General features: G+C 42.8%; 2 protein-coding genes across 3 annotated transcripts; one reads left to right on the top strand and one right to left on the bottom strand.

Moving 5' to 3' along the window:
• Positions 1–4,534: 4,534 nt before the first annotated feature.
• Positions 4,535–46,337, bottom strand: yy1a (YY1 transcription factor a). Its single transcript, XM_068038947.1, has 5 exons — positions 45,672–46,337; positions 21,213–21,378; positions 19,750–19,810; positions 7,720–7,878; positions 4,535–6,832 (listed from the first exon to the last, which is right to left on the bottom strand). Exons 1-5 carry the CDS (start codon positions 46,171–46,173, stop codon positions 6,650–6,652), a joined length of 1,071 nt encoding a protein of 356 aa, XP_067895048.1. The 5' UTR covers positions 46,174–46,337; the 3' UTR covers positions 4,535–6,649.
• A 261-nt stretch (positions 46,338–46,598) lies between these two features.
• degs2 (delta(4)-desaturase, sphingolipid 2) lies at positions 46,599–121,572 on the top strand. 2 transcript variants are annotated; one of them, XM_068038949.1, is made up of 3 exons: positions 46,599–46,819; positions 65,350–66,092; positions 114,769–114,842. In XM_068038949.1, exons 1-3 carry the CDS (start codon positions 46,738–46,740, stop codon positions 114,778–114,780), a joined length of 837 nt encoding a protein of 278 aa, XP_067895050.1. In that variant the 5' UTR covers positions 46,599–46,737; the 3' UTR covers positions 114,781–114,842. The 2 variants fall into 2 exon arrangements, with proteins under 2 accessions (XP_067895050.1, XP_067895049.1); XM_068038948.1 differs by lacking the exon at positions 114,769–114,842 and adding an exon at positions 115,113–121,572 and having other exon boundaries at positions 46,605–46,819.
• The last annotated feature ends 10,490 nt before the right edge of the window (positions 121,573–132,062 follow it).

Consider the following 132,062-nt stretch of genomic DNA (forward strand, 5'->3'; position numbering starts at 1 on the left):
CATATTAACCACCTTTCATCTAGCTGCCTTTTTATTTATAACTTAACCTCTAACATTAAAGTTAACTATTTTGCACATCTTTTCTGTGAAGATGTGGTCACAAATCCAGAAACTTAACTCTCACTAAGGGGCTTGCTTATATTTCAGTTTCCATAATTTCTAGCAACTGGCAGGTAGTGAGACAAATGTTCTATGATACAAAGATCACCAAAGATAAAACCAGGGAAGTCTTTGGTAGAATGATTTAGCTCAGTCATCTGGAGGAGCTGACCCAAGGTCAAAATATCGCCTTGTGAATCAGTAAACATCTTCCTTGTAATTGATGTTATCCACTGCAATGAAACTTACTATACAACAAGAGTCAGAAAAGGTAATTTTCTTCCAATTTCCTGAATACTTACATAAGCAATGTTTGATTGTGACATTCCAGTTTTATGTTGCTGGGCCCTGCAATATCCCTTTAAGCTAAATTCAAATTTCTCAGTGTATTAGACGGTTGAATGATTTGACTTGACATACATAGACAATATGTATGGAACCTACTTAAATATGCAACAATGGTAAAACTAATTGGCACTCATTATAACTGATTTAACTATTGTAGTCATGGAACTCTTGGAAAAACAATTCTGTCACTTTAAATTCCAGTCAGGTACTGGGAATCTTGTCCACGTGAATAATTTTGTCATTTTCTGTATTGCTGCTTCTTGGCAGAACATTAAACCCATGGCCTCATATCTAAAAATCCATTCGCTACCAGTATCAATTCAGTCCCAAATATTTCTTAATCTCCCAGAATCCCATTTTTGTAAAATTATACTCAAACCTTAAATTTTGTTTGCCATTAAGTCAGTATCTCCATCTCCTATAATTATATCCATTTATTTCTCTCTTGTAGGTTAACAAAAACTTTTGGTCTTTCTGCTCCACTGCTTCTTGTCCATTGGCAAAATTCTCTCCCAAAAACACGATAGGAGCAAGAGTAGACCATATGGCCCATTGGTCAATACAATCATGGCTGATCTTCTGCCTCAACTCCACTTTACCATCTGCTCGCCATATCCCTTGATTCCCTGAGACCAAAAATCTGTCTATCCCAGCCTTAAATATATTCAACATTGGAGCATCAACAACCCTCTGAGGTCGAGAATTCCAAAGATTCACAACACTTTTGAGTGAAGTTATTTCTCATCTCAGTCCTAAACGATTGGCCCCACAGTGGCGCAGTGGTTAGCACCGCAGCCTCACAGCTCCAGGGACCCGGGTTCGATTCCGGGTACTGCCTGTGTGGAGTTTGCAAGTTCTCCCTGTGTCTGTGTGGGTTTCCTCCTGGTGCTCCGGTTTCCTCCCACAAGCCAAAAGACTTGCAGGTTGATAGGTAAATTGGCCATTATAAATTGTCACTAGTATAGGTGGTAGGGAAATATAGGGACAGGTGGGGATGTTTGTTGGGAATATGGGATTAGTGTAGGATTAGTATAAAATGGGCGGTTGATGTTCGGCACAGACTCGGTGGGCCGAAGGGCCTGTTTCAGTGCTGTATCTCTAATCTAATCTTATCCTGAGACTGTGCCCCCATGTTTTAGGTTCCCCGACCAGCGGAAACAATCTCTCAGCTTCTACCCATTCCAGCCTCTTCAGAACCTTGTGTTTCAATGAAATCGCCTCTCATTCCTCTAAACACCAGAGAACATAGGCCCAATTTCTGTTCATCTATCTCTCCACCTTTTTCCTGCTTATAGCTGTTTCAGCTCTCCTGAAGCAAAAACTAACTTTTGACTCCGTTCCTCCTCCAACACTAATCTCAATAACCGTGCTCCACTCCAAGCACAGTTGTTTGGCTTCTGCATCAAGAGGCTGACTTTCTGCTCTTGGCTAAATAGCCAGAAAGAGCAGTCAGTCAGTACCTCTCATTCCCATTACAATCATGAGCTGCTGATCTTAATGAATGGTGGAACAAGCTCGATTAGCTGAATAGCCTATTCCTGACCCCCATTATTTAATGCAGCTTAGTGGTAGCACTTTCACCTCAGTCAGAAGATTTAAGTCCCACTCCAGGGACTTCAGCACATAACTCAGGCTGGCACTTCAGTGCAGTACTGAGGGAGTGCTGGTCCAGTTAAAGGAGTCTTTCAGACAATTAAACTAAAGCTCCATCAAACTAATGCCACTTCCACCTCAGAAGGTAGAAGAGCAGAGGTGTTCTCCCAGTGCCCTGACCATTTTTCCAATAGATGATTTGTCATTTGTTTCATTGCTGCTTATGGGAGCTTTCTGTGTACAAAGTGGCTGCAATATTTCCTACATTCAAAATTACTTCATTGATTAATAAAGACCTGAATTTATATAGCACCTTTACAAACAAATTGACCAATTCAGATTACCATGAGACTCCACAGCTTGCACTTAGTTTGATCTGTGGCTATGTTTTCCCAATATTTCCATGCAATGTATTATGCAAGTACATTGGAAAATTTATCAAGTTTAATTGCCATTGCATCTTCTATCCTCTGGATCACAATAAGATCACAAAGCGTGACGCTATACTTCCCACTGTCTTCCAGATGCATTCCTCAAAATTACCCCCATCCCTAGTCTTACCACCAATCCACACTTTTTCTTGGTAATTTGCTACCATAACCTAATTGCTTTTACCATGATACTTTCAATTATACAGGCTCTTGCTACCTCTCTACCAGCTTGGAAGTTCTGGCATAATGCATTAGCAACATTTTTATTCCAATGTTTTTGTTACTATGTACACCTGGAACTTTACACGAACACTTTGGAAACGAGATCGATCAAACCTGTTGACAGCACCTGTTTGACCTCCTCCACTCACTCAACCTTAACCATTCTTTTGCTGATAACACATTCTACTTTCGTCAACTTCCAGAGGATCCCGTCATTGCACTGGCAGAATTGCATTAACCTCCTCTATGCCCTTCAACAGAACCATGAAAATATTTTATCTTTGTGTCCCTTCCACATCTAAATGGACTGCTAATCAGGTCAGAATGCTCCACCTGTAAGCTTGCCACCCAAAACTCAACCTCACTTTTCCTTCTAACCTGATACTAAAGCTGCCTCCCTTTTCTTGCATCTTCCACTCCTGGAGAGTACATGGAAAAAGTCCTTTTTGATGGGTAATTCCTCTGTTGTACATAATTTTCCTAGTCTTCATTGATACTATGGTCAGTACCCCTCTGCACTCGCTCTAATTCTGTCACAGGACCTCAATATTGTGGAACTCCTGAATCCCATTAGTCTTTTAGTCAGACTTTTTAATCCCAAATTCAGTGTTACATAAGCTAGATCCATCTAGTCTTTCAATATTCTTTCAGTCTTGGTGCTGTCCTGCCTGATGTTTCACCTTTGTTTCTTAATGAAAAATAAAAAGCTGCCAACAATCACATCATTCTGCTTGGCTATACTTTGTTACTGAGGAGCATAATTGGCCACTTACACCTTAAATATGTTCCAAACAAGCTTTCTAGTGATAGCAAATAAATCCTATTACACCATGAAATATCATAGGATTACAATTGTATTTCTACTTATTTTATTTATTTAGAGATACAGCACTGAAACAGGCCCTTCGGCCCACCGAGTCTGTGCCGACCATCAACCCATTTATACTAATCCCACATTCCCATCACATCCCCACCTGTCCCTATATTCCCCTACCACCTACCTATACTAGGGGCAATTTATAATGGCCAATTTACCTATCAACCTGCAAGTCTTTTGGTGGTGGGAGGAAACCAGAGTACCTGGCAAAAACCCACGCAGACACAGGGAGAACTTGCAAACTCCACACAGGCAGTACCCAGAACTGATCCCGGGTCACTGGAGCTGTGAGGCTGCGGTGCTAACCACTGCACCACTGTTAACTATTATCTGGCTATACAGCAAAAAAAAGTAACTAGCAACAAATCATAGGAAACATATCAAAAGGTAGCAAACAGGAATAAAACACAACTAAAGTTTTAAAAAGTACATATTTATTAAAGGCAAATCAAATCATTCAAAATATTTTTTTAAATAGTTCTATGAAGGGCTCTCCAAGTGCTCACTAAAAATATTTTTAGTAACAGTGAATATAAAAAAAAAAATCAAGAGGTGATTAAGCTTACCAATACAATGGAATATTGTTTGTTTGAAATGTCAGTGCCAATGCAAAAAGCCTCAGCCTGGACTTTATGGGGATTCTCACTGTGATACACACCAGATTGTAGGGTATATCTTCCTGTGTGCACTTGCGCATGTGCAACTCTTTTTTTTTTAAAAAAAACGGTTGCTAGCAAGACTGGCCAGTTTGTCAGAATTTGCTATCGGAAAAGCTCCTGTACGCCTCTATCAATAGAAAGTTCTTGCAAACAAAACTTGTGTTACTAAAAGCAAGTATGCCTTTTTTTTTTGTATTGAACATCAAGGTCATGGTAGAACTTGAACTACATTTCTCTGAAGTAACAAAGTAAAAAAAGACAATAATAAAACCACACATGGACACAGCCAAGGAAAACAGCACAAGAAAGGAGCAGCTCTTCATTTATTCTTTTTAAATGACAGATTTTGTAACATTTGGAATACATTACAGAATGTTTATACTGTTAACAGTCATTGCTCATATTCATAGTGGCAATCATAGAAGCACCGTGCTATTATTCAAATATGGTCAGAGTTTCTGAATAAAAATGCTAATCTAAAAATATATTTAATTAGAAATTTGATAATTGTTGCAAAAAGATTTGGTAAAGGCAGAAAGATGAAAATTTTGTTTTGTTTTTCCTGATGTGTTATATATTTCTTGGTATTTTCTAAACAGTAAAGAGCTGCTCCCCTGTATGCAGAGTGTTATTTTTTTGAACTAGTAACTTACCCTGCAGTGCGCAAAGAAAATGCTTATTTTCCTGCAATCAAAACACACTTACTGTACCATCCCTTGAGGAGATCTTACAAATTTCTTTCATGGAAGATGTGCACCTTGCCTCATATAAAACAAGTATCTCTGACCCGCCATCAGAAATGCTGTGGGAACTCTACCAATTAATTTTAAGAATTTAACTTCTCACCTAGAGAAAGATCGGTAAGCCAAAGCAATTTATATATTGCATATGGCTGCAATTGCTTTAAAAAAAAATGCAATACAATCTCAGGACCCGCTTAGGAAAAAAACACAATGTTACTTTTCCTTTTCATCACATTTTGCCTTAAAACACAATCAAGTTTTTCTGTTTTGCACTAAGCAGAATAAAACTTCAAATAAAATAGTCATGACTAATAAAAAGATGTAAACACATTCAATATCTAATACGAAACTCTCTCGAGCAGTTAAAAACAGAAACAATTTATTTCCAAAGTCAACCTACAGCACTTACAATTTAAACTGAACAATGGTTATAACCCGTTTCACCTGGGGTCATGTGTCCTTTACCACCCTGAATATAGTTACCTGTGTTTGAGAATTCCAAAAAGACTCCATTGACTTATTATTTGCAGCAAGGTGGAAAAGCTGAGAAAGATCAGGATTGAGTTGCACGGGAAACCATGATCTCCTTTAGTGTTCTATGCATAAATCTTACTGTAGGTTCATCCCGTTTTTATACTCATTGCTTAGTGAAAAACAACAGTTTCTCAGACTAGATTTAAAGCAGTTAGGAGAATCATAATGCTCTGCAAATCACTTTCTAACAAGTGCTTGCTTCAGGACCACAACTTTATTGTTGGCCTTTATCTAGTACATGGGATGTACATATTAACAGGTGTTAATAAAAGGTCAGTGCCTGCACAATACATCTACTAATGGAACCGAGCATTGCTTTTTTGCATAACACAACTCAAAACAGGCTCTAATAGAAATTACATTAGACTTTAGCATCCGGCAGTACATTTCAAAAAATAAACAGTGTGACTAAAACGGGTTTAAGTTGATTAACACCATTGAATCACGGTACTATAATTTTGATACTACATGATTTCATTACAGTATACAATACAATTATACAAAATGTGTTAACATCAAAGAATACAACCAAATTAAGATAGCAAACAAAAAAATCTCAAAACTTTATACAGGAAATAACTCTGAAATATGCATGTAGTACAGTTACTGCCAATTCTATGATTTTGAAGAAACTATTACAAGCGAAAATTTCAAACTCCAAAAAAAAAAATCACATAGCATCTGCATTACTAGCATATCCAATTGAGTGTACAATATGCACACCTGGAAAATACAAAATTAAAAATGTGAATTGCTCTAAGCACTGGGAGAGTCATAGTTATACGAATGCGGAAATAAGTCCAATTTTTAGCACTGTCAGGGTAGTCTTTGATAAATGCAAGTTCGTCAGGGCTTCCCCTCCACGCACCCCCGCGCCCCCCCCCCCTCCTCCCCAGAGTAATGTGTTGGTTAGAAAACACCAAGGGTGTTACTGAAACAGGAATACAGGACAAAAACAGGAAGAGCATCCTAGCATCATCATCTTCAACTTTTTGACTACTTTATCAAAACAAGTCTTTTTTTGTTATGCAAGAGTTATTTAAAATTCTTCTCTAGAAATATACAAAGGGAAGGTCAACATTATGCCCAAATGTGGTCATATAATGCCCTGTGAAGGACTAGGTTCTTCCCTCCTGAAGAAATCTACTGGTTGTTTTTGGCCTTGGCATGTGTTAAGATGTGAGACTTCAGATTAGTTGATTGGGCAAACTTCTTATTACATCCATCGAAAGGACAAACATAGGGTCTGTCTCCAGTATGGATTCGCACATGAGTGCGCAAATTGAAGTCCAGTGAGAAGCGTTTTCCACATCCTTCAAATGTACACTGGTTCAAAACAAAACAAAACATTTATTGACAAAAACAGCTCCTTGTGGTTCACATTTAAACAGCAGAAAACATAAAAATTAAGAATTCTACCCTTCTGGACTTCATATTTAATTTTGTGAACTGGGAAGAAATGGGACAGGTTTGGGTCATTGTTTCATGGGTTGAATGCTCTCTACCCTCTGTCCCAAATGCCTGAATACCACTTTATGTGGCCACACTCCATCCCCTTAGACTTTGATGCCAAAGTAAAGGTGTTGCACAAGTGGAACTCAGTTTTATGTTGTGCATTCACATGCACTTATAGGTGAATTGAAAGTGCCCAAAACCAATTTCATTTAGGAACTCTGGAGAGCTGAGACTTTTAGCTCATCAATCTTTGACAGGTCTAGGTCCAGGCCTCTAAAGTGAAAGGACAACCTTCTAATACACTGCATTATCCAGTATCCATTCCACTAAATTCCCAATATATTACAGCAGTGACTTTGACATCAATTTAATAATGGAACAATGCAGGAAAAACATAATCTTAAAGCAGAAAGTCCATCTAACTAGCAGCAGCTATATAGGAGAACTTATTTAGCAAGATCACCAATTAAGTCACTAGTATTAAAGTGGATTTACAAAATAACATTTTGTTACATCAGCAAAAATTTCAGGAGCGCTCTCAATTTCTGACTATAACTGAAGGGACCATGCTTGAACTCTTCATTATTTTGTTTAAATACACAAAGACATCGCTGAATAGTTTATTTTTGTAATTATCAAAGAATAAAACTTCTGTAAAACCACTGAATTTCGGAACACCACATCCAGCAGCACATCAGTTTAATGTTGACAATTAAACTAGCAATAGAGGAGAGCAGGCAACACTTAACAGTCTTTACCTGGAAGGGTTTTTCTCCAGTATGAACAAGTTGATGTCGCTTCAGTTTTGAGCTCTCCACAAAAGCTTTTCCACACTCAGCACAGACATGCACTCGTGGGCCGTGGGTATGCAAATGCTTTCTCATGGCAGAGTTATCTCTAAACATTTTAGTGCAACCCTGAAAAATTAATATTTTTGTTAAGAAATGTTTGGAATAACCTACAACAAACTAAACCAGATACCAATGCACTAAGACTATAGAGATTGGTTTTCCAACAAGCTGATTATTTCTTTGTTATTCCTCATAGTTAAAAATGAATTTTCTCCTTCAAGATTTCCCAAATACAATTTTTAATACAAGTCTTAAGAGATGGATTTTCTACATCAGTCTGGGTAGAACTTTAATGTTATGCGCTAGAGGTGAAAGTATTTAACACATTTAGAAACAAAATACTGGTCAACATCAGATGCATAAAAATGCAGCAAAACAGGAAGTCTTGTTCAGTGGCAAGTAATTTTATTGGCCAACAGAACTCAACTATGCCCAGATGGGTACATTCAAGATGCAGTGCAGTAGGGATAAAACAAAACTACATTCAATTAACTGCATTGAACAAAGGGTACAAATTATATGATGCAATTTAATAAAATGAAAAGAGGGAATGGAAAGGTGCGTGCAAAGATAGGAAAACGAAAGGATTTTAAAAAAAAACTGAAGTCAAGAACAGCTTGTTCAGACTTGTGTTAATTTATGACCTTGCATAAAAAGTAAATAATGCTTTAGCTCAAGAATTAAAGAGAACTTAGTCAATTCCTGATTTAGCTGCAGATAGAGACATATTAGGATGAAATAGATAAACAAGAACAGGTCCAATCAGACCTCAAGAAAGACATTTCACCCCATCTTCTGATCCAAGGCAAGCTATATAGGAATGTGGAATGAATAAACCACTCAGCCTAAGAAACCAATTGCATAAACTAATCATGAAAAGGGAAGTGTTAAAAGACCTAAAAGTCTTGAACAGAGGGATCTGGGGGGCACATGTGCACGGATCTTTGAAGTTAGCGGACATATTGAGAGGGGGGTTTCATAAAGCATATGAGATCTTGGGCTTCATAAATAGAGGTACGAGTACAAAAGCAGGGAAGTTATGCTGAACCTTTATAAAGCTCTGACTAGACCCCAACTGGAGTACTGTATCCAGTTCTGCTCACCACAGTTCAGGAAGGATGTGAGGGTCCTTGAGAGGATGCAGAGGAGATTTACCAGAATTGTTCCAGGGATGGGGGAATTTTAGTTACAAGGTAAAGTTGCAAAAGCTGGGTTTGTTTTGCTTTGAACAAAGGAGATTGAGAAAGATTTAACAGAGGTGTACAAGATTATGACAGGCTTAATTAAGTTAGACAAGGAAAAACTGATCCCATTAATTAATGATACAAGGACTAGGACACACATATTGAAGGTTTTGGGCAAAAGATGCAGTGACATATGAGGAAGCACTTCATTACACAGCAGGTGGCAATGACCTGGAACTCGCTGCCAACAAGGGTGGTGGACGCAAAGTCAACGACTTCAAGAGGAAGCTGGATGGCCACTTGCAGGAAATAGACTAGCAGGGCTACGGGGATCCAGCGGGGGTGTGGGACTGACTGGATAGCTCCACGGAAAGCTGGCATGAACTCGATGGGCCGAATGGAGTCCTTCTGTGTCGTAATTGACTATTGCAAACCTGTGTTCAAACAGCAGGAGCACAATCTACTTGACATTTTTCTCAATCTTAACAACTGGGGGAAAAAAAAAATTGGTGGAATGAGTCTTTCTGCAACAACTAGACAAAAGGTTTCTCAAGGAAATATACTTGGTTTCATTCTGGATGCCTGACTAGTCTCTTCACAAATTACACCACTCCAAACAAGACAGTAGACAAATCTGTCTCATCATCTTCAGTACCAAATAGACCAAGTCAATACCTCAAGTGACAAAGACGGAGCATGAATTTTACCACTGGCCCCACCTCTACAAGACTAGTAAACTCTCAGCTCGAACAGCTTCTTCAGTTAACAACTACATTTGACCTATACTTGGGTAATAAGTGGCATTAATGGCTGGGTAAAGCCTGTAAAGGTGCTACCGTGACTGAAGTCCTACTTGTCACTATTGGCAATTTCAATGCCCTGCAAAGCTATAACACAGGCACGCAGCAATAGAATAATGAAGTCCTAGAAAACAGAAAAGGCATCAACTGGTAGAAACTTAGGTACATCCACTTGCTTAATGTAGAACACAAGAGCTGCCACAGCCACACATCCACATTCAGCATTAATCCAGATTTGTGTTTACAAATACCAGTGGAGGTTCACACACTATTCTTCTGCCTCTGGAACATACCAAGACAGTATTTTCCTTTACAGCAAAAGATCCAAAGCAGAGCTAACCATTTCTTGAAGCAGAATTGCTGCAATTTTTTTTAGTTTTAGAGATACAGTACTGAAACAGGCCCTTCGGCGCACCGAGTCTGTGCCGACCATCAACCACCCATTTATACTAATCCCATATTCCTACCAAATCCCCACCTGTCCCTATATTTCCCTACCACCTACCTATACTAGGGGCAATTTATAATGGCCAATTTACCTACCAACCTGCAAGTCTTTTGGCTTGTGGGAGGAAACCGGAGCACCCGGAGAAAACCCACGCAGACACAGGGAGAACTTGCAAACTCCACACAGGCAGTACCCAGTATTGAACCCGGGTCGCTGGAGCTGTGAGGCTGCGGTGCTAACCACTGCGTCACAGTGCCGCTACGGGAAATCTATAATCTCTCAAATTTTCAGTGTCCGTGCAATCAGGGCACAATTTGAGTCATGTTGTCCTTATCACAGTTGCCCCTGGAAGCAACCAGTTATCCTAATGTAAGGGAGGGGGTGTGGAAGAGGAAAAGTTACAAAGTAAGAAATTTTGTACTTAACACACAAGGATTTTCACACAATCTTCATTACATGCATGAAGTGAATGGATATATTTGTAATTTATGAGGCATTTCACAACAGTGCAAAGCCTACTGCTGCTGACATATTACAAAGGAATCTTTCACCAGTGGCCACACAGTTCATTTTCAAAATCAGGCACAAGTATTATAAATTGTTTCTGCAAACAAATATTAGTTTCATTTACACCACATTGTTCAATCATATTAGCAACTGGAGTTAAATTAGACCCTAAATATGATTTTCAGTCAAAGTTCACTGGATTTGGTTATGGAACCTAGTCCCAAAATGATTCTAAAAAAACCTGTGATAGAATTGAAGTGAAGACTAATTCTTAGATACCACACTGTAAGGCTACCAAATCTGCTCTATTGCATTTAGTGAAGTTACTTCATTGAACCAACAGAAATATGCAATCTATATTATACACTATATATAAATAAATTCTTGAGACGGGTTGTTAAACCTAAAGCTGCAATAAAACACGCTTTTGTAATACCAATTAATGCCTAAAAAGGTAACAAAAACTGTGACTCAGAAGGTTGTGTGTTCGTCTCACTCCAGAGACCTGAGCCCATAATCCAAGCCCACACTTTAGTGCTACACTATCAGAGGTGCCCTGTCTGCCCCCTCAGGTGGACATAAAATAGCCTGTGACACTATACGAGAAAGACCAGAGTTCCAATGTCATGGAAGGTGCTTTATAAAGGCAAATGTTTTCTTTATGGTAGCGCACAATTCTATTATTTTTAATAGGTAATACTATAACACCTCCTACCACTGGTGTACAAGTCATTCAGCGCTGTCCAACACAGTTTGACCAACTAAAAGACATACATTTTATTTTAACAATATTCATTACATTAATATTCACTACTACATAAACAAATTTAGATATATTACTCCAGATGACAAAACAAAACCTCCAAAAGAAAGAAAACCTGGCACACAGCTTCTCAAGTCTCTCCTCATAACTAATTTTTCTTTCCAGTAACACTCTAGTAAAGTTACACCACATTTTCCATTGCTTTTATATCCTTCCTTTAAATGGGCTGCAACTGTAGTCTAATCCAACATTAACCACTTTGTTTTGTATTTGATGGTTCTAGAGACAAAAAAAAAAGGCCAGTTTACTTTTACTATAGCCTAAAATCCTTCAGCAGCTGTGCATCAGCATACTAAGGCTCCTTTGCAATGTTCTCATTTAATGTGCACTTCTTTTCTCTATTCCTACTTACAAGATCTATTACTTCATATGTTTCAACACTGAACCGCACCTGCAATCATCAGTTCATCCTGTTGGCCTATTTATATCCTCCTGTAGTCTTTCACAATTGCCATACTCCCCAATTTGGTGACATCACATTACTGCCTGAATTCCTAACACTAGATCATAATATAAGAAATAGCAGAAGTAGACCATACAGCCACTCGTGCCCGCTCCACCATTCAACACTATCATGGCTGATCTTCTGCCTCAACTCCACTTTTCCAACCCCTCCCCATATCCCTCGTTTCCCCGAGACACCAAAAATCTATCCCAGCCTTAAACATTCAATGACGGAGCCTCCACAACCCTATGGGGTAGACAATTCCAAAGATTCACAACCCTTTGAGCGAAGAAATTTCTCCTCCCCTCAGTCATAAATGATTGTCCCCTTATCCTGATGCTGTGCCCATGTTCTAGATTCCCCAGCCAGGGATAACAACCTTTCAGTGTCTACCCTGTCAAACCCCTTCAGAATCTTGTATGTTTCAATGAGAACACTTCTCATTCTTCTAAACGCCAAAGAGGATAGACCCAATTTACTTAGCCTATCACAGGACAACCCTCTCATCCCAGGAACCAATCTAGTGAACCTTCGCTGTATCGCCTCCAAGGCAAATATATCCTTCCTTAGATATGGAGACCAAAATTCTCTCAGTACTCCAGGTGTGGTCTCACCAAAGCACTGTAACAATTGTAGCAAGACTTCCTTATTCATATGCTCCAATCTCCTGCAATAAAGGCCAGCATACCATTTGCCTTCCTAATTGCTTGTTGTGCCTGCATGCTAACTTTGTGTTCCTTGTCCGAGCATACCCAAGTCCCTCTGAACAACATTTACAAGTTTCACACCTTTTTATTCTTATTACCAATGTGAATAACCTCAAGCTTCCCCAGATTATACTCCATCTGCCATCTTGTTGCCCACTCAATCTGTCTATATCTCTTTGCAGCCTCTGTGTCCTCCTCACTGCTTACATTCCCCCCTAGGTTTGTGTCATCAGCAAAATTAGGTACATTACTTTCCGTCTCTTCATCCAAGTCATTAATATTGATTGTAAATAGTGAGACCCCAGCACTGATCCTTGTGGCACTCCACTAGTCACAGCCTGCCAACTTGAAAGTGCCCCGTTATCCCCACTCTTTGCTTCACTTACATTAGCAGTCACATCTTTCTATCCAAATTTATTTTACCCCTACCACTGAACAAGTTTGCCTTATTTGTCTTTCTTTTTGTCTTAGTGTCTCACACTCATCAAGTTTCATGTGCGCTTTATTTTTCCGCCATATTTTAATTTCATCATCAAAACCACAAGTTCAGCAACATCTAACAGACTCAATATAAAGGTATCTAATCACTAATCGTTCCACCTCCAGTGGAACAGTTCATCATCAGGAATTATTTAAGAGATCTGAAATTCTTTTTTCTACAGCTCTTTATAAATAAGTGGCTGGGTGAGGGAAATAACATACCCTAGTCTAAACATCATTTGAAGCATCTTAGAACAAGGTTGAGTGATTATTTCCTCCAAAAGCTAAGGAACTGCTTTCTTGCTAGTTCAATTAAATCTAAACAGACTAGATAAACAGCTCTTAAAACATTTTTTGCAGCTTACTTTCAAAAAAATGAAGTCCTGCAGTTTATTAATGCACTTTTCAAGTTCAACTCTATTTTATCAAAGACTCATCTACCCAGAACCCAAAGTAGGTTCAACAGAACTCTGGAATTGCCAGGAAATGCTGTTAATCAATCTAGACAATTGTGACAAATGAGGTATGTGGACTGCTCAAACTGTTTTGCTAGCACTGAAGTTCAGATATCAGCTATGCATCAAATAGTGAACCAAGCCCAATTTGGGAGCTTTTTTAAAATATTCGTTTGTAGGATGTAGGCGTCGCTGGCTAGGCCAGCATTTATTGCCCATCCCCAATTGCCCTTGAACTGAGTGGCTTGCTAGGCCATTTCAGAGGGCATTTTAAGAGTCAACCACATTGCTGTGGGTCACATGTAGGCCAGACCAGGTAAGGTCGGCAGATTTCCTTCCCTAAAGGACATTCATGAACTAGTTGGGTTTTTACAACAATTGACAATGGTTTCATGGTCACCATTAGACTAGCTTTTAATTCCAGATTTATTATCTGAATTCAAATTTCACTACCTGCCATGGTGGGATTTGAACCCATTCCCCTAGAATATTAGCCTGGGCTCTGGATTACATTACCACTACACCACTGCCTCCCCTGCCAACTGGCTAGTGCTTCATGGTCTCAACCATTGCACCCCTGCTTGCTGTACAGTTTAAGACTTGTCTCAATCAGCAATTAAGAATGTCATGGTTGAGAGCAGCAAAATGTTTCTTGCTAGAATTGTCTGAGCAAATCTTTCTGCAGCTAATGCAGAATAAGCTGTTTTGGAATTCAGCACAATGCTACTCACCAAATTGAAAGATTTCCATCCGTTTTGGGAAACCACAGGTAGAAGGTTGATGGGGTTAACCTAACCCTAACTCCAGTTTGACGTTATACACCAACTAAATAAACTGCTGTTCTTCTTCCAGCAGAGAATAAATTGCAAGTTTAAAGATATTTAAGAAGAAGTTTCATGCAAGATCATACTTTATATATAAATATTACAGAATACATTATGTGGCATGCTTCAAGGGGAACTTCCAAGTTTATTTAAAGAGAGTTGCAGGATCATGCAACTTTAAAACACTGGAAAGTACTGAAATAAATGGCGAATGTAATTTGACCATTTAAAGCAGCAGACAACTTCTCCAATACAATAGCAAAACTACAATGATATAAGTCTTTTACAGCATCACTAGTACATTAAACTTCAAACTGTTCATACCTGACATGTGCAATACAACCAGCTGTGGCTTAGTAGCACCCTTGCCTCAGACAGACGGTTCTGGGTTTAAATCCCACTTCAGAGACTTGAGCAACAAAATCTAGGCCGACAATACAGTGCAGCACTGAGTAAGTACAGGACTGTTGGAAGTGCTGTCTTTCTGATGAGAACAAGCTTGCGGGGAACATAAAAACTGACTGTAAAAGTTTCTATAGGTATGTGAAGAGAAAAAGATTGGAAGACAAATGTAGGTCCCTTACAGTCAGAAACAGGGGAATTTATTATGGGGAATAAAGAAATGGCTGACCAACTAAATGCATACATGGGTTCTGTCTTCACAAAGGAGGACACAAATATACCAGAAATGTTGGGGAACACAGGGCTTAATGAGAGGGAGGAACTGAAGGAAATCAGTATTAGTAGAGAAATGGTGTTGGGGAAATTGATGGGATTGAAGGCCGATAGATCCACAGGGCCTGATGGTATGCATCCCAGAATACTTAAAGAAGTGGCCCTAGAAATAGCGGATGCATTGGTGGTCATCTTCCAAGATTCTATAGACTCTGGAACAGTTCTTACAGATTGGAGGGTAGTTAATGTAACCCCACTATTTAAAAAGGGAGGTAGAGAGAAAGCAGGGAATTATAGACCAGTCAGCCTGATGTCGGTAGTGGGGAAAATTCTAGAGTCTATTATCAAAGACTTTATAGCAGAGCACTTGGAGAACAGTGGTAGAATCAGACAGAGTCAGCATGGATTTACGAAAGGGAAATCATGCTTGGCAAATCTGCTAGAGTTCTTAGAGGATGTAACTAGTAGAGTTGATGAGGAGCCAGTGGATGTGGTTTATTTGGACTTTCAGAGGGCTTTCGACAAAATCCCACATAAGAGATTAGCATGTAAAATTAAAGCCCACAGGATTGGGGGTAGTGTATTGCGATGGATAGAAAATTGGTTGGCAGACAAGAAGCAAAGAGTAGGGATAAATGGGTCTTTTTCCAAATGGCAGGCAGTAACTAGTGGACTACCACAGGGATCGGTGCTAGGAACCCAGCTATTCACAAATTTGCAGGTGACAAAACTGGGTGGGAGGGTGAGTTGTGAGCAGGATGCAGAGGCGCTTCAGGGTGATTTGGACAAGTTGAGTGAGTGGGTAAATGCATGGCAGATGCAGTATAATGTGGATAAATGTGAGGTTATCCACTTTGGTAGCAAAAACAGAAAGGCAGATTATCTGAACGGCTATAAACTGAGAGAGGGGAATATGCAGCGACACCTGGGTGTTCTCGTACATCAGTCGCTGAAGGTAAGCATGCAGGTGCAACAGGCAGTAAAAAAGGCAAATGGTATCTTGGCCTTCATAACGAGAGGATTAGAGTACAGAAGCAGGGATGTCTTGCTACAATTATACAGGGTTCTGGTGAGGCCACACCTGGAATATGGTGTGCAGTTTTGGTCTCCTTATCTGAGGAATGATGTTCTTGCTATAGAGGGAGTGCAGCCAAGGTTTACCGACTGAGTCCTGGGATGGCAGGACTGACATATGAGGAGAGATTGAGTCGGTTAGGATTATATTCGCTGGAGTTCAGAAGAGTGAGGGGGGGAATCTCATAGAAACCTATAAAATTCTAACAGGACTTGACAGCGTAGATGCAGGAAGGATGTTCCCGATGGTGGGGGAGTCCAGAACCAGGGTCATAGTCTAAGGATACGGGGTAAACCTTTCAGGAGTGAGATGAGGAGAAATTTCTTCACCCAGAGAGTGGTGAGCCTGTGGAATTCGCTACCACAGAAAGCAGTTGAGACCAAATCGTTGTATGTTTTCAAGAAGGAGTTAGATATAGCTCTTGGGTCTAAAGGGATCAAAGGGTATGGGGCGCAAGCAGGAACAGGTTACTTAGTTGGATGATCAGCCATGATCATAATGAATGGCAGAGCAGGCTCAAAGGGCCAAATGGCCTACTCCTGCTCCTATTTTCTATGATTCGACATTAATCCAAGGCCTTGTCTCAAGTGGATGTAAAAGATCACATGGCACTATTTTAAAAGGAGGGCAGGTGAGTTCACCTCGTGTCCTGGCCAATATTTATTTCTCAACCAACACTTAAAAACAGATTATCTGATCACTACCAAATTGCTGTTTCTGGGACTTTGCTGTAAGCAAATTGGTTGTCGGGTTATATATTACTACAATTCAACAAGTATTTAATTGGCTGCAAAGTGCTTTGGGCCATCCTGAGGTCATGAAGGTCACAATATAAATGCTATCTTTCTTTACTTTATGATATATTTTCTAAATTTATGGCAGCAGCTACTAGTGCATTTATTCAAACTATTGTCTGCTGTTTTAACTGTTCAAATTGCATTCATCTTCAATTTCTGTCATTTCTAACTTAACACTGGGTTTTAATGTTGCATATCTTGTGATTTATGATGCCCCTCGAACACTTTTGTTAAATAGCCTTGCAGCTCACTCTTAAGCATCCCAAATATATATTTTCAAACTTATAAAGTATGGTAATAATCCTTCATGGAAGTCTACAATTTTTTCAATATAGGTCGAACTGTTCACCTATGTGAACATATGGCATGACGACGACATTAATAGGTCTTCAGTATCTCATCCGAACAATCTTCTACAAATCTACATAACGAGTTCTGGCAGATCATTCCACTGTGTGCAAAACCACAGCGAAGCCCAAACTTGTGTGTAACCAATCTACATACAATTATCAGAAGCAGCACTGTAGCTATTTTTCTTTCCCTAGTCCAATCAATGGAGCACCAACAGAAGCCCTAAAGTTGCCCAAAAGATGAACTAACTCAGTGCAGACCAAGGATTGAATGAGACTTTGTTAATCTGTAGTGCAATACTACAACAGCAATTTACCCACAGCTACCAGGCAAGTTCCACATATTATGTTTTTATTTTCTACCAAGTAAAACAACTGGGTCCATGACCAGAAAAAAATAAATGCACCATTGAAGATGTAATTTAAACAAATTAAGTCAGTAAAATACAAGCCTAAACTGGTTGGTACTCAATATTCTGCAATCAAGTGCAACAACAATCTGTTGTAGCATCCTATGATGCAGTTTTATGTTTCGAAGAAGGTCCAACTTTGTCAGCTTAGCATTTGTAATAAATTGTATATTCTATTTAGTTGCATTCTTGCTATAATTTGGAGGTTTCCCAATTAGAAATCAGACATAAATGAAGCAAAACAGAACTTAAAAGATGGGTGAAATCTATTATAAGTAATTGCCATTCAAATAAAACTGTACTCCTTAACTCAGATGCCACACACTATACTTCTTTAACAGTACCTCTTTCCAAGAACTCTACTAGCAAAATGGTAGAGTTGGCTGTAAATGGGTAGGTGGTGGTATAGTGGTAATGTCACTAGTCTAGTAATCCAGAGCCCAGGGTAATGCTCTGGGGACATGGGTTCAAATCCCACCATGGCAGATGGTGAAATTTGAATTCAAATAATAAATCTGGAATTGAAAAGCTAGTCTAATGTTGACCACAAAACCATTGTTGATTGTTGTAAAAACCCATCTGGTTCACTAATGTCCTTTAGGGAAGGAAATCTGCTGTCCTTACCTGGTCTGGCCTACATGTGACTCCAGATGTGTTGTTGACTCTTAAAATGCCCTCTGAAATGGCCTAGCAAGCCACTCAGTTCAAAGGCAATTAGGGATGGACAATAAATGCTGGCCTAGCCAGTGACACCCACATCCCACAAACGAAAAAAATGATAAAGTACTAATGCAAAAAAGCTCTTATAACCCATCAACAGTATCTCTATATCCAAATCAGCCTTGATTTAGTTCAGTATTGAGCCAAAATAAGTTTTTTGCACCCCCCCCCACCCCTACCCAGATAAATAACTTATGGTGTCAGTACCTGACAGTGCTGACGATGCTGCTTTAACATCTCACATTGAAGAGTGCCTGCAGAGTCTCATCCACAGGTTTGCGGCTGCCTGCAATGAATTTGGCCTAACCATCAGCCTCAAGAAAACGAACATCATGGGGCAGGACGTCAGAAATGCTCCATCCATCAATATTGGCGACCACGCTCTGGAAGTGGTTCAAGAGTTCACCTACCTAGGCTCAACTATCACCAGTAACCGGTCTCTAGATGCAGAAATCAACAAGCGCATGGGAAAGGCTTCCACTGCTATGTCCAGACTGGCCAAGAGAGTGTGGGAAAATGGCGCACTGACACGGAACACAAAAGTCCGAGTGTATCAAGCCTGTGTCCTCAGTACCTTCTTGCTCTATGGCAGCGAGGCCTGGACAACGTACATGTCAGCCAAGAGCGACGTCTCAATTCATTCCATCTTCGCTGCCTCCGGAGAATACTTGGCATCAGGTGGCAGGACCGTATCTCCAACACAGAAGTCCTCAAGGCGGCCAACATCCCCAGCTTATACACACTACTGAGTCAGTGGCGCTTGAGATGGCTTGGCCATGTGAGCCGCATGGAAGATGGCAGGATCCCCAAAGACACATTGTACAGCGAGCTCGCCACTGGTATCAGACCCATCGGCCGTCCATGTCTCCGCTTTAAAGACGTCTGCAAACGCGACATGAAATCCTGTGACATTGATCACAAGTCGTGGGAGTCAGTTGCCAGCGTTCGCCAGAGCTGGCGGACAGCCATAAAGGCGGGGCTAAAGTGTGGCGAGTCGAAGAGACTTAGCAGTTGGCAGGAGAAAAGACAGAGGCGCAAGGGGAGAGCCAACTGTGTAACAGCCCCGACAATCAAATTTTTCTGCAGCACCTGTGGAAGAGCCTGTCACTCTAGAATTGGCCTTTATAGCCACTCCAGGTGCTGCTCCACACACCACTGACCACCTCCAGGCGCTTACCCATTGTCTCTCGAGATAAGGAGGCCAAAGAAGGTGTCAGTACCTGACCAATATACTCACTTTGTGAGGACATGCTATGGTTCTAGGCGCATCATCTTCTTTCTGCTTCCTTGGCTTCATCCTATTTAGAATGACAAAAAACATCAAGACACATCAAAAATTAATATTTAGCACAATGATTCATGAAGCCCATTTTACACTCGTTCACTCAAATACTGATTGTTTTATAAATACATTAACTACAATTCACCCGGTTCTAGAAATTGCACAGCAAAACTTGCGTAAAGACAATGTCCTAAACTAAAGATTGCCTGGAGGGAAGATGCTAAATAACTTGTCACTGAATGCCCTGGAGTGGGTGTCTGCCTCATGACGAACTTTGCCAAAGCCCCTGCCACAAGAATCTCAATTAAATAATTGAAGCCCTGCACAAATTTAAGTTCAATCAAAAGAATTGATGAGGGGGTTAGAAAAACTATTTTACACACGAGTTAGAATGTGAAACTCTAGGTCAGCAATAGCTGTTGAAGCAGATTCTATACATTAAGGCAGCTTGAAAATTAAAAATAAGGAAGGATATGGGGCAGTAAGTAGGGGAGAAGACTAGGTGGCTCAAATGGAGAAAAACACTACACGAGATTTGAAGAGCCAAATGACTTGTGCAGAAACATTCTATGAACAAATTATTATCCTATTTGGAGAAGAGGGTGTGGAAAAGGGAAGGAAAGAAGATCAGTGGTGTCTCTGGGTGAAGACATAACTGGCAACGTGTTTTCAGAACCAAATCAACCCTCCAAGACAATCACAGTAATCTGATAACTGAGTCAGGCCATTTGGTTATGATTTGATTAATCAGTCTGGCTCACTAACAGAACATGGAATGGCAGACTGGTCATCACAGGCTGAGATTCTTTTTATCTGGCTTCCCATTACCAGTTGAACTAAATTCTTAGCAGGTAGGCTAATTATGGTTTGTTAAATATCGGGAAACCTACACGTAACTTAAGGGTAAACTGCACTGTTTTATTTGGTTAAATGCTCAGTATCTCTGCACACAGTTGGGAGTCCATAAACCTCAACCCTGCCATCCTGGGCCTAAGCTCACTGGACTTAGAACCTGGGAAGTAGAATAAGTGTTCCACATTAGACAACAGTAATCTCACTTGTGTGGATATCCAAGTAGCTTGATTTAGGGAAAGACTTAAATATGGTGATGCATTTCCACAAGTCAAACACCTGATTCACTTAAAAAGTTTCTTATTCTCCCCATTAATACAATACCCTAAAGTTGGGGATGCTGAGCTCACTAACGTAAATGGCTATTCAAATAGTATTCAATATTTAGTCCTTAAGTAGATTCACAAAGAAACAAACACACAACAGATAAGCTTTTCAAAAACACACTTTGCATTCCTCGTTGCTCTGAGATGGTGGCCATGTGCTTTTTTTTGAATCACAGCAGTCCATAGGGTAATGGTGCTCTATAGATTTGAAGGAATTGATGTTCTAAATACAATGCTTACCTTGCGAACTCTGCAAGTTGTTTTGGGTCAGAGAGATCAATGCCAGGTATCCCACCAGGGGGAAGTTTCTTCCCAGTCATGTATTCAGAGTAGTCAGGTGGAGAGTTTTCTCCAATGATCTGTTCCTCCACCACTGTTTCATGGTCAATGTCAGTCTTTTTATCATCTGAAAGACAAAAGAATATTTGGTATCCAAAGACCTCAAAATCTCTTCACATTCTAACTGGGTACGAGAGGTCACAGAGCTGGAGCCGTTTTATTGCTCAAGCGATTGAGCGATGCAAGATTAGGTTCCCATTTTCTAACACACTGCTTATCTCAATTAGTTTGTAGAAATTGAATACAGTTTAACATTACTATCCTAGAATTCCCTAACTAAAGCTATTGTGGAGCACTTTCAGCACAGAGTCTTCAGTGGCACAAGACGACAATTACCACATTTCAGGGTAACTGGAGATCAAAATTAAATGATTCCTTCCCTCTGATTCAGAATTGCAGAAATATTGATATTAAGAGTACCAATGCTGTCTATTAGCTACACTATTGTAGCAATCTACCACAATTTGATTTTCTTACTTGTCTCCGAAAGCAGACTTCCAGTTTTACATACAATTTCTTCCAACAGCAAGCACCAAATGCTGACACAATGATTCTGCAACTATGTGACAGCACAAAGGAATGGAATATAACAGTTCAAATATAACCATTGGTGGACTTCCATTTGTGGTTCTATAAATCTACAATAAATGTTGGGGAATATAAATGAGAAAAGGTCCATCAATTGGCACTTTCTTTCAAGCTCCCTGCTCACTATTCATTTGGGATGGAACCACAGCAGTGGAGGGCATTCGGCCATCTTGACTTTGGCAAGCAACTTTTTTTTTAAAGAAGCGATGAGGAATATGTCTACCTAGTGGATATGCAGAGCTGACACTTTTACTTTAAAAAAAATTACTGTCTGTAATATGGCCATTTTTATAACTGCTTCTAATCAACACAAACTGCATCAGTTTGAAGGAATCAATGAAATAAGTAATTACTAGCAGAGACCAAAGTATATATGGTCAAATTAATATACTTAACCAATTCCATCACCCTTCCCATGCCACCCACCCTCAACCATCCCAATCTATTCCATCCTTCCCATGCCACCCCTCAGATGCCATCCCCTCCCTCCCACACCATCTTTCCCAGGCCAACCCCATCCCATTCTTCCCATGCCACCCCCATCCCACATTTCCATATTGACCCTAATTCTGCAGTTAAATTAGTATACTTAACTGATCCCATCTCATCCATCCCTCCCATTCAGTCCCCACCCTCCATGCCATCCCCATCCTTCACATTAGATCCCTCTGATGCCATTCCATCCTTCCCATGCCACCCCTCTATCCCACTCCTCCCATCTCTCATATGCCACCCCCAATCCTCCCATCATCACCTCAGTCACTTTTTATATTTTAGCCCAATCTCTCTTTACCTTGTTATATTGGTTATATTTTACCTCAGTCTCGCTCTATTTTTTCTTTAAATTCTGTGATGTCAAATCTGTTTTATCCTAATTGGTGTGCAAATCTTTCCAACACCAATCACCAGAGTCTCACGTCTATTGTTCTAGCTAGACTAGGTAATTACCTGTCTCCCAGCTGGCCTTTGGCTTCTCATATGCAAATTGTGTGTGGCCATCTTTAGCTGTTCTGTTTTTTTTTAAAAAGGTTATTTGTAATAATGTCCTGTAAAATGTCTCAGGCAATGTTCCATACGACAAAATTAATACATTCCATTTGGCATGTGGGATTTCCGACACAGCGTCTGTATTTTATATTGGCTATATCTAACCTCTGTCTCGCTATTTGATATTACATTGATTAAATTTTACCTCAGTCTTTTTCAATTTTAGTAAAATCACCGCTCACTGTATGTATTGTTATGAAAATGGCTGTTTTATAATATTTTTTAAAGGAATTTAGTTTAATTTATATATAAGCTAAATAAATGTTGGACCAGATTTTTTTTTTTAAATCAAGAGGACAGTGAGGGAGCTGGATTGGCAACAGCGCTGCTGTTTGTCAAATGACTCGAGTTAAAGGTGAGCGGAAACCCTGGCAACAGGGGCAGAAAAGTGACAAGCACTCCTTTGATTGGACAAGCCCCGTAGCAACAGAACAACTGAAACGGGCAAAGAAACTCACCAAGCTGTTTGGTTGTTAGTCAGTGCATGTGTTTTACCTTCTGAAGGAACAGACTAGATTCTTGCAGAATGTTTTTTTTTAAATCAATTGCTTAAGTGTCAAAAAGAACAGAAGGCTACAACCCAGTTCCATTTCCCACAATTCCCCAAAAGGACTCTGTGAAGGCCACTATGTTGAGTTGTCCTGTTTCCTGTATTTCAAGAGTACTTCTCAATACCGCCTGAAGAGAACTAATTCTGAAAGATTCTAAAGATCCTGCCTGCGTGTGCTCGGAGGTTGGACCGTATGCTAGTTTGGTGCAGCGTGTCTCATCTGCTATTTTTTTTTTAAATGGGTGGGCAAGTGATCTGCCCCAGTGTTTTTTTTGTCTGTAATAGATCTCTGATCTAAAAATCCTTTTTTTTTCTTTCGGTTAACCCGTGTATATGTGTATGTGAAGGGACTTTTTAAAATGTAATGCTGAATTTTAAAGACTTGATTCATGTGATATTGTTTTACTTCATTGCTAGGTTAAGACTTGTTTCATAATAAACTGTTAATTTTGTTGCTCAGTAAAGAAACCTGGTTAGTATCTTCTATTCTGGGGAAAACAGTGTATCCGATTGACTGTCAGTAAGTGGGAAAAATTAAAGAATATGTTGTGACCTGTGGAGAAGTGAGACTGAATTAACAGTGCACTCCTCCCGCCTTGGTCCTAACAGTATGAGAACCGTGAACATACCCACTGTAGACTTAATCTTTCTTTTGGAGCCAAATCTAAATGGCAAAAAAGTTTTCATTTGCAGAACTCACCTCCCTCGCGGTGAAAAATGGGGCCGATAAACTTTCTGCTGGCTCCACCCAACAATCAATCAGAAAAATGTAGACAGACAGAAATTGCGTATTATAAATAGTAGTTAGCACTGTGACTGCAACTGAAAATGTCAACTGACACTCTCTAGAGTACTACTGCTGTTCACTGGACTTGCAATGTGGTGGGCCAAGCAGAGTCCTAAACACATTAATCTATGATTTTCTTGTATTCCAACTACTGTTGCTGTGACAGTTGTAAGCATTGCTGTAAAGGTTTTTTCTGGCACATATACACATCACAGGTTACTTTACCTGGATATTCTCCCTGCTGGCGAAGCAAAACAGTTTGCTACCAACTGAGCTGATGGGGGTGCTCATATTTTCAATTTTTTTTTGCATTCTATGGAAAGAAAAACCATCAGGAGCATTGCCTAGAAATCGGTGCTCAATTCTTTCATCAAGCAAAACAGACTGCTTGAAATTCCATCTTCCTCTCATCCCTTAAGTTAACAAGTTGAATTTCCTGATTATCTGCTTTCCATCTTACTTCAGAATATTTAACTATGTTTTAAAAAAGCACAGAGAACACTTCTCTTCCGCTGGATTCACTCTCAGCTGGATAGTGTACTCTGAATATCATATACTACATACAACATGCTGTTGTGTTCTGATATTGTAACGGAAGCGAGATATTGAGCAAAGTAGTGCAAGCTATATCCAACAATACAGCTTTGAGATCTAGAAGTTGATTGGAAACGGAATCTTTCTAAATCCATTAAAGATAATATTGTGCTTTAATTAGGATACAAATGCTACTAAGTTACACTTCCCCAAGGGAAATCAGTCTTAATTTAGAATACGGCTAAGCTTATTTCATTTCATATATTCCATCAACCAGCTTGCTGTAACGTTATTTTAATAGTGTAGTTTATCAAAGAATTTTCATGATTACTGATAAATTTTATTTGCTTGTATTAACCTCAAATTGTATGTACTATTTAATTCACCGAAAAGTTGACATTTAAAACTTCTTTAAACATACAATAGAACGAACAGAAATAAAGCATAACGCAATCCTGAATGCACCAGGATTCTCTCCATGCAATGTATACCATCATGCATTAAACATGGGCCCAAAACGGAGGTGCATGTAACCAAAAGAAACCACATTAGGTAACAGTGTGCTCTATGCAAGTATGAATTACAAATTGAGAAAAATGAATTTATCCTTTTTCACACAGTACAATTTATATCAAGAAAATATATTTTAGAATGTGTTAAACTAGAGTCAACACCTAGAATTTTTTTTTTTTTTTAAAAACGTCAACTGAGTTCTTTGCTATACCAGCTGCACAAATATCCTTCAGAAAAGTTCACATACTGTCAAATGTACACCAGCTCATTTTTATTTTGGTGAGAAAATATTATACACGACTGCCAGAAGACACATTGAGTGTTAAAATTATCCTGATGTGTAATACAAAACATCTTGAAGTCACTTCGCTACAACTTTTGTTGCACCCAATTTCTTAAAAAGCAATTGTATTTATATAGCAGCTTTAAATTGTAAAATATTCCAAAGCGCTTCAAAAGGAACCTTTCCAAACATATCTCAACACCAAGCCAGATAAGGAGATATTAGGGCAGATGACCAAAACCTTGGTTGAAGAGGGAGGTTTTAAGGGGAGTCTTAAAGGAGGTAGAGGCAATGAGGCGCTTAGGGATGGAATGCCAGGGCTTAGGCAACTGAAGGCATGGCCACCAATGCTGGAGTGACTGACGATCAGGGATGAGCAAGAGACTAGAATTGGAAAAGTGCAGATATCTTGGAGGTTTTTTTTATTCTTTCAGGGGATGTGAACATTGCTGGCTAGGCCAGTATTTATTGCCCATCCCTAATTGCCTTTGAGAAGGTGGTGGTGACTCCACCTTCTTGAAATGCTGCAGCCCTTTTGCTGTAGGCACACCCACAGTACTGTTAGGAAGGGAGTTCCAGGTTTTTGACCCAGCAACAGTGAAAGAACAGTGTGGCACAGTGGTTAGCACCGCAGCCTCACAGCTCCAGTGACCCGGGTTCAATTCTGGGTACTGCCTGTGTGGAGTTTGCAAGTTCTCCCTGTATCTGCGTGGGTTTCCTCCCACATGCCAAAGACTTGCAGGTTCATAGGTAAATTGGCCATATAAATTGCCCCTAGTATAGGTAGGTGCTAGGGAAATATAGGGACAGATGGGGATGTGGTAGGAATATGGAATTAGTATAGCATTAGTATAAATGGGTGGTTGATGGTCGGCACAGACTCGGTGGGCCGAAGGGCCTGTTTCAGTGCTGTATCTCTAAATAAACTAAATAATAAAATATAGTTCCAAGTCAGTATGGTGTGTGACTTGGAGGGGAACTTGCTGGTGGTGGTGTTCCCATGCATCTGCTGCCCTTGTCCTTTTAGTTGGTAGAGGTTTGGAAAATGCTGTCGAAGAAGCCTTGGTGAGTTGCTGCAGTGCATCTTGTAGAAGGTACACACTGTTGCTACTGTGCGTCAGTGGTGGATGGAGTGAATGTTTAAGGTGGCAGATGGGGTACCAATCGAGCAGGCTGGTTTGGTTTGTCCTGGATGTGTCGAGCTTCTTGAATGTTGTTGAAGCTGCACTCATCCAGGCAAGTGATGAGTATTCCATCACACACCTGACTTGCGGCTAGTAGATAGTGGACAGGCTTTGGGGAGTCAGGAACGGAGTTACTCACCAAAGAATTCCCAGCCTCTGACCTGCTTATGTAGCTATAGTATTTATATGGCTAGTCCAAGTTTCTGGTTAATGGTAACCCCCAGGATGTGCATGCCATTGAATGTCATGGGGAGATGGTTAGATTCTCTCTTACTGGAGATGGTCATTCATTCCACACAAGTGCCACTTATCAGCCCAAGCCTGAACGTTGTTCAGATCTTGCTGCATGTGGGCATGGAATGCTTCACTATCTAAGGAGTTGCGAATGCAGTGTTCAGTACCATTAATCAGCAAACATCCCCACTTTTGACCTTAGGATGGAGGGAAGGTCATTGAGGAAGCAGCTGAACATAGTTAGGCCCAAGACACTACCCTGAGGGTTTTTAGGAGGTAGAGATAGGGTGGGATGAGGCCATGAGGGATTTGAGAACAAGGATAAGAATTTTAAAATTGAGGCGTTGCTTAACCAGGAACCAATGTAGGTCAACAAACACAGGGATGATAGGGGAGACTTGAGAGTTAGGGCATAGACAGCAGAATTTTGGATGACTTCAAGTTTAAGGAGGGTGAAAGATTGGAGGCTGGCCACAACTGACTTGGCATAGTCAAGTCTAGAGACTTTAAGGTTTTTAATCAGAGCGGAGGCAGGCACAGAGTTTGGCAATGTTACAGAGATGGAAATAGGCAGTCTTAGTGATACCACAGATTAATGGTTAGAAGCTCAGCCTGGGATCAAATATGACAGAGTTGTGAACAGGCTGGTTCAGCCTTAGGCAGTTGCCAGGGTGAGGGACAGAGTCAATGGCTAGTAACAGTTTGTGGCAGGGACTAGAGACAAAAATTTTGGTCTAGCCAATATTTAGTTGAAGTAATTTCTGTTCAGCCTATACTGGATATCAAACCAATAATTTCAAGATAATGGAAGGGTCAAGAGAGGTGGTGGAGAGACAGACCTGGATGTCAGTGTACATGTGGAAAGTAACAGTTCTTTTGAAGGGCATCGCCAAGGGGCAGCATGTAGTGAGAAATACAAGGGGGCCCAAGGACAGATCCTTGGGACACTAAAGGTAACAGTGTGGGAGCAGGAAGAGAAGCCACTGCAGGTGATTCTCTGGCTACGACGGGATAGATAAAAATGGAACCAGGTGAGTAGTACCATAGTTGGAAAATGGAGGAGATACGTTACAGGATGGTGGTGTGGTCAACCATGTTAAAGCTACAGACAGGTCGAGTAGGGACAGTCTACCACTGCAGTCACACAGGATGCCATGTGACTTTGGTAAAAACCATTTCGGTACAGTGGCAGGATTGGAAACCTGATTGGAGGGTTTCAAAAATGGAGTTCGGGAAAGCTGGGCACTGATTTGAGAGACAACAACACGTTAAACAACTTTGGAGAAGGAAGGGAGGTTGTAGACGGGGAGGTAGATGCAAGGGCGGAGGAGTGATAGTGGTAGATTTGAAGCAGAGGGGGCAGAATCTAAGGAGAGCCTTTAACATCAGCTAACATGAAGGCCAAAAAGGGAAGTTGGGTGGTCAGCAGTTTAGTGGGAATAGAGTTGAAGGTGCAGGTGGTGGTTCTCATGGACAAGATGAGGTTGCAGAGGGCACAAGGGGAGATAGGAGGGACGAAAGCCAGAGAAAAATGCGAGTTTAGGACTAGGGCAGGAGGAGATCTTAGGCCTGGTGCTTTAGGGGAACAAAGTGACTCCTGACAACGCAGCAGCCCGCTGATGTCAGAGTGCGCCAATCTGCACACATGCGCAGCTACATCTTGCCAGGACTAAGTGGCATGTGCGCTAAAGCATCGTCGGATACCCAGGCCTCACTCAGCTGAATGGGAGATTGAGGCTGGAGCTCTTCCCTCTCGGCAACTCGCTCCAGGCCTTGTTGTTCCCCCGCCCCACTCGTCTGGCCAATTGTTCCTCGCCCCCCCCCCCCCCAATCCAGCTGCTAGCTCTGTGTCGCGCCACTTCCCTCCTCTTAGCCACTCGCTCCTACGTCACTCCTTGATTCTTCAGGCGGCACATGGAGAACGATCAAATGTGGCAGCGAGTGGCCAAGAGGAGGTAAGCAGCACGGCCTCGAGCTCGAGCAACCAACCGGAGAGCTGGGTGGCGCGATCAGGGAACAATCAGCCAAGGGAGTGGTTGGGGGGGGGGGGGGGAGGGGGGGAGAGGAAGCAAGCGAGCAGTGGCAATTCACTATCTTCCAATGGAAATTCAATCATAAAATTCCTTTTGTATTTAATATGATTGCTGGAATATTAAATGGATCTGAGAATTACAGTTAGTATCCTATAGCTACATAGCACATTACTGAGCTTCCATCTAACTTAATATAAGGCTAGTTTGCTAGAACGATCTAGCCATAAGCATTTCCGGTGATGAATTGAGCAGTGCTATCTTTAATCCTGACAGCTGCCTGAACATCGCAGACACTGACATTCCAGCTGAAGAGCCTGCATTTGCACATGTGCAAGTACTGCGCCAGCTACTGGTTGCACTGTCAGCAAACACAGCCTTAGGGGAAAGGTGGGAAGTTGCAGAGGCAGCTGAACAGATGGCCTCAATCTTAGTGACAATGAGGTCCATGAGTTCCTCTGATTTGTGAAGTGGAGGGTGGAGGAGACAGGAGAGAAAAAAAAACAGGGATTTTTTGCATTTCAGGACAATTCTGGAATAGGTGAGCAGTTTTAGCAGGCAAGAGGAGGACCTGATTGTGCTTTTTACGGCCCAGCCAGATCTGGCAGTTATTTCACACAACGCCAACATCAAGTATTGGGGTTATTGGTAATATTTGATCTATTTAGTTTGAAGATGGGCTTCAAATGTTTGAAATCAAATTATGCATTTCCATGTGTTCAATCTTTCTTGCACTACTTATTAGAATTGTGCACTGGAGCCCTACATTGGAACTGCAGTGCTTCACACAGTAAACAGACAGGTGATGTCATGAGGACAGGCACCTAATTTAGCTTTTTTTCCCCAAATGAAAGCACGCGTGCACTCTCAGATTATGCTAACAGAACTTCCAATATCCAAGAAAAAGAGTTATGCCTAGTCGTAAGCATAACAAAATATTTGAACATTTCTTCCCCCATCCTTTTATATCGCTCGAGTCTGGAAATTAACAGTACAGTTGGAGGAGATGCCATGTCATTGCTAGGCATATTGAGAATAGATGATACATGAAATATTTCATGTCGTTGATTTCAATAAACCAACAAAGAAAGGGAAAAAAACAAAGAAATCGGCAACTTATTTACCTGATACACCAATGTGGTTAATTTAAAATGATCAGTTTCTCCAAATTAAAAGGAGTATTTTAGAGGAATCCAAGCATTGCAATAAATACCAATACTTCTGCATCAAGAGTGAAGCAACACTGGGTGTTTAAGAACCAAAAGTTTAATCAAATTTTTCCTTCTAATGAAAGGGAAACAAGATCCATAAAACTAGGACTTCGTACCACCAAAAACGTGGCTGAAATAAGCTGTGATTTAAAAAAATATATTTATTCACAGGATGTGCCCATAGCTGGCAAGGCTAGAGTTTATTGACCATTCCTATACAACTGAGTGGCAGGATGGTTAACAGTCAACCATATTCTTGAGTCTGGAACAACAAATAGGTCAGACCGGGTAAGGACAGCAGATTTCCTTCTCTAAAGAACATTAGCAAACCAGATGGGCTTTTACAAGAATCTGGTAGTTACACGATCACCATTACTGATGCTAGCTTCTTATTCCAGATTTATTTAATTCAATTTAAATTCCCCAACTGCCATGATGGGATTTCAGGTCTCTGGATCATTAAATTAGTAACATAACCAGAATGCTACCATACTCTTAAAATCAACTGAAAACCTTAAATGAAAACTACTAGAATAGAGTAGTCCAGAAAGAAAAAGGGAGATATAAAGCAGATCAAGATGGGTTTGGAGTTTATGTTCAAAATCATAAGGGGCTTAGAGAGTAAACGAAGAGAAACCATTCCCATTGGCAGAAGAGTCAAAAACCAGAGGACACAGATTTACATCGGCAATAGAACCAAAGTGGACATGAGGAAAAACTTTTCTTATGCAGTGAGTGGTTACAATCTGGAATGCGCTACTCGAAAAGGTGGTGAAGGGAGATTCAATCATGGCTTTCAAAGGGAAATTGGATAAGCAGCAGAAAGAAAAATATTTGCAGGCTGGGATACAGACAGGCAAAGAGCCAGGGAGTGAGACCAGCTAAATTGCTCTTGGAGAACCAGCATAAGCTCAAGCCATTAAAAAGGCCTTTTTCTGTACTGTTACCATTGTGTTTTCATGTGCATAAATGCAGAGTGTGACAAATATGGTTGATAAACCACAGGCTAAACTTGCCACTTGGGATTACGATTATGGTGGCAAAATAGAGACCTGGTTCAAGCAAGGGCAGGAATGGGAACTTAACATTCTTGGCTATTCAAGAACAGCCACAACTTGTAATAAAACTTCCCATGGCACTTTACAGGAGCGTAATAAAGTAAAATTTGATACTGAGCCACAAGAATGTTAGAACAGTTGGCTAAAAACTTAGTCAAATAGGTAGTTTTAAAGAAGCTTCTTAAAAGGAGAAAAGGGGTGTAGAGAGGCAGAAGAGGTTTGGAGGTGGGGTGAGGGAAATCCCAAAGCTTAAGGCCTAGACAGGTAAAGCTACAGCCACCAATGGTAGAAAAATTTAAAAATTGGGGATGCTCAAGTGACCAGAATTAGAGGAGTGCAGATATCTTGGAGATTTGTGGGGCTAGAAGAGTTTATAGATATAGGGAAGGATGAGGCCATGGAGGGACTGGAAAACAAGGATGAGAATTTTAAAATTGAGGCATTGTTTGACCAGCAACCAATGCAGGTCAGCAAGCACAGGGATAATGGATGAAGAGAGTTTAGTGCAAGGGCACAGAGCGTTTTGGAAGACCTCACATTTACGGAGGGTGGGAGGCCAGCACAGAGTGCGTTGGAATAGTCAAATCTATAAATAACAAACGTACAATGAAGGTTTCAGCAGCAGATGAGCTGAGATAAGGAGGTCATCAGGTACGGAGGTAGAAATAGGCAGTCTTGGTAATGGCGCGGACGTGTGGTCTGAACTTATCGTGGGGGTCAAATATGAAGTTTGATTCAGCCTCATACAGTTGCTGGAGAGGGATGAAGTCAAAACTAAAAACAAAAAGTGCTGGAAATACTCAGCAGGTCTGGCAGCATCTGTGGAGAGAGAAGCAAAGTTAACGTTTCAGGTCTGTGACCTTTTATCAGAACTGGCAAAGTTTAGAAAAGTATTAGGTTTTAAGCAAGTGAAGGGGAGGTGGTTGGGGGAAAGAGAACAAAGGGGAAGGTGTTTGATTGATAGGGCAGGAGAGATTAAATAACAAAGCTGTCCTCGGACAAAGACAAAGAGTGCGTTAATGCTTCTGGTGAAAGACAAAGCATTAGTCCAGAGAAAGTGTTAAATAGCAGAATAATAAGCAGCTCTGACCACACGAAAAGCAGGCACGTGGTTAAAAAGTAAAATATGAAAAAAAAAGCCAGTCATGCTCTGAAGTTATTGAACTCAATGTTCAGTCTGCAAGGCTGTAGAATGCCTAAATCGAAAGATCAGGTACTGCTCCCCGAGCTTGCATTGATGTTCACTGGAGCAGGCCAGATAGAAATGTTGGCATTAGAGCGGGGGGGGCGCAAGTGTTGAAATGGCAAGCAACCGGAAGCTCGGGTCTTGCTCTCGGACTGAGTGGAGGTGTTCCGCAAAGCAGTCACCCAATCTGCATTTGGTCGCCCCAATGTAGAGACTGCATTGTGACAGCGAATACAGTAAACGAAATTGAATGAAGTACAAGTAAATCGCTGCTTCACCTGAAGGGAGTGTTTGGGGCCTTGGATATTGAGGAGAAAGGAGGTAAAAGGGCAGGTATTACACCACCTGCAATTGCATGAGAAGGGGACGAGGTGTCGGGGATAATGGAAGAGTGGACCAGGGTGTCAAAGAGGGAACGTGCCATTTGGAATGCTGACAGGGGAAGGGAAGATGCATTCGGTGGTGGCATCATGCTGCAGGTGGTAGAAATGGCGGAGGATGTCGAGGCTGGTGGGATGGGAAGTGAGGACAAGGGGAACCCTGTCCCAGTTCTGGGAGGGAGAGGAAGGGGTGAGGGCATAAGAGTGGGAAATGGGCTGGACAGTTGAAGGCCTGTCAAGTACAGTGGGGGGCATCCTCGGATAAGGAAAAAGGAAGACATAACAGAAGTGCTGTTGTGGAAGGTTACATCAGAGCAGATGCGTCGGAGTTAGAAAAACTGGGAGAATGGAATGGAGTCCTCACAGGAGGTAGGATGTGAAGTGTAGTTGATGTAGCTGTGGGAGCCAGTGCCCACACCTCCATTACCCCAACACCTCATCCCCTTCCCACAGCACCTTCCCATGCAATTGTAGGTGGTGTAATATCTGCCCCATTACCTCCTCTCTCCTCACAATCCAAGGCCCCAAACACTCCCTCCAGGTGAAGCAGCGATTTACTTGTACTTTCCATTTAGTATGTTGCATTCGTTGCTTACAATGCAGTCTCCTCTACATTGGGGAGACCAAACGCAGATTGGGTGACTGCTCTGCAGAATACCTCCACTCAGTCCGATAGCATGACCCCGAGCTTCCGGTTGCTTGCCATTTCAATACTTCCCCCTGCTCTCATGCCAACATTTGTGTCTTTGGCCTGCTCCAGTGAGCATAATGCAAGTTTGAGGAGCACCACCTGATCTTTCATTTAGGCACTCTACAGCCCTGCGGACTGAACATCAAGTTCAATATCAGTGTATGGCTAGCTTTTTAAAAAAATATTAAATTTTTTTAACCATGTGCCTGCTTTTCATGTAGTCAGAGCTGCTCATTATTCTGCTAACACCCTCCTCTCTGGACTGATGCTTTGTCTTTCACCATAAGCACTAACACACTCTTTGCCTTTGTCCAAGGACAACGTTATTGAATCTCTCCTGACCTCTGCCATATCTTCCCCTTTGTTCTCTCCCCCACCCCCCACTTCACTTGCTTAAAACCTAATTCTTTTTTAACTTTTGCCAGTTCTGATGAAAGGTCACAGACCTGAAACATTAACTTTGCTTCTCTCTCCACAAATGCTGTCAGGCCTGCTGAGCATTTCTAGCACTTTTTGTTTTTATTTCAGATTTCTAGCATCTACAGTATTTTGCTTTTATTTTTAGAGGGATGAGAGGTGTAAAAATAGGATAATAGTACGAGATTTCAACTTCCCCAATATTAACTGGGATAGACTTAGCGCAAAAGGCTTAAAGTGGGCAGAATTCTTAAAGTGCAGGAGAGCTTTTTAAGCCAGCACGTAGAAAGTCTTACAAGAGAAGGGGCAGTACTGGAGCTAATCCTAGAGAATGAAGCCGGACAAGTGGTAGAAGTGTCAGTGGGGGAGCATTTCAGGGATAGTGACCACAACTAAGATTTAAAGTAGTTATGGAAAAAGACAAAGATGGACTGGATATAAAAGTTACTGAATTGGGGGATGGCCGATTTCAATATGATAAAACAGGATCTGGCCAAAGTGGACTGGGAACAGCTACTTGTAGGCAAGTCTACATTAGACCAGAGTCATTCAAGGAAAGAGAGTGTGTTCAGGGCCAACATGTTCCCATAAAGGTGAAGGGTAGGACCAACAAGTCCAGGAAACCCTGGATGTCACACGATATAGAGGATTGGATAAAGGGAAAAAAAAAGAAAGTCTGATGGCAGATTCAGAGGGCTCAAAACAGCGGAGGCCCTAGAGGAGTATAAAGTGTAGGGGGATACTTAAAAAAAGTAATGAGAGCAAAGAGGGGACATGAAAAAACACGAGTGGGCAAGATAAAGGAAAATCCTACGGCATTTTATGTATATTAAGGGCAAGAGGATAACCAGGGAAAGAGTAGGGCCCATTAGGGACCAAAGTGGCAATGTGTGTGTGGAGCCAGAGGACGTAGCTGAGGTTTTAAATGATTACTTTTCATCTGTGTTCGCTATGGAGGAGGACCATGTAGGTGGAGAGATCAGGGAGGGAGATTGTGATAGACTCGAACATATTAGCATTGAAAGAGAGGAGGTTTGAGCGGGCTTAAAAGTGGATAAATCCCCAGACCCAAATGAGATGTATGCCAGACTAAGTGAGGCAAGGGAGGAGATAGCAGGGGCTCTGAAATTTTCAAATCATCTCTGGCCACAGGAGGTGCAGAGGACTAGAGGAAAACGAATGTTGTACCATTATTCAAGGGTAGCAGGAAAAAAAAAACAGGTAATTAGAGGCCAATGAGTCCATCAGTGGTGGGGAAATTACTGGAAAATATTCTGAGGGACAGGATTAATCTCCACTTGGAGAGGCAGGGATTAATCAAGGATTGTCAGCATGGCTTTGTCAGGGGGATATCATGCCTAACAAACTTGATTGAATTTTTCGAGGCAGTGCCTAGGTGCGTAGATAAGGGTAAAGCAGTTGATGTAGTCTACATGGACTTCAGTAAGGCTTCTAATAAGGTCCCGCATGGGAAATTGGTTGAGAAGGTAAGAGCCCATGGGATCCAGGGCAATTTGGCAAATTGGATCAAAATTGGCTTAGTGGCAGGAGGCAGAGGGTGATGGTTGTTTTTGCGAGTAGAAGCCGTGTGTTCGGTGGTGTATCACAGAGCGCGGTTCTGGGACCCTTGCTGTTTGCAGTGTACATTAATGATTTAGTCATGAATATAGGAGGTATGATCAGCAAGTTCACAGACGACATGAAAATTGGTGGTGTTGTAAATAGTGAGGAGGAAAGCCTTAGATTACAGGATGATATAGATGGGCTGGTAAGATGGGCAGAGCAGTGGCAAATGAAATTCAATCCTGAGAAATGAGAGGTGATGTATTTTGGGAGGACTAACAAGGCAAGGGAATATACAATGGGTGGTAAGACCCTAGGAAGTACAGAGAGTCAGACGGACCTTGGGGTGCTTGCCCATGGATCACTGAAGGTAGTAGCATCACAGGTAGATAAAGGTGGCTAGGAAGGCATATGGGATACTTGCCTTTATTAGCCGAGGCATAGTATATAAGAGCAGGGAGGTTATGCTGGAGTTGTATAAAATGCTAGTTAGGCCACAGATGGAATACTGCGTACAGTTCTGGTCACTACACTATAGGAAGGATGTGACTGCACTGGAGAGGGTGCAGAGGAGATTCACTAGGATGTTGCCTGGGCTGCAGCATTTCAGCAAAGAGAGACTGAAAAGGCTAGGGTTGTTTTCCTTAGAGCAGAGAAGGCTGAGGGGAGACCTGATAGAGCTATACAAAATTATGAGGGACATAGAGTAGATTGGAAGAAACTTGTTCCCTTAGCGGAGGTGTCAACCAGGGAGCATAGACTTAAGGTAAGGGTCAGAAGGTTTAGAGGGGATATGAGAATTTTTTTTTTTTTATATACACTGCCAGAAGGTGTGGTAAAGGCAGGAACACTCAACATTGAAGTAGTATTTAGATGAGCACTTGAAACACCATAGCATACAAGACTACGGGCCAAGTGCTGGAAAATGGGATTAGGATAGGTGCTTGATGGCCGGCACAGACACGATGGGCCTGTTTCCGTGCTGTATAACTCTGACCCTTAAGTCGTAGCTAGGGAAAAGAGTTTGCAGCAAGCGCCGAAAGCAATTACTTCTGTCTTCCCAACATTTAGTTCGAGGAAATTTCTGCTCATCCGGTACTGGATGTTGGAACAAGCAATCTAATAATTTAGCAACAGTGGAGGCGTCGATAGAGGTGGTGGTAAGGTAGAGCTGGGTGTCAGTGTACATGTGAAAACTAACACTATTTTTGGATGATCTTGCTAAGGGGCAGAATGTAGATGAGATATAGGATGGGCCCAAGGTTAGATTCTTGGAAGGTCACCACAGCTAACAATTCAGGAGGAATAGGGAAGAAATCAAGAAATCTACAGGTAGTTGGCAATATTGATCAAATATACTGTTACAGCTCCAGAAAGGATGATACGCTTGAAGTTCAAATGCAGTATCTTTTTGGTTTTGAGTTAAGGAAAAAAGAATCTGTTACACTGCTGCACACATACTAAAGACCACCAAATTGTGGGAAGGAGATCAGCAAGCAAATTTCAGAAGGAAGCAAAAACAATATAACAGTGATAATAGGGAACTTCAATTATCCCAACATTGACTGCTGTGGGATCAAGGTAGGAAGAAAACACAATGTAAATGGCGAGGAGGCGAGAATTTCCAAAATGGGTTCAGGAAAACTTTGGTCCTTGTGTTTCCACTTCAACAATGCAAGAATTAGTGCTGAATCTAGTTCTCTGGAATGAATTGGGATAACTGGAAGGTGTTTCAGTGGGTAAGCATTTGGAAAAGTAATCATGTCATTAAGATTAGAATAGTTATGGAAAAGATACTCAACTGAAAGATGGCTAATTTAGTGAGTTAAAAAGGGATCTGGATCAGGTAGATCAGGAACAAAGAACAGCAGGTAAAACAGTAAACAAGCAAGGAAGAGAGGGGAATGCGTGTAATCTGTACCTGAACCATGAAGGTCAAAAGGACATCCTAAGCTAGAGCTCCCTGGGAAACTGAAATTAAAATGAAACAAAAAAAGAAAGCTATGATAAATGTCAGGTACATAATACAGTAAAAGAACCAAAACGGAATGCAGGAAGTGCAAAGGAGAACTGAAAAAGGATAAATAAAGGGTATGAGAAATTATTAGCAGGTAACATAAAAGGGAACAATATGTATTTCATAACCATAGTTTAAAAGATAGTCAAAGGAATGGCAGGGCCAATTAGGGAGTCTAAAGCAGAGAGCATAGCCAAGGTAGTAAATGAGTACTTTGTATCTGTCTTCACAAACAGAATGCTGCCATCATTGTAAAGGGTAGAGAAATTGTACAGGATAAAAATAAAGAGATACTTCAAAGTAGAAAAGTCACCCAGTCTGGATGGGATGAATCATAAGTTGCTGATAGAGCAAGGGTGGAAATAGCAGAGGCTCGGGCCACCACCTTTCAATCCTCAAAAAAGCAAAATTCTGTTTTGGATTTCCAGCATCTGCAGTAACAGAAAATGCTGGAGATACTAAGCAGGTCTGGCAACATCTGTGGAAACATAAACAGAGTCAACATTCCAGGTCAATGACCTTTCATTAGAACTTGGAAAACTTAAAAATGTAATAGGTTTTAAGTAGGCCAAATGGGAGAGGATAGAAAAAGAACAAAAGGAAAGGTCTGTGATAGGGTGGAGGATGGGAGAGATTTAATGACAAGAGTTGGTGGGGCAGAGCCAAAGGATCTGCTTTAAAATGGGAAGACCAAACGCAGATTGGGTGACTGCTTTGCGGAACACCTCAGTCAGTCCGCAAGCATAACCCCGAGCTTCCGGTAGCCTGCCATTTTAATTCTCCAACTTGCTCTCACACTGTCCTCTGCTTACTGCAGCATTCCTAACTTTTCCCAGTTCTGATGAAAGGTCATTAACTTGAAATATTAACTCTTTCCCTCTCCATAGATGCTGCCAGACCTTCTGAGTATTTCCAGCACATGCTGTTTTCATTCTTTCAATCCTCCTTAGCCATGGAAGTGGTGCCAGATAACTGGAAGGTTGCAAATGCTACACCAGTTCAAAACAGGAGGGGGGATAAACCCGGTAACTACAGACCGGTCAGCCATACAACTCTGGTAGGGAAACTGCTAGAGACCAACCATAATCCTAAACTAAATTGTTACTTGGTAAAACACAGGTTAATGACAGCTAACTCAGATTTCTTAAAGGCAAATCACATCTGACAAACTTAATTGAGTCCTTCAATGAAATAACATAAGGTCGATGAAGAGCTACTGCCTTCATACACTTTTGCAGTAGATCAGTTTTACAAATTACAGTTCTACAAAGGAAATGGGTTATGCAATAGATTATATTGTGCTACTGAGAACTGGGATGGAAGGTTCTTCACTAATATCCCAAGTGAAATGAATTTGCAATCTTTATCCAATTCTTAATGTACACAAAGTGATTATTCCAGACAGAATTGACATACATGATCAGGAGAGAATTATCAGGAAAGGAAACAGAGCCAATGGTGTGCAAAGTACTCATATGCCAGAATCGGAGCAGAAAGCCACACTCTGATGGTCGTTGACACCTCCCTGCAACTAGCTGCTGGACAGGGGAACAACAGGCAGATGACAGCTGTGTACCACCTTAACTGGGGAGATGCACAGCTAAATGGGTAAAGGTAATAATACTGAAAAATGCATCTCTTACCCATGCAATAGAAGCTTAAAAAAGCTCCAATTTTCAAATTGAGTCAATGGGCTTGAAATACAAGCACAAGTGCATGAGGGAGTTTTGGCTGATTTATCATCCAAGTAGACCAGTGAGCATAATTCCAGAAGTTTTAAGGTACTTGATAATAAGTATAAGAGTAGTCCTCGGGTGAAGGTGCTAAATTGGGGGAAGGCTAATTATAACAATATTAGGCAGGAACTGAAGAACTTAGATTGGGGGCGGCTGTTTGAGGGTAAATCAACATCTGTCATCTGGGAGTCTTTCAAATGTCAGTTGATTAGAATCCAGGACCAGCATGTTCCTGTGAGGAAGAAGGATAAGTTTAGCAAGTTTCGAGAACCTTGGATAACGCGGGATATTGTGAGCCTAGTCAAAAAGAAAAAGGAAGCATTCGTAAAGGCTGGAAGGCTAGGAACAGACGAATCCCTTGAGGAATATAAAGACAGGAGGAAGGAACTTAAGCAAGGAGTCAGGAGGGCTAAAAGGGGTCACGAAAAGTCATTGGCAAACAGGATTAAGGATAATCCCAAGGCTTTTTATACGTATATAAAGAGCAAGAGGGTAACTAGGGAAAGGGTTGGCCCACTCAAGGACAGAGAAAGGAATCTGTGTGGAGCCAGAGGAAACGGATGAGGTACTAAATGAGTACTTTGCATCAGTATTCACCAAAGAGAAGGACTTGGTGGATGATGAGCTTAGGGAAGGGAGTCTCAGTCATCTCATTATCAAAAAAGGTGGTGGTGTTGGGTGTCTTGCAAAGCATTAAGGTAGATAAGTCCCCAGGGCCTGATGGGATCTACCCCAGAATACTAAGGGAGGCAAGGGAAGAAATTGCAGGGGCCTTGACAGAAATCTTTGCATCCTCATTGGCTACAGGTGAGGTCCCAGAAGATTGGAGAATAGCCAATGTTGTTCCTTTGTTTAAGAAGGGTAGCAAGGATAATCCAGGAAATTATAGGCCGGTGAGCCTTATGTCAGTGGTAGGGAAATTATTAGAGAGGATTCTTCGGGACAGGATTTACTCCCATTTGGAAACAAATGAACTTATTAGCGAAAGACAGCATGCTTTTGTGAAGGGGAGGTAGTGTCTCACTAATTTGATTGAGTTTTTTGAGGAAGTGACAAAGATGATAGATGAAGGAAGGGCAGTGGATGTTATCGATATGGACTTCAGTAAAGCCTTTGACAAGGTCCCTCATGGCGGACTGCTACAAAAGGTGAAGTCACACGGGATCAGAGGGGAGCTGGCAAGGTGGATACAGAACTGGCTCTGTCACAGAAGACAGAGGGTAGCAGTGGAAGGGTGCTTTTCTGAATGGAGGGATGGGACGAGTAGTGTTCCGCAGGGATCAGTGCTGGGACCTTTGCTGTTTGTAGAATATATAAATGATTTGGAGGAAAATGTAGCTGGTCTGATTCGTAAGTTTGCGGACGAGACAAAGGTTGGTGGAGTTGCGGATAGCGATGAGGATTGTCAGAGGATACAGCAGGATATAGATCGGTTGGAGACTTGGGCGGAGAAATGGCAGATGGAGTTTAATCCGGACAAATGTGAGGTCATGCATTTTGGAAGGTCTAATGCAGGTGGGAAGTATACAGTAAATGGCAGAACCCTTAGGAGTATTGACAGGGAGAGAGATCTGGGCGTACAAGTCCACAGGTCACTGAAAGTGGCATCGCAGGTGGATAAGTAGTCAAAAAGGCATACGGCATGCTTGCTTTCATCGGTCGGGGCATAGAGTATAAAAATTAGCAAGTCCTGCTGCAGCTGTACAGAACTTTACTTAGGCCACACTTAGAATATTGCGTGCAATTCTGGTCGCCACACTACCAAAAGGACATGGAGGCTTTGAAGAGGGTACAGAAGAGGTTTACCAGGATGTTGCCTGGTCTGGAGGGCATTAGCTATGAGGAGAGGTTGGATAAACTGATCGTCATTCCAGTGAAAACAGAGGCGGACGGGCGACATGATAGAGGTTTACAAAGTTATGAGCGGCATGGACAGAGTGGATAGTCAGAAGCTTTTTCCCAGGGTGTAAGAGTCAGTTACTATGGGACATAGGTTTAAGGTGCGAGGGGCAAAGTTGAGAGGGGATGTGCGAGGCAAGTTCTTTATATAGAGGGTGGTGAGTGCCTGGAAATTGCTGCCGGGTGAGGTGGTGGAAGCAGGTAAGATAGCAATGTTTAAGAGGCATCTTGACAAATACATGAATAGGATGGGAATAGAGGGATACAGTCCCCGGAAGTGCAGAAGGTTTTAGTTTAGACAGGCATCAAGATCGGCGCAGGCTTGGAGGGCCGAATGGCCTGTTCCTGTGCTGTACTGTTCTTTGTTCTAGAGCATTGACCAAGGAATCTTCTAATTCAGGTGCAAAAAGTGAGAAAGTATTTTCACCTCACAGCTGAACTCACTATCATGAGTACTGCATCCAGTTTTGGGTACCACACTTTAGGAAATATGTGAGGGCACTGGAGAGAGTACAGAAAAGATTCACAAGAATGGTTCTAGGGATGAGGAACTTCAGTTATGAAGACAGATTGGAAAAGTTGGGACTGTTTTCCTTGGAGAAAAGATAGAGGTATTCAAAATCATGGATCTGGACAGAGTAGATAGGGAGAAACTGTTCCCGCTCGTGAAAGGATCGAGAACAAGAGGGCACAGATTTAAAGTAATTGGTAAAAGCAGCAAAAGTGACATGAGGAAAAAAAATTTCATGCAGCAAGTGGTTAAGGTCTGGTATGCACTGCCTGAGAGTATGGTGGAGGTAGGTTCAATTGAAGCATTCAAAAGGAAATTAGACTGTTGGAGGAAGAATGTACAGGGTTATGGAGAGAAGGCGGGGGAGTGGTACTAAATAAAGAGCCGTTGCACACATGATGAGCTGAATGGCTTCCTTCTGCACTGTAACAATTGTGTGGTATGATCACTACTCCAAAGAGCAAGGAAAAATGTCATTTAATTTTTACACTGAGTTAAATAATTAGAATAAAACATGTACAACAGTATTTACTCATCAAATTATTGCTAGTTATTTTGATAGACGAAAGATCCAGTAAGCGCTTTTCAAGTTACTACCACATACTGGTAGTAACCAATTAGATAGAAACATCCAGCACAGGAAACTGCCATTAGCCCCATTGTGCATGTGCCAGTTCTTTGAAATATCTATCCAATAAGCCCCATTCCACTGCATTTTTTTTCTTTTAAGTATATATTCAATTACCTTCTGAAAGTTATCGGATGGTCATAAAAATCCATCTGGTTCACTAACTTCCTGTAGGGAAGGAAATCTGCTGCCCTCACCTGGTCTGGCCTACATGTGACTCCAGACCCACACAACAGTGTGGTTGATTCTTAACTGCCCTCTGAAATGGCCTAGCAAGCCACTTAATTGTGAAGCACAAAAACAAATGCTGGCCTTGCCAATAACAACCACATCCCATGAAAGAATTAAAAAAAACAAAATCCATATCCACCACCATCCCAGATTTTTTAAATTCAGTCACAGGACATGAGCATTACTTGCAAGACAAGCATTTGTTGCCCATCCCCAATTGCCCTGAGGTCGGAGTGAGCCACCTTCTTGGCTTGCCATTTCAGAGAGTAGTTAAGAAACAGATTGCCGCAGGCCTTGAGTCACATAGGCCAGACCAGGTAAGCAGATTTCCTTCCAGAGAGGACCTAGTAAACCAGATGGGTTTTTACAACAATCCAGTAGTTACATGGTCACCATTACAGATACTAGGTTTGATTCCAGATTTATTAATTAACTGAAATTAAATTCCCCAGCTGCTGTGATGGGATCTGAACTCATTTCTCCAGATAATTATTCCTGGCCTCTGGATTACTAATCCAGTAACACTATGCTACCGCTCCCAACTCATCATAATTTGCTGCATAAAAAAAATTCTCATTCTCCCCTGAACCTTTTGCCATTACCTTAATTGGTGTCCTCTGGTTACGGACCCTCCTGCCAGTGGAAAAAGCTACTTCCAATCTACTCTGATCAAATTTTGAACACCTCTATTAAAAATATCCTCTTAACCTTCTCTGTTCAAAAGGAGAACAATTCCAGCTTCTCTGCACTCTCCACATAACCAAAGTCCCTCATCCCCAGTACTGTTTTGGTTAAACCTCCTCTGCAGCCTCTTCAACACCTTTACATCCTTCCTAAGTTGTGGTGCCCAGAATTGAAAAATACTCCAGCTGAGGGCCAACCAGTGATTTCACTTCCTGCACCTCCTTTAATTGAATCATTTAATTTATACCCCCTCTTCTCTTGTATTTACAGTCTCATATGGTTCAGAGTCATGTTTTAAAAAATACACACACAATTTTGTAATTTATTTTCCTTTTAATTTCAATTCAGTTGTAACAGGGTTGTCCGGGGGGGGGGGGGCAGAGAAAAGAGAAAGCAACTTGATAATTCATAGGGATAGGAGAATGAAGGGAGTGGCTGCCAAGCTTATACTGTCAAAAACTATTCTAATCACCTAAAGCACTTGTAGCCAACACAGGATATGAGCCCCAATCAGCAGGTTTCATGTAAACCTGAATGTTTTGCTAAATTCAAACGATGCTAATATGAAGTGAAAAAAAATCAAACAACTTTATACATTTACCAAATTTAAGTAGGTTGCACAAAACTGAACATCTGACTCATTTCAAACAATGCCAATATTATGAATATAAAATTGCAGATATAAACAAGGTAAATGGCAACATCAATGACTTTATTTTCACAATTTACCAAGAATCACTAGCATCTACTGAAGCTTTGGCTATATTACACAAACGTAAATCGGATTCAGATATAAACCTGCAATAAACACAAATGTAAATCTGATTCAGATATAAACCTGCAATATACTGAACAATACTCTACTACTTGAGTTCTTGATACTGCAATGTTTTCAGTTACCTATTTATCTTTAATTAAAATGCTGATTCTTAAACAGTCAGCAAAATTTACCTGATTTTGTACAATATACGCTCCAAGACTGAACTTAATTTTTAGATTTCAGTATATACTCTATAATCGTTGTCCATAAATACATATCCATTGCTATTTTGCCTACTCAGATCAGACCTTTAATTATAAAAGCAAAAGGGGGGGGGGGGGGGGAACCAAGATTACACTTGGCGCTATTAACTTTAGTGTAAAACTGAAAGATGCAGATACACTGACGCAAACATCGTCAATTCGCCGAAAATACATCTTCCCACATTCCCATTTACACGCTAGTTTCACCCCATCAACCTTCCGATAAAAACAAGAGTGGAAAAAAAAGAGGTTCTAAGGGACAATTCCTGCCCTACATTAAGTCCCACATGGAATCTTAAAATATTCGCACAACTTCAGGTACAGGACTTCGGGTTTTTTTTTTAAAGAAAAATATCTTTCTTGTACAACTGCCTCACTATTCAGACCTCGGGGCAAATGAGCTCAGCTCGGACTCTGAATCAGACAACACAATCCACAGGCAGTTCAGCCCCAAACACAGACGCACAACAAATTCACTTGAAAATCGCACCCCACCCCACCCCCTTCGAAGTTTAATGAGGGAGAGCAATTTAAAAAAATTAAATCAGCAACGTCGCAATACCCAGACCCCGGAATTCCCCCATGTATTTTAATTTAAAAAAAGAGACGAACTTGGTTTTCCAAAACTAACTGGCAGGAACGGAGAAAGACAAGCAGAGGTGACCAACAATGATCCGCTGAAGATGGAGCCTCGCTAATCCTGCTGCAGTCGCCACCGAGCTTCCCCCTGGAATCAACGCCGCGCTACTCCGAGTCCACCTAACTTGATAGTAGGTCCCCGCCCTCCGCCAAACCCATTGGTCCTTTCAACAGTTTCGCCCGCCCACCTGGAAAGCGCCTGGCTGCCCACTGACACTCGCGCCGCTGTCAATCAACAGGCCTCGCCCCCCCTCCTCAGCCGCCCGCTTACGTGTAACGTTAAGCAGGTTAGGTTGCGCCGCTGCTGCAAGTCGAACTACGCCATGAGGCCTAGCGTCAGTGAGGGCCTAACGGTCAGAGCAGTGCAAGGCCCGAACAGCAGCAGCGCACTCGCTCCCGCTCCGCCCGCCATCTTCAGCCGCCATCTTCCCCCACCGGGAAGCCATGTTTTCGGGCGGCCATACTGACATGGCGGCGCCCATAACCTGGGGAAACATGGCTTCCCTTCAAAACAAAAACATTGAGAAGCCGCTCGAGCTCCAACCGGGCGGCAGAAAAGACCGAAATATTCGCCTTTTCACCATATCTTCCCCCTCCCCCTCCCGATGCGGCGGGACACGCCCTAGAGCTGAAGGGAAAGCTCGCAAATGCGCGCACTTTGGTTGCTGGTCATTATTTTTCACCCCCTCTTTCACACTCACACAAACATCAAGGGTTTTGTTTCCCTTTCACTCACCCGAAGCCCACATCGTCACCGAGAATTCCCCCTCCAGCGTCTTGATCTGCACTTGTTTCTGCTCCCATTTCCTGCCGGTCCTGTCCAGCCCCCCGTCGTTCAGGTAACTCTTCTTGGTGGCTTTCTTGCCGGCTCCCTTCTTGATGCGGCTCTTGCCGGAGACGGCCGTCACCAGGGTCTGCTCGATGAACTCCTCCTCGGCCCCGGCCGACGGCACGGGGATCAGGATCTGATCCTCGTAGCCGTCCTCGGCCCTCAGCTCGGCGTCGTCTCCGACCACTTCTTCCCGCGTCTGCACCAGGATCACCTCCTGGTGGACCTGGCTCGGGTCGTCGCTGAGGGGCTGCAGGGCGATCATGGGCTGGTGCTCGTCGCCTTCCACCACCGTGGTCTCGATCGTTTCCACCGGGATCGTCTCCACTTCGATCTCGTGAAGCTCTACGATTTCGGCTGGCATCTCCGAGCCGTCCGCAGCGATATATAAAGTATCGCCCGATGCCATCTTTTCTTTTCTTTTTTATTTGAATTCGGGCTCCTTCTCTTTCTGTTTCCTCCCCTTGCTTTATCTCAACAACAATTAACTAGAAAATATCAGCACCAAATCTCGCAACAAAAAAAAACGGCAGCCACCATCCGCTCGGGCGCTGCGAGCAACTATCGCGAGACTTCATTCCACTTCCTGTCCTTCATGATTTGCCCTTGTTGCCATGTGCCAATAGATTTCACGAATTCAAAAAAAACCCTTGTACTTCAGAGCAAAATTAAGACCAGCCTTTCACCCAGTACCTTCAGTTTTGTCAATACGTCCTGTAATCCTCAATTGATTTTTTTTTTGGGGGGGGGGGGGGGGAGAACTGGTGGTGAAGTTGGTGTTTATTTTGCATGAAGTTCTCTTTGTTACTCACCTGCTTGGACCTTTGCCAATGTGTTTCTTTCTGGAGCACGCCCCCCATGGGTACGTGCAGAGGATTTTTTTTGTTGCTTTAAGGTGGGTGAATGAGCTGGCCGCGATCACAAGCAGCACTGGCAGTCAGGTAGCACACATTAATATTAAGCATCCAACATCATGGGGATCAAAATGAAACGAAATGATTTTGAATGGGTCTATACGGATCAGCCTCACACGCAAAGAAGAAAAGAAATGTTGGGTATGTATAATTGTTTTTCTTTTACAAAAAAAGAGAAACACAAATAAAGTTTGTCTACAAACGTGATTTTTTTGTATATTTGTCATCATCATCCAAATCTGCCTAAAAATTATTCTGGTTCTTATTTTTCAACAATTTGCTTTGTTTTGCCACAGTTCGGAATTGTCTTTATAATTTGAAGTAAACGTTACTTACCGTTTTTTGAAGTTTTTTTGTCCTCTGCTCCTATAAAGAGGGCAAAAATGATCGGAACGCCGGTGTTTGTAAAGGGCGTTAGGGCGTGTAACCTGCACCATTTTTATAATATTCCTAACTCAGATAATTCGATGAACTTGGGTATTTTACAAGTCAGTTTAGAATTTTCACTTCCTTGTCCAGATCAGCGCATTTAGTACTTGTCTCGCACAATTTAATCACTATTTTACAGTGACACTTTTTCATTCGTTCTCCTTTATTTCCCCGTGTCTATACAGTAATAAGATCGCCTCTGACATTTGATTATAACTGACTTAACCTATACAAACTTTCCTTTGGATTTTTCTTATCACTAACTGACAGGCTCGCCAGGTGTATCTTAAAGAATCGCATATTTTAATACATACTTGTTTCAAAGATGCGTTTAAAAAACATTATTCGAAGAGGCCAAGTTGGAAAGTTTGAAGATACTTAAGACGTGGTGCTAGCAAATTTGATCGATCCAGTCCACAATTCATTTAAAAACTGCGTGAGAATAAGATTTATTCAATCTAGATATTTCAATGACCTGCGTCCGATTTTCGTTCCAACAATATAAAAGAATGTAAACACGACTATATGGGAATTGGGGGAGCTTTTGGAAATTAGTTTCGATGTAATAAATCACAAAGTTGTGAAGCATGATCTTTATACATTTGGGTGGGGCGGCACAGGCGATTGTTTTCGTGGAGCAGAAAACTTTGTTCTGACTGGTGGCGAAATGCCCGTGACACCTGTTGTAAATGTAAAGTCTTGCAAATACATGTATTAACTCTTTCGCTAAACAAATGTTAAGTTTACTCTGGAGCGACCTTTTAATAATTTGTTTTAAAATTTGCGTTCCTTATATGTCCCTGATTTTATTTCGTACTGAGGTACTGTATTTGTTTATTTTCTGTCCTTGGGATGTGGGTGGGCAATGGCAAAACTGTAATTTCTGTCCATCCTCAACTGTTATGAGAAGGTGGGCCGCCTTCTCCTCATCGGCTGCAGTATTTTCCGTTATGGGTTTCCCAAACATGATGTATGCGTGTGGGGGTAGTTGGATTCCTGGATTTTGGCTCGACCACTCTGAAGGAAAGGCGACATATGTCCATGTCTCCGGAGGGTGTGATTGGAGGGCATGGTCACTGAAGAAGGGTCACTGACCTGAGACGTTAACTCTGCTTCTCTCTCCACAGATGCTGCCAGACCTGCCGAGTATTTCCAGCGTTTCTTGTTTTTATTTATGATATTTCCATGGTCTGTCTAAAGTACAGTTTGGCATGTGGAGGTCTTCACGGCATTGTTCCCATCTACTTTGTGTAACTATTCATTTATCTGTTGTAAACTAAGCAAAGCATAAACTGAAGTTTTCTGTCCAGTTATCCATTGTTTGCCACTGTGAACCAGGGAACGAGCAGGAGAGTGGGACTGGACACAATGGGCTTCATTCTGTGCCATAAATAACGCTATTTACGGAGACTGGAGGAATGCTCATTCAACTACCGGAAAACTAAAAGCTTTTCTTCACGCGTATAGAATGTCCAACATTCGTGATTTTTTTTATTCTTTCATGGGATGTGGCATCGCTGGCAAGGCCAGCATTTATTGCCCATCCCTAATTGCCCTTGAGGAGGTGGTGGTGAGCCGCCTTCTTGAACCTCTGCAGTCCATCTGGTGTAGGTACACCCACAGTGCTGTTAGGATTTTACGGCAGTGAAGGAATGGCAATATAGTTCCAAGTCAGGATGGTGTGTGGCTTTGAGGGGAACTTGAAGATAATGGTGTCCCCTTCTAGGTGGTAGAGGACACAGGTTTGGAAGGTGTTGGCGAAAGAGCCTTGGGTGGGTTGCTGCAGTGCATCTTGTAGATAGTACACACTGCTGCCACTGTGCGCTGGTGGTAGAGGCAGTGAATATTTAAGTTGGTGGATGAGGTGCCAATCAAGTGGGCTACTTTGTCCCAGATGGTGTCGAGCTTCTTGAGTGCTGTTGGAGCCGTGCTCATCCAAGCAAGTGGAGAGTGTTTCATCATACTCTTAACTTGTGCCTTGTGGATGGTGCACAGGCTTTGGGGAGTCAGTGATTTACTTGCCTCAGAATTCCCAATCGCTTACTGACTCTTGTAGTCACAGTATTTACATGGCTGCTCCAGTCATTTTCTGAGCAACTCCTGCAGCGATGCCCTGGGACTGAGATGACTGGCCTCCAACAACAACAACCACCTTCCTATGTGCTAGGTGTGATTCCAACCAGCAGAGAGTTTTTTCCCCTGATTCACATTGACTTCAATTTTGCCAGGGCTCCTTGATGCCACCCTCGGTCAAATACTCCCTTGATGTCAAGGGCAGTCACTCTCACTTCCCCCTCTATGTGGAATGAAAACTGGCAGTGAAGTGTGGAATTATCAGATTATCGCATAATGTCTCTTTCTTAATATAGGATTGTTTGAAATTGTTTGAAAAACGTTTGCTGCAAAATAAAGGAAACAATGTTCTCATTCGTCATTTCATGGATCTGCTGGAAAGCAAATTAATAAATCCAGATTGTGCATTTTACAAATTAATGAAAATTTTGGAGCTAGGTACATTTTGGGGTAAAAACAACAGAGGGCCAAATATGAGCCATTTAATAATGGGCAGAAAACTGGGATCCGGTAGCTTGGCTATCCGTGAAGTTTAACCTATAGTTAATTCCAGAGCAGTTCTCTGCAATTTACGAGCCATCTCCCCAAGTGCCACAAAATCTTTGACCCTGTTAGAATTTAAAAGGACCATATATGTTGATTACAAGCAGTAATGAGTGTATGAAAGGAGTTATTTTTATCTGATTTGAAACCACTAAATCCCATTTTGTCCTTACCATGATGTTTACTGTTTAATAGAAGTGGAATTTTAACCAAGTACAATTTATGTGAACTGAACTTTAGAGAGAAAGCTCTATTATTAATATAGTGCTCATCATGATTGGGAAGGATGGATCCAATAGATTTGCATGGAAGAAATATATACTTTGTAATGTGAAACCATTATTTGGTGGCTATCAGTATTCATACCCCATATCTCTATTTGAATGGTAATTTCTCACTTGCTTTTGTGTACCTGGTGATTGGTTAAATACTATTCAGAAACTAATTTGAAGTTAACAATTGTGTGCTACTACTATTTCCTTGACATGAATGGGCAGTAAGATTGTATCCGATAGGTGGATGCCCACCAATGAGTCCCTACAAAATTCATGTAACTTGAGCAACCATTGAAAACAAATTATGAGAATGTCTGAATGTACAAAGCTGGTTGGATGCTCTAAATTATTAAAGATCTTTAATAATATGCAATACAATAATACTTAGTAACAAAACCAGATCAATGTTGGCCATTTAATTTTTTGGAATTAAATATATAATTTACTATAAAATGAGAACAAATGCTGCTTTTGACATAAATACTGAAATCTTATTTAAATATTTAGCAAACAATTGGTCCATTACTTATAACACTTTTATATGGCAGTTGTTCTGTAGTATTGTAAACACACCATGTGCCCCTGCCACAGAACCAAAATGATTTTTATTAAAGTCACAAATTACATCCTATGTGACTGTGACATAAGTAGACTTTCCATCCTCATCCTTCCTGACCTGTCTGCAGCCTTTGACACGGTTGACCAGATCCTCCTCCAACTCCTCTCCACCATTGTCTAGCTGGATGGGACTTCATTCACCCAGTTCCATTCTTATCTATCTAATCATAGCCAGAGTATCACTTGCAATGGCTTCTCTTCCCGCTTCCACATCATTACCTCTGCCGTCCTGCAAGGATCTATTCTTGGCCCCCTCCTATTTCTCATCTACATGCTACCCCTCGGCGACATCATCTGAAAATGCAGCATCAGTTTCTGCATGTATGGTGGCGATGCCCATCCCCACCAGCTCTCCCATCCCATTCACCGTCTTTAAATTGTCAGACTGCTTGTCTGACATCGAGTACTTGACCAGTAGAAATTTCCTCCAACTCAAAATTGTGAAGGCCGAAGCCATTGTCTTAGCTCCTTGTGCCACCAACTCCATCCTTTTCACTGGCAACTGTCTGAAGCTGAACCAAACTGTTCGCAACCTTGGGGCAGGATTTTCGGGTCCCGCCAAGGTCATGAACAGAGTCCTGGGGCCTGAAAATACCAGAACCAGCTGGTGTGCCAGTTTCCTGACCATTCCCGGCGTCAGCCATTTTGGCCAAGGCGATTTCAGGGCCGGCAGGGCTGCCACCCCACCCCAACCAGGTGGGCAGCCAATTAGGCTCATTAAGAGCCTTGTTAAAGGTAAGTTAAGGAGGCTGACTGGGAAAGTCGGCCTCCAGTTTCCCAATGCGACGGGGTCAGATCTGCTGCCTGGAGGCAGGTACCCAGGGGCACTCCTTGCCTGCCTGGTTGGGAATGCAGCTAAAGACTGCCCTGTAGAGGGGCTCCCCACTGCAATACCCCTGACCCTCCCCCCCCCCCCCCCCCCAACTCCCCCATGCACACACAGAGCTGGTCTGGCTACTTTCTTTATTTTCTAATTACATTTTGAACAAAGTGGCTGAGAGGACATCGTCATGTTGAAGCACCCTCTCAGTTACTTACCTTTTGGTGCAGCTGGGTGTGCCTCTGAAGCTGGAAAGTCTCTGATTGGCCCGCCAGCTTCGAGGGCCCACCTGCCAGCCTTAATTGGAGAGGGAACTGATCTCCATGCCGATTCAGGGCGTGTCCCGGACAAAATCCCAAAGAGTGACTGTTTCCCTCTTGGACTGGGTTCAGAATTTGGAAAGAGTCTCGGCTCTTGTTCTCCGCCCCAAGGTGAAAATTCAGCTTTTGGTGTCAATTTGATCCCGAGATGAGCTTCCAACCACATATCCGCGCCATCACTAAGATTGCATATATCCATCCACCTTTGTAACATCACCCAATTCTGTCTCCCTTCAGTTCATTTACTGTTGAAACCCTCATCCATGCCTTTGTTACCTCTAGACATGACTATTCCAATGCACTCCTGGCCAGCCTCCCATGCTCTACCCGCCATAAACTTGAGATCATTCAAAACTCTGCTACCCATGTCCTGATTTGCACCAATACCCATTCATCTATCACCCGTGTGGTCGCTGACCTACATTCACTCCTAATTAAGCAATGCCTCGATTTTAAAATTCTCATCCTCGTTTTCAAATCCTTCCATGACCTTACCTCTCCCTATCTCTGCAATCCCCTCCCAGCCCTACCAACCTCTGAGATATCTGCACTCTTCTAATTCTGGCCTCTTAAGCATCCCTGGTTTTAATCTGTCCGTCATTGGCAGAAGCCCAGGCCCTGAAGTCTGGAATTCCCTCCCTAAACCTCTACACCTCTCTAGCTCTCTTTGCTTCTTTAAGACACTCCTTAAAATCTATCTCTTTGACCAAACTTTTGGTCATCTGCCCTAATATTTCCTTATGCGGCTCGGTGTCAAATTTTGTTTGATAATGCTCCTGTGAAGCACCTAAGGACATATTGCTATGTTAAAGGCACTATATAAATTCAAGTTGTTGTTGTATTGTTGCTGTTATTGAATTTGGAATTACAATGTCTATCTTTGAAAGTTGTTTATCACAGTTTCTCATTTATATCAATCAATTCAGAAAATCAATATAAATTTGTCAGATTTACAGATCATTCCAAACTAGAAGGAATAGTTGAACCTGTAGGCAACTCATAAAATACAAAATGAGTGCAGAAAATGTGCAAGTCGGAAGAACAATAGCAGATGAAACTTAATGCCAATAGTGCGGAGTACTGCTCTAGGAAGAGAAAATCAGTGCACATATACTCCATGAACAGGGTTGAAGTAGCTAAGGATAAAGCTGAATAAGGCCTATGAGTGAGCAAACCCTCAACATATCCAATCACTGCAGAGCAGCAATCAAAGCAAATAGAATGCTGAACTATATAACAAAAACAGTACAGTACAGATAAGAGAAAGTCATGGTCAAACTGTATGATGCTTTAGTCAGACCACATGTTCAATACTGTATTCAGTACTGTCAATGAGACACAGGGGAGACACTCATGCTCTGGAGGCAGTTCAGAGAAGAGCACTTCCCAGTCCCCCATGCTGTCCAATCTTAATCTCCGTCACGCTGCAGTTTCTCTGCCATCTCCACCCTTGTTTTTCCTTAATTATTTCCTCCACAAAACCCAACTTTTACCTTCATGTCCCTTTGTGACTCCCATGCTAGCTGCTATTATTAACAGTTCCTTTTGTTCAGGCACCAGCACTCTCCTATAAAGAAAATTATCCCTCTGTTTCCAATTATCTTCCAATTTCTAACTGCTCTTTCTCCTGTAAAGTTCTCAAACAAGTTCTCTCACAACTGTTCTCATCTCTCTCAGAACTCCCTGTTGGAATCTATCCAGTTAAATTATCTGAAGACTATGGGGATGCCTGGAAGGTCTGTGTCAGCTGTCACTCAGTGGTAACACCCTTGTCTCTGAATCAAAAGGTTGTAGGTTTAAGTCCCACTCCAGGGATTTGACCTAGGCTGCTATTCCACTGAGAGAATACTTCTGCTTGGGAGGTGCCTTCTTTCTGATGAGATGTTAAACAAGGCCCTGTCTGCTCTCTCAAGTGTACATATATGATCCCACAGCACTGTTTTGAAGCAGAGCAGGGAAGGTCTCCCTGGTGCCCTGGACAACATTTATCCCTGAACCAGCATCTGGTCATAAGAACATAAGAAATAGGAGCAGGAGTATCTTATTGCTGTTTGTGGGGTCTTGCTGTGTGCAAATTGGCTGCAGCATCTCCTACATTGCAACAGTGACTATGCTTCTAAAATAATTAATTGGCTGTAAAGCATTTTGGGACATCCTGAGGTCATGAAAGATGCTATATAATCACAAGTCTTTCTTGATTGTGTTAATTCCAGTGGGAAAATTATAATAACAACTCTGAGCAACATTACATTACTATATATATGTGTGTAATGTAACATAGGGAGTGGCCCTTAGTGCTGAGCATGAGAAATATGCAAACATACGAATTAGGAGCAGAAGTAGGCCATTCGGCCCCTTAAGCCTGCTGTGCCATTCAATAAGATCATGGCTGGTCTGTTTGTGTCTCGAATTCCACACTCCCATCTACCCCTGATAATCTTTGATTCCCTTGCCTAACAAGAATCTATCTACCCCCTTAAAATTATTCAATGACCCTGCCTCCACCTTCTGAGGCAGAGAGTTCCAAAATCGCACAACCCTTTGAGAGAAACAATTTCTCCTCATCCCTGTCCTAAAAGGGCGACCCCTAATTTTAAAACAGTGCCCCCTAGTTCTGGACTCCCCACAAGAGGAAACATCCTTTCCACATCCACCTTGTCAAGACTGTTTAGGATCTTATATACTTCAATCAAGTCTCCCCTCACTCTTCTAAACTCCAGTGAAAACAAGCCCAATGTATCCAACCTTTCCTCATAAGACAACCTGTTCGTTCCAGATATCAATATAGTAAACCTCCTCTGAACTGCCTCCAAGGCATTTACATCCTTCCTTAAACAAGGAGTCCAAAATTGCACACAGTATTTGAGATGTGGTCTCACCAATGCCCTGTATAACTGAAGCATAACATCCTTACTTTTATTTTCAATTCCTCTCGTAATAAAGGATAGCATTCCATTAGCCTTCTTTACTACTTGCTGTACCTGTATACTAACTTTTTGTGACTCGTGCACTAGAACACCTAGATCCCTCTGCACCTCGGAGTTCTGCAGTCATTCTCCATTTAAGTAATACTCTGCTTTTTTATTCTTCCTGCCAAAGTGAACAACTTCACATTTTCCCACATTATACTCCATCTGCCAGATTTTTGCCCACTTACTCAACCGATCTATATTGGTCTGCAAACTCCTTATGTCCTCTTCACAACATGCTTTCCTACCTATTTTTGTGTCACCTGTAAATTTAGCTAACATGCCATCACTCCCCTCATCTAAGTCAGTGGTATAAATTATAAAAAGTTGAGGCCCCAGCACAGACCCCTGCGGGACTCCACTCGTCACATCCTGCCAATCAGAAAAGGACCCATTTATGCATACTCTCTGTTTTCTGCCAGTCAGCCAATTTTCTATCCATGCTAATATGTTACCCCCGACACGTATAGAGAGGTGGTCACACCACAGGCTGAGACACCACAGGCAAGACGGGAATGGGTGACCACCAGGCAGAGCAAGAGGACTAAGCAGACAGTTCAGGAATCTCCTGTGGCTATTCCCCTGCAAAACAGATATACTGCTTTGGATACTGTTGGGAGGAATGGCCTCTCAGGGGAAAGCAGCAACAGCCCAATTCGTTGCACCATGCTTGGCTCTGCTGCACAGGGAAGGAGTAAAAAGTATGGGAATGCAATAGTTGTAGGGGATTCAACTGTAAGGGGAATAGATAGGCGTTTCTGTGGCCGCAAAAGAGTATCCAGGATGGTATATTGCCTCCCTGGTGCTAGGGTCAAGGATGTCTCAGAGTGGTTACAGGACATTCTGAAGGGGGAGGGTGAACAGCCAGTGGTCGTGGTACACATTGGTACAAACGATATAGGTAAAAAAAAGGATGAGGTCCTAAAAGCAGAATATAGGGAGCTAGGAAGTAAGTTGAAAAGTAGGACCTCCAAGGTAGTGATCTCAGGATTACTTCCAGTGCCACGTCAGAGTAGAAATGGCAGGATATATTGGATGAATACATGGTTGAAGTGATGGTGTGAGGAGGATGTTTTTAGATTCCTGGGACATTGGGACTGGTTCTGGGGGAGGTGGGACCAGTACAAACTGGATGGGTTACACCTGGGCAGGACTGGGACTGATGTCCTAGGGGGAGTATTTGCTAGAGTGGTTGGGGAGGGTTTAAACTAAAATGGCAGGGGGATGGGAACCTTTGCAAGGAGTCAGATGAGGGGGAATCAAAGACAAGAACAAAAGACAGTAAGGTGAATAAGAAAAGTGATGGGCAGAGAAATCAAGGGCCAGAATCAAACAGGGCCACAGTGGAAAATAGTGGGAAGGGGACAAGTAATGTTAAAAAGACAAGCCTTAAGGCTTTGTGCCTTAACGCGTGGAGCATTCGCAATAAAGTGGATGAATTAATCGCACAAATAGATGCAAACGGGTATGATATAGTCGGAATTACGGAGACATGGCTTCAAGGTGACCAGGGATGGTAAATGAACATCCTGGGGTATTCAGTATTTAGGAAGGACAGACAAAAAGCAAAAGGGGGTGGAGTTGCATTGCTGGTTAAAGAGGAAATTAACGCAATAGTGAAGAAAGATATTAGCTCTGACGATGTGGAAACTGTGTGGGTAGTGCTGAGAAACACTAAGGGGCAAAAAAACGTTAGTGGGGGTTGTATATAGACCCCCAAACAGTAGTGGTGATGTTGGGAATGGCATTAGCAGGAAATTAGAGACACATGCGATAAAGGAACATCTGTAATTATGGGTGACATTAATCTGCATATAGATTGGGAAAATCAAATTAATCACAGTACCATAGAGGAGGAATTCTTGGAGTGTATACGGGATGGTTTTCTGGACCAATATGTTGAGGAACCGACTAGAGAACAGGCCATCCTAGACTGGGTATTGTGCAATGAGAGAGGAATAATTGACAATCTAGTGGTGCGAGACCCCTTGGGGATGAGCGACCATAATATGATAGAATTCTTCATCAAGATGGAGAGTGACGTAGTTGATTCTGAGACTAGGGTCCTGAAGCTTCATAAAGGAAACTACGAAGGTATGAGGCGCGAGTTGGCTATGACGGATTGGGAAGTGTTACTTAAGGGGATGACGGTGGATAGGCAATATCAAACATTTAACGAGCGCATGGATGAACTGCAACAATTGTTTATCCCTGTCTGGCGCAAAAGTAAAACAGGAAAGGTAGCCAAACCATGGCTTACAAGGGAAATTAGAGATAGCATTAGATTCAAGGAAGAGGCATATAAATCTGTCAGAATTAACAACAGACCTGAGGATTGGGAGCAGTTTAGAATTCAGCAAAGGAGGACCAAGGGATTGATTAAGAAGGGGAAAATAGAGTACAAGAGCAAGCTTGCGGGGAACATAAAAACTGACTGTCAAAATTTCTGTAGGTATGTGAAGAGAAAAAGATTGGTGAAGACAAATGTAGGTCCCTTACAGTCAGAAACAGGGGAATTAATTATGGGGAACAAAGAAATGGCTGACCAACTAAATGCATACTTAGGTACTGTCTTCACAAAGGAGGACACAAATATCATACCAGAAATGTTGGGGAACACAGGGCTTAGTGAGAGAGAGGAACTGAAGGAAATCAGTATTAGTAGAAAAATGGTGTTGGGGAAATTGATGGGATTGAAGGCCGATAAATCTCCAGGGCCTGATGGTATGCATCCCAGAGTACTTAAGGAAGTGGCCCTAGAAATAGTGGATGCATTGGTGGTCATCTTCCAAGTTTCCATAGACTCTGGAACAGTTCCTACAGATTGGAGGTTAGCCATTGTAACCCCACTATTTAAAAAGGGAGGTAGAAAGAAAGCAGGGAATTATAGACCAGTCAGCCTGATGTCGGTAGTGGGGAAAATGCTAGAGTCCATTATCAAAGATTTTATAGCAAAGCACTTAGAGAACAGTGGTAGAATCAGGCAGAGTCAGCATGGATTTACGAAAGGGAAATCATGCTTGACAAATCTACTAGAATTCTTCGAGGATGTAACTAGTAGAGTTGATGAGGAGGATCCAGTGGATATGGTTTATTTGGACTTTCAGAAGGCTTTCGACAAAGTCCCACATAAGAGATTAGCATGTAAAATTAAAGCGCATGGGATTGGGGGTAGTGTATTGCGATGGATAGAAAATTGGTTGGCAGACAAGAACCAAACAGTAGGAATAAACAGGTCTTTTTCCGAATGGCAGGCAGTGACTAGTGGGGTACTGCAGGGATCGGTGCTAGGACCCCAGCTATTCACAATATACATTAATGATTTAGATGAGGGAACTAAATGTAATATCTCCAAATTTGCAGATGACACAAAACTGGGTGGGAGGGTGAGTTGTGAGGAGGATGCAGAGAGGCTTCAGGGTGATTTGCACAAGTTGAGTGAGTAGGCTAATGCATGGCAGATGCAGTATAATGTGGATAAATGTGAGGTTATCCAATTGGTAGCAAAAGCAGGAAGGCAGATTATTATCTGAACGGCTATAAACTGAGAGAGGGGAATATGCAGTGAGACCTGGGTGTTCTTGTACACCAGTCGCTGAAGGTAAGCATGCAGGTGCAACAGGCGGTCAAAAAGGCAAATGGTATGTTGGCTTTCATAGCGAGAGGATTAGAGTACAGGAGCAGGGATGTCTTGCTGCAATTATACAGGGTCTTGGTGAGGCCACACCTGGAATATTGTGTGCAGTTTTGGTCTCGTTATCTGAGGAAAGATGTTCTTGCTATAGTGGGAGTGCAGCAAAGGTTTACCAGACGGATTCCTGGGATGGCGGGACTGACATATGAGGAGAGAATGAGTCGGTTAGGATTATATTCGCTGGAGTTCAGAAGAGTGAGAGGGGATCTCATAGAAACCTATAAAATTCTAACAGGTCTTGACAGGGTAGATGCAGGAAGGATGTCCCCGATGGTGGGGGAGTCCAGAACCAGCGGTCATAGTCTCAGGATACGGGGTAAACCTTTCAGCACTGAGATGATGAGAAATTTCTTCACCCAGAGAGTGGTGAGCCTGTGGAATTCGTTACCACAGAAAGCAGTTGAGGCCAAATCGTTGTATGTTTTCAAGAAGGAGTTAGATATAGCTCTTGGGTCTAAAGGGATCAAAGGGTATGGGGCGAAAGCGGGAACAGGCTACTAAGTTGAATGATCAGCCATGATCATAATGAATGGCGGAGCAGGCTCGAAGGGCCGAATGGCCTACTCCTGCTGCTATTTTCTATGTTACACCATGAGCTCTTACTTTGCGCAATAACCTTTTATGTGGCACCTTGTCAAATGCCTTCTGGAAATCCAAGTATAGTACATCAATGGGCTCCCCTTTATCCACGGCACATATTACTCTTTCAATGAACTGCAATAAATTGGTTAAACGTGATCTCCCTTTCACAAAGCCATGCTGACTATTCCTGATTAGCTTGAGTTTTTCTAAGTGCCCAGCTCTAGCCTCCTTAATGATCGATTCTAACACCTTCTGGTACAGTCGAATATTTCTAAAAGAAGATGCACTTCCTGCACCTTCTATGCCCTCTTCACCCAATTATCAGCCATATTTCTTGGTCCCCATGTTCACTGAAATTCAAAACCACCATCAGTTCCTCCGCAAAAGGCACACTCTTGATCTCGCCAACTATCATTCAATTACTAACCTCCCTTTCTCCCTAAGGTTCTTGAATGCATTGTCATCTTCCAACCCTGTACCTTCCTCTCCCAGAATTCCTTGTTTGAGTCCCTTCTGTCTGGTTTCTATCCTCTCACATCACCAAGACTATCCTGGTTAAAGTGACTGCAACCATGGTGAGTTTTCCTGCCTTGTCTTACTCAGCTTCTGACTGTTTGACCATCTTTCCTCTGTAATTGAGCTTCGTGAGACTGCCCTTCCATGCTTTCACTTTGACCTGTCCTGTAGCAGGCAATCCCAAAGTAGCCAGTACATCTCCAACAATCTTCTGTCCCTGCATGGTCATCTCCAGAGTTCCCCAATGATCCTTCCTTGGCCCACTCATCTTCTTCCTTTAATACTGCCCCTCAATGACATAATTTCTCAGCATAGGGTCAGGATGCATATATATGCTAAGAATACCCAGATGTACCCTTTAACACTTCCGTTGACTTTCCTTCCATCCCTGCACTGTATGCCTGTCCAATATTAATTTGTGGATGAACCACAATTTCTTCCAATTGAATGTTTGGAAGACCAAAGACATAACCCTGATTTTAACTCAAGGCAGGAATCAGGCAGGTGGTTAAACACCACGGCAGAGTGAGGCCTGGGAGATTTTAATTTCCAGGCCCCATCTGTATGGCCACACTCAGTTTCTTGCAGAAACCAGCGGGATGTGCTAGCTAGCTGATGTGCAGCTGCACAGTGTCAGGCGACAGGATGCCACTGCTGAAGACCAAAGGAATTCAGGTGAGTCACAGTGAGGAGTTTTTGGGAGGGCCTCACAATCAAAGGGAAGCCTGGGGCAGATGAGGCATAAACTTTCCTTGTGATGCCCTCAAAAAATTCTTGTATCTCCTGGCCTCATAAGGAAAGTTTAAAAAAAGTTTTCTAAAAGTTTTAAAAATTTGTCTTTGGGCCTCTTCTGGCCCCAGCACCTTTTCCAGGTTGACCTAACAGGAAAGCCCCAATAGCTTTCTTACTCAGGCCCATGGTTAAAATAGCAGTCAGGTCCAAATGATGTAATTCAGCCTGATCTGCATATTTGAAGAAGGACCCTGCTGGAAACTGACATATGTCTTGCTTGCCTGCTCAGAAGAGCAGGAAGGCAGAGGGATCCTGGCAGGTGAATCACATGCACTATTTCAACTGTCCACCCATCCAGTTTCTGCTGGGCAGGCAGGGTTTTCATTCTGTAGCAACAACTCTTCTCTCTCACCACCATCTCATTCCCCTCCCGAACTGCTCATCTACTGAATCAGGCTGTGCCCAAATAGACATCCTGTTCGAACTAGAGCTGAGCTGTCACTTTGGCCTCCATGTCTACCGTACTCTCACTATCGCTGAAATTTTCATGCAAACTTTTGTCACCTAGACTTGATTTTTCAAATGTCTTCTTTTCTAGCCTGCGGCCAGCCTGTGGGTGACATTAGAGAAGATGGTTGTGAGAGATTGGGACAGTTGACAGATGCTCACACTGCAAAAAACAATGTAATGACAGCATAGTCATTCACAACTGGTTGCACGGGGAGCATTGCCATGCATCCCCTGAACCTGAAGATGTTGAGATTTTTTTACTCTCTCTGCGGTGGACCCCCATTTCCCTGTCCCCAGCATCCCTGTGGCTTGACACTCTGGGCAACTGCTCAAAATGCATCAGCAAGGCTATCTGTGGCAGCCCACCTTCTAGGTGTGACCTCTCATTCTTCCTAGCGTTCAACTCCCTTTCGGCCTGCAAGGTGAATAAAGATGCAGTTAGGACAATGCCTCTCTCCCTCACCACTCACAGCTCTTCAATCGCATACACTACTGTAGTTTGCACTCCAGCCTCCTGTCCAGCAGCACCAGGGTTCTGACCTATGCTTATGAGTCATCAAGGTTGCTGAGCACACATCTCTCCCATGGTCTGTGGAACTCTGTGTGCCCTCAGGATGCGCCTCTCATTTACAAACTGGTGTCTGGTGACCAGGAGGCATGCCATCTGGGTCTATCTTTGGACTCACCTTTCCAGACCTGAGAAGATCATTGAAACACTTCCGGCATTGTACTCAGTTCCTCCTCACCATTCCTCTGCTGCTGACCTCTTGTGCCACCTCCAGCCATGCCCTCTTGGTGAGCCTTGCAGACTTTCTGTTGCTGCTGGCAGGGAACTGGATGTTTCTTCTCGGTCACTGCCTTCAGCAGCACCTCCAATGAGGTGTTTGAAAGATGTGGGGGGGGGGCTGCACTGGCACAGGGGTGGGGTGTGTGTGTGGTCTCCTTTCTCAATGCCCTTTGCTCTTCACCTTCCTTCATCTCTTAGGCAAGTGGCGCCCTCAGCCATGGCTGCCGCCTGCCTTTAATTCGGACCCACTGATGTCTAAGTTCCACCTCTTTCCTGCATCCGCTGCTGCTAATTGGGTGGCGAATGCGACTCCAGGCCAATTATCTCCTTTGCATGTCATAATTGCAATATGTACATGTTGCCGACGCGGTGTGGGGTCAGGACCTGGAAGTGATCGTGACATCAGGGTTCCATCCCTGGAATGCCAGAATTTTCACCCCCATATGGGGGCAATAATGGAGGCGGGTGAGAGTGTAAATTCACACCACAGGCGAGCGTGCCAGTTTACCAGTCAAAGGGACGAAGATCCCGGCTTGTGAAACTTTGATGTAAAAAGACCAGAGGATCGTTCCCGGGGATGGGGGGAGCAGGAAAAAGCTGAGGTGGGGTTTCCTGGCATGGGGATCTCCACCTCCTACACAAAATCCAGCCCACACAGTGGGTTTGGGACTCCCATTTGATCATGACTTCAGGATCCCGACCCAAAACCCAAAATCCTGCTCAGGCTGTTCAAGTTCCGTGCCCTTGCTGCCTGATGGTGTTCACACAAGAGGATACTCCACTGCACAGTTATTACAAATTATTTTCACTCTTCAAGGCATGTCAAGAAAAACAATCTGTAATGGCTTTTCATTATTTTTATGTTTGATTTTAGAAGCCAGAAGCGAGCCTCATTATATTATAATTGTGATGACAACATCAGATGGGAATTTTGAATGCACACAAAAAATTCTACACTGTTATATCACTGGCTAGAATTATGCTGAAAATTCAAATATAACCAATCTTTTTCTGCAGGGGAAGTTTGGAGAGAAGGGGCTGAGTTCTCGGGTCTTGCCGAGGTTGGGATTGGAAGTGGACGGGGCTTGAAAATACCAGAACTGGCCTGCGAGCCGGGTTCCCGACCCCATTCCCAACATGGCCATTTTAGGGGAGGTGGGTAGCCATTTAGGCTCATTAAGAGCCTTGTTAATGGCAGTTAAAGGAGACAGACTAGAATTTTCCAATTGGCCTCCAGTTTCCTGACGCAATGGGGGCAGTTTAAATGCCTGGAGGCAGGCACTCAGTGGCAGGTCAGTGGGATGGGGGAGGTGGGGCACGCAGTTCTCCAGGCAGGCCTACAGGGCCTCCCTCCCTGGGTGCCGGTGTATCCAAAGGCCCCCCTACAGAGAGATTCCCTACCCTCACACTGTGGTGGCTTAGCTGCATTTTCTATTTTTTATTTGAATTTTAAAAAAAGTTGGTGAGAGGGTGCCTTCAAGTTGAGGTGCCGTCTCAATTCCTTACCCTTTACTGCAGCCTGCTGCTCCTCTCAAGCTGGAAGGCCTCTGCTTGGCATACTAGGTTCGAAAGCCTGCCTGCTACCCTTAATTGGACAGGGAACTTGTCTCCATGCCGATTCAGGGGGCGCACCAGTCAAAATCCCAAAGAGTGACTGTTTCTCACGGGGGGCGGGTTCTGGACCCAGAAAAAGTCCCAGCTCATGTTTCCAACACCCAAAGTGAAAATTGAGCCCAAGGTCTCTAACACTATTTTAATTCAAAAAATATACTTTGTTCATAAAATTTGTTAAAGTAGATGATGTAACAGTTCAAATTTGACATTACATAAAGTGCAATAGAGTTCAGTTTCTTTCATTACAGTATGTGGTAGTCTGTAAGTGTAGTGAAACACCTCGATTAAAGGTTATATTTACATTGATATTACCTGGCTGATTAATTCCAAATATCACAAGACAGCTGGAGTTCACTGAATGCCCCATGGATGTCTATACGACACAGATTATGACATTTGATTGGAATTCATTTTTTGGGGAAGGTTTATCTGTGGGGAGACAGTTAAATCAGAGCTTGTAAACATTTGTATTTGAAAGTTGCAAATTTGTGACGGTTAATGAGATTTGAATTTTAATAATCAGTGTGTGTGTGATATTTTTAAAGACATATATTAAAAGTATATGAATAGAATTCACACAATGTTACATGTCTTTAGCTGACACAACACAATGCGATAGTTCCTTGTAGTTTCCATGTCACTTTCTCACTACTTTTCGGATTGATAGGAATAGTTTGGAAGAATTTGGACAGTTAATCTTGTTACAAATTCCAGTGTGTGGTTGTGTGTGTGAGATCTGCTGATCTCTGCTTGTTCCAGGTCCCGTTTACCGGGTGGTGGCACCCCTCCACCGCCTTTGTTCGGCGGAGAGTTTCATCTGTTGACTTTTTTTTATTAAAATAAAACCACCCAGTTTGTATATTTGGGGATTGTGGGGGTGGGGTGGTGGGTGGTGGAGTGTTTCCGCTCACTGATATGGTGCCATTAACCAGAGGGATGTGCTCCTGAGTGTGTTTATAGCTGCACTGGCATACACAGAAGGCCAAATTTTAACCCAGTCCAACTACTGCGTGGGTGGGTCATTATATGGCGGCTGGGAGTGGGGGTGGGGGGTTCTGCTGAATTCCTGGCGTGTTCCCACCTACTGCTTCTTTAACTCTGTACAAAACAGAGTCGGCAGGGGGAATACCTGACACAAATTTAATACTTGGGATTGTGAGACCCACATGGCACCAAACCTGGCAGCAAAAGCTGGTGCCATTCAGCATCTGACCAAACATCTTTCCAAGTGAGTTTTTTTAAAAAACATCTTCAGATTCCTTCTGGGACAGCAAAGAAACATTGGTCCTCCTCTTCCCCGGGCTCTCCCTCCACCCCTTTTCCAGTTGCAAGCAGCCCTGACGTCACATTCACTGACCTTGCCGGGAACCATTCTGTTAGATCCCCAGCTTCTCACCTGATGACTCCTCATCATTCCGGTCAGCTTAAGGTGAGAGCCAGTACTGGGATATGAGGTTTGGGAGTTAAAATGGCTCGAGCCTCAACTCAGCTGTCGATAGGAATTTTCCTGCTCAGCCTAACAACCCTCTGACTGATAGGATATTTAGCCATGGATTTTTATGGGCTCCCACAGTCATTGAATGAGGGAAGCCACTCACACCACTGGACATGTATAACCCATTGGATGGCAACCCAGAATTCAGAGCTGGAGCTCCAGTCTCAAGTCACTGGGATTGTCTGAAACAAGGTTCAAAGTCTGCACCTTCTGGCTCAGAGGCAGAACCACTCCTGCCAGATGGACCTGTGCCTGCTGGATGGAATTTGAAACCACCTGTGATTAAATTGCCAACTGATTCTAACTATCAAGATTCACAAATAAATAAAGGCCAAATGTTCAACATAACATAAGAGGGTGTGACACTCAACCTGTACATATAATATCAGCTGTACAGATAGCGTAGAGCTGTCCAGATATTAGACCTAAACTTCTGTGCCTCTCTATCTTGCTCTCCTCCTTTAAGACGCTCCTTAAAACTTACCTATTATCTCATGATGTGGCTCTATGTCACATTTTGTTAGATAACGCTCCAGTGAAGCACTTTGGGACACTTTACTATATAAAGGCGCTATATAAATGCATGTTGTTATCATATAATATATTTTATAACAGTTTTTTTTTATGTTTGACCATTACATGTGTTGGAATTTAACTCAATAATATTCTGTTGTATTTTGTTTTTGTCCTGCAGCTAAGTATCCAGAGATCAAGTCACTCATGGGGCCAGATCCTAATCTAAAATGGATTGTGTTTGGAATGGTCCTTACACAGACCATTGCATGCTTCTTTGTGAAAGATTTGTCTTGGAAATGGATTATATTCTGGGCTTATGCTTTTGGAGGCGCCATCAACCATTCATTGACACTAGCCATTCACGATATTTCTCATAATGTTGCATTTGGCAACAAGCAAGCAAAATGGAACCGATTCTTTGCAATGTTTGCTAATCTACCAATTGGGATGCCTTATTCCGCATCATTTAAGAAATACCACATAGATCACCATCGATACCTGGGAGGCAATGACTTAGATGTAGATATCCCAACAGATTTTGAAGGATGGTTGTTCTGCACTCCATTTCGCAAAACGATTTGGCTCATTCTCCAACCACTTCTTTATGCTCTTAGGCCACTTTATGTTAATCCTAAACCCATTACAAGACTGGAGGTCTTGAATGCTGTGGTGCAGTTTGCATATGATTTTCTCATCTACTACCTTTGGGGCTTGAAACCTATAGTATACTTGATAGCAGGCTCTCTCCTCTGTATGGGTATACATCCGATCTCTGGACACTTCATTGCTGAGCATTACATGTTTCTGAAGGGGCATGAAACCTACTCGTATTATGGTCCTCTCAATTGGATAACCTTCAATGTTGGCTACCACATGGAACACCATGACTTTCCTAGCATTCCTGGCAGCAAACTACCATTGGTAAGTAGAAAAGTTGGAGAAATGTCCTTAGGGGCTTATGGTGGCTCAGTGAGTACATGCACCATATGGCATGGTACTAGATTATACAGTGCAGGAAGACCCCAAGTTCAAGACCTAATATGTGTTGAGGTAGATGAGCTCAATTTAGATAACAATGGAGGCAATACAGTTGACTATCTCAGGCTACGAGGAAAAAAAAAATCAATCTATGATCCTGCTGCTGATCACTAGCCCAATGATCTCAGCTGCAAAGTTGGACGTGAGTTGTCAAACAGATATAGGATTGGGCTTAGCAAATCCCACATAGCCTGCAGACATTTGCTGTCCACGCTCACAAAAATAGCCACTTGGCTACATTACTAGAGGGCTGCTTACCCCAGCATGGGTCAGCACTTTAAAGGAAATATTGCAGCAATATACTGATGTATCATAAAAATGTAACTCTTCATCATAAAAAAAGACAGCTGCAGTCCCACTTACAATACTAAATATGCAAATGTCTATACATTAACTAAAAAGGCAACATCTCAGTTGAGTTTATTCCCACTGTGGCTTCCGTTCAGAATTGCACAAGGGGTTTGTAATGACATAATTTTCATTTATATTATTACAATAACACAGGTTGAAAGTGATTTTTAATTTCAATGCTTTTGTGTTACAATTAAGATGGTTTAAGTCATAAATTGAATTCTTCGAGCCTAAAGGTTATGGTGCCACTGATTATTGTCATGTTTGGTTGTGTAGCTGTTTCTCTCTCTCTCTGGTTCTTAGAAACTTAAATGTAGTTATTTATAACTTCCCTTTGCTCAGAAGCTATTGTAGAATTTCAGCACGAGAGCAGAAAAACCTTGAGAGTTAAGAATGTAACATTTTATCCGCTACAGGATGATTTTTAAGAACATGAGAATAAGGAGCAGGAGTAGATCATAGAGTCCTCGATCCTGCTCTGTCATTCAGTAAGATCATGGCAACAAATCCTACAACTTCACTAATGAGCAAATATTCCCATGCACAGTTCTAAATATTTAATAAGGATTTATATTAATAGACACTACTAGTATTGCTCAATAGTATGTAATTGTTTTCATTTTTATTTTCCATAATAGTTCTTTTTTATCTTGCCAAGGTTGTGTTCCTATTAGGAGTCGTTCTACAGAAAAGAGCTGCTATTAGATATTTTATTTCTTCAGATCATACCTTTTGTCATTTTAAGAGGCATCATTGTCCTCTGTGAAGTTTAGAAAGAGTCTCAGTTCCTGAAAAGCCCTGATTCAAATATTTGAATTTGGAGGCAAAACACTAGCTGTTTGGAAGGCTGATACATGCTGCTGGGTAAACAACTGTTGGGTGATTTTCACAGAATTTTTTTTAAAATAATTTTGCTGTTTAACTTGTTTTCATTACCACTCAAATTACATCAGTGTGTTGCAAATGACATCATTCATATCTTAATGCTAAAAACAGACAATGGACAATGAGTGACAATGTCCCTTTGATAAGACAGTGAAAGAGGAAAAGTGGAGACAAAGCTGACTTTGCTCTATATGTATCTTGATAACAATGCTGGAATCACAGTGTATAGTGTCATAAACAGCACCAATAAAAAAATCCATTTTATTTGCAATAGTTTTAGGATTCATTATGGGTAAGATGTGCAAATATGAACATTGATACATGTATTTATGTATCCAGTATTTAGATTCGGATTTCAGGTACTAAGATTTATAATTCAAAAGTAAATATCTATTTTCCAACCAATTGAATAGTTTCTCAAATGTTACGTTCTTTATGAAAGTAACATTTAAATAGACTTATTGCAATTACTATTAGAGGGCCGGGTGGCACAGTAGATAAGTATATTGAATTTCACAGCAGATACAGCTTTTTGTTCACACCAGTCTCAATTTGTCACCCACAAGATCCTTTGTGAAATAAGTTTACTAATTCTCAACCCAGTTACTAGTGGCCCATACTTTAGAGACCCATAGATCTTAGATATTTTAAAATGTCTCCGAATGCATCACTAATTTGATGATCTCACTTAGAAAGGCCATTAAGGTGGCACCTGCTTCAAGGTGGCATTCAACAGTTGCCTTTGTGCAGTTGTGTTTGAGGTCAGCGGTTTAGTTTGTTGAACTCAGTGGCAGAAGGAAGGGCAACAGAAGAATGGTAGTTTGGCTGGAGGCACAGCAACGGTAAGGGCGAAAGATAGTGGGAGGGAGGTTGGGTGCAGGTGATTGCCACCTTTGTGTGTGACTGCATCAAACTGTGCGTAGAACCCCAGTACGCAAACACCAAGTGTCACTACGTGCTCCCAGTGTTGTGAAGAATGGGTCTGGCCACATTGCCGTGGAATGCTCCATTCAGTTGGACCGTGCTGTACCACTTATCCTTCGTGGAAAAGTTTCTGCAGAAAAACACCATTGACCACAAATCCAAATGGCAGCGGTCTGCATGGAATGTTGCAAGGCCCTACAGGAAATGGAGATGGTGGATGCTTCCCCGAGCAAACTGCCAAAATCAACTGGCAGACTGCCTCATCGCCAGAACTTTCAAACAAGCACCAAGACACAGCTTGGCTGGTGGTGAAAAGGGCCCTCCCTGTAGATCCTTCCTGCACAGGCAGAGTCTCACCGCCTCCCCACACTGCCCTCAAGGTGGCTGTGGTGGGGAAGAGACCGTCACCCACCTCCTTCTGGAATGTGCCTTTGCACAGCAGGTCTAGAAAGAGATGCAATGGTTTTTGTCGAGGTTCTTCCCGAGCAACTCTGTGACAGAGGACTCTGTGCTCTACGGGCTGCTCCCAGGGATGTACACCGAGATAAACATCAACTGTTGCTGGAGGACAATCAACTCAGTGAAAGACGCTCTTTGGTCTGCCAGAAACTTGCTGGTCTTCCAGTGCAAAGAGTTGTCCACGACCGAGTGTTGCAAACTGGCACATTCCAAAGCCCAGGATTACGGGCTGAGGAACACACTAAAGCTTAGGGTAGCCACCACAAAGGCTCAATGGGGAAAAGCCACTGTGTAAGGCCCTCCCGCCATAGTGAACCAAGGGGCTGGACCCCATGGAAAACCCCTCGGGTTGTATGCATCAAAAGTGTTTTTGCTGTGTAATACAAATGTACATTGCTTATAAAATGGAATAGCAAGAGTTGTAAGACAACTCAGGTTCTGTGTCGAAGGAATGTGATTTCTACTGTACTTAACAAAATGTGAAATTTGAACTGTTTTGTTATGTATTGTTTGCAAATTTTTGGGGGAAAAGAAAAGCAGAGGAGCCACAGAGATATTCAAGGGAGGACAGAAGGATGGGTTGTGTGAACATAGGAGTGAAGGGGAAGGGCCTGGTGTCCTGGGTGTGGTGTGAGATGGGGGGGCGGGGTGTGGTGGTGGGGGAGTGGGTACAGTCAGTTAAGGTGAGACAAATGAGGGGCCTAAATGGAGGGGTCAGTAGTGTCCACTGTGGCATCCTGTGGCTCAAACTCAGGATGCTGGCTGGCCAAGGGAATGATCACAGTCACATGGGGGGAGTTCGATTAGGTAGGGGGGCAGGTCCAGTCTCAGATTGGGATAATCAAAGGTCTCGTATGGCAGGTCAAAGGATCTAACAAGTACTATAAGGATAATGCGGGGAGGGTCTAGGATCGGTGGGGAGCATGTCAATGGGGACGGGTGTAGGCTCGGTGGGAGAGAGGGCACATCCAATTGGATGGTGACAGGGTCCAGGGTAATGGGGTTTGGTTGAAGGGTTAAAGAGGGAAGGCGCAAGGTGATGTTGGGAGGGTCAAAGGTGATGGGTACAAGTGTGAGGGTGACAGGAGGAGGGTGGAGGATTACAGCCTCAGGCTGAAGGTGCACATGCACTATATTCTCACAGTATCTCAAGATGCACGTGGGGCTACAATGATTGCAGATCAAAGTGGGAGGAGGCCAGAGTGGGGTGGGTGGAGTTGTGTGTGTGGACAATGGGAGGAGTTTAGCAACTCTTCTGCTCATCAAGTCTATGTATGAAAGCATTAGACAAGGATGTGTTCACTTTCCTGTCTGCCTTATGAACACAGTTATGTAGTTAGAATAACCTGGTTCTCATTTACCCAATTTTCACACAAACTGGGAGCAGGTGGTGAGGGTGCTGCTAAAAGGGGGCTCTTGTGGCACAACAACTGAGTCGGCAGTGCCAGCAGCAGGCGGCACGACAGTGCACAGATGGGAGTGTCAGCTCAGCCTGCAGGTGTAGCCATGTCCCACAGACTGTCAAGTGCAAAACTCGACAGTAACATGAACATCCATTGAAGTTTGATCAATGAAACTCAACATTGTGAGTTCCACATTAAATGCAATGTCCGTACCTCCTCTGTAAGCATCAAAGTGCCAACCATGAGGCATTCCATTACATTTAGCTCTCCAATTAAGCTCGTCCAAACAAAATGAAGTTAATGCACACATGAGCAATTTTAAACAGATATTGTGAAGTATTTACATGTGACAAAAATAGTTGAGGGACACCCGTGCCACCTTTGTGCTCTCAGTAATTCTTATGTTTATGTTTACAATCACTACGTTATGGTGCAAGTCCAACATCAGCAGCTGAGATGGAGGCCGTCTGCTCTGTGCACTGCCACGTTTTTAATGACTGTGATGGGCGTCCTCTGGAGGTCCAAGACCTTGAAGGCTCCGGCCTAATGGCGGTCTCCTGCACTGGTGTAGGGGCATCCTCCGCAGCCTCGCCTACTGAATGTGATGGGATCAGTGTTGGAGGGGATGAGGAGAGGCCGCTTGCTTCGGGGGTGCCCAGAGACGATGGTCCTGGGGCAGTTGGCAAACATTCCTCATCTATCTGGATGTGTAATGGTACCTGCCTGAATCCCTGAGGGGTAGGGGCACCTGGAGGGAGGTCCATTTGCCTCGTCCCTCTCTCACCGAGCCCATGGCTAGAGCAATAGAATTCAGGTTGGAGCGCATATGGGTCAAGTGATTTACCTGGCTCCCCATGGCGGTCGCCAACCTCTCCATGGACAAAGCCATGCGCTCGCATGCCTGAAACATGGCAGAACTCATGGCTCGCATGGACACCTCCCTCACTCACGCAAATCCACGCATGACCTTTGGCATCTCCAAGATATGTTCGCCTATCTGTTGCTGCATGTCCAACAGGCTTCTTATGGCCGCTGCCAGAAGCCCATCATTAGCGTGGGTCTCAGCAGTGGCCTGGTCCCCAGCAGTCGTCTGAGTGTAAGGGGGACCTGGCTGTCATTGTCTCTGTCTGCTGCCGTAATGTGTCCGTGTTGTGATCACCAGAACATGACCTCTCTGTGACCTGTGTGGGTGTAACTGCGCTCGTGGAGGTTGATGAAGAGGCAGGTGAAGGTGCATCCTCTGGACAATGGTCTCATCGTCCCCAGAGGTGGTGTCCTTAGGTTTTTCTCACATTTGTGGCCTACACCTGGGACTGGGATTGTGATGAACTGCAGTAGAGAACAGGACCACATTAAGGTTCATCACAATATGAGAGCTAAACATCTCTCCATCTTCCACCTGTGTGCCATATGTCATCACCAGGTTGAATATGTTTCAACACTTTGCCTGGCCTTTCCAGCCTCACCATCTGCTACAGCTCTTCCTCCCTCCTCTCCTGCGAGCTGCAGGGTCTCTTCCTCAGCAGGCGTGAGAAGCCTCAGCTCAGGGACACCACCTCCTGTCTTAGATCTTTCTCTTGCTTTGAATCTCTGTTTGTCCTGCATGACAAAGTGCAGTGTTATTTACATCTCAAGTGACACCTTACCCCATTGTCTGCAAGCATCGCCATCACACATGCTGTTTCGTCAGTTGCAGGTTGTATCTAAGCGCTCACACTTGCCAGACTTTCACTCGATTTGGCCTCAGTTGCCATGTGGCACTGAGGTTGACCACCCATTCCAATGTCTGGCATACCTGCCCACTCACAAATTCACATTGTTGTCAACCCCACAAGAGACCCTTTGGTATGATGCGACCATCACACTGACCCTGGCAGCTCAGAGCTGTCGTTGACCCGTTTCCTACACTACACCCACTTTGTCCAATGCTTACCTCCTCTCCCAGCTCTGTCCAGGCTGCCTTGGTCAGGCGGGAAGGTCTCTAGGTGCCATCTTGAGGAAATAGCACCTCTCGCCTTTCCCTAACGGCCTGGAGGAGAACCTGCAGGGAGGCATCACTGAACCGTGGGGTGGGTCTATGGCTACTCACAGACATTGGATGTGATTGAGGGAGAACAAAAACAATAAAGGCCAATAGAAAGATGAATGGGGTGGGGGGGGGGGTGGGTAGAAGTTTGAATGGGGGTGAGGAACATGAACTGCTGCACTGGGAAAAAAAGCTATTTTACTAAGGTTCAGGATCTAGCCAGTAACGTTGTGGCTGTGATGCCAAGCATCCTTGTTTGTCCAGGGGGCTGTTTTATAGCCTGGCTGCAACTCACGCATTGTTAAATGATGACGGCTTTCACCAATGAAAAGCTTCCTCTGACGTGTGATCCCATGTTTCTCCCATGCCTGCTGCCGGCCCTTGATATTTTAATTTAATTGCCTGGGAACCAGCTCCTGACACAAAAGCAGAAGTGCTGCTCACTTTCACTTCTGCCATTGGGACCTGCGTGACACAAATAAAATACCGCCCTGTGTGTGGGAAAAGTACAATTTACCATGGGTAAAACGTGGATTGGTTTTGACTTTGGATTTTAGGAACATGGGAATTTTTGGACTGCTGGATAGTTCATTTTGTGGTGATTATTCACTTATAGATGGTCAACCACTGCCATTTTCAGTCCTCCTGGATTTTATTACAATGTTGGCTTAAATTTGAGTTGCACAATTATTGGAGATCAGTCCACAATCACAATTACATCCTTCAACAACACGGAAGTTATGTTTTATGATAAAAGAGATTTAAAGTATAAACCTGACAATTGTTCAAATGTTGATGTCTTATGGAAAGTTAACTATCTGGTATAAAAATGTTATTTTATACATTGACAATACAGTGGATGGATGTAGGATGGAGATAGATAGGCTAAGATTACATAGATGTGTGACTGACCAACAGAGGGCCCTCTTATCAGATGCAGGGTAAGTGTGCTCCCTTACCCAAGGGAACGAGTGCCCTAAAATAGAGGATTCATGATGAGGAGCCAAGAGATACACTTTAGCAGCTGGCCTGATAACTTTAAAGTCAGGAGTGAGCTATGATCAGAGCTACTCTAATTTATATCCCATGGGTCCTCCTCTTGTACTCTGCTAATACTGCAGACAAGGCAACTAATTGTAATAACACAAATGCAAATATTAATTTGAATGATAAACCTTGTAGTTTCAAGCAGAACATTTGCTGGTATGGCACTGAATAGCTTTTGCCTTGCATTATACCTTGTCATCTCCATTATGATATAAACTCTAAAAAGCAAAAAAAGTCAGCATGTGAGGTATTAGCAAAAACAAATGTGTGTATTCACCTTCTCTGAAATAACAGTATTAGAAGATTCTAACAGGAAGAAATAAAACTCACTACAGAAATAACACTGACATAAATAAGAGTTGCCAGTAGAAGAGAAAAAATAGTCTTAAAAATAAAGGAATGGTTTACTAATGCATCTGCATTGATACAGCTGTTCTTGTAGCCAGACTAGCTCACACTGGTGATACTCCATTTTGGCTCTTATTGCACTAATAATCCCTGATGGGTTTTCACTGCTGGCGAACTTGTTTGAGATGTTATGGCACACTATTGTGGTGTAAAAGGTTTGTGGTGCAAAGGCTGCAACATACAGTAATTAATGAGCTGACACCTGACATTAATTTCTTCAATGTATTTGATTATATATCTGTAGGTTTTACCCTCTGGTAAATTGCATTTATTTTTGTAACTTCATGTTTTCTAGTCCCTCAGATTAAACAGTTTATATTTATACTGAGTAAATATTATACTTCATTGATATTCTAGTGGGAGAAGATATCTAATTTAACATTCTGCCAATGTTTCCCTGAAGCACCCTATGGCCCAAATCCCATAAATTTCAGTATTTCCAAGTGAATGTTTATGAAAGTTCCTGCAGTTTTGGACATTTATAGATAAATAGTTCCCCTTCTCCAATTATGTAATTTACATAGAGAATAATGGATACCTGGTGATAATTACAAAGTGGGACATTATGGGGGTAATTTTAACACCCAAAAACAGGTGGGCTTGGGTTGGCTGAAAAGTTAAAATGTAATCCACCTTGAACCAACACACCTGATTTTAACAGATCCCGGAAGGGCAACCAATCCACTCTGAGGATGCAGGTTGGTCGGTAAAAGCTTTTAGGGAGGCTGCGTGCCTCCATTTTTATATGTTTTATTTTAACTAATGTCAGCCAGGTTTTTTGGGCTTTGGCAAAACTGCCAGATAAAAGGAAGCTAGGAGGCTGGATCCATAAGTGCCTTTACAGCACTGCTTGTGGATCAAAAGGAGCAGGAGCATTTTCCCCAAGGACCAAGAAGCTTACCTGCTTCACTCCCTGCAATTGCCAACTTCTTGCCCTGTTGCGATCTCCCCCCGACTGCCATGGCTCTCCACCGCCCACCATATTGCCCCCCTATCTGACCATGCTCCACCCCCTGCAATCTTTCCCCATGACAACCACTAAACCGCACCCCACCCCCCCGCCAACTGTGATCACTCGCTGCCTCCCTACCTGCTCTTTGATGGGATGGGTCCCTGTGTTTAGTCTTTCCTGCCTGACAGGTAGGCAGTTAAAAACTACAGGACGACCAGGAAACCTGTAATTCTGGTTTTCCCATCAATAATTCCTGTCCTTCCCCCATCCACTCTGAACAGATGGTCCCATAAAAGGGCCCAAGTGTTTTCCAACACTGATCTGCTCACACAGATGAAATTATAGTTTTGTTTATAGCTTAGCCTGAAATTTCACAGCCAGTGCTCCTTTTGAAAAATGAGATACCCACTGGAATTCTAAATATTGCAGCTACAAAAAAAGTCTTAGCTAAAATACAGGAACAGAGTAGGCCACGCAAACCCTCAAGGCTGTTCTGCCACTTAATTAAATCCTGGCTGATCTGCACCTCAAATAAATGTTCCCGCCTTTGATCCATATCCCTCAATATCCCGACCTAATAAAACTCTTTCCATCGCAGTCTTGAAAATTTCAATTGACCCAATATACAAAACCTTTTGGGGACAGAGTTCCACATTTCCACTACCCTTTGTGTATAAAAGTGTGTAAAAGGAGTGATTTCACTCCTGAATGACCCAGCTCTAATGTTAAGTTTGTTTCACCTTGTTTTGCAACTCCCCATCAGAGGAAATAGCTTCTCTGCAGTTACCCTATCGAATTCTTCGAGCATTTTCAACAACACAATTAGAGCACTCCTCAATCTTCGAAATTCAAGGGAACACAAGCTAAATTTATGCAGCCTGCCCTCATCATTTGACCTTTTTTATCCACAGTATCATTTTGGTACATCTGTGCTGTACCTATAGGGCCAATATATTCTTCCTGAAATGCAATACTGAAGGCAGTACGCCAGATGAGGTCTGACCAGTATTCTGTAAAGCTGAAGCATGTTGCTGTGGGTTCGACGGCAGTCTACTGTCACCTCATTTTAATGCAACTGCTTCCTGACAACTTCCTGGCCATTTTGGTTCAGAAGTTGACAAAGAGAATGTTAACGAGGTCCATCCGTTGAAATCCACTGGAAATGAATATCAGGAAAGATGTACAACGGGCACCAGAATTGATATTGTTCATTTGACACTATCACCCAAAGTCAAAATGACCACCAGTGAGTCCAGCTCATGTTGCCTGTCCAAGTCTGCTGTGATAGATGTACCTGTGCTGGTGCTTGTTAATGGTGGATTGGGTGAGAGAATACTGAGAGATGCTCGCTTTAGGGCTGCTACTTTGGGGCTGCTGCATGTTGCTTCTCTTTTGAGGACATTTATAGGAATAGAAAAGCTATATGATACAATGTGAGAGGCATCCCATGAAATAGTGCTTCCACAGTGAATACATGGGTTTGAATTTTTCCGGCCCATCGTGGTTGGGCTAGGAGGCGGAAGGGGTTTGGAATATCGAGACAGAAGGCGTCAGGACAGAAGCCTGACATCTTCACCTCGCAACCGGACATTTCAATGGGTGACCAGCATGGCGGGAAGACCTTGCACTCACACGTGGTGGGCAGGAAGGTAATTAAACTTGTTAAACAGGCAATTACTGCAATTTCGCCAGGGTCTTCAGATTTTTCCAGGAGTGCATGGAACCACGGTGCTTCAGAGCCTCACCAGCTATAAGGAAGCGAAGAGCTAGAGGCAAGTCAGTTCTGGCTCTAGATGACAGCCATTGTGAATCCTAGTGTGACTTGGCAGGGAAAGTGGAACAGGAGAGGCATTGGCACTGTCATTCAGAGAAGGAGAGAAGTTGCTGTAATTGCGGGCACATACCACCAGAGTGCCATCTCAGAGCTGGCTGTGTGCCATGATGGAGGACAAGCTGAGTCCCATGGGAATGGGTGGCCACCCAATTCCTGTGGCACTGAAGGTCACCACAACGCTGAATTTTTGTACCTCAGGATAATTCCAGGGATCCACTGGATCTCCCAATCTGTGTCTCATCGCTGCATCAACATGGTCAACAATGCCATCATCAAGAGGGCCAGCCAATATGTGCACTTTTGCGCTGATCCAGACAGTCAAGCTGAGAGAGCTGAGAGGTGAATACGGTGAGGTCTACATCTTTCCAATTGGCATATGGCTGATCCTGCAGGAACTTTGGGAAGCTGCTCACCTTTAATACTTCCTGCAAGTTCCTGGTCTTTTAAATTGTGACTTTAAACAACTTCTCTTTAACATGTTAGTATAATGGATGAAAGTTCTGTTGGATGGGACCTCTGGTGAAACATCAGAATGTGGAATGGGCCTGCTTAGGTCCTTCATTTGCATGCACATTATCCAGTGCTCCTGCTTAAAGGGAGCAATGATTGACATAGGCCTGAAAAGCCAAATGAAATATGCAAGGGGGCTCATTTTCAAAGAGGATTGGGCAGAACTTGTAGCCACACATTTCTCAGTCACTGCTCGTCCAATCCAGCTGGCAGTATGATACCACCTGGTGGAAATTTCATCTCATGAAGCAAATGTCAGTATGTCCACTGGTGTACTACTTAGTATTGTATTAATCTTCCTTCAGAAAGTTCAGAAAATAAGAACTACAGTGAATTGCTATTGTACACGCTACCTATTTTAAGTATTAAAAGGAACTAAAGCCAAACCTCAGGTTATTATTTAAAGTTATCTGGCAGGCTTAGCATGAGGTCTGTACAGGAAATATTTCTATTTGATCATAAGACAGATTGGCCGTCTGCTAAGTTTACATGAGTTATCTGAAGGCTTATATCAGATCAAATGTTATATAACTAACTTCCATTAATAAAAGAGGTAGGCTGGAATTTTACCAACTCTCTGTGTTGTGGGAGGGATAGTAAACTGGCAGCAAAAGGCATCAGGAGGGAGGTCCAGTGTGTTCCCACCACCAGGAGATATTCCCAGCAGCAGGAAGAGCAGCAGCTCAGTGGGTGGGCAGCCAATTACTTGGCCTATTTATGGCCATTTGACCACCCCGGCGGTATTTTACCAGCTTCAGAACGGCCCTCCCGCCGCGTGAGGAGTTCACCAGCTGTATCAAGATAGCCTCCCAGCAGCTTCCCAGGGTGGAGACCTTCCTTTCTGGAGGCTCCAATGCCCACAGGCGGGCCCACTGGCAGCAATGGCTGCCCCTGCAGCCCCGCCGCCGTCACTGGAGGGTTCTCCCCTCCGATCACTGGGGGCTGCCTGCCTGGTCCCCCGGCACAGTAAATAAATTTTCGGTCAGCCCTTTGAGGGCACCTCAATATGGAGGCGCCCTCTTTCCCCTTGCAGCCTTAGCAACAGCCACCTGTACTGAGGAAAGCACAGGACGAAACAGGACAGTGGTCAGGATTTTCGCTATGGGCTTCTAATTCCCACCGTCAGGCTGAAATGCGGGTCAGAAACATACATTGGGCTGAATTTTAATCGCCAGCGGTAAGTGACACGCAAGTGCCACCAAGGAGCCCTCGTGATATAATTCGCAGAGGTTCATTTAAATAGAGGGGGTGGAGTGGCCGCTCCCGATAACGTAGACGGGGTGGCTGTCGCATCCCTGGCAATGGTGTCCGGCGCCACCACGCAAGCACCAGAGCCATTTTTAAAGGGCTTTAAGCCCTTAGCAAGAATTACAATTTTTAGAGGTGTAGCATTATTAATTTTTATTAAATAAAAACTGTTGTGATGGAGGTCCTTCTCCAGCCTCCCCCAATGGTCATTTAATTGCCAGGGATCAGCAAAAAATGCCTTTTTCCCTAACCGAACTTTATCCCCCAACTTTCAAACTTTTGCCCATTCAACCCCTTCCCACCATTCGCACAAACAACCAAAATTGTTTTCCCCACTCCCTCACCCCTACCGGCCTGAAAATTATACCCCTCCCCCCTCCCCACCAGGTTCTCGTCTCGGAACTCCGTATCGGGGGGTGGGCGCGCACTTAAGTCTCCCCGCCGTCGGTAATATGCGTCGAGCGCATCTTGACGTCGCAGGTCGAGGCAGGCCTCTCCCTGCAGAATTTTACCGGCACACGACCCGCAGCGTCAAGGGGCCGGTAAAATTCAGCCCACATTTTCCCTGGGGTGACCAATTAATGGTCAGAGGGCAGGCTGGTGCTATTTTTAGCTCCTGCCTGCTTCAGATCCCAGCCCCAATGGGGCCTAAATTTCGAGCCCCAAATTTGGGGTTAAGGTTACTTTTAAAATCATTACAGTCTGCTGTTAACAGCCACTATTTTGGTAAAACTAAGATGTTCTCACCTCCTTCGTCTCCCCAAGGGAACATGATCACATTGGTTCTAGCCGCCCACCATCCAGGTTACCTGTTAAACTCTAATAACAGAAATTGCTGGAAATACTCAGCAGCTTCTGTGGAGAGAGAAACACAATTAACGTTTCAGGTCAATGATTTTTTGTCAGGACTGGAGAAGTTAAAGATATAACTGGGTTTAAGCAAGTACAGAGGCAGGGAAAGTGGAGAGGGGAAGGTCTGTGATAGGGTGAAGGGCAGGAAAGGTTAAGTGACAAAAGGGATGATGGTGTAAGGCAAAAGGAGATGGTAATGGGACAAGTAAAGAAACAAAAGATAGATCTAGAGGAGATGTAAATGGGGAAAACAGAATCATCACCAACAGCTGCCTTCCAAAAAAAAAAATTGGAAGTAATGGTTTTGATCTGAAATTGTGTTTATATTATCGATTTGTTTCGGTGCGGTAACATACAGTCATTAATGTTTCTGCTCCATTCCAATTAGGCTATTATAAAATCAGCGTTTTGAAACAGAAAATAGTGCAGTATTTTAGAGGATTAATTCTTACCCGCGTGTGTAATTCAATCCACCCCAGCAGCTAAAGGAAGACTTTCTCCCGACTCATGTCATCATTGCATTAATGAATCCAAGATCTGGTTCAACTGTAATCCATATATGTATAAAACATATATATGTATAATATACATTACGTATACGGACCTTGTATCTTAATGAATTTTAAAATTCAACATGTTCAGATAATCCAGTGCAGTTAAACTCACTGCTGCAAATCCTGGGAAGTGGAAATTGCTGTATATTAAATGGGAAACATGCAAAAATTTATCTCAACTGGGTAGATTTTGCCATCCAATTAGTGCCTTGTTTAAACTCACATTTTTCGACATATTTTAGGCTCCAGTCGCATTAAGGTGTTCCCTTTGTAAAAGCTTCGACACACTAGTTACTTCCTATAAGGTGTCGGAGCAGCAATGAAATAAACTAAAAGCTTGTTAGCGATAGGCGAACTCCTCTTCAGTGAGCAATCCCGAGTAGATGGGAGGATTAAATTGAAGTTTAGTGTGTATCCAACTCCCTAGCTCACATAACACAAACCCTTCTTTCACAACATTGGATAGAGAGTTGATTGTTGTTGGAGAAGCCGACATAGAGGTTGAACATTAAAATATTTAAATTTTATGCCAATGATTTTTAATTTTTGAAAATGCGTTAAAATGAATTATTCGAGTCGATGCACTCATTATGGTGTTTATAATGTGTTGAAATGTAATATTAAATCTTTAAAATTACATTTAAGAAAGCTCTACAAAAGAAACCAGGGTTTCGGCTGGAAAGTTAACAAAGAATCGTATTCTGCCTGGCAACCATTAGCACAGCTCAAAACCTTTGCCGAAAAATATCCACCTCGCAGTAACAGAAAACGTGTTGTTATGATACTACAGGAAAAAGCTGATAAAATTGAAGGCAAATTTAAGATTCGGATAGCACCAAGATTCAATTTTGAAAACAAAAATAACGGTTTTTACCAATTCCTGGGATGCAGAAACTGGATTTTTGCCTGACTTGTATACAAGCTTAAAATTACACGAAATTCAGTAATAACTACGGTCATTTTTTATAAGCGGCAGAGAGAAGTTAAAGCAAATTATTTGTTACAGCATCAAATATGTGTGTAATATTCCTGAGATTCTCCATAAACAATTTTTTCCTTTTATTATTTTACTCCATTCTTCATTTTCTTTCGTCCTGCAGTTCCCAAAAGGTTTTATTTTAGTCAATGTTTTTAAAAAGGCTTTTCAGGTTTTAAATAAAAAAAGTTGTCAGACTCCTGGTGTGGAAGACTGTAAAGTGGGTGCTGGTCCTTGCTCTTACTCTGAGCTTTAGTGGAACAGTGCAGGAAGGAGGCTGAGGACGGCGAGGTCAAAGTGGGAGTGGGGTGGAGAATTAACATTAAATTATAGAATTAAACTATAATCTTTATTGTTGAAATGTTATACCAACATGTTGAATCAGTCATGCTATGAGGCAACTTCTGGATACATTTATATCAATTTTCTTTCCTGTCATCTAATATTAATGCGCATGAGACTTGTTGGTTTCAATTTACTTCTTTAAATTGTAAGGCTGTGAGCTGCTCTATCTACAGTCTTCATTTATTTTACTCTGAGTCTTGGCAGGATAGGAGAAAATCTGCAGTCCAATAGTCACAGCCTCTTTCATCTCAAACCTTCAACCACTCTTCCCTTGTAACATTTTTTTTGTCTCCCGATTTTAAAAAAATCTACTATCGTTATGCTTCCTCTGAAATTTCTTCTCTTGTTTTTCGAACCTCCAAATACACTGTTCGAAATTCTGTTCCACCTCATTGTTTCCTGTCTGCGTTGAAATTAAAGGGGGATTTTCCTGACTTTGTGTTGTCCGGCAAGGAGCCTCACCTCAGTGCATATTGAAAATTTGGGCAAACATTTAAATTCATAGTCAGAAAACAGTGCATCGCAGATGTCCTCACTTCCAATTTCTGTATGATTTGTGTCAGAATATTATCCCTTAAGACTCATCACGTCAGCTCCTACTTGTTCTTTCTCAGGACCTCAAAACTGTGGAACTCATAGCTCCTTCAATTTTTTTATCTACTATCTACAAACTTTAAAACAAAATCAAGATTGGCCTAATTTAACCACTCTTTCTTCATTTACCTCATCTTTTCTCTGACTCTTTTCAAGCTTGATGATGTTCTGCACATCTTGCCTTAGCCCCGCACCTAGAGCTGTCAATTTAAACAAAACATCAGTGAGTGGACAAATACCATGGGGTATATTTCTAACTTGCTGCTGGGGCGGAAACCTAAAATTAAAATCAAGTGGCTCCAAAATATGTTGTTAATCTACATTGTCAGTTTTACACCCAGGTGGCAAGTTGAAAATCGACTCATGTTTTCATTCACCAATGCTAATCTTGATTCTGCTGAAGTGAATGACTCAAATGTTTGCTAAGAATTTATGACATTTATTCTAGTAACACTGAAATTTGGACATCAATTCACAGTCATTCGGTAGGGGTTTGGGCACTTAGGGATGGGAAAGAAATGCTGCCCTTGCCAGTAATGCCCACATCACATGAACAATTAAAAACGTTAAGTTTTGACATCAGTGCAACTGTTTGGACACCAGGCTACTTGGCTTCTTATTACAAAAAAAAACAACTGCAAATATTCCCATTTCAAACAATATTGTAAAATGATTTTAAGTTCCTTTTCAAACATTATTTTAGAGGCAATGTATGGTCAATTACTTAATGATTTTCAAAAGAAATTCTAAGAAACCATTAATGTTTAGGACAGCTGCCAACTGTTACTTAGTAATTTTTGTTTTGACTTGCTAGACAATTGAATTATATAGTTGAGTAGCATAGCATTCAACCAGAGGGCACCTACTAATCAACAGGTGACACTTCTTTCTAAACAGCTGGCGGATAACCTTGAAATAGGTTAGAGGACAAAACCAGTATGTTTATTAAACAGTTCGTAAGCTCTGAGCTGCATTGGCCCTGCTGGTCTGTAATTAAATTACCTGAGCCAAAATCAGAGCTATTATTCCAAACTCAGGTGCTGGTATCGTTCATTACATGACAAATAATATTTTCATTCTGTCAAGGAAAGATATTCTCAATAAAATTCAAGAAGTAGCAAAAAAAATTGTTCAGACTTTCATATAACTGAGCAACTCAATACAGGGTGTGCTACTTAATTTTACTGTATAATCATTCTACTGTAGGAAACTAAAGATAAACCAATGTGTTGTCTTTGGACTAAAGACGAGGCTACCTGGTAATAGATATATTCTAACAACAAGCTGTACAGACAGTATTAGCACACAGTATCAATGAATATAAAGCACAGGTCTTTACGACTGGTGCAGCAGTTACTTGAGAACTTAAATTTTGTTTTATATCACAGACATACTTCAGGAGCAGTCCAGACTGAATGACAACAGAACTGCCTACTTGACCATTTCACTAACTATTGCAGTCTCACTATAATACTTGGAGGTATTTCTCTCCAATAATATGTACACTGGGCAGAATATGGTACTTTGGTAGTGAGTCAGTATTCGCATTCATGTCTTGAGACAAATTTTACCTATTTTATTATATTGTTTGTGCTGAGAAATAAATATTCATGACAATGTTTTAAATATTTCTACCTATTCCAATGACAGCTTTGTGCTGTGGCTCTGGGAATTGGTTAGATAAGAAATTAGTCTGTGTGAAGCATAATACATTCAGAATCCATTTCCTCCCAAGGGATAAATAAAATAAGAAGTTTGGGGGGAAAAATCACTCACAACTCTTCACAAATTACTCTTTGGACACTTGGCTCATTGAAGCAGGTAAAAGTCATTCAGTTTTCCACAACTTGAGAACTGTCTGCAGGTCTGGTAGCTGTGAAACCAGGGAGATAATCAAACTGTGTAGGTGGTGTCTTCAGGATGATTCCAGTGTCTGAATGGTGAGGAAAGGCTAGAGATACTCAGGCTTTTCAACTTGGAAAGGAAATGTCCACAAGGTGATCACATAAAGGTATATGAGTTAGTTATAGACATGGAAAAACTTAATCCCCTGAACACTACTTGAAATTAAACTGTGGGAATAGGACAAGAGGACACAGTTCCAAACAGTAAAAGTTAACTTTAGAACTAATGCCAGGAATGGATTTCCAGGCAGCGTGGTGGAGGCAAAAACCCTGGGATCATTTAAGAAATAATTAGATGCAGCAATGGTGAGGGGCTACTCTAAGGTCTTTCTGGATGGGTAAATTAAGATGGGCTGAATGGCTTTCCTTGTTCCTAAATATCTTGTGGTCTGTTTAAAATACTTCTCTCCTCTTCTGTGGCATGGTGCTCGATGCAAGAGAGTCAAATGAAAATCTGTAAGATGTGGTGGCAATACCCTGGGCATTAGGTTGGGAGGGTGTATTTGCTCTCCCTCTCCCTCCAATGAAGTGCATCTTGATAAATGGGAGGACGCAGGCTATCACTGTAATCCTATACACAGGCAAAAGGAAATCAGTGGTGTAAAATGAAAAGGAAACAAATTGTGCCACAAAACAAATTCAATGGAATCCAAACCATTGAGTGCTTCTTTTCTGTAAAAGAGAGTCCACATAAAATTCCACCTTATAAAGTGGGTTGATATGAGGCCCCTAAATAATGTTATGGAAAGAATCTTTTTAAAAATTCATTCATGGGATGTGAACGTCACTGGCAACGCCAGTATTTATTGCCCATTCCTAATTGTCTTTGCCAGCCACATCATTAATTTGTAAGCAAAGCAAATGGTGTATTTTACATGAAAGAAATGAACCTTGTGAAAACACAAATCATTTTCAATAACTTTGTAGCACACATTTACAATATTCTTCAATAATACCAGCACAAGTAAGACAGCCTTTATTGAACTATATATAGCATAGTGTTCTCACGAGAGTCAGTGCATAAAGGGTAAACCACACCAAAGAAGGCATTGTTTGAAGCCTTGTTTGATGTCATGTGTACTTATTGCCGAAGAAGGAAGACGGTTATAAGTCACTTTAATTTTAACTTTTGGATGTGCTCAACTTTATAGAGGATGCAAGGTGGGAAGTCTGCCATTGAAATATTCACGTCTAGAACTTACAAAGGCATGGATGAAAGTTTCAGCAGCAGATGAGCTGAGGGGATCAGAGACAGACACGTTTAGGGAAGTAACATTTTGTGATCTAAGTGATGGAGAGAATATGAAATCATAAACTCAGCTTGGGGCCACATAGGATGGCAAGGTTGCGAGTGGTCTAGTACAGTCTCAGACAGTGGCCAGGGAGAGGGATGGAGTCAGTGGCTAGGGAACAGAACATGTGGCAGGGATTAAAGATAATGGCTACAGATTTCTCAATATTTAATTGGAGGAAATTTCTGCTTATCCAGTACTGGATGTCAGACAAGCAGCATGACAAATCCTTAGGATATGTCAAAATGCGACACAACCACTTTGAAAGTGCAGTAACTGTTACAATGCAGGCAAAGTAGTGAACAGTGAACTTGACAGAATACCATAGTTACATGTATAGAATTAGTCCAGGATTTATTTTCTAAATTATTTATTGCTGATAAACACAATGTACACAGAATACATGCATTGACGTGGTGAGACAGATGGGGTGAACTTTAACCTGTAAGGGTGGACGGGCGTCTGTGCATGTGGGAGGTTAAAAGAAGCAGAAAATGCCAGCTTGTTGGGAACTCAGCAGAAAAAAACACAGATTTCCTCTTTTAACTTGCGTGCATTTATTAGAGTGCGGGAAATCCCCATGGGACATCGGCTCTGTGATTAACATATGCTAAAAGGCAAGTGACTGTATCTTTAACCTTAGATTCTGGCTTTAACTGCCAGTGTGCAGGTTCCACGAGCTGTCGAAAGTTCACCAGTTTGAACAAGATGAGAGCACAGCAGGAGGTGACGGGGCTGAGCAATTGACAGGCTGGAAAGCCTTTAAATACTGAGATCTAACAGCTGCTTCTTTGTCTAGATGAAGGGCTTTTGCTCACAGGACTTGTTCTGAGAGTGTGCTTTCACTGCTTTGGAGGTAATTTCTAAGACTTTAGCAGTCATTTATGCTACCTTGAACGTTTTTTTGACTTTGATCTGCACTTTCCACCTGCCAGCCTTCTCAGCAGCATGGGAGCTGTTTACGTAGCTTTTCCTTGGACTTCTGATAAGGATCAAAAGGAGCAGCACGAGCAGCAGGAACAACACCAGCCTTCTCTTCAGCCACCTGCCCCTCCACAAGGCAGAGGGGATGAACACAGAGCTCTGGCTCGCAATAGGTGATACCCAAACACAGGGTATACTGAAAGAGGATCAGCTTTCTGGAAATAACCAGGCACCAGTACCTCACTGGAGGCTGTAGCCTCCTGGAACAAAACCTTCCAAGTAGACCCAGGTGGGCACGCACATTGCTAGTGGTGGTCAAGGTCATCTCAGCCCTGAATTTCTTCACCTTCTTCCAGGGATCTGCTGGTGACATCTGCAGGATTTCACTATCTGCTGTACACAAGTGCATCGCCCAGGTGAACTATGCCAGGTTTGTCAGGGCCACCACATACACCCACTTAGCTACTGATGAGGCCAGTCAGAACGAGAGGGCCCCTGTTTGGATTCCCACCAGTCCAGGAGTCATAGACAGCACACATATGGCAATCAAGGCTCCTTCAGATCATCGGGAGTATTTATTAATCGAAAGGGATTCTATACCATCAATGTTCAGCTGGTATGTAACCATGAGAAAGTGTTCATGCATGTCTGTGCAAGGTATCCTGGAAGGCGCCATGATGCCTTCATTCTGCATCACTCACATCTCCCACAGATCTTTGGCACCTCCAAACAGACACAGTGGATGGCTCCTTGGAGACAATAGTTACCCCCCAAAGACGTGCCTGATGACACCTGTGAGGAGACCTACCACTGATGCGCAGGAAAAGTACAACAGAAGCCACATGAGCACAAGAGTGGTCATAGAGCACACCATTGAGACGCTGAAGATGTGATTCAGGTGCCTGGACAGGTCTGGGGGTATCCTTGATTGCTGCACAAGTGCAGTCTATGACTACCTGGATTTGTGGGAGCCATAGCAGTAAATCTGAGGGCCCTCTCATTCAGGATGCACCAGCAAGGGTGTACAGAATGATAGTGGTGTGCTTTGCCTTACACAACATAGTGCAGCAGAGAGGACTGGAGCTGCAGGAGGAGTCATAGAGTCATTTACGGCACAGAAGGAGGAAGGTGATGATCAATTTTCATTTTCGAAGAAGAGGAGGAGCCTGATGTGGCCAGGGTCCCTGCAGCCACTAACCTAGCTGCCCAAGGATGCCCACAACAGCCTCTTACTTGCATGATTCAACTAACCTGAGGCTGTGCAGCCATATGACTCACCAATGCTGAATCCATTGGCCCCCTCCTCCGCCCCAGCACAAAGCTTTCCCAAAACCAATAATCCGTCCATCATACTGAGACTCATTACTTGTCTTCTACTCCGGTCATACCATTTTCTTCAAGTCTGATGGCCACTTGGCTGGCGAGAGACAACAATCGAGGTGACTGGACAATGGTGCATAATCATTGACAATAAAAGTGAAAAATTAACACTTTTAAACACCCAACTGATTTCTCTTGTCAAACTACAAAGCTTTTCTCTTCCTATTACTTCAATGTGGTGCTACCCCTGTGGCTTCAACAGAGCTAGAGGCTCATTTTCCTGATCTGACTGCTGAGATGCTCATATCCAGGTTTGGGAGTCTGCCTTTGTTGGAAGACTGCCCCACCTGCACCTGTACAGGGGCAGACTCAGCGATTGGGACAGGAGGCCCCATGTGGGTCTCTGACTAGGGGTGGTGGGGTGGGGTGGGGGTGGCTGGGGATTGCAGTGGGGGAGGAGTGGGGATGCTTTGAACAATGTCTCTACTTCCATGTGTCCTGTCTCCATCTTTCCTCTCATGGCCCACCCACACTTGGCTGCTGGCAAGAATTGGAGAGCACTTTGCTGCACTTCAGTGAAGTGCTGAATGGCCAAGACAGGGCTTTCCTTCATCCTATTTGAACTGACAGACTGAGTGTGCAGGCCATTATTGAAGGCCAGCATGCACTCAGTTGGCTGCCACATCAGATGCTCCATGCAGGTGGATACTCTTTCCAGGAAGGTGGATATCAGTGCAAAGACCTGAGACATCATGGCAGTTATGCTGGAGATGGATCCCTCCAATCTTTCTCCAATGGTGTGCAGTGCCTCTGAAAATGCTGACAAAACCACACATATTTTCTGCTGCTGATCTTGGTTGGCGACCCCCAGGGCTTAGCATCTATGCCCAGCTGAGCAGAACTTGGAGTGTCCTCCACCCTCCAACAGGTACTTTGCACTGCTGTCCTTGTCTCCAATACTTACTCCTACTCACTTATAATGCGTGGCTCACCATGTGACAACTCAACTACCTGTATTGGAGACCCCACCAAGGTATGTCTATCTGAGCTGGCGGAGAGTGCGCTGGAGTTTTGTCATGGTGTCCCCTCAGAGTGCACAATGTCCTCTGAGGATTCTTCGTCTTCTTCCCACATCATCCCCTAAGTGACACTTGAAGGACCCGTGGGAGATGAAAGTCATGAATTAGAACTGACAAGGGAAAGGGTTCAAAGTCATCATTGTGCAGATGATCATAGTTCAGTGGCTGCTGACATCAAGTCAACATGGATGATTTTTGTGTGCCATTTGACTGTGTGATATCTAATTTTGTCACTAGGTATCTGCGAGACCCCCATCGCTCCATTTCCAATGGCCATGTGCTCCAACAGTCTGCTGATTTCTAGTGCTTCCTCCCCCCGTAGTGGTCAGTTTGACGATTACTGGAGGGCCACCCCCAGGTCTTTGCCTCTCTCTGGAGTTCTGCGCTCTCTTCTGCAGGGAGAGAAAGCAGAGAATTATGAGTGTGAGAAATTGAATGTTTTAAGGGGATGGTAGGATAACAGTTGAGGAGGGTGATTGTGAGGGATGGGTGCGAGATGGCAATATGATGAAGGTGAGAGTCATTGTTGGCTGTTCACATGGGGTTGTGAGGAGGTCCTGCAAGAGAGAGGAATGGGTGGAGCTGCAATGTGTGTTGGTCTGAGGAGTGCTGTCCAGGAGAAGGCTGGGGATGTCAGAGTGAGGGCCATGGGTTAGCACTTGAATGTGGGATGCCACTCTCCTTTCCTGCCCTGATGAGGTCTTTGAACCACTTGGGGCATTCTATCCATGAGCGAGGGTAAACACTCCTGCTGCTCACCTCTTCAACCACGCCAGCTTAGTTCCCATCCGCTGGGAACAATATTTCTCAGCACCTCCAGTATCACCTCCAGGGATGCCGCAGAGAACTGGGGGTAACAGTCTACTCTCCTTGAGACTCAGACAATACAGTTGCTGTCTCTCACTTGTCAGTTGTAGCATGCATCCATTCTGTCCCTCGCTCCTTTAAATATTAAGGCTTCAACAGTCAGGTGCAGATCATGATCATGCCTGCCTGCTCCAATTGGTCAGGAAACCCGGACGTGGGATACTAATGCTGTGGCTGAGTTAAAGAGCCACGGAAGAACCATTCCATGAACATTCAAGTTCCTGATCCGCAGCCAGCCTCCCCGACAAATGTTGAAACATTAAATTTCAGCCGACTGATCTGGACGATGGGTATCATACCTCTCTACCAGTGAGTTTGGTGTTCTATGATACTTACCTGCTTGTTTTGTGTAACCAAGTTCTAGCAAACATTAATCATTTTCCTGGACTGGGATTGACTCCAAACATTCCAAAGTTGCTACATTTAGTGGAAATTTAACTAGTATTAATTTGATGTGAGTTGTCAAGTTAAACTAACTATTTCCTTTTAGTATAGTTGCTGAATAAAAAAACTGTGATATATCATTGACTATCTATGTTACGAATGATTCATGCAAAACAATATGAAGTATCGGGTACAAATTCAATTGTAACTAGAAATTACATTGTCTATCAAGTTGTAAGTTTAGAGAATTCTTCCACATTCCTACCACATTCCAAAATAGAGTGATTTCAAATTGCACTGTTTATCATCAATAAAGAAGTGAAACTTAGAGGAGAATTGTAACACCCCACCTCCCGCAAAAATGGGAAGATTTAAGTTGCATGGGATGTTAAAATGTTAAAAATTTCAAATGCGACCCCTACCAGCCAACTTCCAGTTTTAACTGAGACAAAAAATACTAATCAGGTCCTGCTGTTAAATTTGGCAGGACCTGAGGGAAACCTGTTCCTCTGAGTTTCCTGACCACAAAACAGCACCCCCTCTTCCATCCTCCTATCTCCAAGCTAATACCAGGGCCTGAATGTGCATTGAAATGGAGTAGTTTGTTGTGAGTAAAAAGCAAGCAGGAAAATAGAATAATCCCTGTGGATAAACTTCAAAAAACAGATATGGAAGAATAATACATAAATACTTTTTTAGGTCTAACATCTTCATTTTCACAAATTACTAATTGACTGCAAACAATTTTACATATATATTAAATAAAACATTTAGACACTGGAAAACCTCTTACAATTCTTTTTAAAACTGTGTATGTACCAGTACAACATGTCTAAATATATGTAGCACAAGGCCAATGTCATGCAGGCCCCCCACCTGCCAAGAATGAGGCATATTAATTTTCCATATGAACATTGATTTTCTAAACTGTTACTGCAGTAAAGAAAGAACTTGTTTAAAAAAAAAACACCAGATCCTAGACTGGAAAGACATTTACATAGTAACAGACAGTACTCGGAAAGGACAAAGGGGCCACTCCCTGCTCCAATTTAATCCACAAGGGACTTTTGATTGGCAGACGTTGAAGGTGGAGAAGCTAGCATTCCAGGTTGACTGCTAAGATGCTCCCAATACACAGAAGAGACCTGGTCAAACCAGTCAGTCATGTGACCACCTGCTGGCCAGCTAGGGGAGTTTTTTAAATTGGAGAAACAGTGTTTGAAGACAGAAAGCTGTTTGCTCCTGGACTGAAAAGACCTCTCGTGGCTGGCTTGGTGCAGCCTCTCCTGTCTACTTCCATCTCTTTCTCACGGAACTGAAGACCCATTGAAGATACATGAACCCCAAGAGAGAAAAGTCTCCTACAGTGAACAAAGTTTAAGAAGAATACTGCGCCCCAATAAAAAGCAAGACTACCTACAATCAAGCTTGAAGCACAGTAACAAACCCCCTTCAGAGTTTGCCTCAAACTTTTTCACTTATTTTTCTTCTGCTCTTTTCTGTACCTATTTGCATGTGTATATCACGTGTGCTTGCTAGCATGGACGTGTCGTGTAGCCGTAGGTGTTAACTGAATTAGAGTTTAAATTTAAGTTTTAATAAATTTCACTTTTCTTCTTTAAACCTAAGAAAGCCTGTTTGTGCTCATTTCTTTGCCTTATAATTGGAAAGCGGTGAACAAGGATTCACCAAAGGTGGATCTCAAAACACAGTGTGTTTAAAAATTAAACCCTGTTACAATAAGGCCAGGTGAAGGCTGAAAGAGAGCCCTACACACCTTTCTCACCTGGTCATAACAGCAATTAAAAACAAAACTTTTAAAGAAATATCTTTTGTAACCTCAGATTTAATGAGAGCAACCACCATAACTGCAAGTGCTCATAAAACCTCTTCAGTTGCAGTACTGGGGGAACCTTGGGCAATCAAAGGTATTTACTTTCCATGACACATTGATCTGGTGGATGGTATCATATCTCTCCTGTACCTGGCACCACTTACTTCCAGCTTTATCAGCCAGTGTGTTTGCTGTTCTATTACAAACATACTTATTTGCTCAATTTGTGTAGCTCAGTTTTCCTCCTCCTGCTGGTGAAATATCCCTGTACTATAAATAGGGGAGGTCTTATCAGGTAATTATAAATAAAAATTGTATTCATTGAATTGTAAGCTTGGTGTGGATTCAAACCCAAGCCCCAAGGGTGAAAGATATTCCCATTGACAACACCACTGAGCCCTCTAATTCCACAGTGGTTTGAACTAAATTGAATGTAGCATTTTTTTGAATAATCTTTTGAAAGTAAATACAAGAAATATCTGTAACAATAATACTCAGTTTTTGTCTGTCTGGACCGGTTTGATTGGTCAGTTTAAGGGGTGCATGCGTTGGTGAGTTTATTTGGTGGGCAGTGCCTGGTGCACACAGATGCATGTGAGGCATGTGGAGGACTGGGGCAAGTGATGCTCATGTGGCTGCCAATGGTTGGCGGGAGTGACAGCAGAGTGGGAGTTGATGGGGAACAAAATCAGTGGAAGGTAAGGGGAGGGATTGTTTCCATGAGAGATGGGATGGGATTGATGGGAGGAATGGGGATGGCAAGAGTGTGATGGGGATGGCATGGGAACAATGGAATGGCATGGGATGGGGATGGCGTGAGAGGGAGGGGATGGCATGGGAGGGGTAGATGAGAATGAATTGGTTAAGTGTGGGCAGTCAGTACTGGTTGCTGAGAGCAGGCATTGGGAACACTAGCATGGCTTAGCAGGGAGTGTGAAACAAAGTGGGCATTGGCAGTGGCAATCGGACCAGGGACAAACCTGCCAGTAGAGTGGGGCATTCCGCTTGAGTGCCATCTCAGAAATGGCAGTAGCATGAATAAAGCATGGAAGGGTGAGAGGCCCTGAAAACTGAATGCAGCTATCTGCCATGGACCTCATTCACTCAAGATTCAAGATCTCCAGTGAGGAGGAGCATCAGAGAGAGAGAGAGAGAGCAGCCACAGGCAGCAGGCCAGCAGCAACCTGAGGGCCAACAGGAGCTGCAGCATGGGAGGGATCACGGAGAAGGGGGGCACAGAGGAGCACGCAACCAGCCTCTTGTGCACAGAAGAGGTTACCCACCAGAGATGGTTTACCGTCAGAGGCTCAGCTTCCCACAAAATGTCGGAGCAGCAGTGTTGCCGAAGACTACACCTCTCCAGGGAAGCCGTCACAGAGCTGTGTGCCATGATGGAGAACAAGCTGAGCCCCATAGGCAGTGGTGGCCATCTGGTGCCTATGGTGTTAATGTCACTGTGGTGCTGCATTGCTATGCCTCAGGATAATTCCAAGGATCTTCTGGAGATATCTGTAGGAATTCCCAGTCTGCAGCTCATCACTGCATCAAGATGGTCACCAATGCCATGTTTAAGGGGGCCAGCCAGTACGTGCACTTTCACACTGATCCAAACAGTCAAGCTGAGAGGGCCATAGGGTTCGGGGCTGTCACTGGATTCCCCCATGTCATCGCCTGCATGCATGTGTCCATCAAGGCTCCATAAACAGCAGCCTTCATCAACAGGAAGGGCTTCCACTTGGTCAATGTACAACTGGTCAGCGACCACTGCAAGAGGTTCCTGCAGGTGTTTGCATGATTCCTGGGAAGCAGCCAGAACGCCGACATACTAAGGAAGTCCCAGGTGCCAGACCTTTTCAGAATCCTTGCACACCTTCAAGGATGGATACTGGGTAATAAGGACTCCCCGTTGAAGATGTGACTATTGACGCCTGTGAGGAACCCAAGCACTGATGCAGGAGATACAACTCCTGTCAAGGGACAAACATGAGTGACCATCGAGCAGGCCATAGGCCTTCTGAAGATGCGGTTCAGATGCTTAGAAATATCTGGTGGAGCCTTTCAATATGCCTCAATATGGAGGGCCCCTGCATATTGAGAACCTCCAGCATAGGTGCAGGACCCTCCTCTGTCATTTTGGCTAAGTGAGACACCGGTGTCGCTGACAGAGGGGTTGAGGAGCTGCTGCCCACGCCAGGAGTGCCCTGAGAGGAGCCCTCAGGTGCATGAGGCAGCTGCTCCTCTATCCTTTCAGGGCACACTTGTACCTCCCTGCTCACCAGAGTAGTCTGAGAACCAGGTGGTAAGTCCAGTCGCCTCGCCCCCAATTTCCCCCACCCGCACTCTAACCCAGCCATTGCACCGTAGAGCTCATGGACTTGTCGATGGTATGCATCCACTGAATGGTCTGCTGGATATGGCTCTCCATGAGGGTCACCAATCTCTCGATGGAGGAAGCCAAGTGTACACATGCCACAGACATGGCAGCACACATGGCCTGGATGGACTCCTCTATTGTCCGTGCCAGGGTGAGCGTAGCCTCTGGAAACTCCGCCAGATGTTCACACACCTCACACTGCAGCTCCAGCATCTGCCGCCTTGGCTGACGACTCCAGAGGTATGTCATCAACCTGAGGCTCAGCATCGCCCAGGCCTCCCACAGTCCTCCGAGTGTCAGTGGCTGTAATGTATTTGTATATTATGCCGATGATGTAATAATATGATGACGTAATGATGTAAATAAGCACTTCCTTGAACTGGCCATGCTTGGTGTCCATTTTCTCTGCTATTGCCACTCAAATATATTTCGGAAAATAGTGACAGGGATGGGATAAATGTTTGTAATTATAGGCAGCAAAAAGCAGCAGGGACTGGAGTGAACAAGATCGGCCAGCTCCCAGTGACCTACTTGCTCGGATGGCAAAGATTCTGGCTGGATTGTGCAAACCCTGAGCCTCAAACTGTTTCCTCATTGAATGCAATGTCACAGGGTCATAATGTGCATCGGATTCAAAATGCTCATTTGGGTAAGGGAATATTTTCAACCATCGGCTAGACTGGTTTTAGGTTTCACTGTTACGGACAGCCATAGCAAAGTGTTTACTGGGTTGCTATGAATTTGTAAACAGGACAATATGGCTGCACCCACGGGATACATCAGAAGGCTAGGAACATATGAGAAGGCTCAAGAACCATTTAGTTCGTATATTGAAAGAATGGACATTTATTTAGAGCTATTTACATTTTGGAACTTGAAGGTGAATGTGAAGCGGTGAAGACTCAGAACCAGGCAGTTAATGGGCAAAGACTGGCTTCGTAAGCTGAAGTTAGACTGGAAACATGCTTTCCAAGTTGATATGATCAAGAAATTTGATCAGGTATTGAATAGTTACAGCAACATTTTCGAGGACGGCTATGAAGGCATAATGGGTGCAAAAGCACACATCTGAATTAGGCCTGATGCAAAATCAGTATGTTGTAAGGCTAGGCCATTTCCTTATGCTCTCAAAGCCCAGCTTGAAGAGGAAGTAAAGAAGCTAGCAAGGAATGGGATGCTAGTGAAAACTAACTACAGTGATTGGGTAACCCCAATTGTAGTAGTGCCCAAGTCAGGTAAAACTGTAAGACTATGTAGGGACTACAAATTCACAATCAGCAAGGCAGTGGGTGATGAGCAGTATCCACTATTGACCTCTTCAAATTTGTATGAGGAGATAGCAGGATCTAAGCTATTCACGAAGTTGGATTTGTCCCATGCTTATGCACAGCTCAATGCGGATCAACAGAGTCAGCAGTATTTCATGATAAACACACACATAGGGTTATACTCCTACATGAAACTGCCCTGTGGTGCAAAATCTTCTCCAAAAACCTTCAAAACTACAATGGTTAAGATTTTACAAGCAGTGCCACATTGCTTGTGTAATCAGGATGATATGTTGATCGCTGTTGCGTTTTCTTAAGCTCTGTGTTAGTGACTACCACACACGAGACACTGACCATTCAGGACAGGATCAGTAATACAATAATGTGGGTTCTTTATTTAAGGATGGTTCTGTATGTACACACAGGTCTTCACTGTACAGATGCTTTCTTCAGACAGCTCTCACACCAGAAGTCACATGGTGTGTTACATCACAGCTCCCACACTGCTGTGTATTATAACATAACCACATCTCATACAAATGTTGGCCAAAGTGTTAAAAAAGCTCAGTGATCGCAACGTGAAGTTGAAAAAAAGCAAGTGTGCTTTCGTGCATTCTGAGGTAGTGCACCTTGGCTTGAAAAATTCAATGAAAAAGGACCAGTGTAAGAGAAGATAGAGGCTATAGTTAATGCCCCAAAGCCAAAAGATGTATCTGAGCTTAGATCTTTTCTAGGCATGGTTCAATACTACTCACGATTTCTGCCTGAGCTTGCAATGGTGTTAACTGCATTACATGAGTTGTTGAAGAAAGATGTGAAATGGCAATGGTCGAAAGCACAACAAGATGCTTATGATGCATGTAAGTGAAGCTTGACTAGTGACGCATTACTCATTCATTACGACACAAATCATGGCCTGAAGCTAGCATGTGACGCTTCAAACTATGGAGTCGGAGCAGTGATCAGTCATGTCATGGATGATGGTCAAGAGACGCCTCTAGCATATGTGTCGTGTACTCTCACCAAGAGTGAATGCAACTATGTGCAGATAGAAAAAGGAAGCACCTGGAGTCCTCTTCGGAATCAAAATGTTTCACCAGTTTTTGTTGGGTAGAAACTTCATGCTAGTAACAGATGATAACCCCCAATAGCTAATCTGGGACCAAAGTCTGCAATACTTATGATGGCAGTGTCAAGGATGCAGCGGTGGGTTGTTCTCTCTCAGTACAACTAGAACATCGAATATTGCTGTTCGAAAGAGAATGCTATCACTGACGTTCTGTCGCATTTGCCGCATGAAGTCTCTGAAGTAGGCTGTGAAGGTCCAATCTTCACAATAGGAGTTGTAGATGATGACTTTCCAATCACTGAAACTGAAATTCCAGCTGAAACTCAGAAAGACTCTGTTGAAAGGAGTTTACAGACATTGAGTGGATGGACAGAATTTGACCAGTGAACAAATGAGGAACAGAAACCATTTCACAATCATCACAGTGAGTTGTCATGTGAGCAGGGCTGCAGTAAGCGGTGGTACCTAGTTATTTGAGAGATAGGATTCTGACAGAACTCCATACTGAACATACAGGAATAATCAGCATGAAATCCATAGCTAAAGGCTTTGTTTATTGACCTGAACTGGACAATGACCTAGAATCATTGGTTGGCAAATATCTGCCAAAACTGGAGAAATAAGCCACCTAAGATTTCTTTGCAATTGTGGCCATAGTCAACTCGACCATTTCAAAGAGTTCATGTAGACTTTTGTGAGAAGGAAAATGACAATTTCCTAGTACTCATCACTAGCCACTCTAGGTAGATCGAAGTCAAGCACATGGGTCAAAACACCAATGCTGAATGAACAATCGACAAATGACGGTCTACTTTTGCTTGTCATGGTTTACCAGAAGATCTTGTCTCAGATAATGGTCCTCAATTTCGTTCTGCTCTGTTCCAAAATTCCATAAAGCAAAACAGTATCAAACATACCCTGACTCCTCCTTACCATCTGGCATCAAATGGAGCGGCTGAAAGATACGTGAGGATAGTTCAAGATGCACTCAAGAAACAAGGGTTGCATGGATGGTCAAATTTCAGTAGGAAACAGCGATTGGCTAATTTTTTCTGAAGTATAGAACAACCCCACACTCTGCTACACGATATGCACCTGCTGAGCTTTTGATGAAAAGTAGTTTAAGGACATGTGTGAGTCCAGTCCAACCAAACTTGATTGCTAAAGTTGAACACAAACAGTTCAGTCAAAAACATCAGTATGACACAAACAAGGCAGAACAACAGTTTCAGTAAAATGAGCATGTTCGTGTTTGTCCCCCTCACAAGTCACACAAGTGGGATGTGGGAAATGTTTTAAGTGTGTGAAACCAAAAGACACTTAGTTGAAATTGGCAGAAAGGTGAGAAATATTCATGTAGATCACATGATCCGGCAAGAGATGAAGCAAAACATGAGCACAATCCGCTTGATCATGAGCTCATGCCACAGTTTGAACCAGTTGAGACTTCAGTCTTTGAAGTAGTAATTTCTGAAAGAAACAAGGTCTTCTCTAAGCTCTGAACATAAACTGAGCAATCCAAAACCTGACTCTACACCAAAACCTGTCAGGAGGTCAGAAAGACTTCTTAAACCAGTAAAACTTGATTTTTAAATATAGTTCATTGAAGAGAAGCAAAAGAAAAATAATTTTCTTTTGAAACGGAAAGAAGTGTAATGTATTTGTATATTTTATGAATGACGTAATGACATGATGATGTCATGACACGATGACATAATGACAAAAATAAACACTTCCTTGAACTAGGTGCCCATTTTCTCTGCCAGTGCCACCCAACTATATTAACATGGCCTCAGCTGTCACAGCCTCTGTCAGCTGTTTGGATGCATTAGTGGTGTGCTCACCAGGTTGTGTTCCCAAATCTACATGTGAATGGATACCCACCGATGGGAGAGTATCTGTGCTGGTGGAGGGTGCGGGGGAATGAAATGGACAGTGCACCCTTTGAGGTCCCCTCCTCCTCCTCAGAGGTGGACGGCTGTCCCCTGGTCACTGTAGCTCTCTGCTCTTGTTTCTGACCTGCATGAGGTAGAAGAGTGATTAGAGGGTAATGTGCATTCCATCAGGTCCTTCAGACTACTCCTAGTGTGGAGCGCCATATGACCAGTGGTGGACACATGAGTACTATGCCCGGTGTTCTCCAGAGGCTATCTTGTGCCCATTCATTAGACGACTCAGTCTCTTGGGACTCCACTCCAGTCTCACCATCCACTATGGACTAGCCTGCATGCTGGCCTCTGAGTTCCAGAGCCTCTTCCTCCATCGGACTCAGGATCACGAGCTAAGGTATGCCACCGCCCGCCTTGGCTATTTCTTTTGTGTTGTGGGCAGTCTTCTCCTGCAAACACATAAATGACCATTGTTAGTCACCCACCAAAGACACTCACAATGCCAATGCTGATGGCAACCTATCTGTCTATGACAATGCCACAAGAATGCCTTCTACACATGGCCACTCAGTAGTGGCAGTGCAGGAGTCAACTCTGACGGACCAGGCCCTTCACAGAGAGGCTGACATGCCTCTGACAGGCAATATTGCTGCCTGGTCATTGCCAATGACTGCACTTTCTACTAATCTCACATTCAGGCCTAATCACTTGTCAGGCTGTAGGGTAAGCAATGTTTGCTGCACTTACCTTGGTGGAATGTATGAGGTCATTAACCTTCTTGCGGCACTGCAGCCAGGTTTGAGGGACGACCCCACAGCTACTGATCTTCTCTGCAATCTCTGTCCAGACTTGCTTCACATGCAGGGCCAGTCTCATCCTCCCATCCTGCGGGAAGAGGACCTCGCTGCTTGCCCAATCAGCCTGGAGGAGAACCTGCAATGCCTGCAGGAAGGCATCACTGAACTGTGGGTCACCCTGGATCTTCCTTCAGCCGTTTCTTGTACTGTCTTTTTCCTCAGGGCTTCGCTGTGCTGTCTTTTTGGGTGGATGGAATTGTCAGATTGCTGGCAGCCCTTTAAATATGGCGCCAGCACTTCCAGCAGCATGATCTCAAGCTGCCCGCACTAAGTGGACAGCTCCTCCGCTTCCTGGCAGTTAATTGGCCGGCTGCCAATGAATCGCATTCTCTAGCACGCTGCCCACCCGAGTGTCAGTGGCTCCTACTTCCGGTCCTGGTGGTGAAACCTTGGAGCTTTCCGCAAAATTCATCCCAAGGACTTTGTCATGGTAGTTAGGAAGCTGTTTTCTTCAATGACATGCTGAAATTATAACAGGCAGATTTCAAGGGAATAGTGTTTATTTCTCAAATAATATTGAGCCCATCAGATGTAAACCTGCCTTTTTAACTCAGGAGAAAATGGTTCCCAATTAGACTTTCATATTCTCTGACTATAAACAAGTCACGGGGCCGGACTCTTGACAAAATTTCTTTTAATATTCCTTGGACTGTTTTTACACATGGACAGTTTCATGTAGCTTTTTCCCAGAGTGAGAAGTTTTGATTCTGTTAAAGTATTTGGTGAAAGAATAACTAGAAATCCTGCATTTAAAGAAGTACTTTTGCAATAAAGCTATCAATTTGACCCCAAATGTTTTTCGGGTCTCTGCCAGTAGAAAATACAAGCCCTGATTTTTGTAAATGGATTTATGGATTCATTAAACTAACCCACAGAGGAAACTATTGGCAGTGTTGCGATACAAAACTCTGAAACAACTCTGGATAAAAAGAAATGACAAGAGACTCCCAGCCACATGCAATCAACAAGCAATATATCAGACAAGAGATCATAGAGGAATGTGAGCACTTTAGAAAACTCCAGGAATTGCACATTCATGAACTTTACTTATACATCTTAAACCAAGAGAAGGGCATACACTGAGAAGAATTACACTCAATCTGTCTATATATATATATATTAGGTGTGTCTGTGTCACAGAAAGAATTTGTTTGGTCAAATGGTTCTGCTATTTTGTCAGGAGTTAGAAACAAGAAATAGTTTTTCTCAATGAATGTATCTGTAAAATTCTTTTTCATAAAATTTGTAAAACATATACCATGGTGTTATCAGGTTGCAAGGGTGATATCATTCAACATATTTCTGGAACAATGGGTTGCAGTGGGAATGATACCAAATGTTGCATTGTTAGTGAACTGGTTAGCTGGTTCAGTTAGTTTCAAAATAAGAGATTTTACATGTAGAACTGCAGCATATTGATGGGTCAACTGTGAACGGAACTCATTAACTTTTAAAAGCCTTTGAAAATTTAATCAATTCGGTTTTCCCCTTCCCTTTGATTTGTTCCTTTTTAAATTCTATACGTCTGTAATATCTTCCGCTTTCTATAAAGGATTCGCACCTGAAACATGAATCCCTCTCCTCTTCACACAGCTAACTGACCTGTGCTTCCAGCATTTTCAGTTTTGTTTTAGATTTTTGCCATCTGCTAGGTGTTTTTTTTTTGCTTTTTGTTCATTACTGTTGCTACGCTGCTGTACATGGGTTACACAACCTTATGTTTTCAAATTTGATCATTGTGCTTAACCAGGGTCTGATCTGTTGCTCTGTACTTTCTTTCCATTACCACTCTGTAGCCCATCAGAAAATTCAATGAAACTTTATATAACTTCTATAATTGAGACATAACTTGATGGTATACCCTGCTACAGCATTTCATAGGTTCATACATTTGCTCAGTAAAAGTTATACAATGACAAACAGGAGAAATCTAGTCATTACCTCTTGACAGTAGACTTATCAATTAATTATTACCTCTAACTGAAGTCACAATAATGGGTATTTTGTTATTATTACTATTCACTCCTAATATTCTGTTTTCTTCTGCCATTTCTCTTTCTCGATGATGGAAGAATATATTGAGTTTATGGGGTCAATCACATGATCAGATCCACATCTGCCTTCTCTGACCTTTGCACCATCTGCCCTTCTTTCATACTCTATGATGTTATTTCATGGCTCCTTCCCATTTTGTCTTTGTGATGTTTCCTTTTGTTCAAAAAAACTGTGAACACTTTGACAGTGTTCCAGCCAGCATAGCTCTGCCAATCCTGTCAGATATGGCTCGTGTACAATTAGAGACCTGACTCTGCTTTTGGTTAACTACTGAAAACTATTATACAAAAGCAAAGTACTGTGGATGCTGGAAATCTGAAATAAAAACAGAAAGTGCTGGAAATACTCGGCAGGTCTGGCAGCATCTGTGGAGAGAGAAACAGATCTGTTCTAATGAAAGATCATTGACCTGAAATGTTAACTCTTTCTCTCTCCACAGATGCTGCCAGACCTGCTGAGTGTGTCCAGAATTTTCTGTTTTTATTACTGAAAGCTATAATGTAGATTACTTACATGGATCAGTCTGTAAAATAGATGACAGTAGCTTTTTAAACACAAACAAATCTTATTTCCTAGCTCATTTTAGATCACTGATATCTTCAGCATGGCCCTCTGTGCTGCAGCAATAAACACACATCCTGTTATTGTGAAGTTAAGATGAAACGATTCTGTGGTAAGGCATCAGTGATTATGGATCATTAACAGGTGATTAATGAGCCAGCTTATGGAACCAATGGGTGCCTGATTACTTTAGGATCTAGATCGCTGGGATCCACTGCTGAATAACAAATATGTACATAACTAGGCAAAGCTACTTGCACTAGACAGAAATGGAGATCCATAAAGCAGGTTGTACCTATAGAACAATCTGCACATGAATAAAACTGACTGGGAAATGGAAAAGGCTGTTCTTGGATTCCCTCTTCAGTGCAACAGCCTATGTTGTTATTGCTCTTTCTGTCCCACTATTAGGACAAGCAAATGCAGCAGCTTATTACTCTTTGCAGGTTATTCATTAAACACAAAACACTGTCGGTGTTGATCTAGCTGTAACCAGTTTGAACAGCTCTGGCTGGTGACATTGGAAATGATCACATTTCTTTTCTCACCGAGTTGAATAATGCATCAGGAAACTAACTCCAGCCTTGAGGTTCCGTCGACCTAATCCTGGAAGGTTTTCTGTCCCCTCAAAAATTTAAAAGCAACTATAAAACAAAAAATCCTGAACTAAACTAGGTTTGTACCTCTGAAATTAATTTAAAAATATAATGTAGTCTGACATTACATTTATCTTTACAACATGAGAGACTTCAGTTACGTGGATTGATTGGTGAAGCTGGGGCTGTTTTCCATAGAGAAGAGAAGGTTGAGAGGAGTCTTGATAGAGGTGTTCAAAATCATGAGGGGTCTGGACAGAGTAGATAGAGAGAAACTGTTCCCATTGGCCGAAGGGTCAGAACAAGGGACATTGATTTAAGATGATTGGCATAAGAACCAGAGACAACGTGAGGAAAATCCTTTTTACACAGTGAACGGTTATGATCTGGAATGCACTGCCTGAGAGTGTGCTGGAGGCAGATTCAATCATGGCTTTCAAAAGGAAATTGGATAATTATCTGAAGAGAAAAAATTTGCTGGGCAATGGGGAAAAGGCAGGGGAGTGGGACTAGTTGAGTTGCTCTTACAGGAAAGCCAGCACAGACAAGACGAGCCGAATGACCTCCTTCTGTGCTGTAACAATGATTCTATGTAGCCTGCCATACACTGACGAGTTGTTTTCCACCACTCATTTCTACTTCCCATACATGCCAACAAAAACTGAGCAACAAGTTCAAAAATAGTTAATACAGCTCCCAAAATGCTAACAAGCAATGACATTGAGTCCAAAGGGTCATAGGTATGTAATATAAACTGTGGGCTAATACACAATAGATTTATTGCTTATATTGCAGGTAAAAGAAAACAGCAGTACACGAAAACACAGTTTGCATCAGTGATGGAATTAGATATTTTTGAGGGTGCTATGAATGCTAATAGGATGAGATTTATCTTTAGTGGGGAGGAGTTTGAGAGAGCCTTCCTTCCCAACTCCGGAAAATATGACCTTTTGACAGTTTATTTTGTAGAATTTTTCAGTATTTGGGGTTCAGGGTAATTCTTCTTTCAGTCAAAAATCATTCATCTGGGAAGCGTTGCAGCTTTTTCAATATGAAAACAAAAGATGACCAAAGAAACACACTTTACCCTCCCCAGGTCAAAATAATTTAACAGGGATTAATAGTAGAAAGGATCGTCGTACTAAAGACAGCTGAATGGCCAACACAGCAACCAAATGCTTTCATTCAACACTGCTAAAGGCTTCCGAAGCATGCGGGGAAATGGCTATGGTGGAGTGTTTGCTATGAGACACCCTCAGGCAATAAAAGCAGAATGAATTTTCTAACCAAATATCTAAAAGTGTAGCAGACCTTTGGTGTTTCCATCGAGGTTGAAGCAGCTCAAACCTGCAGATAAAAGTGAACCCGTGACATTATGGTAACAATGGCAAGAAACCTCAAGCACTGTGTAATCAAAATGTATACGTTTTCACAAAGAATATATGTAAATGTATAGTCTCAGAAATACATTCTTAAAAACCTGACTGCGCAGTTCATGTTTAGTCTGCGATGAACAGCTATGTAACATGAAACCAGCATGCTTTTTGTTTATTTCCAATTGAGCCACATCATTATACATGGTGTTGACGATTACCTCCTTTACTTGGGGACATGCTGCTGTTAAAGGCAAAATTGATTGAAGCCCAACCTTTAAAACTGCTTGTCACCTTGCATGTTCCTAGTACTGATGAATTCCTGCATTTATTGAGGGTCAGAAAGCAATGTGCATGCAGGAGTTGTTTCTGATGTAAACTTTATGGTGTGTAAAGTACACACAATTAAAAACTGCTTGATTAGAGTAAGTAAGATGTGGTTGGGTCAGGCCTTCAAACTTGCCCTCATTTCTGTAATAATTACCTGCATTTTAAAATAGCAAGCCACTTATTTCATTATTTAGGTTTAGAGTCATGGGGCTGGATTTTAAGGAGCCCTCGATGTCGTGATCCGTGGTGGTGGGGGCTACCTGAAGATGGCTCCAGATGAGGCCCACCACGGACCTCGACGCTGGCAGGTCCCAGCCCGATCCTCCTGGCCGCGGCAAGGCTCCGTGGCAGCCCCCTCGCTGCTGGGCGATGGGACTCCAATTAACATATGCAAATTAATAAAATTAATAAATTTCAATATACTATCCCAAGATCTTGAAGGCCCGCCACAATTTTTGATGCAGTGGCTGGCACTCCCTCATGGGGGAAAGGTGGCGTGACACTGGTGGGGAGGGGGGGAGGAGGTAAGTTTATTAGTGCGGGTGTGGGACGGGGTCAAATAAACGTAATGGGTGTAGGGATGGTGGGAAGGGTTGTACTTTAAACTTTGTGCAGTTTGGGGGGAAAGGTCAGATGTTAAAGGTAAGTGTTTTGTGGGGGAAAGAGCAAATAGTTAATCTAACTGTTATTGGGAGGGGGGAGGTGGTGGGAAAGGGGCGTTGGAACTTTATTTAATTTTGGGGGGATATTTCTTTAAAAATTTAAATATCCCAGCAGGGCTGACTGCCCTTTAAAAATAGCATCAGCACCTTTGCACAGGCAGCTAACACCAGTGCCGGGGACGGATAGTCCGCCCCCTCGACCAGATTTTGGTGGGGGGGGGGGCGCGGACAGGCCACTCGGGCTATTTAAATGAGCCGCCACGTTTGAGATCACAGCGGCTCTTGGTCGTGCGGCCCTCATGGGTGGGCCACCATTTTTTGATCTTACTACCGTGATCAAATCCAGCCCACGGAGTTATTACTGCAAAAAAGGCCCCTCGTGTCCAGGTTGGCTCTCTGGAGAGCATTCCAGTCAGTTTCACTTCAAGGATGCTTGCAAGCATGACATGAAGGTCCTAAATGTCAACTATCGTAGCTGGGAGGCACTAGCTGGCAAAATAGGGAAATGGTGACACATCCTGTGGACTGGTGTGCACTACCACGATTACCAGTTACAACAGCAGCTTGGCAACAGGCCCCAACCTCAAAAACAACAACTCACAGCATCATGCTGTCACTATGCGGGGAGATGGTGGCATAGTGGTAATGTCACTGAACTAGTAATCCAGAGGCCCAGGCTAATTCCCTGGGGACACGGGTTCAAGTCCCACCACAGCAGCTGGTGGAATTTAAATTCAATTAATAAAAATCTGGAACTGAAAGCTAGACTCAGTAATGGTGCCATGAAACTATCATTGATTGCCATAAAAACCCATCTGGTTCACTAATGTCCTTTAGAGAAGGAAATCTACCATCCTTACCTGGTCTGGCCTATGTGTTACTCCAGATCCACAGCAATGTGGTTGACTCTTAACTGTCCTCTGAAATGGCTCAGCGAGCTACTCAGTCAAGGGCAATTAGGGATGGGCAACAAATGCTGACCTTGTCAGTGATGCCCACATCCCATGAAAGAATAAAAAAAACTATCCATTTAATTCCATGGGCTTTAACTTTGCTAGCAAGTCTATTATGTGGCACTTTGTCAAACACCTTTTGAAACATACACATCAACTGCACTACCCTCATCAATCCCCTCCATTACTTCATCAAAGAACTCAATCAAATTAGTCAGATATTATTTACTTTTAATAAATCCACGCTGACTTTCATTTATTAACCCATACTTTTGTAATTAATTTTTTCCTGGAGTATTGTCTCAAAGTTTCCCCACCATTGACATTAGGCTGACAGGCCTGTAGTTGCCAGGTTTATCCCCCTTTTTTTAAACAGGAGTGCAACATTTCCAATCCTCCAGTCCTCCACTCCCATATTCAAAGAGGATTGAAAGATTGTGACCAGATACTCAGCAATGTCCACCCTTACTTATCTGAATAACCTGGAATTCATCCCATCTAAAGTGGGTGACTCATCTACTTTGAGGACTGCCAACCATTTAAGTATCTCCTCTATCTATTTTTATCCTATCCAATATTGCTACTGCCGCTTCCTTTCCTGCTACATTGGCAGCATCGTCTTCTCTTGTGAAGGCATATTCAGAGTACACATTTATTACCTCAACCATGCCCTCTGCCTCCACAAGAATATCTCCTTTTCAGTCCTTAATTGGTCCCAACCTTCCCTTGTCTACTCTTTTACTCTTTATGTGGTTTCTCTTTTGGTTCTGTTTTATGTTAGTCGACAATCTATTCTCATGCTCCCTCTCTGCCCCTCTTATTATACAGAAACAATGGTACATATGTAGCTTACTCTTCAGTTGGTCTTGACCTGTAGCCTTGCAGCCAACCTGTGCCTCTGCATGCTAATAAATACCATTGGTGGTGCCTAAGATGCAGTGCACCTTGTACAACAAACTGTCGAAACTTTAACAAAAACCAGGGTACAATTTTTGGTGTGAACCCTTCTTCAAAGCTGAAAAACAAAAGGTGGATAGGCATATTAGTACGCTCAGAAAAAGGAGGTGAAATATATATATACAAAACAGACTAATCCAGAGAGGAATATTGAATCGAATTTACCTTAATTACTTAACTTTGGTCAAGAAATGGACAAATATATTAAGGCAATGAAGAGACAAAAGGTGAGGAAAATAACCAAGCAAGTGGGAGACCTAGGGAATTGCAAGAAAATGGGAGAGATTGAATTCCTGGAATTTGGGTGTGGAATTAAAGTAGATTTGAAAATGAAGCTATAGTTAAAGTCCAAGCTTGTCTTTGTGGCTACTTCAGTATATATCTCAGAGCCTCAAGAAGCATATATGAAGTTTAAATCCATGTTCCCAGTAGTCTGTAGATATCTCAGATGCAAGGTTTACCCAATGAGGCAACACCACTAACAGCCCTTTCCAAACCCACAAAATTCCAACAGGGCAAACTAGCAAATAAGTTACAGAAGCACAAATAGGACTGAGTTGCCTGTGGGCTGGACTGCTAGAGATTTGAGGACTGAAAATTGGTCCTAGACTGTAGTTTGGACATCTTGCTATAGAATGTTTTTACTGGACTTCTTGGGTATGGTCAATATAAGCTTTTAAGTGGTATTCCAAGATGTTCTGAATGTGAATCATTATTAGGGGAAGTTAGATAAGTACACGGGGAGAAAGGAATTGAAGGATATGTTGATAGGGTGAGATGAAGTAAGGTAGGGGAGGATCATATGGAGCATAAACAGCGGCATAGATCAGTTGGGCTGAATGGCCTGTTTCTGTGCTGTAAAATTTATGTAATTTTAATAAAGATAAAAATTGGTTAATTGGCAATTTGATACCCTTAATTATTGTGAAAAAAGTGGCACTTACTTAGTTTCAGGTATTCAGGTGTTGGCCAGGGGTACATAGCAAAGCTGGCTAAGTATAACAAGAATACGCAGAACAATGCGTTTCTAACTGCCATTATTTACTTGGCTGGCATTCAGAAAGGCACAGCTAAAGTTTAGGCTAGTAGTGGACAAATAATTAGCGTTCAGTTGTACAAAGTCAAACACTCATTCTTTGCTTTATGTTCTCCACACACCATAGGAGTCTGGCTCCTTTCCAATAGAATGGGGAATCTGTGTTCAACACGCAAAAACTACCATTGTGTCATTTGTATTGGTGCTGACACGTGACCAGCAGGTCTTGCTCTTTACAGATGCAGGTCCTACAGCCTGGGCCAGTTAGATTTTAGATTTTTAGATTTAGAGATACAGCACTGAAACAGGCCCTTCGGCCCACCGAGTCTGTGCCGACCATTAACCACCCATTATACTAATCCTACACTAATCCCACATTCCTACCACATCCTCACCTGTCTCTATATTTCCCTACCACCTACCTATACTAGGGGCAATTTATAATGGCCAATTAACCTATCAACCTGCAAGTCTTTTGGCTGTGGGAGGAAACCGGAGCACCCGGAGGAAACCCACGCAGACACAGGGAGAACTTGCAAACTCCACACAGGCAGTACCCAGAATTGAACCCGGGTCGCTGGAGCTGTGAGGCTGCGGTGCTAACCACTGCGCCACTGTGCCACCCCTTAGGCTTTCCCCAACTCCAGCATTGCTCCCAACACCATTCACTCCTTGGTCATGGGCAGTGCAGTGGTTAGCACTGAAGCCTCACAGCTCCAGCGACCTGGGTTCAGTTCTGGGTACTGCCTGTGTGGAGTTTGCAAGTTCTCCCTGTGTCTGCGTGGGTTTCTGCTGGGTGCTCCGGTTTCCTCCCACAGCCAAAGACTTGCAGGTTGATAGATAAATTTCCATTGTAAATTACCCCTAGTGTAGGTAGGTGGTAGGAGAATGGTGGGGATGTGGTAGAGAATATGGGATAAATGTAGGATTAGTATAAATGGGTGGTTCTTGGTCAGCACAGACTTGGTGGGCCGAAGGACCTGTTTCAGTGCTGTATCTCTAAATAAATAAACGGCTACAATGTAGGCTTTCTCCCTTAGGTAGATCATTGAGTTTCAGTGGAAATCCTGCTTAGCCTTTTGTGTGCTTTTAAAAAAGTAGCCCCCACTGGGATCGGGGCCGGAGTTGGACAGGTCCGAATATTAGCCCCACTGAATAATATACCTGTTCCCTGGCTCCATCCCTCCTCCAGGCCAATTTTGCAGTGGTGGGGTCGAGCACTGAAAGGGCTACCCACCCACACATGGCAGGTAACTGATCAGGCTCATTAAGAGCCTAATTGAGGCCAATTAAAGGAGGCTGACTAGAATTTTCCAGTTGCTCTTCAGGTTTCCGCGGGCAGCAGGGTCCAGTTTAGATGCCTGGAAGCCAGGGCTCCAGGCAGGCCTAGAGACCCTCTCTGCCTAGCCGGGTGCAGGAACAGCCACAGGCCACCCTGAAGAGTGGTTCCTCCAAACAGTGGTGGCCTGGCTGCTGATTCTATATTTTAATTAGAGATTTAAAGAAGTTGGAGAGAGAATGCCTCCATGTTACTTACCTTCCATTATAGCCTGCTGCTCCTTTCAAGCTGGACTGCCTCTGATTGGGGCTCCAGCTTTGAGAGCCCGCCCACCATCCTTAATTGGATGGTGAACCTACCCTCTGGCCATTAATTGGCTGCCCGGGGGAAAATCGCAGGTGAGCCACTGTTTCCCCCCGGGGGCAGGTTCGGGACCCAGAAACAGTCCCGATCTGTGTTTCCCGCCCCTGGAGGGAAAATCCAGCCCTTGGTGTTTTTGATTAGGAGGGCTTAATAGCTGTTTATGGAACCATAAAACCAGGACAGAAGAAAACTATCATGTTGGCTCTGTGCTGGATCTTCGCTTGAGCATTTCCAAATCCTTCACCAAACTGAGCAACACCCATTTAACCTAACGCCTCCTTTCCTGTCCATCAGCCAACCTGCTAGTTGGTAGCAATTTTGTCCTGTTCAAATGCCAAACTGGAACCAAATTGGGCTCTCCCAAATCATTTCACATTAAAAAATAGAAGGATCCATTAGTTTGGGTTGAATGGAAATCAAGAGTAAATTTCCATTACCGCGCTCCCACTGAACACTGAGAGTACAGGTTGCAAATTGCTCAGCCTTATTTTAGCATTCACTAAAATTAATCAACAGAAGATCACAGGCTAGGATGGGTATTGTTATGAACTTGACTGCTTTTCTTTGACATAGCAGCATGGGATCTTATACGTCCACCTCAGAGGGCTTCGGTTTTATGTCTCATCCGAAAGACGACAGGCTGAATTTTCGCTTTGGGGGGCAGGAAACAGGAGCTGGAACTGTCCCAAACTGGGGGAGGGGCGGGTGGGGGTGTGGAACAGTCACTGACCTGGCATTTTCATGGAGGCGCTGCCTTAATTGGCATCAAAACAGGTTCCCTATATACTTAAAGGCTGTTGGGGGTGGGGGGGGGTGGAGGGGATGGTGGGTGGCACTCGAAGCTGGAGGGACAATCAGAGACCTTCCAGCTTGAGAGGAGCAGGGGCTGCATTAAAGGGTAAGTAACTGAGAGGGTGCTTCAACATAGAGGTGCCACCTCACCAGCTTTTTTAAAAATGTAAATAAAAATCAGAAAAAGCAGCCAGCCACCACAATGGGTGGTGGTGGTGGAGGCAGGGTATCCCTTTTCAGGGCAGCCTGCTGCTGGGGGGCCCACCTCCAGGCAGTTGAAATACTGCCCCCCACCCCGCCCCCATCAGGAAGCTGGAGGCCAACTGGAAAATGAGCCTCGCCTGGCCCAAACCCACTTCCCTTAAAATGGCCATCACTGGGAACAATGTTGGGAAACTGGCTCACCAGCCAGCATCAGTGTTTTCAGGCCCTGTCCACCTGTCCAGCCCAAATATTCTCCCAGCACTTCTGACAGTGCAATCAATACTCCCTCAGTACTGCATTGGAGTATCAGCCATGATTTTGTGCTCAAGGCTCTAAATTGGGGCTTGAGCCCACAATCTTTTGAAACAGAAGCAAGTGTGTTAACAGCTGAGTCATGGCTGACACCTGAGCAACCCTCATATTTTCTAAAGATTATTATTGGAACTTGTGATTACACAGCATATCATATTTTGCAAAGCTGTCCTGTCCTATTGACTGGTGTTAGAACTCATCTCAGGGGCTATTCCTCCCCAATTGTACTACTTGGGAATGCTTGTACGATGTGTGGAGGATATGGAATGATATGCTTTAGATAAATGTGTTCTCCACACACAGTAATCTGACCTATTCATCCCCACAGGCCTTGCTGAATGTTAAATCCTATGGGATTGGGAGAATATTAGTTAGCTGCTTCAGCCTAGGTCAAAACAAAATGATTCATAGGCGTGGCGCCTACCTTTGCTGAGAGAGGGAATTTGCAGGCCACGCGTCACCAGTTCCAATGAAGTTGCAACATTTTCTTAGAAACTGAGTATGTGGAATTGATCAGAAGAGGCCCAGACTCCTACAGTGTTCAAAAATACTTTTTATTTGCAGAATGTATTATGGTAGACAAGTAATCACCTGTTTCGTATTCGACGTTCTGGAAAAATAGGCAAAAACGAAAAGGAGGTGGGGTAGCTTTGTTAATAAAGGAAGGTATCAGTGCGGTGGTGATTAGTGATATAGGTGCAATAGATCGTGATGTGGAATCAGTTTGGGTGGAAATAAGGAATCGCAAGGGGAAGAAGTCACAGGTGGGAGTTGTCTATAGGCCCTTGAAGAGTTGTCTCACTGTAGGACAAAGTATAAATCGGGAAATAATAGAGGCATGTAAGAAGGGCGCTATAATTGTCATGGGTGATTTTAATCTGCATATTGACTGGACAAATCAGATTGGCAGAGGTAACATAGAAGACGATTTGTAGAGTGCATCAGGGATTGTTACTTAGAACAATACGTTGCAGAACCAACCCGAACAGGCTATTTTAGATCTAGTAATGTGTAATGAGGTAGGATTAATAAAATATATCGTAGTTAAGGATCCTCTAGGGGGTAGCAATCACAACAGGGTAGAATTTCAAATTCAGTTTGAGGGCGAGCAACTCGGGTCTCAAACCAGTGTCTTCAACTTAAACAAGGGCAATTACAGAGGTATGAAGATACAGTTGTCTAAAGCGGGCTGGGAAAATAGACTATGGGGAAGGTCAGTGGATGAGCAGTGGCAGATATTTAAGCAGATATTTCATAACGCTCAGCAAAAATTTATCCCGGTCAAAAAGAAGGACTCGATGAGAAGAATTAACCACCCGTGGTTAACAAAGACAGTCAAGAAGAGTATCCAATCAAAAACTAAGGCATACAAAGCAGCGAAAACTAGTGGGAGGCCAGAGGATTGGGAATTTTTTAACAACCAGCAGCAGATGACTAAAAAGCTAAAGAAGAGGGAGAAAATTGATTATGAAAGTAAATTGGCAAGAAATATAAAAACAAACAGCAAGAGCTTCTACGTGTATATAAGAAGAAAGAGAGTAGCTAAAGTGAGCGTGGAACCCTTGGAGGATGTGACTGGAGAATTGATAACGGGGAACAGGGAAATGGCAGATAATTTAAACCAATATTTTGCATCGGTCTTCACGGTGGAGGACATATAAACATCCCACAGATATCTGATAAGCAAGGAGCTAATGGGAGGAAAGATCTTGTAACAGTCTCTATCACGAGGGACAAAGTATATGACAAACTGATGGGACTAAAGGCAGACAAGTCGCCAGGACCTGATGGCCTACATCCAAGGGTTTTAAAGGAAGTGGCTGCAGAGATAGTGGAGGCATTGGTCGAAATGTTCCAGAACTCACTGGATTCTGGGAGAGTCCCAGCGGATTGGAAAACCGCTAATGTGACACCCCTGTTCAAGAAGGGAGGGAAACAAAAAGCAGGAAACTATAGGCCAGTCAGCCTAACATTGGTCGTTGGGAAAATGCTAGAGTTCATTATTAAGGAAGAAATAGCAGGACATTTAGAAAAGCTTAACGCAATCAAACTGAGTCAACATGGTTTTGTGAAAGGGAAATCATGTTTGACAAATTTTCTAGAGTTCTTTGAGGATATTACAAGCAGAGTTGATAAAGGGGAACCGGTAGATGTAGTGTATTTGGATTGCCACATAAAAGATTATTGTGCAAGATAGGAGCTCATGGTATTGTGGGTAATGTATGAGCATGGATTGAAGATTGGTTAACTCACAGAAGACAGAGAGTCGGGATTAATGGGTCTTTTTCAGGTTGGAAAGATGTAACTAGTGGAGTGCCACTCGGGCCTCAATTATTTACTGTCTATTAATAACTTGGAGGAAGGGGCAGAGTGTAATATATCCAAATTTGCTGATGATACAAAAATAGGTGGGAGGGCATGTTGTGATGAGGACATAAGGAATCTGCAAGGGGATATAGATAGGTTGAGTGAATGGGCAAAAACTTGACAGATTTAGTTTAATGTAGGAAAGTGTGAGGCCATGCACTTTGGTAGGAAGAATCAAAAGACAGACTATTATTTAAATGGAGAGAAACTCTAAAAAAGTGTAGCACAGAGGGATTTGGGTGTTCTTGTGCATGAAACACAAAAAGTTAGCATGCAGGTGCAGCAACTAATTAAGAAGGCAAATGAAATTTTTGCCTTTATTGCTAGGAGGTTGGAGTTTAAAAATAGGGAAGTCTTGTTACAACTGTACAAGGTGTTAGTGAGGCCGCATCTGGAGTACTGTGTACAGTTTTGGTCCCTGTATTTAAGAAAGGATATACTGGCATTGGAGGCAGTTCAAAAGAGATTTACTAGGCTGATTCCTGGGATGAAGGGGTTGACTTATCAAGAACAGCTAAACAGGTTAGGCCTTTATTCATTAGAGTTTAGAAGAATGAAGGGTGATCTTATTGAAGCGTATAAGATTCTGAGGGGTCTTGACAGGGTAGATTAGATTAGATTAGAGATACAGCACTGAAACAGGCCCTTCGGCCCACCGAGTCTGTGCCGACCGTCAACCACCCATTGAGACTAATCCTACACTAATCCCAGATTCCCACCAAACATCCCCACCTGTCCCTATATTTCCCTACCACCTACCTATACTAGTGACAATTTATAATGGCCAATTTACCTATCAACCTGCAAGTCTTTTTTGGCTTGTGGGAGGAAACCGGAGCACCCGGAGAAAACCCACGCAGACACAGGGAGAACTTGCAAACTCCACACAGGCAGTACCCGGAATTGAACCTGAGTTGCTGGAGCTGTGAGGCTGCAGTGCTAACCACTGCGCCACTGTGCCGCCCTGTTGATGTTGAGAAAATGTTTCCACTGGTGGGAGAATCTCAAACTAGGGGACATAGTTACAGAATAAGGGGACACTAATTTAAAACTGAGATGTGAAGGAATTCTCTACCCCAGAGAGTTTTGGAGGCTAGATCACTGAAAGTATTTAAAGAGGAGGTAGATAGATTTTTGAAATATCGGGGAGTTGAGGTCTGGGGCAGATCAGCCATGATCTTATTGAATGGCGGGGCAGGCTTGAGGGGCAGAATGGCCTACTCCTGCTCCTATTTCTTATGTTCTTATGTATGTTTAAGATATGCAAAAACTGTACAACTGTTTTTATCTGTTGGGCATTGAGAGTTGGACACATTCAATGGTTTGGTGTGGAAGGAAGCTGCAAAGCAGAAGAAAAATGAACACTTACCTTAAATATCACTTCAGATTTGCATGCCATTCTTCAACGCTGTGTTTGGCCTGTGTTATACCTCTGCTATTTGAATACTTGGTGCCAATATTTAACGTCAAATAGAAAAAAAATTCCACACCTCAGTATGGTCCGCCCATTCACTAAACAAACTAGCGAAATAGCAGGCAGCCAGCTAATATGCATTAGCTGGTAGTGCCTTGAACTAATTTACATTTTGCTGCTGATGTTTTACAGAAAGTTCATTTAATCATTGATAATATTGCAGTTATGAGGTTATTCACTGGTGCTAATGTATTTTTCTGGATTGCCACAGATATAGACGATACCCCTGCCTAGCAATGACCCCTGCATAGAGGCTGCAACTCAAACTTGAATCCTTCCAGAAAAATTATTAACTTGACTTTCGGCCAAATTACACTGGTTGTTTTAATAAAGTGCAGCCTATATGCAAATTAATGCAGCATCCACCTGTTTTTCTGCCCAGTTGCACATGAATGTGTAAGTAATATTTTAGCTTTAGTAGATTGCTTCTTATCACTTGACATTAGGTAGTAAAAGGAAGTTTGGTGTATCTTTGCTAACAGTGCTCATAATATTAATTGTCAACCTCCCATTGCATAAATTGAGAATGCACTGCTTGTTGTTTATTTTATATCCCATTTTCAATCATCACTCTTGTGAAATGAAGCTACCACTTGGTTAGGCAAGATGAGTGACTGAAGAACAATTTATAGACTAACAGATAATGAGTATAAGGTCATGTTAGTAAATAAAGGATTGGAAAATTCACATTACAGACTTGTTTCTCATTGTTTTACCGCCAGCAAACTAGTCACTGATTTTGCCAACTGATTATATTTTTGCAGAAGGAACTTATAATTTCTGCATTTTACGAATTCTGATTTTCAATTTTTCCAGTCGGCTGTTTGATCATTTCCAGAGGGTATTCAGTACTGAGAGGGCTGCAGTTATCTACTCATGGTCATTGATTACTAACCACTAAAAGGGAAGATTTCCTTTCTTCACTATGTCTAACAATGTCAGAAATCCTTTTGTAATGACAGTTTTATAATTTTGTTACACAGAGAGAAAATATTCCCTCAAAATTGAGACGTGTATCAATAAATTATTTAAATAATGATTTATCTATTTAAACTGACTGTAATCAAACACCAACAATATACACCAACTATTAACTTCGATTGATGTTATGTTTCCATTTTGAACTTTGCAAATCTCATCACTGATCCTGTTTCTTTTAGGTGAAGCTGATTGCTCCCGAGTATTATGACAACCTGCCCCAGCACTCTTCCTGGGTGCGTGTGCTCTGGGACTTTGTTTTTGATGACAGCATTGGTCCTTACTCCAGGATTAAGAGGGAGTGCAAGCTGGTGAAAAATGACTGAGAGAAAAAGAAATCAGCGATTCCTGGAAATAGATACAAAACAAAAAACACATAGATTCATCAACATCTGTAAAGAGAAAAGACAGGTCAACAGTTTGATTCAAAATGTTTATCATAACCGACAGACCCACTGTACATTTCCAGCATTTTCTGATCTGTGCCTTCAATACCAAATAAGATCAGTAACAAAATTAATTATATCATTTTTAGCACTGTTCTAAAATAATTCTGATTCTATTGTTGGTCCTGTGTTAGATTTTAACAGGATGGTCCATTTTTATTTTGGGTTGAAATTTTTGGGTTGTATTTATTGGCTTTACCCTGACAATAAACTCATGTATAAAGTGAGTGTTAAGATAAACAGACTCTGAAATGAATCAGAGTGAGACTTCCCCCTCTCAGAGTTTCACTATGGTTAAGGTCTGGCTCCAACTCTGGAGTCAGGATGCATTTACACCGCAGCATTAGTGTGAAGCAAAACCACTTGGCAGCGACACTACAGCTGTCATGTGAATGCATCATTAGACTGCAGGCAGGTTCAGGAAAATGACAGTTGTTTATGGGAAGCTAGTTTCTTAAGTTTTCAGCTCATGCAGACACAAACAGATGCTAACATCACTGGAATAAAGCTGCCCAAATATCAAGAGGCACTTTATTGCTGTGACATTTAAAGGCTGTTTTTTTTCCCTCACTTAAGTCTGAAGAAACACATAATATGCTCAGATCAATTTGTCACATATAAAAATGCATCAGGATGGTAATGAGTACAATCTGTAGGGTGCCTGGGAGCCCAGCAACATCTGGAAGAGCAGACTCTACCGCAATACTGTAAGAGTTAACTTTCGGGTTTGCAGTCAGGCTTCAGAAATGAGCTGCAGTTTCCACTACCAATTTGTGTGTCTATTTGATTGTAGTCAAAAAGGCTTGCATGTGTTTTGTGTTGGAAAAATACAGCTGTAACATAATGGTTAGTTACCCCACCAGGCACAATGCACTAATAGTGACTATCTCTGCCAAAGATGGTCTGATTAATCTGCTATGCTTCCCCTGCCATATGTTATTTTTGCATTAAATAAAACCTGTCCCATTAACACATAATGAAGATCCCAACTTTACAACTGCTCTGTGTGCTGTGACTAGTAAAACAAATTCAAAATGGCATATTTCTGCCGTTCGGTTTAATTTTTGCACACATCAGCACTTACTAACAAACTTATTTATCCAATATCCACTCCCAACCAAAACAGATGGTTTTGTCTCCGCTCCATCCCAGATTTTCTGATGAGCTTATGGGTGAGTATGGAGGTTGTGATGCAGCTGTTCTTCACAGGCCCCATTCAAACTAACAGAAAGGAGAAACCTGATAGACAATTGAAACATCAATGCATTGGAAGAGTTATTGCAAAGTACATGATCAGAATCAGCTAAAGCCTCATGCCTTTTGTTCTCATCAACCAATGAGAACTGTCCTGATAACCCTTCCAGTGTACCATACTATACTTGTACAGACTAGTTTTACCAAACCAATTTTCAATAAAGAAAATAGTTTATTTCGCCAACTAATGGAAGTATGGATACAGATTATTTACTAATATTTGCTTTGTAGAAGTATTTGAATATGCCAACATACACATATATATGAAGTTTGCAGATCAAAAAAAAATAAAGTGACCTATTTGTGTATTTAGTATTATCTTACATTTCACTCACTGTTGAGACAATGCTATTAGCAGTTGAAGTATCGGCAGATATAATCTGAATGACAGCGCTTCAACCACCAGTTTGTTTTGGATACATTTTGTTTCTTTCCAATACTGACTACATTACAACAGTGATTGCACTTCAAAAGTACATCATTGGCTGTCAAGGACTTTGGGATGCCCTAAGGTTGTGAAAGGCATTATATAATTGCAAGTCTTTTTTTTCTTTTACTACATTACTTTTTGGTCTTAATTCATAGAGTCTTTGCATGCTGCCTATTACCTTAAATCAAGTGCAAAATTGTAATTTGTGGGCATGGTCCCTTATGCTGTGACTGTCACATACACTGTCAAATCTAAGGTTTAAATTGCCTTTGATTTTACTTACAGCTTTATAATTTTATTTGGTACATATGAATTTAGCAGACCCTGGTACATCTTTTCACCAGTTACTCCATTATTGAAGAGGGTGAAGCAAAAGTGGAAAAATCGATTTCATACGTAATGAGGATGCAAGGGATCAAAGCTAAAATGATTATTTCACAAATTACTGCTCCAGAGCTAAGTGAAAGGAGTCAGCTAGAATTTTCAAAATTGTCTTGTTAATATTTTATGTGACTATTAGACCTGCCTGCAGCCTGCTAAAGAACTGTCTTGGTAGTTCTGACTATTCCAGGTTGGTCTTGGGTTTAAATCCCAGGCTTGACTGATGCTTTAATTTGATTTTGCAAGTATTCAGGTTGTGCAGATATATAATATGCAGCACTTCTCTCAAGAGAAGGAAGCATGTCCTGTAAGGAATGCCTCCTGTCAGGCGATATGGAGCGGCATCAATGATGGCCATGGAATCCGTGACCAAGCCCATCCTGAGTATATGGATGTGAAGAAGCACCAAGGATAGAACATAAAGAGCGTCTCCTACTGCAATAGGAGCTGCTGCTTTTTAGTATATTTCCATTAATTCCTTCTCTGTTATGTTTTAATACAACCATAAACCATTTAAATCAAACAGGTTAACCACTGTTAAAATAGCACTGAGAGGGGATTAATACAAATACAATGATCACTGTACTAGTAACAGTGCAGTGAGGAAATTAAACCCCTATGGGTAAATTCTGACTAATTATTTAATAAGTAGAGAATAATGCCCTTCTCATATAAGGCCATCTAAATAGTCTTTGTGTTTCAAGTTTCTTTGAGGTATTCACTTATAGCAATATCATGTTTGACAAATCTGTTAGTTTTTTGAGTTTATAACTAGCTGGGTAGCGAAGGCGGAACCGGTGGATGTCGTGTATTTGGATTTTCAAAAAGCATTTGATAAGGTGCCACACAAGAGATTATTAATCAAATTTAGGACTCATAGGATTAGCATTGATTGAGAATTGCTTAAGAGACAGAAAAGAGAGAGTTGGAATAAATGAGTCATTTTCAAACTAACTATTTGAGTCCTGTAAGAATCAGTGTTTGGGCCTCAACTATTTACAATCTAAATTAATGACTTAGATGATGGGTCCAAATGTGATGTATCACTGTTTGCTGATGATACAAAGTTAGGTAGGAAGTGCACTGAAAGGAGGAAGCAAGGCAGCTGCAAAAGGATTTAGGTAGGTTAAGTGATTGAGCAAGAACATGGCAAATGGAATATAATGTGGAGAAGTGTGACATAATCCACTTTGGTAGGAAAAGTAGTAAAGCAGAATATTTTTTAAATGACGGAAGACTGGGCAATGTTAGTATTCAGAGGGGCTTGGGTGTCCTTATACACAAATTAAAGAAGGTTGACATGCAAGTACAACAAGTAATTAGGAAAGCAAATGGTACATTAATCTTTATTTCAAAGGGGTTAGAGTAGAAGAGTAAGTCTTATTGCAATTATATAGGCTCCTCACCTGGAGTACTATGTATAGTTTTGGTCTCCTTACCTAAGGAATGATATACTTGCCCTACAGGATGTGCAACAAGGTTCACTAGATTGATTCCTGGGGTGAGAGGATTGTCCTATGAGAAGAGATTGAGTAGAATGGGCCTATACTCTCTGGAGTTTAGAAGAATGAAAGGCAATCAAATTGAAATATATAAAATTCTTAAGAGGCTTGACAGAGAAAATGCTGGGAGCATGTTTCTCCTGGCTGAGTAGTCCAGAACATGGGATCAGTTTCAGAATAAGGGATTGGCCATTTAGAACTAAGATGAGGAGACTTTTTTTCATTCAAAGGGCTATGAATCTTTGGAATTCTCTACCCCAGAGAGCTGTGGATGCTCAGTCATTGAGTATATTCTATACAGAGATTACTAGATTTTTGGATACTAAGGGATATTGGGAGCAGTTGAGCTTGTAGATCAGCCATGATTATATTCAATGGCAGAGCAAGCTCGAAGGGGGCCATGGTCTATCCAGCTCCTATTTCGTATGTTCTTATATATGGAGCAGATTAAGTCCTGATGATTTTAAAGGGGCCAAGTGGTGCGGTGAGTTAGCAGTGGACCTGGATTCAAATATTAGCTGGGTGGGTAGAGTGAAAGGGCCTCTTTCACTGTCAGTTGTAAGGTCCTCAATCAAGAGAGTCAGCACAGTCTCAATCCAGTTCCTAGCCCAAAACTGTCCATAAAGTAACACAATTTGATGACAAACTCACAATCTTGGTCAAAAAAGTCACCAGTCCTAGTATGGGAAATACAAGAAAATGGTAACTGATATTATAGAAAGTGCTGTTCTGATGTTAGCAGATAAGATGGATTATTGGAGCACAACAAAGATAGTTTCACTCTACATCTGGACCTGTATATTTCATGTGAGGACTGGTGCCAACGGTGGAAAAATATGTCACGTTGTAAAGCACTGGTGTCCTTCAGCTAGAATGAGCATATAAATTTAGTACATTAGAAACAAAACCTTCCACACCTCAACAACTGGTCATAGAATCATAGAATGGTTACAGTACAGAAGGAGGCCATTTGGCCTGTCGTGTCTGTGCCAGCTCTCTGCAACAACAACTCAGCTAGTCTCACTCCCCTGCCTTTTCCCTGTGGCCCTGCAAATTGTTTCTGTTCTGGTAATTATCTAACTCCCTTTTGAAAGCCACGATTGAATCTGCCTCTATCACACTCTCAGGCAGTGCATTCCAGATCCTAACCACTCGCTACATAAAAAGTTTTTCCTCATATCGCCTTTGACTCTTTTGCCATTCATCTTAAATTGGTGTCCTCTTGTTCATGACCCTTCTGCCAACAGGAACAGTTTCTCTCTATCTACTCTGTCTAGACCCCTCGTGATTTTGAACACCTCTATCAAATCTCCTCTCAATATTGTCTTCTTGAGGAGAAAAACCCCAGCTTCTCCAATCTATCCACATAACTGAAATCCCTCAATCCTGGTATCATTTTCATAAATCTTTTCTGCACCCACTCTAATGCCTTCACATCCTTCCTAAAGTGTGTTGCCCAGAATTGGACACAATACTCCAGTTGAGGCCAAACCAATGTTTTATAAAGGTTCACCATAATGTCTTTTCTTTTGTACTCTATGACTCTATTTATAAAGCCCAGGATCCCGCATGCCATATTAACCACTTTTTCAACCTGCTCCTCCGCCTTTAATGATCTGTGCACATTTACCCCCAGGTCCCTCTGCTCCTGCATCCCCTTTAGGCCAGATAGTTCTTTTTAAAATTCAGTTATTTAAAAATTGCACCAGCATCAATATTAGAGGAAATATTGGATATATTAGAATGCCTACATACAAAATAATCTCATCTGGGACTTCAGTTTATAATGGACCAGCTGCACTTTAATTTCAATGGTATCCACACCATTTGAACTTCTCAATCAGATTATTTTCTTCCAATCTCTCGCACTGATCCTTTTATGACAAAAATCTGCACCTAAGTGAAAGAGTAATTTATGTAATACTGTTGCTTCTTATTATGAAGCCTAAAATAGAACCCAAGATGTTAGTCAACTAGCAAAGCAATCAAAGGTTTTGGCTTAGATTATGGTGATCATTGGTTGTCAATAAAGAGAGAACAGTGAAAAGTGTTGTAAAGGTAAATTTATTCTCTAGGTGACTATTCTTCAGGAATTAAACTGAAAGATCCTAATCCAGGCTGTTTGAAATCAGAATGTATGATTATTTATTTGTCTATGGAGGAAATGAAAATATTCTTTTCATCAAACAACTTTGTCTGAATAGATGTGGACAAGTTTGAGGCTATTCCTTGGCATAGTTGAGTTGTATGAATCTCAGCCAGGTCATTAAGTGAAGCATTTCATATCAGTGAGATCAAATGTCCCTGTTGGTCAGTTCTGGAGCAGTAAGGTTGTGGAAGGAGTGTTCTGCTCCACTATCTGAAACAGATTATGAGGAAAATCCTTTTGAGAGGAATTTATTTTCCTTTTCTGTTGAGTAAATAAATATTTTCCGATCCATGTAAGCACTATTTCTATAAACTATTCTGTTAAGATTAAGATGTGTTTTTTTTAGTTAAAGTAGTGTCATGCCTTATTTCCAATGCTTCTGATGTAAATTACATAATTTAATGCTTGCTGTGCTGTTGTGGTTTTTGCAAATTTTAAAATGAACATTACATTTTAAATAAAATTGGTTGAACATAATTACATGTGAAATGATTTGGCTTGTTTATTAAATATGGTGTGTACAAAAATGGGAAAAAACCTCTGGGGTATCCATTCTGAACTCAGTGTTCACAAACAACAAGAGCCCACTCCCATAACCATAAAGGAAAGAGTACTGCTTCTACTCAGTATTTGCATAACTGAAGATCAACATATATATTGAACATATACCTTTTTTGTCCTCTACCACTTGTTCAATGTTCAAATGACTGAACTGACAGAATTCAGAATTGATGAAAGGTCATTAACCTGAAGCGTTGGGCAGAACTTTCTCAGCCCAATTGTGACAGGCTGGGAGGCAGAAGGGCTGGAAAAATGGTGGGAGCAGTGGTTCAGGATTGGAGCCCAATGTCTTCCCACTGCTACGCCATATTAGCAGTGGTGGGAAAGTTGGCACCTCAGCCGCCACCAGGTGGCCAATTGAGCCACTTCCTGCCCCTGCAGGCATTGTGCTCACGTCGGGAGAGCCCGTGTGGAAGTCGTGTGGAGAGACTTCCAAGTGAAACCTGGTGGCCTCCCAGCAGGCTTCGTGGGGGGGCCCTTTATGGGCACTCCATGGCCCAAGGAGGGGCACCCTGGCAGCAATGTCTGTCCTGTGGCAACGGCAGCACCGCTACTCCACACCTGCACCCACTCTGCCCCTACCCCTGATTGCATGCCCTGGCTTTTCCCAACCTATCAACTCTCTTCGAGGACACCCTATCTTTGAGGCACCCTCTCCCTGGAGCTGCAATCTCAGCAATCGCCATGGCTAGCAGTGGCACTCCTGATGCTGTTGAGCTGCCAGCCTTCTGATCGGGCTGGTAGCTCTTGGGGGCAGACCGCTGTCCTTAATTGGAAGGCGGCCTGTTAATTGGCTGCCATCAGCTACATGCTGCCCCGGGTCCCGCCACCTGCCGAAGTGGGTCACCTATCAATCACGGCCCTGGTGGTAGGACATGCCAGTATGCGGCAAAATAACTCTGTTTCTTTCTCCACTGATGCTGCCTGACCTGCTGAGTATTTCCAGCATTTTCTGTTTTTATTTCTGGAGATGGAACCTTCCACATCCTGAAATGAAATGACTTCCTGCTGCTAGGTAGTATTGTTCTGGCTCCTTATAGTTCACTGTTCTGTCAGAAGAAGAATTAGCTCATTGTCTTTAAACAATTTAAGAAAACTTGCAATAGAACAATGCTTTTGGATCACCTCAGACATAAATCATTCCCCTAGTCGAGAGGGCAAGAATGTGATCCATTTCTAGGTCTTTGGTCAATGTTGCTCTGTTGCAACCACCTGGTGTGCAAAAGCTGCCCAGAGTACTGCCGATCTATTTCCTATCCCTGTCCATCAGGAAGTAATCTGCCTCGCTCTGGTCTCCCGACCTGAGGTTAATATGTACAATGTGGACAACATTAGGTACAGACCTGTTGTCCACCATTTCACAGACAGTGTGTTCCAGCACTAACAGGTCTTTTGTTTTTATTGGTCAATTCTAAAACATCCACTCCCAAACTAAGCAGGAATTGCAGTTTGTGACTGGATATTTTGATTTATTTAATTATTTTTCTGCACTAACAGTTGATACGGCTGTAACTTCAGGAATAAATGTTGATTTACTTTGATTCCAAAACACAACTCTTTCACACTTCCAGCTCAAACCAAGTTGTTCTAGATTTTGGTTGATCTGAGCTCACAGTCTTTTGATCTTCCACACATCTAGCTTTATCTGAGGCTCTCTTTGGATATTTGTGTCCAAGTAGCCAAAATTACATTGGTTTAAACAGTCCTATAGTATATATGTACATAATTGATGACATGCAAATTTGATTCCTAGCATCACTTTCCTTATCTCCCTTTAACCTTTGCAGACAACTTGCCTTCCATATATCCATCACTTGCTTAAGGAGTTGGGCAGTTCATAGTGGCTTTCAGCTCACCACATGAATCCCCTAATTTGTTATTAATTGGCAATCTAACTCAGAAAGGCCACAGGATGACCGGTGCAGAAAGTTGAAGAAAATGTCACACTGGTACCTTTAAGGGATGCTCTTCTGTTGTTAGAATAAGAAGCTTGGCTGCTTCATGGAAAAGTGGCCCGAGGCCCATTATCAGAGATGCCTCAGACCTCATCATTCAGGCACAGGGATTACACTCTGTGCTCCTCGCATGTCAAAAGTGGGCATGCTCAGATTTCTAGCCTATGATCTTTTGAGCATTCAATATGGTTAAGGTATAGAAAAAGTTCACTGTAACTTTATATTAAACTGTAGGAGTAAAACTAGGGGGCACAGGTTCAAACTACAGAAGGGTACCTTTAGGAAAGATAACAGAATGTTCTTCTACAGACAAAGAGGGATCAGCAAATGGAGCCAGCATTTGGATGAAGAAGTAGAGGCAAAATCTCCTCTTAAGAAACAATCGAATGTTGCATAATTATCTTGTGATCTTAAGTTTCACTCCAAGTTGTTTCTCTTTTGTTTCCTTCATCTTTTTCTGAAGACAAAACTGGGGGACAGTATGAATGATTGTAAAGGCAGGAAATGGAAGACCTGTCTATTCACCTTCTTCCAAACCACTGCTGAACATTGCGAACACTCCTTCCAGGTGAAACAGCAATTTATAAGTACTTTTTCCAACCCAGTGTACTTTATCAGCTGTTCACAGTCAGGTCCCCTTTACACTGGGATGACCAAATACAGGTTAGATGACTGTTTTACTGAATACTTTTGCTCTATCTGCAAGTTTGACCCAACCTTCCTCCTATTTGCTGCTGCAATTTCCTGCCCCTCACTGACCTCTCCATCTTTGGATTTCTACACTGTTCCAATAAAGCTCAACAAAAAGGTATTGATAGATTAAGTGCTTGGGGAAAGCTGTGGCAAATGGATATCAATATTAGCAAAAGTGAAGTCATCCACTTTGGGCTTAAAAAGGCGAGATCAGAGCATGGTATAAATGGTGAAAAGCTAGAAACAGTGGAGGTCCAAAGAGCCTTGGGGGTCCATGTAGATAGTTAAAATGTCACAGTAAGGTACAGAAAATTAATGAGGCTATTGGAATGCTGGCTTTTATATCCAGAGGACTAGAATGCAAGGGAGTAGAAGTAATACTATAACGATACAAAACCCTAGACCTGGAGTAATGTGTTCCATTCAGAGCACCACACTTTAGGAAGGATATATTGGCTTGGACGGAGTGCTGCATAGATTTACCAAAATGATACCTGGACTTCAAGGGATGATTGCACAAACCATGGTTGTAATTCCTGGAATTTAGAAGTTGAAAGAGTGATTTGACCATCAGAATAGTAGTGTAGTGGTTATGTTAATGGATTAGTAATCCAGAGACCTGGATCAATGATCTGCAGAACAGGAGTTCAAATTCCTCTGCGACCGCTGAGGAATTTAAATTTGGTTAATTAAATAAATCTGGAATTAAAAAGCTAGTCTCGGTAATGGTGACCACAAAACTACGGGACTGTTGTAAAAACACATCTGGTCCACTAATGCCCAGGGAAGGAAATCTGCCGCCCTTACCCAGTCTGACCAAAAATGATTCCAGACCCACAGCAATGTGTTTGACTCTTACGTATGAAATGGCCGAGCAAGCCACTCAGTTGTACCAAACAGTTATTACAAAGTATCACCTGGCATTGACTTTGGCATCAGATTTGGACACAATAAAGGCACAGGCAGTCGACCCTGCAAAGTTCTCCTTACCAACATTTGGGGACTTGTGCCAAATTGGGAACGTTGCCGCACAGACGTGACAGACAACAGCCTGACATAAAAACAAGAAATGCTGGAAATACTCAGAAGGTCTGGCAGCATCTGTGGAGAGAGAAGCAGAGTTAATGTTTCAGGTCAGTGACCCTTCATCAGAATAGTCATACTCAATGAATCATACCTTACAGCCAATGTTCCAGAATCCCCTCTATCACTATCCCTGGATATTCCCTGTGCCACCGGCTGGACAGACCCACTAGAGGTGGCAGCACAGTGGTGCACAGTTGGGAGGAAGTTGCCCTGGGAGTCCTCAACATTGGCTCCAGACCCATGAAATTTCATGGTATCAGGTCAAACATGGGCAAGGAAATCTGCTGATTATTACCTACTGCCCCTCCCTCGGCTGATGAATCAGGTGGCCTCCATGTTGAACACCACTTGGAAGAGGTACTGAGGGTAGCATGGGCCCAGAATGTACTCTGGATGGGGGATCATCAATGTCCATCATGAAGAGTAGCTAGGTAGAACCAATACTGATTGAATCTGGAAGGACATACCCTGCCAGACTGGGCCTACAACAGGCGGTGAGAGAACCAACACAGGGGGAAAAACCTACTTGGTCTTGTCCTCACCAATCTACCTGTCACAGATGCATCTGTCCATGACAGTATTGGTAGGAATGATCACCAGACAGTCCTTGCGGAGACAAAGCTCCATTTTCACATTGAGGACAGCTTCCATCATGTGTGCCACTACCACTGTGCTAAATAGGATAGATTCAGAACAGATCTAGCAACTCAAAACTGGTCATCCCTGAGCCGCTGTGAGCATCAGCAGCAACAGAATTGTATTCAACCACAATCTGTAACCTCATGGTCTGGCATATCCCTCACTCTACTATTACCATGAAACCAGAGGATGAACCTTGGCTTAATGAGAAATGTTGGAGATGATGCCAGGAGCAGCACCAGACATACCTAAAAATGAGGTGCCAGCCTGGTGAAGCTACAACACAGAATTACATGCACGCTAAAGAGTGAAAGCAGCAAGTTATAGACAGAGCAAAGTGATCCCACAACCAATGGATCAGGTCAAAGCTCTGCAGTCCTGCCAAGATCCAGTCATGAATGGCGGACAATTAAAAAATTAACCAGACTAAGAGGCTCCAGAAACATCCCCATCCTCAATGATGAGGGAGCCCAGCACGTCAGTGCAAAAGCCAAGGCTGATGCATTTGCAAGCATTTACAGCCAGAAGTGCTGAGTGGATGATCCATCTCAGCATACTCGTGAAGCCCCCACCATCACAGAAACCAGTCTTCAGCCAATTCAATTCACTCCACGTGATATCAAGAAGCTGCTGAGTGCACCCATAGCAGACGCTATTGGTCCTGACAACATCCCATCTGCAGTGCTGAAGATTTGTGGTCCAGAAGTAGCAGCAACTCTAGCCAAGCTCGTCCAGTACAGCTACAACACTGGCATCTGCCCAACAATATGGAAAATTGGCCAGAAAAGACCTGTCCACAAAAAGCAGGACAAATCCAATACAGTCAATTACCACCTCATGGGCTGGATTTTGTTCCCCTCCAGGCGTCGGGTCCCACAGCAGGGGGGCCTGAAGATGCCTCCGGGAGAGGGCCGCTATGCACCCCGACACCGGGAGGGCCCTGCCCGATATTTCCGGATGTGGCGAGGCCTCTTGGCAGCCCCCCGTCACTCGGCGACAGGACCCCAATTTGAATATTTAAATAAATTAAAATGAATTAATTAATGAAACTCACATCACCGCCTGATGTCCCACTTCAATCTTCGGTCCGGTGGCGGGCACTCCCGCACCTTCGGATCCCCGTCCGGGGAAACGAGGCACAACATTGGTGGAGAGAGGGGAGGAGGTAAGTTTGTCAGTGTGGGAGTGGGGGGAATGGGGTCAAATTAACGTGTAGGGGATGGTGGGAAGGGTTGGAGTTGAAAGTTTGTGTAGTTTGGGGGGTGTGAAGGTCAGATTGTGAAGGTAAGTGTTTTGGGGGGGGGGAAGGGCAAATAATTAATTTGTTATGGGGGGGGTGGTGTGGGAGAGGGGCTAAAGAAATGTATTTATTTATTTTTATTCACTTCACCTTTAAATATTTAAATCTGCCGGTAGGGCTGACAGCCCTTTAAAAATGGCGTCAGCGACTGTGCACAGGTAGCTGACGCCATTGCCAGAGACAGACAGCCTGCCCCCTCCACGTGGCCGGTGGTGGGGGGGCTGCCCACCCTGGTTATTTAAATGAGCCACTGCATGGAAGATTGCAGCGGTTCTGCGACATGTGGCCCGCACGGGCAAGCCGCCATTTTTTTGCCTACCGCTGAAATCAGCGGAGGGCACATAAAATTCAGCCTTATCAGTCTACTCTCAATCGTCAGCAAACTGATGGAAGGTGTCATTGACAGTGCTATCAAGTGGCACTTACTTCCCTTGACAACAAGGTAGCTTTTGACTGAGTATGGCATCAAGGAGTCTTAGTATAATTGAAGTAAATGGGACTCGGGAAAAAATTCTCGGCTAGTTGTAGTCATACCAGGCACAAAGGAAGATGGTTGTGGTTGTTGGAGGCCAATCATCTCAGCCCCAGGACTTCAATGCAGGAGTTCCTCAGGGTAGTGTCATAGACCCAACCATCTTCAGCTGCTTCATCAATGACCTTCTCTCCATCACCATTTGCAACTCCTTAGAAAATTAAACAGTCTGTGACCGCACGCAGTAAGACCTGGATAACACAGGCTTGAACTGATAAGTGGCAATAACATTCACACCATAAAAGTGTCAGGCAATAACAATCTCCAACAAGATAGAACAATCTCCCCTTGATATTCAACACCATTACCATCATCGAATCCCCTGACATCAACACCGTGGGAGTCACCCTTGCCCAGAAACTGAACTGAACTAGCCACATAAACACTGTGGCTACAAGGGTAGGTCAGAAGCTGGGTGTTCTGTAGTGAGTAACTCATCTCCTCACTCCCCAGAGTCTTTCCACCATCTACAAAGCAGAAGTCAGGAATGTGATGGAATACTCTCCATTTGCCTGGATGAGTGCAGTTCCAACAACATACAAGAAGCTCAACACTGTCCAGAACAAAGCAACAACTTGGCTTTTTTGACAGCATTTCTCAAACCTACAACCTCTACCAGCTAGAAGAAGGGCAGTAGGTGCATGCGAGCACCACTACCTCCAAGTAACACACCACCCTGACTTGGAACTATATCGCCGTTCCGTCATCGTCAATGCATCAAAATCATGCAACTTCTTCCCTAACAGCACTGTGGGAATACCTTTTCCACACACACTGCAGCAGTTCAGGAAAGTGGCTCATCACCACCTTCTCAAGTGCAATTAGTGATGGGCAAAAATGCTGGCCTTGTCAGCAACACCCACATCCTCTGACTGAATAGGTAAAATAAAGGTATTCAGGGCATTCAGGGGAACTGATAGGATAGATAGGGAGGAAGTATTTCTGCTGGTTGGGGAGTCCAGGACAAGGGGACAACACCTAAAAGTTAGGAAACATTTCTACACATAAAGGCTAATAGAAATTTGAAACACCCTTCCACAAATAGCAGTTGGTGCTAGGTCAATTGTCAATTTGAAATCTGAGCTTAATAGATTTTTGTTAACCAAATATTTTAAGAGATATACAGAAAAGGCAGGTATATGGAGTTAAAGCACAGATCATCCATGATCTCATTGAATGGCAGAACAGGTTTGAAGAGCTAAATAGCCTCATCCTGTTCCTATATTCCTAACATCACCACACTTATCAGGCACTTTGCAGCCCTCTAACATGAATATCGAGTTTAATAACCTCAGGCATTAATTATACCAACTAATTTCTCTACAGCAGATGAGGTTGGCCCTGTGGCATGGGAGTTGGTGTTTCAGGAGCAGGTGGTTGACACCGCTCCTCCTTTCCACCTCCTCCAGCAAGACCTCCAGTGCAGCATTCAAAAATCTTGGAACTCACGCTCTCCCATGTTGTGTACTTTTTCAATGTTTCCCAGGTCACAGCCACTGCCTGCACGATTGCCAGTATCTGCTCCAGCCACGGTGCACCTCTTCTTTAACAGGTGCAGACTAGCTTTAAGCAGTGCCAGACTAGCTTTAAGCAATGCCAGACTAGCTTTAAGCAGTGCCAGGCTAGCTTTAAGCAGTGCCAGACTAGCTTTATGCAGTGCCAGGCTAGCTTTAAGCAGTGCCAGGCTAGCTTTATGCAGTGCCAGGCTAGCTTTAAGCAATGCCAGACTAGCTTTAAGAGGTGCTAGCCACTCACAATATTGTCCCCCCTGCTGCAACATCCAGCTAATCAGCAGCGTGGATAGCACTGGCTGGATGCTGAGATCATTGGAATGAGCAGACAGCACAAAGTTGGTGTGTTGCCTGCATCGCAGTCAACAGGTGAGGGTTAACTGTGCACTGTGATCCCTGTGCCCGTTTTCAGGAGCTATTGAATTTAACCCAAAGAATTCCTCTCCTAATAATAGTTTAAGCTGGAAATGAAGCCAACCTATTTTGCTTTACTTTCTGTCTAATATACATGTGGTGATGTTAACACATAAGATCCTTTGCTTTTTGGATTTTGCCTTTCATCTTTTTGTACTAAAAGTAAAGCGACAGCAGTCCATTCAGTCTAATGGCAAGATGTCCTGAATATGAACCCTAGGCTCAGCTGGCTCCCAAGCTCAGATATTATCTCTGAGTGAGCTTCATCAGTTCCCAGCTGACCAGGGAAGTGTACGCTCACAGCAGGACAGATGGTTCGGTGTTGGCGCTCACAGTGTCACTGGCAGCAGCCAGTGGAAAAGACCTGCTCCCCCTTGCTGTAACAGGACAGCATAGTCGGAGCAAGATACTGAAAGTGGATGAACTGGGAGAAGAGCATTAGGAAATTAAAATCCATGAATCCCCTCAAACAGCAGTAAGCTGTAGTTGTTTGAAAGTTTACTTAACCCAATTTGTGTGCAATCGTGAACACTATTTTTACAATCATTGTTGAACTGGCTTGGTTTCATTCAAGGTTTGTTACCTCAATTAAAGATTTAATTTATCAAACATTGCTGTTGTTTTCATTTATTAAGTGAAGTAATCTGGAGTGACAGGCATTTTTGAACTCTTAACCTACTGGGTGGGAGTCTAGCATTTTGATTGTGACAACTCCTCATTTGTTTCCTTTCTTTTCAAAATATTGTTTCTTAATTAAGCATTTTTGATATATTTTGCTTTTATTTTCATATCAACATTGGGGCTGTTAGGCTGAAAGAGTGTGGAGTGAACTTTCTCCACTCGTTCATTGTTCATGCCCAGTATACAAGGTGTAGGAGAGAAAGCCAGGATGACTCACTCTCTGATGCTCCTCTATTACTGGAGGCGGAGGAGAGGAATGTCCAACTGTAGCTTTGCCTTTATTCCTGAATGTACAGATCAGGAGATTGGGAATTTGCCATCTGGAGAATTACAAATATAAATAAATCTGCATGGTGCCACTCCATGACCCAGCATATTAAAGCAGTAGTTCTCAAACATTTTTGGTTGCAGGATCCCTTTTCAAATGTAATTAGAGACACCCCATTAAAATTATAATACCATATAATACACATAGTTTGAACGTGCTTCATGCAAAGTGCATTGAAGAATGCTTTTCAGAAAACAGGTACTATGCACAGATATCAGTGAGATGGAGCAATAGTTTCTCACTGCAGGGTCTGGCTATCCATGACAGGAACATAGAGAGAGCAGGAGCATGGAGAAAGCAGAACATGGAGAAAGCATGGGGAAGAGCAGGAGCACCTGGGAAGAACAGATTGGAGAGAACGATGCATGAAGCAAGCAGGAGCCCCAAGAAAGCACGAGCCGGGAGAAGGCACAAGCACCAAGAGAGCGGGAGCCAGGAGATAGCAGGAGCACGGAGAGAGCAGGAGCAAGGAGAGAGAAGGAGCAAGGAGAGAGAAGGAGCCCGGAGACAGCAGGAGCCCGGAGAGAGCGGGAGTCCGGAGAGAACGGGAGTGGGGAGAGAGCAGGAGCACAGAGAGAACGGGAGCATGGAGAGAGCAGCAGCACGGAGCGAGAAGGAGCCCAAAGAGAGCAGGAGTCTGGAGAGAGAGGGAGCCCAGAGAGACCGGGAGCCCAGAAAGATCAGGATCCTGGATAGACCGGGATCCAGGAGAGAGCAGGAGCACAGAGAGGACAGGAGCACAGAGAGAGCGGGAGCACAGAGAGAGCGGGAGCACAGGGAGAGCGGGAGCACAGAGAGAGTGGCAGCACAGACAGGACAGGAGCACAGAGAGGACAGGAGCACAGGGAGAGCGGGAGCACAGGGAGAGTGGGAGCACAGAGAGAGCAGGAGCACAGAGAGAGCAGGAGCACAGAGAGGACAGGAGCACAGGGAGAGTGGGAGCACAGAGAGAGCGGGAGCACAGAGAGAGCGGGAGCACAGGGAGAGCGGGAGCACAGAGAGAGTGGCAGCACAGACAGGACAGGAGCACAGAGAGGACAGGAGCACAGGGAGAGCGGGAGCACAGGGAGAGTGGGAGCACAGAGAGAGCAGGAGCACAGAGAGAGCAGGAGCACAGAGAGGACAGGAGCACAGGGAGAGTGGGAGCACAGAGAGAGCGGGAGCACAGAGAGAGCGGGAGCACAGGGAGAGCGGGAGCACAGAGAGAGCAGGAGCACAGAGAGGACAGGAGCACAGAGAGAGCAGGAGCACAGTGAGAGCAGGAGCACAG

This window comes from Heterodontus francisci, chromosome 9 (genome assembly GCF_036365525.1).
Source record: "Heterodontus francisci isolate sHetFra1 chromosome 9, sHetFra1.hap1, whole genome shotgun sequence".
NCBI classification, from domain to species: domain Eukaryota; kingdom Metazoa; phylum Chordata; class Chondrichthyes; order Heterodontiformes; family Heterodontidae; genus Heterodontus; species Heterodontus francisci.

Excerpts from the sequence above, each read along its gene's own strand:
- yy1a (XM_068038947.1), bottom strand. The coding sequence starts at position 46,173 with ATGGCATCGGGCGATACTTTATATATCGCTGCGGACGGCTCGGAGATG. Across the intron at positions 21,379-45,671 it reads GGTGACGATGTGGGCTTCGG|ATGATAAAAAGACTGACATT; the intron begins GTGAGTGAAAGG and ends TTTGTCTTTCAG. Across the intron at positions 6,833-7,719 it reads CTGGAGAAAAACCCTTCCAG|TGTACATTTGAAGGATGTGG; the intron begins GTAAAGACTGTT and ends GTTTTGAACCAG.
- degs2 (XM_068038948.1), top strand. The coding sequence starts at position 46,738 with ATGGGGATCAAAATGAAACGAAATGATTTTGAATGGGTCTATACGGAT. Across the intron at positions 46,820-65,349 it reads AAGAAGAAAAGAAATGTTGG|CTAAGTATCCAGAGATCAAG; the intron begins GTATGTATAATT and ends TTTGTCCTGCAG. Across the intron at positions 66,093-115,112 it reads CTGGCAGCAAACTACCATTG|GTGAAGCTGATTGCTCCCGA; the intron begins GTAAGTAGAAAA and ends TGTTTCTTTTAG.